The following is a 144,179-nucleotide window of genomic DNA, read 5'->3' as shown; positions in this document are numbered from 1 at the left end:
AATCAATGCTTACCCACACAGCATAAAACTTTTTTTTTTTTTAGATCTATATATCAGAAAAAAAATATACAGTGGTACAATATAGTTTACCATTGTTATAAATAGAACCAAAATATTTAAAAGGGAATGCTCACAATTCTAGAGCCTTTTCAACGTTCTGGTTCTGAATGTACTGGCTTTCTGTGCTTTTAAGGTAGCAACAGGGACATTCTTGCTTGTACCCCCCTTTTTTTAGACTCCCGTAAGATTGTGCATGACAGGAGCCACAAAATGCAGAATAATAGTGCAGGGTGTTAAAGGTTCACAACTGGTTATCCATAAAATGTTGCTCACCTGGTTCTGGAGCCCATATCCTACTGGCTCCAAGTATATGCACCGGCAGGGATACTGCGTAAGATTCATCAATAGGACACATTGGTACATTTTATTTTGGAGAATAAAGAAGTTTAAAATTAAATTATTCTTGCAGGTACATATTGCATTGGGCTAAGCTAAATTGATTATTTCTTATGGAAAGGGGCACTCCAGGAAGCCAAAATCAGGTGACATTTTACTAGAGATAGTTATGCTGGGTAACTTGTATTTTCATCGACTTTTTTATTTTTACTTTTACAATTAGTTTTGTTCTATAAGCGCAGGCTTTCTATTCCTCCACCCCACACTTTTTGCACCAAATGCATTGATGTACATTAATAATAGCTTTGATTTCTGTTGTAGTTCAGCTTCTGCAGTACCAAATTGACATTAAATCTTTTCAGAAACCCCTGTGTTTTTATAAAGTAATGCCTCTACATGATAGTGATACAAAGGTTTTTTGTTTTTTTTGGTACCATACTCGCTCCAAGCCAATACAGTGGCTGTGGTGCCAGTAACCCCCTGACACCATCCCACAGTAAGTTGTCAAACAGTCTCTTCTGCCACCAGGTGTAAACTAAAGATTAAATATGTATTTCCAATACCTGTCCTTGGCTACCCGACAAACTGCTTTTAAATCCGAGCTCTCAGTACCTCCTTCAAGGAAGTCTGGATCCCCAAATGGCAGCAGTCTTTCCGATTCCTTGGCCGCAGGACTGGACCTTCTCATGAATCTTTACCACAGACTAAATGGTTGTCTTCATAATGTGTATTGAACCAGCTCATGCATAATTTTATTCATAATGCCTATAACAAAGACTATTCCTTGATGTAAACATCTCTATACAAGCATGGCAATTAAAATGGGCACTTGCTAATTTTGCACAAGGATTAATTCTTGGCTTTTCTTCCAGACAGTGATTCAGGATTTGTGTTTGGAATCATGGCACCTGCTGGTGGGAATATATTGAAGAAGGAAAAAAAATAAGACCGTTTGCTATATTTAATACGATCATCAAGCTACAAAAAAAAAAAAAAAAATCTAAAAGAAATATCTAACTGTAAGAATAAATTATGAAGTTAGAGTACTGCGGTGGTAGGGGTTCTAAGTGGTTTACTTTTCTCTATATAAAAGGTATAAGCAGACAGCTGCTATGAACGCAGATGTCCTTAGCTGACCCGTGACATTCCCCAGCTGAGTGATATCAAGCTGCAATAGATGAGCCAGGTTAGTGTGTGCTTAAAGAATTCAGTTTATTGCAATTCTAACAAGTCCATCCAGACTTTTTGAGTATGGGTTCCTTTTTTCAGAAATGAAACGGACTCTCAAGTCTGCAAACTATAGACATGTAAGTGTGATATCTTTTTCTAAGGAAGCTGTCCTCTTTATATATTCGACGTGAACAATAGCTGTAGGACTTACGGAGCGTCTTTCAGGAATACTATTACACTCTAGGCACCAGAACCATTGCAGCTTAACCCCTTAAGGACCAAACTTCTGGAATAAAAGGGAATCATGACATGTCACACATGTCATGTGTCCTTAAGGGGTTAAAGTAGTGGTTGAAAGATACTGTCTCTTGTCAGAAAAGACACTGCTGCCTAAAGCCACCTCTTGGAGCAGTAAAACGTATAATGCTGAGGATATCGGCGAATGTCAGTTTATTTGTGAAAATGCAAAAAACAAACATGAACGATAACTTTGGCCAGTGTTTGTGACTAAGTGGCTACTAAATAAGACTGAACATACCCTAGTTTGAATACACTGGGTTGTCTACTTTTTCAGATGGTATGCCATGATAGGGGTAATTTTCATCCCAGGGCTGCCATATGGTCTCAAAGACCACAAAAGCAACCTGGCAAATTTCATTATATATAAACTGAAAAAAAAAAGGAAAGTGCTATATTTGACCCTATAAGGTTCCAAAAATACATAAAACCTGTACGGTGCGGGGAGGGGTCCTCTTGCACTCGTGAGACATCGCCGAACACAAATATGCGTTTTATTGCAGTAAAAGCTAACAGTATTATGACATTCACAGTTAAAATGCCACACAGAATCAAGAAAATAAAATGTCTTAATTTTTCCCACTTCTTCAGATTTTTATTTTCATTCTTTAGTTTTGATGTGCATGCAAATAACAGGCATAAGTAATATCATATAGCAATATCAGTAAAAGGCATACATGAATAACTGCATAATTTGTTTTGGAAAACAAGTGTGGCAAATATTACAGTAAACTAGCATAACACGATTAGATTGTACAAGAATGAGACAGAAAAAACAGTTCAGCCGATGCCCATGAGTGGCAGTGCCACGTGGTAGGCTTCTCTTTGGAATGGGGTGCTACTCCAGCCCCAGGCCTGCATGAGGACCAGCATCAGGATGCCACAGACTTTGTGACTTCTGGAGTCCAAGTCTGTCCCCTTCATGGGGAGGTCGGAGGATGTAGGTGACAGTTGCTGCCGTCTGTGGACAATCTTCCGCCTGTGTGAACGATGCAGGGAGGACAGGCCTAAGGTGGCTCTCGGCCCAGGTTGGTGGATAGGAGATGTCCAAGGCTGCTTCTTGCTTGTCATGACCCCCGGGTAGGCCTCTCTGCCTCCAGGCGTTTGTTCCGGTATCCCTGCTGATGCCTGAGCTTGCTGGCTGTATTGTGTGCTTGCAGCTTCAACCAAAAGCAATGAAAAATCGCGTTGAGCCACATTAGATTTTGTGTTTTTATTTTGATATAATTATGTTTAATATATAAATATTTGCTATGAAATCAAAGGTCCTGTTTCTTCTGAACAAAAATGATATGTAATAAGTGTGGGTAAATTATGGTTGAACAGACACATACCCATTGTACAGCGCTACGGAATCTGATGGCGCTATATATATAATAAAATAATAATAAAGCACAAATTCAAGGGTTTGTTTTGATTTAGTTTTGATCAGAGCGTGTACAATTGGCACATATCCTTAAGGGGTTAAATAAATCATAAAACTAAAACTGCTGATGTTCAGGAAGTCTATTTGGTAGATTACTGTGAAAATTGATTGATATATTCTGCTTTTATAACTCTTCTTCTGCCCACCTTATCTCAGAACAGCACCAGGACATGTCCAGACCTGTACCAAGATTGGTGAACTGCTACAGCCAGGCAGCCGCTGGTGTTTGACATTATTTCAGTTACTTATTAATGAAACCCTGGGACGGAGCCCTGGGAGACAAACTCTGTGATTCCCCCTCTCCCCCGCTCCTCTCTTTAAATATATTTTTGTTAGAGGGGCTGAATTCAGGGCAGCAACCACAAACAGCAGACCCTGCTGAATTGGAATTTGTTATAAAAAATATTAATCATTATGCGTGTGGTAGGATAAGTAAGACAATGTTTAGTAGATATACCACTTAATTAAAAATATATGTATTAAAGATATCATTAAGGAAAGTAAAGCCTATATCATAAGCACTATAATTAGAGCACAGGATATACGTAATGTGTTATATTTGAAATATCTTCTAGAATGAATACTGTTGAATTATATATAGTTAGTAAGTATGGTCATGTCTATATTACTTTAAGGCAACCAGTGATTTTAAGGTGAATCTTCTTGTTTTTGCAAAGCATGCATATTTACTTTCAAAGTACGTGATTTTGAACATTTTAATCTAGCTGAATAAATAAAATGCCTCTGTAAATTTTAGATTACATAGTTACATAGGTTGAAAAGAGACTTGCATCCATCAAGTTCAGCCTTCCTCACATTTGTTTTTTTGCTGTTAATCCAAAAGAAGGCAAAAAACCCAGTTTGAAGCACTTCCAATTTTGCAACAAACTAGTTAAAAAATAATCCTTCTTGACCCCAGAATGGCAATCAGATTTATTTTCCCTAATACACGCTCCATGCAATGTACCGTATCCATTCACTCCTTTGTTCTGGAACTCTCTATTTAACATTCTAGACTGGCAGCACAGATATGAATGATGCAGGAAAGATAACACAGTGACATTGATCAAGTTTTATTAGTCACACGGCTGAACTCGACACTCCCAAAAAAACTGGAACCTGGAATATAATATCAGTTTGACTCTATGCATCCTTCACCTTTCAGTAGGAGAGTGCATAGGACACCCACTTCCCTAGTCACTTCTTAGCGTTAGAAGTATCTACAGAGTGTGGAGTACAGCTGTAAGCGTCCACCCTCCCTTCGCTCTTTGCTTCTGACCCAGAAAGACATTCAGAACAAAGCCCTTCATTGTACTCCCTCTCCCAGTCTAACTCCATGAGTCTCTTGTCACCACTTCAAACCAGCAATGAGAACATTCAGAGCACAAATTACAATGTAAAGTGTGTCTCGCACAGTCCTTCCTTTATAAGACCACTATTAGAACTAAGCTCACACTCACACCATTCCGAGGCAGCTGTGTGGATTATAGTATTCAATATTCAATATGATTGTCACAAATCATGGCCTTTATATATGTATATATAAACACAAATTAGTTTTTTACAACTATTGCATAAAATATAAACTCATAAATAGATATATAATTAAAATGTTTTGTTTTTTGCTTTTTTTTTATTGGAAATTGGTTTGGTTTAGTTTTCAGTAAAATTCTGGTTATACACAAGATGACATTCACACCTAATATCTTATCTCTTATACAATTGTGTGCCATATAACAGCAAACTTTGTGTCATTGTGTGGTGTGATAAGGTTCACTGCTGGCAACACACTTTGCTGACAAACTTTTTAATTTATTGAGACAAAAGCAAACAGGCATAGCATATTATGCTTAAAAAAGGCGTAAGGAATCATAGCAAGACAAAACGTTACATTCCAGTTACATTCCATCATAAATACTTATTACCTCCAATATTTCATTTTATATATACTGAGGCATACCTACAAGCCTGTAGTCGAGTGATGTTGTGATGGATAGAAATTACTGTGTGTAAAATGTATCTTTACTATTTACACCTGTGCTCATGTATTACTCAAAATGGCTGCTAGAGCACCCCCTCCCATCGACCAAGACCCTCGTGTAGTAAGATGGCGTCTCCATCCCGGAGCTACACCTAAGATGACGATGACATCAACACCCTCTGGAGGAAGTCCATCAAAATTAAACACTTAACATCTAACCAATTAAATGTTTACTGTACTAAAACACTTAACCAATTGAAAAGTTTACTTTCTGTATTTGCACACGTTGCATCTTTTGCCCTTTTAAGGGGCTATGCCGCCCCCTGACCATACACTTGGAAGTTTTCATTTTAACTGAACTTTTGGTGTCAGTGTGATTTCTTCAAGCGTGCACGCATCATTTCATTTAAAACATTTGGAAAGGGGCAGATACTCAAGCAAACACTTGGTTTGGTCTAAAACAACGTAGTAAAATGCACAATTCGCAAAATAGCAGAGAAACTGCTAGATTAAAAAAAAAAAAAAAAAAAGGATCCTGTTTAGGTCAGCAGTAGGAAAGCAGAAGTGAAGAGAGATCAAAAGGAAATTGCAAACTAACAAAAGGAAACAAACAAAAAAGAGGCTTATATCTGGAAAAGCAATGGGGGGGGGGGGGGGGGACCAGATAGTGTGTGATGTCCTACCAGGTAGGAAGGACTTTAATCCATCAGTTCAGATGTTTCAGTAAATTGAATGCATGTCCCATAAAGCAGATCAGGCATATCCTACAACCGCTTTGTGAAGTGGGGTATCATGCCCAGGGCAGGCACTTGCTGTATAGAACATAGCGGCCACCATCACCCACTGCTTGATCCATGGAAGAGCCGTGGCATGACAATACACCAGCTGTAATGGTTCTGGTGCCTAGTGTGTTCCTTGCTGCCACTGCTATGGGAGGGAGATATAGTTTTCCCTTATCTGGAAACGTTGGCATAATGTCTTGCCTCCCATGTAGTTGCTTCTAGAATTGGTTACTGAGATGAAGACCTGACTGAGGGTCATTTAGGCTCCTCAGGAGCTGCCACGTGTGCCATCTTAGGCATGTCAGGGCTGAGTGCCTGTGCCCTCAATGCCAAAAAAACAGGGTTCCTGCAGGATAGAGCAAAGTGAAAAACCAAAGCTGTGTAAGACTGGGATAACCCTTAAAATCCCAAAGGGGCGGAGGGGATAAACTGATTCTGATAGCACTCCATGGACAGGAGATCGCTTTACGTGCCTCTCTGGGTAAATTAAGGTTATCAAGGCAAATATCCAAGGCCCAATGCCTGCAGTATGATATGTGCACCAAGAGTAGCCTCACAAAATGTGTTGAACTCTGGAGCTCTCAGCACTCTTACCAGCACCCCCTCCGGCACCACGCTTTGAAAACCAAGAGTCGCAGATTCAGAGCTTCTTTGATGTAATGCCTGCAAGGATTATTATTTATAAAGCGCCAACAAATTCCGCAGCGCTATACAATGGACCTAAACTACCTCTCATTATCATTAACTGCCCTAACGTCCTATATATATAGATTAGATTAAAACTGTATTCTTCCCCCTGTTGTTTGTTCACATGCACCTAAAAGGGCAAATATTAGCATAGAGATTTCGGACTAAAATGTCTGTGACAACTCGCCAAATGTTATTTTTGTCTTGTGTCATAGAGACACTCTTTAAGTCTGTTACAGGCCTATGTGCCTCAGAGCATTCGCTCTGATTGTTTCGACTTGTCTTTGCCACGTTCTGGCTGCAGTGCCTTGCTCATAACGGTCTTATCTTATAGGTGTGGTAAGACTGGCATTTTGGTGAAGACTATTTGAGCTCAACGACTTATATTATGAGAGTTATGCTCACATCTCGCGATGTGATGTAAGCACATGCCAATTGGCTTATACCATTGCCAGGCAAGTCAAGCTTTATCTTTGAAGGAGAGTTCGTTTGGTCTGCTTGTACATTCTATTCCTTTTTATTGGAATTGTGAAATACATATATATTGTCTGACTTACTGACTCAGTATTATTATAACAAATATTAACAATTCATGTGGCATTTTTTTTTCCTGTGGAGAATTTCACAGTCTATTAATAGTCTTTCAATATGCACCGTTCTAAGAGTAATCTGACCTCTGCTGGTTCTGATATTTCTCTTAAGTGAGCTTCTAAAGTAAATCCCTTAGCTCAGATAATGGCCAAGAATTTTTTTTTTTTTACTTGGACAAGATGCACTCGTTTACGCATGCATTTATGTCAACATCTGTGCCGAATGCAATTTATTCTGAAATGGATGTTGTGGCTAATTCTCTAACAAAATCAAATTTGCAAGCCATTTTATAGGCAAAATATTATTCCCCCAAAATATTTGACCCTGTACCTCACAGTCAGCAGACACATTCCAGCCAATCAGCAGCAGACCCTCCCTCCCAGACCCTCGCACCTCCATGACGAATAGGGGACGGACCGAACATCGCATATGTTCGCCCGCCGCGGCGACCGCAAACAAGCTATGTTCGCCGGCGAACAGTTCGGGACATCTCTAGTGCAGATTCTTGTTTAACATTATATTAATTATTTAATAAAGAGAAGGTAGATGTAGCGGACCACGGGTAACCCGACCGGCTACCTTTGCTATTACTTTCTTTTAGCCCCTCAGGAACACTTAGAACAGGCAGACCGCCATTCCCCCCTTGAAGTGAATAGCAATCTTTATACCATTACAATGGCACCTGTCAAGGGGTGGGATATATTAGGCAGCAAGTGAACAGTCAGTTCTTGAATTTCATTGGTTGGAAGCAGGAAAAATGGGCAAGTGAAAAGATCTTAGTGACTTTGACACAAGCCAAATAGTGATGGCCAGACGACTGGGTCAGAACATCTCCAAAATGGCAAGTCTTATGGAGTGTTCCCAGTGGGGTTAGTACCTACCAAAAGTGGTGCAAAGAAGGACAACCAGTGAACCGACATTAGAGTCATGGGCACCCAAGGATTATTGATGCACATGGGGAATGAAGGCTAGCCTTTCTGGTCTGATTACAGTCTGGCTACTGTAGCTCAAATTGCTGAAAAACGTAATGCTGGACCTGATAGAAAGATGGTATTCCCTGATGGCAGTGGCCTCTTTTAGCAGTGGCACCTTGCCACACTGCAAAAATTGTTCTGGAATGGTTTGAAGAACATGACAAAGAGTTCAAGATGCTGCCTTGGCCTCCAAATTCCCCGGATCTCAATCCGTTTGTGTATCTGTGGGATGTTCTGGAACAACAAATCAGATCCATGGGGGCCCCACGTTGCAGGACTTAAAGGATCTGCTGCTAATGTCTTGGTGCCAGATACCACAGGACATGTTAAGAGGTTTTGTAGAGTCCATGCCTTGATGCATAAGAGCTGTTTTGCGAGCACCAGGGGGACCTGCACGATATTAGGCAGGTGGTTTTATTATTGTAGCTGATTAGTGTTTTTGATCTTTATACTTTGAGTTTATTTACTTGACTATATGATAATAATTAACTTTTATTCTTATCGTTATACAGTGTATTATTGATCTTCTGAATTTCAAGTCTCCGATATCTTTTTGCGGATTTATGTTGGAGTTCGGAAGTGTGATTTTCAAGTTTGTTTGAAGTCAAGTTAATTCCAGTTTATCGATTACCTGCCATTTATAACTTTGGTTGACAGCCAAGTGGTGGTTGAGGAATGATGTCATGCACATTCTGTCTGTGCTGTTTCATTGTTTGATTTCCGAATATTTTTAAAATTTTCTCTGCTGCTTTTTTAGTCATAGTAAAAGAATAGCATGATATTTACCTCTTTATTTTTAATTAATGCATTGTTTTAAATAACCCACCGCAAGAAAATGAGGTTCAATTCATGGTGGGCTATTGTAGCGATAACTCCAGATGGGGCAGCTCATAGAAGTGAAATTGTTATTTGTTATTTTGGCCACAGGGTCACTACTAACCTATAAGCTCCTCCAGTACAGCTGCAGCTATCTCTTACCTACAGATAGGTAACCTGCCGCCACATAGGCTGTTGCTGTAAGGTGTGCTGAAAATATGTCCTCTTAAATTATGGAAAAAGGGCTAACAGCAAAGGGACAATACACTAGTTTTATCCCCCTAGATGTTGCTATCACAAGAGTCTTCCCTGCTCCACCGTCAGCAGGTATCACTTCATCTCTTTTCAAATAGTTTTTTTATTAAAGCAACACTATATTATTATGTTATTATTTATATAGCGCCAACAAATTCCGCAGCGCTTTACAGTGGGTAGATGAACAAACATGTAGTTGTAATGAGACAAGTTGGACACACAGGAACAGAGGGGTTGAGAGCCCTGCTCAATGAGCTTACATGCTAGAGGGAGTGGGGTAAAATGACACAAAAGGTAGGATTAGACTCGGGAGCTATTAACAGTTTAATTGAAGAAATGGGTTTTTAATGATTTTTTGAAGGAGTGGCTCGCGAGGGAGCTATACAGGAAATGCAGATCTGGATCAGAGCTCACTCAGAGGAGCACTGCGGCAGCCCACTGGACCCTAGGCTGTGGATCCATTTCAGGTCTGTGTGTGTGTCAATACTGCCCCGTCCCCTTACCCCCATAATGCTGCCCTACCCCCCCCCATACTGTTCCTATCCCCTCAGTACCCCACAATGCGGCCCCCCTATTCTCCTTCTCACCATAGCCCCTGTCCCCCACAATAGCCCAGTCCCCTATTATGCTGCCCTGTCCCTCAAAACTGTTCCAATCCCCCCACCATAGCCCCAGTCTCCCACAATGCTGTTCTACATCCCACAATACCGTTCCTGCCCCCCTCCACTATTCCTAACCTTCCAACATAGCCCCAGTTCCCAACAATACTACCCCTGCCCCCCCACTAAAGCTCCAAACCCCACAATACTGTTCCGATCCCCCACCATAGCTCCAGATCCCACAATACTGTTCCTATCTCCCCCCCACCATACACTCAATGCCGCACAATACTGTTCCTATTCCCTCACTAATGACCCTGTCCCACACAATACTGTCCATTTCCCACCACACTATAGCCCCATTCCCCACAATACTGTTCCTTACTCTACCACTAACGCCCTGATCCATGGGCGTCCACAGGAGGGGCAAGGGGGGGGCACTTGCCCCCCCCCTCCCCCCCCCGAATTTTTCAGCTTGTTCTGCTGATTTTCGTGTGAAATTGAAAATACAGTGCAATACCGGCGCCGTGTATGGAGAGAGACAGGGATAGGAAGCTGCATCTTATCCCTGCTTCTCTCTGACTGAATCCGCAGGGGAGCAACACATGCAGCCAGCAGAGACAGCCTACAGATCAGGTAAGTGAGGCATGGGTGGGGGGGGGGAGGGCAGAGACAGTCTAAAGATCAGGGAATGAGGCATGGGGGGCAGAGATAGCCTAGAGATCAGTGAAGTGAGGCATATGGGGGGGGGGGGGAGGGTGATACCGGAGAAACTGACGGAAGCCGAGCACAGAGAGATGGACACAGGTTTCTTCAGGAAGGAAGAGATTCTTTATTCGATTCACCGACCGGGACTCAGAGGGACTAATGTCACCAAAAAACTGCAAAGTCTGAGTCCTGATCATACAATGTAGGTCCCTTATATAGGCATGTAGCTCCTCCCATAATCAGTTCAACCTACACATACTCTTATCTAATCAACCGAATAGAGACTAAATTCCTGTTTGACCACATGGCTTGCCCAGCACAATGGAGGAGGGGAACTACTCGTATATCCAGTATTCCTACACATGCTCCTTACACTACTGATTGTATCTTAGCTACGTGTAACTGACTAACTGATGCATCAACATATGCAAGTGCACATACCACGTGGCAATCTTGTCCTAGTACATTTATTTTTACTGAGATTCCACCACAAGGGGGGCAGAGATAGCCTAGAGATCAGTGAAGTGAGGCATATGGGGATAGGGGGGGGGCAGAGATAGCCTACAGATCAGTGAAGTGAGGCATATGGGGGGGTAGAGGGGGGCAGAGATAGCCTACAAATCATCGAAGTGAGGCATGGGGGGGCAGAGATAGCCTACAGATCATCGAAGTGAGGCATGGGGGGGGCAGAGTTAGCCTACAGATCATCGAAGTGAGGCATGGGGGGGGGGGGCAGAGATAGCCTACAGATCATTGAAGTGAGGCATGGGGAGGTAAAGTAAGAGAAGGAGAAGGAAGGAGCAGAAAGGAGAAGGAATAGAAATGAGCAGAAAGGGCAGCAAGGATCTGGAAGGGACAGCAAGGAGCACAACAGGTAAAGTAGGAGAAAGAGCACAAAGTGGCACAAATGAGCAGGAAGGGGCAGCAAGGAGCAGGAATGGTCTGCAAGGAGCACGAAGGGTCAAGAAGGAGAAGGAAGGGTTTGCAAGGAGCATGAATGGTCTGCAAGGAGCAGGAAGGTAAAGCAGCACAAAGGTAAAGTAGAAGGATCCGAAAGGGTCAGGAAGGAGCTGAAAATAGCAGCAAGGAGCAGGAAGGGACAGAAGGAGCACAAAGGCGAAGTAGGCGAAGGAACAGAAATGAGCAGGAAGGGTCTGCAAGGAGAAGGAAGGGGCAGCAAGGAGTAGGAAGGGTCTGCAAGGAGAAGGAAGGGTCTGCAAAGAGCAGAAAGGGACAGAAGGAGCACAAAGGTAAAGGAGCAGAAAGATCAGAAGGCGCACAAAGGTAGTAGGAGAAGGAGCAGAAAGGGTAGCAAGGAGCAGAAAGGGTCTGCAAGGAGCAGAAAGATCAGAGAGAGACAGGAGCAGAAGGGGGAGCACAATAAGCAGAAAGGTAAAGGAGCAGAAGGAGCCAAGGAGGAGAGAAGACAGTGTCAGAAGAAAAAGAAGACTGTGTCAAATAAAGGAGAAGAAAAGGAGATTGGAGCAGGAAGGACAAGTGAAGTGAACCCTCCACTTTATAAGGCTTTGGTACCTGGGCCTGGCAGGGAAACTTTGGACCTTCTCATCTCCCCAGGTAAAAACATTTCAGTGTTGATGTGTTCACTTTTATTTACTGAGTGTCAGTAAGCACAGAGGGCCGCTGGGGAGGGGTGTCGCTGATTGGCTAGAGTGGTCAGCTGGCACTCTAAGCTAATCAGTAGCTCCACATTCATAAAAAAGTAAAACATTTTATGAACCGGGAACTAGCGATTGGCTTAGAGCGTCAACTGACCATTCTAGCCAATCAGCGGCACCCATGCCTGACGTCAATCTGCACTTCCTGACACTCCGTTTCAGATGCCGAATACCACTGAGCGACCTGGAGCTGGAGGAAGCCTTTGGGGTTAAACCATTTGAGAGCGGTTTAACCCCTTAAAGGAAAGAGAGCACCCAGGGGCTTCCTGGCATCATAGCATTTTCATTTAGATGAAGTTGTTATGGTGACCAGAATGTTCATTTAATTTGCTTAAAGGAACACTATAGTGTCAGGAATACAAACATGTATTCCTGACACCATAGTTGTGAAAATGCTATTCACCCTGGCTTTATGTGATAATGACTATGCTCCTCCCCTTCATGACACTGTCAAAAACGGGACCAAGCAAGGATGTCATTACAATTATGCCCCCCCCCCCCCTGGAAAAATTCCTGAGGACGCCCATGCCCCGATCCCTTATAATACTGCCCCTTTCCTCTTCACACTAAAGAATCAAGCCCTATTGTACAGCGCTACAGAATTTATTGGCGCTATATATATTATAATAATAATAAAGTCCATATCCCACACAATTTTGCCACCTTAGGGACACGGAAAGGGGCTGGTGGGCAAGTAAGAGACTCAGGGGGGTGTAAGACACTAAAGGGGGATATAATACACTAAAGGGGGTGTAACACACACAGAGATAACACATTCAAGAGGGGATATGTAACACTAAACGGGGTAAGAAATTCAAAAGAGGGGTTACAAGGCACACAGGCGAAGATACATTTTTTTGGGGGGGAGGGCAAAATGCATATTCGTCTGTGTAGCCAAAAATCCTTGCACCGACCCTGACCACGTGCTATTTTACACAACTTTCTGAAAATGTATTTCAAATACAGTAACAGTGCTTCAATGCAGGACATCACCGGCAGCCATGTTTCTGCAGTTCTTGAACAACTGCAGGCAGAGTAGTGCTGCCACCTGGTGGTATTATGAGTACTGCACAAACGACATAAGTGACAAAGCAGAATTGTTCGAAGTATGAAACGGAAACAGTGACTTAATGAGAGCAAACAAACTATAAACAGGGCTGGTTCCAAGGGAAAAGTTAGGCCGAGACCTCTTGAATGCCATTATAAACATATTAAAGCTGTAGCTGACCATGCCCAATTTTGTATCATTATTCAGATACTGCATTAGAACTAATAAATTGAATAATAATTTCAACAAATAAGCAACAGATAGGAGCAATACTTGTCAGCAAGGCCAGCAGCGAGGATGTGGCTGAACACCTATGCTCTCCCGTACAAATGTATAGGTGTCGCACTGTGGAAGGCCTCACACAAACCCCCTAAACAACGCTAAGTTGTGACAACTTTTACTATAAATTTCAAAACTTTCTTTAAAAAAACGTATAAAATTGTATAGTGCCACGAGCAGTTGCAATGGCTGTAATTTCAGTATTTCCTGCGCTACTGCACGTCTGTGCACATAGATATATAATTCCTAAAGCAGTCTGTTACCTGTTGGTAATGGAGGCTAGTTTTACATGCAGAACTTACAACATGCACTATAAGCACCGTATCATATGTTAGGTCCCACACCGAAAGATGTGATCTCCTGTAAAGAAAGTTGCTCGCTTGTGACATCTAATCTTTGGTTATCCTGTTGTATTCTACATTTCGAATGATAATCCATTAGATTATAAACCTGGAGACAGGATGTAAAACCTACTTCAATGAGCACTCCGTTGTAACGCGCTGGCTAAGAAGCGCCAGTTGATCACTCTCGGCCAATGAGCTAAGCCCTCTGCTGCAGAGCTTAAGGTAAATTAGCATTAGTAGTGGAGACAGGGAGCTGCACCCAGCAGACACTGAGTAAGAAGTCAAGCTGTTCAAATATGGCTGGACTCCTTACAATTGCGGTGCGTATTTTTATGGAGAAATCGTTAATTTTCTCATTAAACACAATGCACTGTGTTACCCCTTTTACAGCAATGGCTATATATTTTCCTTTAGCTCAGCACTGGATTAAAGAGGAACTATCACTTCTCTTTTATAGACAGTTTCTTTTTCTCTCATCCCAGTAAACACTTATGACGTATTAACTGGGGTATGGAGTACTGCGAAGGCAAATATAAAACACTCGTACCTTCTCGTGCATAAAGCAGGGTTATCAACTAAACTGAGAATTGCTTGGGAATGAAAAGCTTAAATCTAAGGCCAAATTATTTGAATTTTAAACATAGATGACTTGGAGAATTTTTCCAATTGAGCCGTTTTACCCTGAAATTTAAATCCCCTTTGGATTCCCAACAATTCTCACGTTAGTGAAGAGCTCTAATGGTAAAGCTCTTTACCCACGATGGGCTAGGTGCGTGCTCAGGAATCTTTTTTTAATTATGCTGCTCGGACATTTCTTCATTGATGCTGTGTACATTATATGTATCTGTGGCACTCGTGGGCCAAACTGCATGGCATCATGGGAATCTAATTAATTTGCATTGAATGCCATATTTTGTATTGTATGCCAAGCTTTGACTTGATAACCTCACATATGATGAAAATAGAAAAGAAAAAAAATTAATGCTATCCAAATAAATAAAGTTAAATATTGTCTACAAAAGCAAAAATCCAAAACATGAGACTATCATGGAGGGGATCACTCCATTTGAGTGGAGGGGAATGAAAAGTGCAATGGGAATTCTTAATGCGCATTTGGCATTTGCCTTGTGTGTTAGTTGCTTGAGGGTATGTGAGGGACGCTGTTAATTAAGATCACTCATCATCTCATCGACCCAACTTTGAGGACACGTTGGGTATTTATTGAATACAACATGGAAATTGCACATATTGATTTCCATGTACAGTCCTAGCAGTTTTTCAATACACCCTGAATAAGACAAAGTTTTCTAAATGTCACATATAATTAAAGGTCTTCTGTCCCAGCCCTTATCTGAAAGGACTGAAATTAAGAGCATTTATTTAGGACGTAGGTGTCTAGGTGTGAACTCCTGGGGGACTGTGGTTTGCTCTGAGGATATGGCTTGGCAGATAATATCATGTTTTCCATCTTTTTGCCACATCACTGTGTGTCCTGGTTAGCTCATATGTGCCATAATGTACGGATGTAATATTTATTATTTCCTCCTAAAGCTTAGTACCAGCACAGTTCTCATTCCTTTTGATAAAGCGAAGAAAGAATGTGCATATTTCGTGATACTAGTTAATTGTTAGAAAACTATTTTCATGACCTTGTTAAGTATTTTTAGGTTGTTGAATTTACTTCAAATTGATCTCTGAAACATGAGTATTTAACATTAAGATATTTATTACTGATGTGATCCAATCCTAGTCTCAAAGTAACCAATAGAGCGGCTGAAAGCAATGGGGTGAGGAGCTTAGATGGAGCAATGTTAAAGTTCTGATGGAGTGGAAGGAGTAGAAATTCTCAATTCCTCAACTACATGTATCGTCATTAGAGTATGGGGGTAATTGGTTCATATTTGGGTTAATGATTTGACCACACACTTGACGTAATTTATGTCACAAGGTTGATTTTTATGCCAAGATATGACCTATATAAGGTCACGCACATGTGTTTCGGTTATGTGCATTATGTAAAATACACCACAAACATATGGCCTGGTCGATGAGCCATCAGACATTTCACTGGCTTGCCCAGCGGGTCATTCAGGCCCAGGCTGATGAAATATATCTCACCTTTATCTAAAGATAAGTATTAAACAGCAATGAGTAGGACAGCATTCCATTACAATTCAGTAGTCTCCATATGCCATACGTCCGAGGGATCCAGACGCAGTCACTCTACTCTATAGAGATTTAGCAGATTACGCAGCAATATAGTTAAAAATAAAATATGGCTCAAACAGACATTTCTACACAGGATGTGGGTGAGTGATTATATCTGATACAACTGGATTTCCTTTCAAAGAATGAGCATTACATGTAAAAATGGACCAGACATCTACCAGAGAATGTGTTAATTACAAAGTCCACTTTGGGTAAATTGTAAAAAATATTCTATACATTGCAGTTGCAAAAACATGAAAAAAATTACCGATCATGTTGGTTCTAGACACCAAGGCCCACAACTCTTCACTAAGGTGAAAATAATAAAGATGGATGACTAATTATCTCTTAAGTCATGTTTTCAACTTCAACACTTCTTTGTTTTAATTGCTCCTTCCACTTGACTGTCTTACGCACTGATTTAATGGCCAAATGGCCCTGTGGGAGGTTCTTGATGCCATTATATATCTACGAGTTAGTAATTTCCAACAGTATACAGAAAATCCCAAACCTAACATAGCGGACATTTTTTTGGAACTAAGTTCCTAATTGTCTGTAGAAAACAAGTGACATATTTAAACATGCCTGTGACAGAACCCTCTGTCCCTGGACTTTATATTACTTCCCATATGCCTGGATTTTATATTCCCCATTGTATGTTCGCTAATTGGTTCGGTGAATTTCACTTTTTCTATCTCCAGTATGATTCTGTTCGAATAACCGAACAAATTGCCGAACGACCGACCACCCTGCATGTGGAGTGTGCTGCTTGTTAACCTCCCAGAAGCTGTGGTTAACCGCAGCTTAACTGACGAACAGATGGGTGATCATCGTTCGTATGAACAAACACATGGCGGTGGACAATCTTAAACTGACGAACGGCCAGCGGTGTTTGGTCGTAGAACACATGGAACTATTTTCGGACAATATTTCACACGAACACCACTGGGACTTCCAGCAATTCAACTCTTTTCATACCAACGCAGCGCCATTCGGTACTTTTAAACACACGAACAAGAGATACTGGAGAATGATAGGCACGAACAGTCATTTCGTTATTTTAATATGTTTCCCTGCCCCTGAAATAGACCAGCCGACCCAGCTGAACTTATGGAACTATTCTGGGCAGTAGCCTCGTGGAAGGCCGGGCAGAAATGTGACATCCAGCTAACTTTTGAACCCCTGAACCGATCTGGGTGATTATTGAGTATGTTGTTCCCCTAGATTGGGGCTATCAGAAAATGTATATTTTGTGGGGGTTTCTTATGTTTTTGGGGTATTTCTAAAAATATTCAAAAATGTGGATTTTTTCGTTTGGAGATAATTAAGTTGATACAGTAATCAACGCAATTATCTCCTAAGCAGAGGGCAGGGATTGTGTACACTGTATGGGAGTGACTGAATGTAAAATACTGTTTTGATTGGATTGTTGTTCCTGTGTCCCTGTGCCCCACCAGGTCCACCTGGGTGGTAACCTTGTGGGGAAAACTGTATAAAAGGCAGTGTGCCACAATAAACCTTCAGTTCCTGATTTACTTTCAACACAGAGCCTTGCCTCGTGCTTGTAGGGAAAAGCTATACCTGCTGCAATCCCTGCCTTGGGATTGCTCTATAATCACTAGCTCTTCTAAGAGCTGTTCCTGCTCTACTCTACAGCCTCCTTCTCCCATCAGGGGAGAAAGGACATCTCCTGGCGGCGAAAACCCCTCACTCTACCAAAGTGCCGCTACAATGCCATTGCCTTGTTTTCATTTTTTCCCCCTCTTTATTGCCCTTTTTAATTTCAGTTTCACCATATTTGTTGTTACACCATTACTTAAAGGACCACTATAGTGCCAGGAAAACAAACTCGTGGCGCTGAAGGGGGAGGAAGGGGTTAATCCCTTACCTCTTTTCCAGCGCCGGGCTCCCTCGGCGCTGGGACTCTCCTCCCTCTTCTTCCGTCATCGGCTGAATGTGCATGCGTGACAAGAGCCAGGTGCGTATTCAGCCAGTCTCATAGGAAAGCCTTCTCAATCAGGCCCGGACTGGCCATCGGGCAAACCGGGCAAATGCCCGGTGGGCCGCAATGGCCATGGGCCGAGGCCGGCAGGAAAGATCAAGAGATCTCCCCTGCCGGCCCATGCGCAGCAGCACCGGCCACAAGATGGAGTTCTATCCCATCATGGGCCGGAGGGGAGATCAGGCAGTGAGCCGGTCTCCCTCCGCGCACGGCGAGCAGCTTCCTTTCTCTTCTTCTCGCGAGCTCCGAGATTTTCAGAGCGTTGCCATGGTAACGCTCTGAAAAAACGGCGCTCGCGAGAGGAAGAAAGACATTGTCTGTACCCACACATTCTGCTCCCCTGCACTAACACTCACTGCACCACTAACACACACACATTCTGCTTCCCTGCACTAACACACACTGCACCACTAACACACAAACATTCTGCTCCCCTGCACTAACACACACTGCGCTAACACACACTGCACCACTAACACACAAACATTCTGCTCCCCTGCATTAACACACACTGCAGTAACACACAAACACACTGCACTAACACACAAACACACACTGCACTAACACACACTGCAGTAACACACAAACACACACTGCACTAACACACAAACATACTGCTCCCCTGCACTAACACACACTGCACCACTAACACACAAACATTCTGCTCCCCTGCATTAACACACACTGCAGTAACACACAAACACACTGCACTAACACACAAACACACACTGCACTAACACACACTGCAGTAACACACAAACACACACTGCACTAACACACAAACATACTGCTCCCCTGCACTAACACACACTGCAGTAACACACAAACACACACTGCACTAACACACAAACATACTGCTCCCCTGCACTAACACACACTGCAGTAACACACAAACACACACTGCACTAACACACAAACATACTGCTCCCCTGCGCTAACACACAAACACACTACACCCCCTGCACTAACACACAAACACACTGCAATCTCTATACCCCTACATACACACTACAGCCCCTGCATTAACACACAATACACACTCTATACCCCTATATCCACACTGCACCTCCTGCACTTACACACAAACACACTACACACACTCTATACCCCTTATATACACACTATTCCCCTGGCACTCACATACACACACTAAACACACACTATACCCCATAAACCTACACTACACTCCCTGCACTCTCATACGTTCTACCCCTATAAACACACAGATTACACCCCCTGCATGCACCCACACTAATTGATATTCCCTATAAATACATATTCTGCACCCCCTGTACACACTACACCACCTATGCATACATTATCCCCCCTATACACATGTGCTCTACAGCTCCTATATGCATACACACACTAGAGCCCCTAGATACACTCACAAACACACAGTACAGCTCCTTACATGCACAGACTCCACAGGCCCTATATAAATACACACACACACAAACACACATACTTTACAACCCAGAGACACACACACTACAGCCCCTAGCCACATGCAGTACGCCACAAACAGACCCCTTCACACACACAATTGCTCTACACACATGCAACGTCCAAACATATACAACAACACAAGGAACATCCCCACGCATGCACAACACTCTTTTCCTGTTTTGATCTCTGGTATCCCACTATTGAGGACCCCAGAGACAAATCGCCAGCAAACGCAGCACAAACTTAACCCCCCCTTTCCCCCCCAAAAAAAACTCATGGCATTTATTTTAGCCAGGAGCACTGGATGCTCTGGAGGAGTGTCACATTAACATACTCATTTGGTGGGGGGGAAGGGGGTGTGCGTGTCAATGGTGGTGACATGACATGCCCCCTTTCTGGCCCCGCCCCTAATAGTGGGCTGCTCTGCCTTTAATTGCCCGGGCTGAATTTTTGTCCCAGTCCGGCCCTGTTCTCAATGCTTTCCTATGGACGCTGGCGTCTTCGCACTGTGAAAATCAAACAGAGTAGGTCTCTTCGGAAGCTCCTCTAGCGGCTGTCAATGAAACTGCTATGTTTACAGCAGAAAGGGTTAACCCTAGATGGACCAGGCACCCAGACCACTTCATTAAGCTGAAGTGGTCTGGGTGCCTATAGTGGTCCTTTAATCTCCTCAGAAATATCTTCTTTCTTCAGGGTAAGCTTTTGCACTCTACCTTCTAGAACGTTGGGAGTAGGTCTCTTCGTCCAATGCTTCTTCCAGGCTGGTGTCATTCCATCTGCCTAATCATACTTCCGAGATGGCATTGGCGTCTTACATGTTCTCCTCCTTTGTGGCATGTATTTCCCCCTCACTGATAACAGGTCCACACACTCTGACTTTATAGTCCCCAAAAACAGAGCCAAACACTTCTGTACCGGTAGAGCAAAGAACCTCAAAATGCTTTAATGGAAACAATGACCAGCTTTTCAGAAGCCTTTGTGCAAATCATGGTGTCACATTCACAATAATATATGAAGCATACTCGTTAATGGGAAACAGATACACAACAATACTTGCATGAGATGTAAATTTTGAGTCCAGATAATATAACAAAATAATTGGGAAAGCAGGTGAACACAGACACTAGCACCCAAAAACATCCTGTTTGCGTTGGCCATGATAGGCAAATATACACAAATATGCAAATTCTTTAGTTTAAACATTCTGGCTTACAACATTGTCAGAAATATGCAAACAGAGAGAGACCTCAGTCACAGTGATACTGCCAGAGCTGGCTTCTGAGAGAGATATGACTTAATTTTCCGTTCCAGCAGGGCCGGATTAAGAGCACACTGGGCCTGGTGCTGACAATTATGATGGGCCTAATTACGGAATCTTATTGACCAAAAACATTAAAACAATCATACCTCCCAAGCGTCATGTATCTGATGGAGATGGTGCTGGAGGGAAACTCATAGGATGCAGCTATAAGAAAACACATACTCTATGCTAATCTCTCTCTAATTTATATCTTTCATCTTTCAATTAAATCCATAACAGCAGTGTCCAGTGAAGCAGGCAGTCAATGGGTGGGGTAAAAGGGTAGTCACTGGTGCGAATCACGTGACCAGACCTGCCAAAAGGGGTCATGTCTGTCCAAAGAATTTGAAGGACAGCCTGGCATGAATGCATGTCAGGCTGCCCGCCAATCATGCAGGCTGTCCAACGAAGGGCATACTATGCAGGCAGCACCCTGAGCTTGACATAAATGCGTCTAATGATGCGCTCACTCAATGCTTTCTAAGGACTGTCCCCTACCACTCGCTGGTCCACTTGTCTCCTTACCTTCTTACTAGCAGGCAGAAGTTCCTGGTATATAGTCTGAGACAGATAAAAGGTGTATGTAGTGAGTGTAGATGAATGGGGACATGCCACAGTGTTAGAGAGACCAACGTCTGCATTACCTAAACTAATTTTATTGTCAGCCAGTCCACACAAGTTTTGTTCCCATACATCCCTCTTAAGCTTCCAAACTTAAAGGGACACTATAGTCACCAGAACAACTACAGCTTATTGTATTTGTTCTGGTTAGTAGAATCATTCCATTCAGGCCTTTTGCAGTAAACACTGTCTTTTCAGAGAAAATAACTCCACTGGCCACTCCTTAGATGGCTGCTAGAGGTGCTTCCTGGGGCAGTACTGCCTAGTGTGCAGCACTGCCATTCAGTGTCTCCACCCTCGGCATGCAGACACTGAACTTTCCTCATAGAGATGCATTGATTCAATGTATCTTTATGTGGAGATGCTGATTGGCCAGGGCTATGACTTGTGCTGGCTCTGTCCCTGATCTGCCTAGTTGACAGTCTCAGACAATCCTATGGGTAAGTATTGTAATTTGCTCAGACCACCACTTCTGATGATGTCAGCAGACAGTCAGTTCAAAGGCAGAGCCAGCAGCTGCAGACTTGAATACAAGTTATATTTTACTATACTTAGGGAGGCAAGAAGGGGGCAGGGTGGTGGTTTTAACATAATAGGGTCAGAAATACATGATTGTGTTCCTGACCCTATAGTGCTCCTTTAAGCAAGAGTATGTGAAGAGTAGTTAAGGTTGCCACCTTTCTTGGAACAAAATACCAGCCTTAATCCTTTGTATAATCACAAGGAGTGACATCAGAGAAAATTCTGCAAAATCACCAACAAACTACTCACAGTTTGATTCTGCTGTATAGATGGATTGCTCCCAGTGTCTCAGTCTCGCAAGTCACCCAGTGTCTCAGTGTCCCTATGTATCACAGTGTCAGTGTCCCCATGTCGCCCAGTCCCCTAGTCTCCCAGTGTCTCAGTGTCCCCATTTCTCCCAGTGTCTCAGTGTGTCCCCATGTCACTAGGACACTGAGAGACATGGGGACACTGAGACCTGGGGACACTGAGAGACCCGGGGACACTGGGAGACATGGGGACACAGACATTTAGGGAAACTGGGAGAAATGGGGACACATACACTAGGGACACAGACACTGGGAGACATGGGGACATTAAAACATTTGGGGACACTAAGACACTAGGGACACTGAGACATGGGAACACAGACACTGGGAGACTATGGGACACTGGGAGACTAGGGGACACTGGCTGGGAGACAGACACTTGGGGACACTGGGAGACATGGGGACAGTTGTTGACATAGACATGGTGACACTAGGCACACAGAGACATGGGACACAGACACTGGGAGACTTGGGGACACTGAGACACTAGCGACACTGGATGGGGGACACTGGGAGAAACAGCGTCCCCATGTGTCTCAGCATCCCCATGTGTCTCAGTGTCCCCAAGTGTCTCAGTGTCCCTAAGTGTCTCAGTGTTCCCAGGTCTTCCAGTGTCTGTGTCCCCATGTGTCCTAGTGTCTGTGTCCCCATGTGTCTCCTAGTGTTTCAGTGTCCCCATATGTTCCCTAGTGTCTCAGTGTCCCCTAGTGTCTCAGTGTCCACATGTGTCCCCTAGTGTCTCAGTGTCCCCATGTGTCCCTGCTGCCTTTCCCCCCATCCCTCACGTATCTGAGCTGTAGAGCTGCTGTCTGGACTCTGTGCTGTGTTGCTGTGGATCGGTCACAGTGTGATCTGCAGCATAGACATATATAGAATATATATGCCTATGATCTGCAGAACAAGGTCCTCAAAGTAAACATGGTTAGTCTTAAAATCCACCCGGACGGTGTATAGATCCAGTAGCATGATGTTTAATCCTGGGATATTAAATAAAATTACCGTATATACTCGAGTATAAGCCGACCCGAATATAAGCCGAGGCCCCTAATTTTTCCCCAAAAAACTGGGAAAACTTATTGACTCGAGTATAAGACTAGGGTGGGAAATGCAGCAGCTACTGGTAAATTTCTAAATAAAATTAGATCCTAAAAAAAATATATTAATTGAATATTTATTTACAGTGTGTGTATAATGAATGCAGTGTGTGCGTATGAGTGCAGCGTGTGTGTGTATGAGTGCAGCGTGTGTGTGTATGAGTGCAGCGTGTGTATGAGTGCAGCGTGTGTATGAGTGCAGTGTGTGTGTGTATGAATGCAGTGTATGAATGCAGTGTGTGCAGGGCCGGTGCAAGGATATTTGCCCCCCCCATATGTCCTGACCTCCCCTCCTCCTCCCTCAGTGGTCCTTACCTCCCCACCCCCGTGTTCCTTCACCCCCCTCCCCCAGTGGTCCTGACTCACCCCTCCCCTAGTGGTCCTTACCCTCCCCTCCCCTAGTGGTCCTTACTTCCCCCTCCCCTCCCCTAGTGGTCCTTACTTCCCCCTCCCCTCCCCTAGTGGTCCTTATCCCCCCCTCCCTCCCATAGTGGTCCTTATCCCCCCCTCCCTCCCATAGTGGTCCTTATCCCCCTCCCTCCCATAGTGGTACTTATCCCCCCCCCCTCCCTCCCATAGTGGTCCTTATCCCCCCCTCCCTCCTATAGTGTTCCTTTTCTCCCCCCCTCCCTCCCATAGTGGTCCTTATCCCACCCCCTCCCTCCGATAGTGGTCCTTATCCCCCCTCCCTTCCATAGTGGTCCTTATCCCCCCCCTCCCTCCCATAGTGGTCCTTATCCCCCCCCTCCCTCCCATAGTGGTCCTTATCCCCCCCCCTCCCTCCCATAGCGGTCCTTATACCCCCCCTCCCTCCCATAGTGGTCCTTATCCCACCCCCTCCCTCCCATAGTGGTCCTTACCCTCCCCTCCCCTAGTGGTCCTTACTTCCCCCTCCCCTCCCCTAGTGGTCCTTACTTCCCCCTCCCCTCCCCTAGTGGTCCTTATCCCCCCCTCCCTCCCATAGTGGTCCTTATCCCCCCTCCCTCCCATAGTGGTCCTTATCCCCCTCCCTCCCATAGTGGTCCTTATCCCCCCCTCCCTCCCTCCCTCCCATAGTGGTCCTTATCCCCCCCTCCCTCCCATAGTGTTCCTTTTCTCCCCCCCTCCCTCCCATAGTGGTCCTTATCCCACCCCCTCCCTCCGATAGTGGTCCTTATCCCCCCTCCCTTCCATAGTGGTCCTTATCCCCCCCCTCCCTCCCATAGTGGTCCTTATCCCACCCCCTCCCTCCCATAGTGGTCCTTATCCCCCCCTCCCTTCCATAGTGGTCCTTATCCCCCCCCCCCTCCCTCCCATAGTGGTCCTTATCCCCCCCCCTCCCTCCCATAGCGGTCCTTATACCCCCCCTCCCTCCCATAGTGGTCCTTATCCCACCCCCTCCCTCCCATAGTGGTCCTTATACCCCCCCCCTCCCACAGTGGTCCTTATACCCCCTTTTTTTTATTATTATTTTTTTTTATTATTATTATTATTTTTTATTATTATTATTTCTTTTTTTATTTATATTTTTTATTTATTTTTCGTCCCCCCTCCCTGCTTGATACATGGCAGGGAGGGGGGCTCTCCTTCCCTGGTGGTCCAGTGGCAGTTCAGTGGGGGGGAGAGGGGGGCTGGCAGAGCTGTAACTTACCTGTTCTGCAGCTCCTGTCAGCTCTCTCCTCCTCTGCGCCGTCCGTGCAGCTCCTTCTATCAGCTCACACTGTAAGTCTCGCGAGAGCCGCGGCTCTCGCGAGATTTACACTGGGAGCTGACCGAGGTGCTGAACGGACGGCGCGAAGGAGGAGAGAGCTGACAGGAGCTGCAGAACAGGTAAGTTACAGCTCTGCCAGCCCCCCTCTCCCCCAGTCTGTATTATGGCAATGCAAATTGCCATAATACAGACCTTGACTCGAGTATAAGCCGAGTTGGGGTTTTTCAGCCCAAAAAATGGGCTGAAAAACTCGGCTTATACTCGAGTATATACGGTAACTGACATTTGCTGATTTAAGACCTCTGTGGTTATTTACGTTATCGACTAAGTTTACTCAATACATTGAAATTATTTGAATTTCCAGATTGAAACTATACGTTGCATTTGGATTTAGGTTTGCTAAAATTATAAGTTTAGTGAACTAACCCCACAATCTATCATCTTAATATACATGTTTTAAACTGGGACTGGATCTTTGCCTGATTTGTAATGTATTTACTTTACACCTATTTTTAACTAATATGGATTTTGGAACTGTGCAAAGTAAAATGTAGATATTTACAACTCTTTATTATTGTGAGCTCTGCCTTTTGCACTTTGAAGTCCGCATGGAGATAGCATAAAGAGAATAGGAGAAATCAAACAATCACATCACTATTTACTAAAGTGATATTTGTCACTAAGGCAAAGTAAATTTAAAAAAATTAGGGACAGAAGTCCTAATATATAGACATATATTACCACACCGGGTGACCGGCCCAAAATGGCGCCCGCATTTCATGGCCCCCCGAGGTCAATGCGGCGTCTAGGTATTATATGTCTATGGGGATATGCTGTAACTTCCCTGCCTCTCTCCACACACAGTGACCCCTACTGGCCGGTGCTGGTATTGCAGAGTAATATCCACTTATTCTGAGAAAAATACCTGCATTTGTATTGCCAGTATTACTGCAATACCGGCACGGCCAGGCAGTCTCAAATACCGGCTGTGCCAGTAAAATACCAGTCAGGTGGCAAACCTAAGAGTAGTGTGTGTGTAAAAAAAAAAAATGTAAAAAAATTTTTTTTTTTTTTTTTTTTTTCAATGGGCCTATTCCATGGGCCTGGGCCTGGAGCTGCAGCTCCATCAGCCCCTATGTTAATCCGGCCCTGCGTTCCAGCTCCTCATCCATCAAGTACCCTACCAAGTTACAATTATGTCATTAACACTCCTCGTTCCATATTACTTTACAATTGTTGTGATGTACTTGCTGGCTGTAATAGGTTTTTGGATACTGCTTCTTATTTTTTGTAAATCTCTCTTTTATTGAGGCACTTGTGGGGGGTACAGAATAGAGAAAATGGGGAAATGCATGGGTAGTCATCATAATGGATTAGTACGGCAAAAACAGTGTGCATTACATTTCCAGAGTAGTATTGCCTCATTTTTTATGTTTTTATGAGTCGGTAAACGGGATCACAATTTAAACAGGTTAACAGTAGATGCTATAAGACAGGTGTGACCTTATCAACATGAACATTTATACAGGAACGTACAGGCTGAATGACCTGAGCTAGGGTTGATCTGTTAAAGCTACATACAAAACCTATCGGCACGAGGCCTAGTGCTGGTGCTGGTTGCCTGGCATGCAAGTTTGGTTACCTTGCTGGTCTGCCTGGGCCCAACGATCTAAACATTTCAATGGTGCTTAATGTGTGACTGATAGGGTGGTGCGTTTTACAAGATACAGTTTAGTGCCTCGGCTCCTGGTGCCAATCAAGTGGATTTCGATTAATATCAGCATTTAATGAAAGGCAGACGTGTTAAACAGGACAAGGCATAGCAAAGCTCTACCAGAGAGGGTATATGCAAATTGTGAGTTAAGTTATCTGTGTTTGAGTAAGGGGCTTGGTGTGTTACAATAGACAAGCTTATCTCGCAGCAGTGGAATGATTTATGTTAGTAAGGTAGTAGATGTTACGGCAAACGCTTACAGTACTCAGCCGAGTAGTATGTAGTGAAACTTGGCGTGGCATGGATTGAGCAAGCTATGAAGTGCCAGTATGTTAACAGTAGTGGTGGACATATTAGGCTATACATGTATACAGTCTCGTGAGTCGACTAGCTAAACACTATATGAACCTTCCCTCAATAGGGGCTGTATTTTAACGGCAGTCCGCTGAAAGAATACTATCAGTACAGGTATGCACTAAAGATTGTCCAGAAAGTCACTAGATCATTTTAACGTTGGACCCAACTCCCGCAGGGTGTGGGTCACAGATAATGCCAGGGGAGTGGAGAGGTGAGGGTATCGGCAAAGTGTATGGCCCCCCAGGCGTATACTTCACCGCTCTTCAGCAGGAGCATGCTCGTGGTTCGTTCGCAGGGCATGTCTGCCGCCGGTCTCGGCGTCGAGTGCTTCATCCGATACCCAGTGCTGGAATGTCCCGGGGTTCAGCTGCAGTAGCCCCGTCACTGGGCATCTCCTGGAGCAGCGGTTGTGGGTGTTGTGGTGTGGGGGAGGATTGCGTGCGGCGGAGGGTTGCTCCCCAGCTCCAGGGTCGACACCCTGTGGCCACAGACTCGGGTCCTACTCGGGGCCGGGTCTCTCCCATTCTGGGCGCAGCGAAGGGTCCTGGTGGTCTTCCGCCGTCGGCGGCGGGTAACCCTCCTGTGAGGTGGCTTGTGTCTTGGAGGTAGTCTCCTGTTGACCCCTTGCCTGGAAGGGCGCTCAGCCCGCTGGTGTGGGGCTGCCATGCCCGGGATCTGCCTTTCTTGCCACATGCTCTCCTCCGGTTCCATCACCTTGTAATTAGTAATATGATGTTGGGTTTGTCTCTGCTCCAGTCGTGCCCAGAAGCTACGGAACAGAAGGTCTAAGCGCTCGTGTAGGGGCTGGGTGTGGTCAGGCTCAGCAGCGTGGCCTGCAGGCGCCTTGTTGCTAGGCCCCGTGTGTCAGGGTACCTGTGGTCTCTACCTCCGAAAGAGGTAGAGACTTAGCTGTTCCTCCATCCAGACGGTCTGATGGCTCCCTTCCCCGCGGTCTATCCGGTCATGCTAGGCCGGCCGCGAGGGAGTGACTGCCTTTTACAGCATCTAGGCAGGAAGTAGTCATCAGGACACTCCCCCGGAACAGCCTGTCAGTCAATGGCTGCAGGACCAATCAGGACGCCTTGGAGGCGTGGTTACTGCTCTGAACAGGGTATTTAACAGAGCTTCTTTCATTAGCTCATTGCCCTGTCGTGGTTCTAGCTTGTTCTAGTCACTCAGTGCTTGTGTATTCTATTATCCCTTTTGGTTTTGACCCGGCTTGTTTACCTTACTCTGCTTATCTCTGTTACCCTTGATTCGGCTTGTCTCTCGCTTACCTGTCTTCTGTTACCCTCGACCTCGGCTTGTCTTTGACCATTCTATACTGTACTACTTACGTTAGTCCGGCCATTCTAAGGTCCGGTATACGTATCTGGCTACTGTTTGTACTCTGCGTGTTGGATCCCTGTCCCGATCCTGACATTACGACAGGGCCAATGGATCCTGCAAGTACAAACAGTCAGCTGGCTGCTCCTGATCCTAGGTTTGAAGCCATGGATCACAGAATGGATCAGATGGCGCTTGCGCTACAGGCTCTATTAGCTTGTGCCAATAACCCACCAGAGGAGATACGTAATACCCCTGTTTCTCCTGTCTGTTCAGGTCTAGAGGTAGCCACAGTGGGTGCTTCTTCTCGCATTACCCCCCCCAGTACGCTATGGTGGGGCTCCTGAGAAGTGTTGTGGTTTTTTAAACCAAATTAGTATCCACTTTGAATTGCAACCTCGCTCTTATCCTACAGATAGGGCAAAAGTAGGATTTATTATCACCCTACTCATTGAGAAAGCTCTGAGATGGGCCAACCCACTATGGGAGAACGATAACCCATTAGTTTATAACTATAACGCATTTGTAGCTGCTTTTAGAAGAACATTTGACCCTCCAGGTAGAAAGGTTAATGCAGCCAGATTACTGTTGCGCCTGAGACAGGAGAACCGAACACTGGTGGATTATGCACTAGAGTTCAGGTCTCTGGCGGCGGCAGAAATCAAGTGGAATGAGCAGGCGTATATGGATGTATTTTTGAATGGCCTATCTGATGTAATCCTTGATGAGGTTGCTACCAGAGAACTCCCTGAGAATTTAGAGGATTTAATTTCGTTCATCTCTCGTATAGATGAACGTCTAAGAGAGAGACAGAACACTCGAGAGAGGAACCAGAGACCTTCTTTTAGGTTAGCTCCTGCTTTTCCAAGTCCTGACTCCACGATATCTTTGCTTACTGAACCTATGCAGATAGGGTATACCCGCCTCTCTGAGGAGGAAAGACAGCACAGGAGAAGAGAGGGTTTGTGTATGTATTGTGGAGCCAAGGGTCATTTACTCTCGAACTGTTCTAACCGCCCGGGAAACGCTCGCACCTAAGTCCCTCTAGAGGACAGGCCTTGGGTGTTTCTATTTTGTCCTCTACTCCTAATTATAAGGATCACAGGCTTCTGCTACCAGTTTCCTTAACTTGGGGGAAGGAAGTAGTAAGGGCTATGGCATTGATAGATTCCGGTGCTGCTGAGAATTTTATCGACCAAGCCTTTGCTAGTAAGAACAATTTTCCATCCCAGCTAAGGGAGACACCTTTGGCCGTTGAGGCCATAGATGGTAGACCACTACTAGACCCTGTTATCGTTCGTGAGACCGTACCCATTGATTTAAATGTTGGTATCCTACACGTGGAGAATTTATCTCTTCTGCTCATTTCGTCTCCTTCCGTTCCCATAGTTCTGGGGTACCCATGGTTGAAAAAACATAACCCTATTATCGATTGGGAGTTAGGAGAGATACTCTCGTGGGGCCAGGGCTGCCAGGATCGGTGTTTGTGCAAGGTTTCTCCATTAGCTAATATTAACATACCGGAGAATCCTACTCAGTCCACAGAAAGACAAATACCAGACCTTTACCTAGACTTAAGGGCAGTGTTTGACAAGAAGAATGCCGATTCTTTGCCTCCACACAGGTCATTTGACTGTAAGATTAAGCTGCTACCCGGCACTATGCCTCCGAGGGGCCATGTATATCCTTTGTTTGTTCAGGAAAACTCGGTTCTAGAGGAGTATATTCGGGAGAATTTAGAAAAGGGATTCATCAGGAGGTCTTCTTCTCCGGCCGGGGCTGGGTTCTTTTTCATTAAGAAGAAGGATGGCACGCTGAGACCTTGTATCGATTACCGAGGCTTGAATAAAATAACTGTCAGAAATGCCTATCCTATCCCACTGATTACCGAGTTATTTGATCGTCTTAAGGGCTCCAAAATCTTCACCAAGTTAGATCTCAGAGGGGCTTACAATTTGGTGAGAATCCAGCAAGGTCACGAGTGGATGACGGCATTCAATACCCGGTATGGCCATTACGAATACACTGTTATGCCATTTGGACTATGCAATGCTCCTGCAGTATTTCAAGATTTGATTAATGAGGTACTTAGGGAGTTTCAGCATGATTGTGTTATTGTTTACCTGGACGACATACTAATACACTCTAAGGAGATTGAGACTCACCATAGACAGGTCAGAAAGGTATTACACAAGCTGCTACAACATGGTCTATATTGCAAATTGGAAAAGTGCAGTTTTGATCAGTCTCAGGTAGACTTTCTTGGATACGTGATTTCTGGGGAGGGTTTTAAAATGGATCCTGTACAACTCCAATCTATTTTAGACTGGCCCTTGCCCAAAGGACTCAAGGCTATCCAAAGGTTTATTGGTTTTTCCAACTACTATAGGCGCTTCATTAAAGGATACTCCTCTATCATTGCGCCTATTACCAATATGACCAAACAAGGGGCTGATACTAAGTTCTGGTCTAAGGAAGCTCTTGGTGCTTTCAAGACTCTCAAGGAACTTTTTGCCTCGGCTCCCATTCTAGTCCATCCTGATACGACTCTGCCTTTCTTGCTCGAGGTCGATGCCTCTGAGACAGCAGTTGGGGCTGTTCTGTCTCAAAGGTTAGGGGTGGATAAACCGTTACACCCTTGTGGTTTTTTCTCTAAGAAATTTTCTGGGCCTGAGAGCAGATATGACATCGGGGAAAGGGAACTGTTAGCAGTCATTAAAGCCTTAAAGGAGTGGAGACATTTGTTGGAGGGGACCCTACACCCTATTACGATTTTGACGGACCACAAAAACTTGTCCTATATTGGGGAGGCTAAGCGCTTATCCTCTAGACAAGCTCGTTGGTCCTTATTCCTGACTCACTTCAATTATGTACTGACTTACAGACCTGGTTCTAAAAACTCTAAAGCCGATGCATTATCTCGGCAATATGAACCTTCTACTGTACCTGAACCAGTTCTTTCTTCTATAGTTCCGAAATGCAATATCATTGCTAATACGAATCTCAGGATTCATTCTCCATTACTGGCCGAGATCATTAAGTTGCAACATCTAGCACCTAAACAGACTCCTGCGGGCCGTCATTTCGTTCCTCCTGCTCTTCAACTGGAACTTTTACAGTGTTTACATAATAGCAAGATGGCGGGACATCCTGGTATTCGCAAAACTTACGCGTTGATCTCTAAGGACTTCTGGTGGCCTGCTTTACGGAGGGATATTGAGGAGTTCATCGCTGCATGTGAAGTTTGTACTAAAACCAAACAACCCCATACGCTTCCATGTGGATTCCTGCACCCCTTGGAGGTTCCAGAAAAACCATGGTCCTGTTTGGCCATGGACTTTATTGTCGATCTACCTATCTCTAAAGGACAGACTGTTATCCTCACCGTGGTTGACAGGTTTACTAAGATGGCACACTTCATTCCCCTGCCTAAACTCCCGTCTTCTCCCGAATTGGCAGAGATATTCGCTAAGGAGATTTTTCGCCTACATGGGATACCCTCTCAAATTGTATCGGACAGAGGCTCCCAATTTGTTTCCCGCTTTTGGAGGTCCTTCTGCTCTCAACTTGGTATTAAATTAAACTTTTCTTCTGCCTATCATCCACAGTCTAACGGAGCTGCTGAACGTACCAACCAGAAAATCGAACAATATTTACGATGCTTTGTTTCTGAACACCAGGATGATTGGGTCGGTTTGATTCCTTGGGCGGAGTTTGCACACAACAATCTCGTTTGCGATTCTACTCATTCAAGCCCCTTCTTCATGAATTATGGTTTTCATCCGTCTATTCTTCCTTCGGATTCCCCTTCCCAGGGGGTGCCGTCGGTTGATGTTCATGTTGCCAATTTGAGGAAGTTGTGGGATCAAACTCGACAAATCCTTGTGCACAACTCTATGTTGGTCAAGAAACACGCTGATAAACGTAGAAGGGCGGCTCCGGTCTTTGTTCCAGGTGATAGGGTATGGCTGAGCACGAGGAACATCCGTTTAAAAGTGCCCTCCATGAAGTTCGCTCCTCGTTATATTGGACCCTACAGGGTGCTGACCCGTATCAATCCAGTTGCGTATCGTTTAGCTCTTCCTAATACCTTATGCATCCCGAACTCGTTTCACGTTTCATTGCTGAAACCACTCATATGTAACAGATTTTCCTCCACAATAGCCCCTCCTCGCCCCGTTCAGGTGGAGGGTCAGGAGGAGTATGAGGTAACTCTATTATTGATTCTCGAATCTCCCGGGGGAGAGTACAATATCTGGTTGATTGGAAGGGATATGGTCCTGAGGAGAGGAGTTGGGTACCTCAGGAGGATGTTCATGCTCCCCGTCTCCGCAGGGCGTATCACTCTCGCTTTCCATCTCGTCCCGGTTCATTCCGCCCGGTGGGCGTATCTGAGAGGGGGGGTACTGTCAGGGTACCTGTGGTCTCTACCTCCGAAAGAGGTAGAGACTTAGCTGTTCCTCCATCCAGACGGTCTGATTGCTCCCTTCCCCGCGGTCTATCCGGTCATGCTAGGCCGGCCGCGAGGGAGTGACTGCCTTTTACAGCATCTAGGCAGGAAGTAGTCATCAGGACACTCCCCCGGAACAACCTGTCAGTCAATGGCTGCAGGACCAATCAGGACGCCTTGGAGGCGTGGTTACTGCTCTGAACAGGGTATTTAACAGAGCTTCTTTCATTAGCTCATTGCCCTGTCGTGGTTCTAGCTTGTTCTAGTCACTCAGTGCTTGTGTATTCTATTATCCCTTTTGGTTTTGACCCGGCTTGTTTACCTTACTCTGCTTATCTCTGTTACCCTTGATTCGGCTTGTCTCTCGCTTACCTGTCTTCTGTTACCCTCGACCTCGGCTTGTCTTTGACCATTCTATACTGTACTACTTACGTTAGTCCGGCCATTCTAAGGTCCGGTATACGTATCTGGCTACTGTTTGTACTCTGCGTGTTGGATCCCTGTCCCGATCCTGACACCGTGTTGCCCTCATGCATTCTGCCTTCAGCCTCCGATAGTCCACAGGTCATGCTTAAGCGGACCGGGATAACCCCCACCGGTCCATTGGGGGGGGGACAGGGGTTCCGTGTAGAGTCCACACAGGGTCGTGGCGGCGGGAGAGCGGCCGTCTCTCCCATGGCGCCCTCGCCTCGTGGTTTCAGGCAGTTAGCGGATCGCACGGTTCGGGACCCCGTCATGTTTGGTGTCTGTGGGTTCATCTCGGGCTTCCCCGGCGGTATGTGGCACCCAGGGACCTCCAATCTGTCTTGGTTCAGGCTAATATGGTCAGTATTGTCACTTTTGCTCGGGAGCCTCTGCAACCTGCGACCGCTCCGTTCAGTAGTCAGGCCCCGCCCCCGATAATGCTTCTTATTACTCACACCTTACCACGTGAGTTTGCCACAAGCTCCTGGAGGAGCCTGCTTGCCAGCCTCCTACCCACAGACTATGGGCACTGCAAGGAAACCTGTGAAAGGCTACTGAACTTGACCGACCGTTAGTACTGATTTCATGGAACTGTTTTGGGCATAGGACCATGTGCACGGTCGGTCAAAATTATGACTTCCATGAAAATTCCGAGCCCCTGAACCGATCTGGGTGATTTTTGGATATGTTGGTCACCCAGATCGGGGTTATCAGGGGATGTACCTTTTGTGGGGGGGGGGGGGGGGGTGAGAGGGGGTGGGTTATGTGTTTTAAAGGTATTTTGGGGGATTTTGTAATATTGTATGTTTTTCTGTGCCTGGAGATAATTGATTAGTTCAGTTCCTAAATCAATTATCTCTCAGGCACAGAGGAGGAGTTTGTAACTTGTCACTAGTCCCCTCTCAGGTTCAGGAGAGGGATTATCCTGTTTGTGTGGGAGTGTCAGGGGTGTGCTTAACTGTGTCTGAAATTTTATAAAAGCAGGCCATCTGGCCAGATTAAAACATTCCAGCTTGTACTCCCAGAACTACCTGTGGTCTGGTTACTGGGAGGCTTGTTCCAGCGTGGAGGATTCAGCGGGCAAAGTCCTTGTAAGGACTAGAGCTCCCAGGACTGAGTGTCGTCCAGTCCCTGGGAGTGGATAGAGCTAGTCCCCTATTCGGCTCCAGGACGGAGAGGTTCCAGGACCCCAGTCAAGCCATGGCGACTGGGGTCTGCAGCGCTGAGGTTTTTCTTCTGATCCAGCTAGGAAGCGGTCCTTCGGGAGAGGTACCCAGGCAGGGTACAGGGAACTCCGTTACACTTTGTTTACTCATAGTCTTTAGACCTTTAACATTGCATCTTTTTTTAATTGCAACACGTCAGGCCTGGTATATCTACTCACTTGCGAATGTGATTGCAAATACGTGGGCAAAACCTTTCGTCCCTTTAAGGAAAGGATTAAGGAACACGTCAGGTCACCCAAAATAACTATCGAAACGCCTATTGCTCGTCACCTTAAGGAATACCACTCAGGCAAATCACATGGTCTGCGCTTCTGTGGACTTGAATTGGTGAAACGTGACAAGAGGAGGGGTGACTACGACAGATTCCTTAGGCAACGTGAAAGTTTTTGGATATACAGGCTCAAGACTTTACAACCGAAAGGGCTAAATGAAGGGTTCTCATTTGCACCATTCATCTAATACATTGTGGCTTTTTTATTTGGGTCCATCTTAGCTAGTGGAAAAAGTTGGGAGGATATCTACCTCACCATTACACCAGCTATGGAATTCATTCAGAACATCATCTTGACTAATGGACTAACACTTCAAGATTAATCCTTAATCCATAATCCATGATCCATATATGTCTACCGATGGACCTATTTGGTGATCCACATCCTTAAGAGTATCCATTCCCCTAGGGACCTTTTAAGAACACGTCAATATTAACTTTGACCATCTGGACTCCAAGATGTTACTCATACAATGCACTATCTATTAGAAAAATTCCCTGCATGCATCTGTATATATCTCTCTAAATATAGGTCTATATTTAGTTACATTTATATCTAGTATTATTATTTTTTTTTTTTCATTCTCGAAATAATAATGTGTCACTCTCATTTTCTTTATTTTTAATATTTGTCATTCCCATTTTCACTTGTTTTAGATCATATTTTATATCTATTTTTATTTTCAAAGAAAGTTTTCTGCATTTTTGACTGATGTATCACCTTTATATCTACACTCTCACCTGTAGCCATTAGCCAAAATCTACTTTTGAAATATGATGTATATACTTCCTATTGTTCATCTGCTCAAATTTACCTTTGAACTATGGTGTATATACTTCTTACTACTGTCCGTTCTAGGGACAATTGTGACATCCATCCAGGCACCTGGTTAATACAGGGTTAACTCCTGTTATCCACTTGCCGGTATGGTTACACATGTCATTCAACCATCTATTCCCCACCTACCGACCGAAGCCGCCCGAGAATGATGATGACGTCAAGTACTCGAGAGGCGGAGCTTAGGGGGTTTAAATTATGGCGGGTTTACTCACTCCGGTAAGCTCTTGACAAAGGCGCAACGCCAGCGCCGAAACGCGCGTTGAGTTTTTTACCTGGACCACTGGGTCTAAGATTAGTTTAGAAAACTGAACGGGAGCAATGGGTCTAAGATTAGTTTAGAAAACTGTCTGCCGTACTCGTATTGAATTATTACCGGGACCACCTGGTCCAAGACTAGCTTATAATACTGGCTGCTGTACTCTAACTAGGAGGGGGTTTTCTCTCCTCCACATACTCAGATTTTTAGCTCACTCGTACTGGCCGTCTAGCTTACCTAGCAATCAGACTCCTGATTAGAATAGTAATTACTGGGACCACTTGGTCTAAAGACTAGGTCAAGTAACTGTTTGCTGTACTCTAACCAGGAGAGGGGAGGGGGGGTTTTCTCCTCCACATAGTAAGATTTTCAGCCTTATTGTACTGGCCTTCTCGCTGACTTAGCAATCAGACTTCAGATTCAGCACTTAGGTTTAGATTTTCTACCGATTAGTTTGGGAATCTGTATCCTCACCAGGAGAGGTTTTTCCTCTAGTGACTAGGACTCTCAGATTGCTCTACCAGGCTGTTTTCGCTGATGTATTATTTAGACTTCTGATTGTTATTTAGGAGGATTGTGGTATCCAAGCAGCATTTTATTATCTGCAATACCCTCTACTACGATATCTTAGGAGCTAGTCCAGCCTATCTGTACGTTTCTAACAGGGGTGGGTTTCATGTTGAAAGGTTCCCTTTTGCTACTTAAACACCACTCTACACTACACAGTCTTAGTGTGGTGCTTTTTCTAGTATCTATTCCATTGTTATCCCCTCCTGTACACCATTTTTTACACACCAATAGCTACTTAGCTGCAGAAACATTGTTGCAACTATACTAATAACAAGGTGTGACTCGTAGCCAGTACATCCCAGACGATTTCTATCTTTTATATTCACCCACTGTATATACACTTGTATCACCTATGTTGTTGTTTTTTCTCCCTGGAAGGGACTAATAAAAATTTATTATTTTACAAATATTTCATTTATGTTCTATACTGGCAATTTAGCCATGACTATGAACAATTTTTCCTTTGGGGTATAGAGACTGATGATGGGGAGGACCTCTCTGTAATCCCCTATTTCAGTCTTTTCTTTTTTCATGGGTCACAGATAATGCCAGGGGAGTGGAGAGGTGAGGGTATCGGCAAAGTGTATGGCCCCCCCAGGCGTATACTTCACCGCTCTTCAGCAGGAACATGCTCGTGGTTCGTTCGCAGGGCATGTCTGCCGCCGGTCTCGGCGTCGAGTGCTTCATCCGATACCCAGTGCTGGAATGTCCCGGGGTTCAGCTGCAGTAGCCCCGTCACTGGGCATCTCGTGGAGCAGCGGTTGTGGGTGTTGTGGTGTGGGGGAGGATTGCGTGCGGCGGAGGGTTGCTCCCCAGCTCCAGGGTCGACACCCTGTGGCCACAGACTCGGGTCCTACTCGGGGCCGGGTCTCTCCCATTCTGGGCGCAGCGAAGGGTCCTGGTGGTCTTCCGCCGTCGGCGGCGGGTAACCCTCCTGCGAGGTGGCTTGTGTCTTGGAGGTAGTCTCCTGTTGACCCCTTGCCTGGAAGGGCGCTCAGCCCGCTGGTGTGGGGCTGCCTTGCCCGGGATCTGCCTTTCTTGCCACATGCTCTCCTCCGGTTCCATCACCTTGTAATTAGTAATATGATGTTGGGTTTGTCTCTGCTCCAGTCGTGCCCAGAAGCTACGGAACAGAAGGTCTAAGCGCTCGTGTAGGGGCTGGGTGTGGTCAGGCTCAGCAGCGTGGTCTGCAAGCGCCTTGTTGCTAGGCCCCGTGTTGCCCTCATGCATTCTGCCTTCAGCCTCCGACAGTCCACAGGTCATGCTTAAGCGGACTGGGATAACCCCCACCGGTCCATTGGGGGGGGGACAGGGGTTCCGTGTAGAGTCCACACAGGGTCGTGGCGGCGGGAGAGCGGGCGTCTCTCCCATGGCGCCCTCGCCTTGTGGTTTCAGGCAGTTAGCGGATCGCACGGTTCGGGACCCCGTCATGTTTGGTGTCTGCGGGTTCATCTCGGGCTTCCCCGGCGGTATGTGGCCCCCAGGGACCTCCAATCTGTCTTGGTTCAGGCTAATATGGTCAGTATTGTCGCTTTTGCTCGGGAGCCTCTGCAACCTGCGACCGCTCCGTTCAGTAGTCAGGCCCAGCCCCCGATAATGCTTCTTATTACTCACACCTTACCACGTGAGTTTGCCACAAGCTCCTGGAGGAGCCTGCTTGCCAGCCTCCTACCCACAGATTATGGGCACTGCAAGGAAACCTGTGAAAGGCTACTGAACTTGACCGACCGTTAGTACTGATTTCATGGAACTGTTTTGGGCATAGGACCATGTGCACGGTCGGTCAAAATTATGACTTCCATGAAAATTCCGAGCCCCTGAACCGATCTGGGTGATTTTTGGATATGTTGGTCACCCAGATCGGGGTTATCAGGGGATGTACCTTTTGTGGGGGGGGGGGGGGGGTGAGAGGGGGTGGGTTATGTGTTTTAAAGGTATTTTGGGGGATTTTGTAATATTGTATGTTTTTCTGTGCCTGGAGATAATTGATTAGTTCAGTTCCTAAATCAATTATCTCTCAGGCACAGAGGAGGAGTTTGTAACTTGTCACTAGTCCCCTCTCAGGTTCAGGAGAGGGATTATCCTGTTTGTGTGGGAGTGTCAGACTAGAGCTCCCAGAACTGAGTGTTGTCCAGTCCCTGGGAGTGGATAGAGCTCAGGGCCGGCGCTACCTGTAAGGCGGACTAGGCAGCCGCCTAGGGCGCCCCTAATGCTGCAGCCGCCCGAGCGCTCTGTAGAGAGCCTCAGGCGGCTGCAGCTTTGCCCGGGCTGGTGCGTCCATGAGGGCGCACTGCCCGGGCACAGCATGAGGAGAGGGAGGGGGCTGACAGGAGGGAAGCGCGAAGCGCTAAGCGCTCAGCGCTCCCTCCTGTCACTCCCTCTCTGTAGCGTGACCGAGCGCAGTATAGTCCGCCAGTACAGGGAGCATCTGTCTCCTGTACTCGGACGGACTAACAGGAAGTGAACACTGGTGTTCACTTCCTGTCAGTCCGCCGGGTACAGGAAACAAAAGCTCCCTGTACCCGCGGACCATGATACAGAGCTCGGCCACGCTACTATAGAGGTAGGGGAGGGTGGGGGGAATAAATAGAGAGGGGGGGGGAGATAAATAAATGGAGAGGGAGGGGAGGAGGAGAAATCAATGAAGAGGGAGGGGGGGAGAAATAAATGGAGAGGGGGGGAGGAGAAATAAATGGAGAGGGAGGGGAGGAGGAGAAATCAATGAAGAGGGGGGGGGGAGAAATAAATGGACAGGGAAGGGGGAGAAATAAATGGACAGGGAGGGGGAGAAATAAATGGACAGGGAGGGGAGGAGGAGAAATCAATGAAGAGGGAGGGGGGGGGAGAAATAAATGGACAGGGAGGGGGGAGAAATAAATGGACAGGGAGGGGGGAGAAATAAATGGACAGGGAGGGGGGAGAAATAAATGGACAGGGAGGGGGGGAAATAAATGGACAGGGAGGGGGGGAAATAAATGGACAGGGGGGGGATAAATGGACAGGGAGGGGGGGAGGACAGGGAGGGGGGAATAAATGGACAGGCAGGGTGGGGGGAATAAATGGACAGACAGGGAGGGGGGAATAAATGGACAGACAGGGAAGGGGGAATAAATAGACAGGGGGGGGATAAATGGACAGGGGGGGGGAATAAATGGACAGGGAGGTGGGGAAATAAATGGACAGGGAGGGGGTAAATAAATGGACAGGGAGGGGGAGGGAATAAATGGACAGGGAGGGGGGGGATAAATGGACGGGGGGGATAAATGGACAGGGAGGGGGGGAAATGGACAGGCAGGGTGGGGGAATAAATGGACAGGCAGGGTGGGGGGAATAAATTGAAAGGGGGGGGATAAATTGACAGGGAGGGGAATTGACGGGATTAGGAGGGGGAATGAGAGTGGGGAGGGGAGAAGAGAGTGACAACGGGGGAGACGAGAGTGACAAGGGAGGGGGAGAAGAGAGGGACACGCAGGGGAGAAGAGAGTGACAAGGGAGGAGGGGGGAGAAGAGAGGGACAAGAGGGGGGAGAAGAGAGGGACATGGGGGGGAGAAGAGAGGGACAAGGGGGGTTGAGAAGAGAGTGACGAGGGAGGGAGAGGGGGAGAAGAGAGTGACAAGGGAGGGGGGAGAGATTGACATCCATCACACACACACAATGCACCCCTTGCACACAGAAAAACACACAATGCATTACACACAGACACACACACACAAGCAATTCAACCCTTACACACAATGCATCCCTTACACACACAGAAACACACAATGCATTCCTTACACACACTCAATGCACCCCTTACAGACGCACACACTGCATCCCGTACATACACAGAAACACTCATTGCAGCCCTTACACATACAAACACAGATTCACACAATGCATTCCTTACACACATATCAGGACATCCCCTACTCCTGTGAACAAACTAATTGGTGGAACATGAAGGTGGACCCTGGGGCCCAGACCTTGAGCTGTGCAAAGGGCCTTAAAAAAAATGGAGCCTTCTTCCTGTTCTCCCAGAACACAAACAGCCTCCAGAGAGCCTGTTCTACACCAGACCAGTGGAGCCAGACTGCAGGTAGAGCCCATCACCATCCTCATCTGATTGTAAGTAGGCAATCTAGTATATTATTCGTGGCACTAATCTCTAATTTACCTCACATTAAAGGGACACTTTAGTCCCCAGAACCACTGCAGCTTAATGTAGTGGTTCTGGTGTCTATAGCCTGTCCCTGCAGGCCTTTTAATGTAAACACGGTGGCACTGCAGCACTTGCGTTAGTTAACATGGGGCATTGTGATGTCATATCGGGGGGGGGATGGGGGGCGGCAAACTTTACTTTTGCCTAGGGCGGCAAAAATCCTTGCACCGGCCCTGATAGAGCTAGTCCCCTATTCGGCTCCAGGACGGAGAGGTTCCAGGACCCCAGTCAAGCCACGGCGACTGGGGTCTGCAGCGCTGAGGTTTTTCTTCTGATACAGCTAGGAAGCGGTCCTTCGGGAGAGGTACCCAGGCAGGGTACAGGGAACTCCGTTACACTTTGTTTACTCATAGTCTTCCTACAGAGTAGCCATTTATAGGCAATATATTTGTCTTCAGCAGGGATAGTCAGTATGCCTCCCTAGCATTGCACTCTCCTAACTTTCAAAAAGTCCCAGCATCACAGTAAATTTTACGATCTAGATTACTATTATATAGGATTTCGTTGCAGGCCATGTGTGTTCAGAGAACACCAGACTCCTCCTACCTTGCTTAAAGGAAGAGTACAAGATCTTGTATGGTCTTGTATGGTCAGATGGTAGTATATACAACATGCAAAATTAAGGACTGCGCTCAAACTCCCACTACTCATGGGTGGCTGCAATGACTATAATACACATCAGCCTAATTAAATACAATAAAAATCAATGGGGTGTTTTTCTAACCCCCTACACACTTTTTAACCCTTAATAGGGAACACATGGGGTGGGTGGTAGCATCGTAATATGGCTGCAAAACAGAAAATACAAATACATAAAATAAAAACCAAACAAAAAAGTTAGTGGTGCATGTTTAAAACATTACACACTAGTTAACTTCCTCTACAAAACCCACACAGGAAACAAAGCTCAGCCTATTTATCTCTCCATCTTCTACCTCCTTAGTGAACAAACCTGGTCGAACAAACTAGACCTCAGCCATCGGGGGTGTCTGAAAGACAAAATTCATTTGATCTGGATGGTCCTTGATAAGAGGGGAATCATGACAGCGCAGAGTTGACACTACGAAGGATGAGTGAGATACGCAGGGCCCTGCAGTGAGACACACAGAGACATTGAGACACACAGAGACTTGCTGCGAGACGTACACAGACAGAGACTGTGACTTTGAGACATATAGAAGCCTGCATTGACACCTGGAGTAATTGTGACAGTGATACATTCTTGGAGAAAGAAGCTGAGACAATTCTAAACATAGGAACCTACAATGAAACAAAAAGAGACCGTGCATGTTGTGATGAGACAGTGAGAAATACAGAGACGTGGTTTTTGTGATGAGATGCACAAGTCCCTGATAACTGGCACTACAACACCATGGGCTCCCGCATTAAGTAAGATTTTGTCCTACACACCTGTGTGATAACTTTACCTGGCTGTGTTCGACACCATTTCTTATCCTTGTATGCTTGCCTTTTCTCCTGTTGTCTTCTTTAGATTCATTTTGCATTGTTGATGCTGCAAGCATTCTACCATTGGTATCAGACATGTTTATGTTTATGTTATCTCTATGAATTAATTAATATGCAACTGGTTTTAAACCATCAATTAGACAATCAACTTCTCAATTACAGGAAACTTGAGGTTGAGCGGCTGTTGATGAACTACAACTTCTATGACCCCCAGCTGGCTCCGTGTTATGTCTATAGCTAGCAGAGGATCATGGTATTTGTAGTTTAAAACCAGCTGGATGGCAACATTATGCCTACAGTTGTGCCTATGTCAAAATGTATAGAGTTTGTGGTATGTGGATCACAATGCTATAAAGAGACGACGTATTTATTTCCTGTTCACTCAAGGAATGGACACAGGCCTCCATGGTAGTTGTAGTTCGGGAAGAGTTAAGTTCTTGTGTTGACCAATCTTCACTTTTGAGACTACTATCTTCACCTAGGTCAGTGCTATGCCAAGCACTGGCAATCATATAAATTATATATATTTTCACTTATCAATAAGAAATACATTAAAAAAGGCTCAAATAATAGCAATTTGTGCTGGCAAAATAGTGAGTTTTAAATATCAAGCATCATGTAGTAAATTGAGAACCTTAGCCCAATCCCAGGCCTTGCAGAGTTAAAGGAGAACTGTCACTTTGCAGGCGTTTTAATATTACGTTTCCATATTTCTATATTTAAATAAATATGTAGTTGGAAGGTCTAAAACAATTAAATGAAATGTAGACGTTCTCACGTCTTCTTCCTGCAAATCATTACCTCCATTTTAGCTCCTTGTCAATCATTGTTATAAGATCTGTCCTTTACACATGGCAGGCAGACATAGATAAAGCATACAGACAAGAGGAGAAACGTAACAATGTTTCTGTGTCTCCCATTCATTTGCAATGTTTACCCTGGCTTTGCCTTGTCTGAACTGGATTATAATGTAATTAGCAACATCTTTTAAATAAATGTAAAGAGGCACTGTCACCATCTTGGGATTTTGCCAAATTCGCAAAGACTCCCCCCTGGCCCCCCACTCCCGACTGTGACATCGATGCTGGAAGTCTGGTTGCCAGAGGCAGGTAAAGGTGAGTCCTATTCGGCGGATCTTCGAGAGCGTACAGCATTGAGGTCTATGAGATCGCTGAATCCTCCATAGACAGAGCTAATCCGTTACTGGTGACGGCTGTCGGGATTGACACTGTAGCTCCACCCAATGTCAAAGAAAGTCAGGTAGAGGAAATATACAGATACATAGTAGCCCCTACTTTGTCTCTGTATGTTTATTAATTAATTTATTATTTATTAAATATTTTACCAGGAAGGATACATTGAGATTTCTCTGTTTTTTAAGTATGTGCTGGGTCCACAAACACTGCATTCTTACAATAGGGTACATTATAATATTACAAAAAATAATACAATATACAGATATATACATATACATACATAAACACATATATAGATTTAATACATAACAGGTAATAAATATATTCAACCATGACAGGTGCATTCTGTTCTGAGGTATATTGCCATAGATCTCTTAAAAGATTTTAGACTGAATGAAGATTTGACTGTGTCCGTGAGGTTATTCCATAATTGTGGTGCCCTGTAGGAAAATGAGGATCGAGCCATTTTATTTTTACATAGCGGTATATGATAAATAAAGTGCTGGTACTGGATCGGAAGTCATAGGAGGTGGGAGCAGCTGGGGAGAGCATTCTACTCAGGTAGGGTGGGAGCTTCCCAGAAAAGCTCATAAACACAAGGCATGGACAATGAGGGCTTAGCTCACGAGAAAGGTTAATGCAATGTATAGGTGATTTTCAATATTTTATTCAATAGTCTAAATTCTGTTCACCTTTGAAGCTGGACTCGCACTTCTACTCCTGTAAAAATGTCTTGTATGCAAAGAAACACTCCAAGCACCTTAACCACTACATTGTAAGGAGTCAAACCATTTTAGAACGTTGTGACTTCTTAAAAGGTTACTCTAATCACCATGACCTTATTCGTGCTTGGTGGTAGTAGTCTATATGTGCAGCTTTCCCGCTGATACTCAGATATTTGCACTTGGACAGCACGGAGCTCTGTACTGCGCTGGCTAATGTCAATTCTGTGCAAAACCTATGTCTGTTGTCAGTACGTACAGTGCCTGGTTGACAGATCTCCACTTCCTCCCTGTTTCATTTAATGTCCCGTTGCCATACACACCTCCCGATCTATACTGGTAAACATCCTTTTCAAAAAATGTTTTTAAATATTCCACTCTCCCCTTCCTGGCTAAGAAGAGCATGTGCATGCACTCTGAGTAAGGAAAATGGTCCTATCAAACACTTAGGGTTATTTTTAATCTTTAAGAGTGGGGGAAGTCAAGTAAAACCATTCTAAAGTAGATTGACTTCTTACAGTGGGCGTCTACCAGTACATTGTAGTGGTTATAGTACCTGTGATACCGGAGAAACTGACGGAAGCCAAGCACAGAGAGATGGACACAGGTTTCTTCAGGAAGGAAGAGATTCTTTATTGGATCACCGATCGGGACTCAGAGGGACTAGCGTCACCAAAATACAGCAAGTTCTGAGCCCCGGACAATAGTGCAGGCTCCTTATATAGGCACATAACTCCTCCCATATTAAGCTCCACCCGCACATTCTCTTAACCAATCAACACAAATAAGAATTAACTTCCTGTTTGACCGCATGGCTTGTCCAGCACAATGGAGGAGGGGGAATACTACATCCTGTATTCTTGCACATGCTCCATACACTACTGATCGTATCTTGCCTCGTGCAACCAACTGATCGATACGTCAGCATATGCACGTACACATGCCACGTGGTAATCTCGGCCTACTAAATTTATTTTTACCGAGATTCCACCACATTCCCCCCTTTGATGCCTCTTGATATTTTACAATTACTTGAGGCATCACTTAACCTGGGTTTGCATACACCGCAAGTTACCATGAACCAGACCAGACTTATCTTATGATGTGAATCTTTTAACACTCATCTTCCTGCATTGGTTCTCCCTGATCTAAAGCCTTATACTTATAAATCGCCATTATCTGTGCAGCAGCCTTCCTCTCTGCTATATTTTCTATCAGGCTTTGCACAGACCTAACTACTAAGGGTATAAGACACGGCAGGAGTAGACACAACATTAAAATCAGTAGGACTCCACCTACCACTGCCTTAAGCCCTCCAAACCACTCATACCAGCTACCAAACCAACTACTTGGATTATACCCTTTCCATACCTGAGTAGGCACATGCGCTAGTTTAACCATATGGCTAGTAAGCTCAGCTATTGCTTGCCCTTCGTCATCTATTTGAAGACAGCAATTGCTCAGGTTAAACTTCCCACATACACCTCCCTCTACTGCCAAAAGGTAATCCAAGGCTAATCTATTTTGGTAGACTGCCGTCCTCATCCTGGTGTTATGCTTCGCTAGAAGATTGAGCGCTTGTGATGTTTCGTTAGTAATAATCTCAACCACCGCCTGTAATCTTATAATTCGGTTGAGCATATAAATAGGGGTTCTGTAACCAAAGGTACCATCCTCAGCCCACGTGGCTGGCCCATAATAATCTATGATACGCTGGGGAGGCCATTCATCATCTTCCCAGGCGCCTATCTCTATGGGTCCCCTTTTCTTCCTATGATTCACATCATACACTTTAACACCTAAAGTCTCACCTGTTTCAATCGGTAACAAGAAGAAGGATGGTTTGAGCATACCCAACACACATGCCCCTTCCCAGTCCTGTGGCAACTCCGAATAGGCTTTCTTACCACAGATCCAGTACAAATTTGCTGGGGCTCTCCAGGTAGATGTGATGGATAAATCAAACCACACATCCTTTAAATTGGCGTATCTAGCAAACGGGTTAGATGGTTCTGAGACATTTGAAGCCGACCACCAAGTTGTATTCTTTGTATCATCATCATAAGCTTTTTGCCCTAGACAAGTTAATTCTCCTACAGAAGTATTATACATTATTCCTTTCCTTGCTATGCAAACATAACCTATGATGGAGGTCTTTAATCTCCACTCAGATTTACCTCTAACACTCATATGATAATCGGCTTGTGTAGATATCAGTTGGTCAACTGCCTCAGAACCGGACATTACCTCCTTTGCTTCCCAAGGCCATTGGTCTCCCATGTTAGTACCTCCACACACATAGCAGTTGGTAACATTAAGACTACCGGCAATACTTTCGGCTAAATCGATGAACAGGTTTTTAGCATTATGGGGGATCTTATTATCTATACTCATCTCTTCATAAAAGGAATGGTATACTTGATGAGTTTGGGAGGATACCGTATCAGTCTCTATCCCTATAAACAATAATGTCCCAGGATCTAAACCCGTCCCGTATATCTGAAACCCAAATAAATTGCCATATTTGTCTAAGAACTTATCGGGGTTATTTATAAGTATATGGATGGGATTACATTCCATAGACTTACAATATGGGCTAGTCGGCAACTTAGTCACTATCATGTCTTTGTCTACTGTCTGTCCCCAAGTCGCCCACCCCACACAAGACCAATATGGGCAGAAGTTATAGTCTTTATTTGGGCATCTAGGACTTACATATTTATTTTTACTACTGGGACAAATATATTTATCATTAGACCCATATGTCCTCTCCCATCTAAGATCCCCACATACATTCCACGGCTTTCTACCACTCGATATCGCTTTACATGCATCAAATAGCAGAACACCCGAAGAATGTACGGATTCTAACACCGTCTTATTAATTAGGGTCCCCTGAGGATCTCCATTCCTGAGAGTCAACCAGATTGTACGAGGTTGATACTCTGGACTGAAGCACTTAGGTTCTCCTACTCCTAAATGGCACACACTATAGTCTATATTTAAGTATCTACATCTCGATACATCTCCTTTACACTCGTATTGTGAATGCCAGATTAGGGTTTGGGAAATATGGTTACCTGTTCTCGTAGTCTTAATGCATACCTCACAGCTAGGAGTGTCGGTACCTCTACCTTCCTGAATATAAAAACACATATAAATAAACACTATCAAAAGCACATCTTTCGCCGTCATCCTCAGTCTTCGTCCGTGCGAAGGCACCTCAGCTTCCAGGATGTGAGGGCTGCAGGGAATGGAGTTCTGCTCGTCTTCACAGGTGTCCCTTCGAGACTTTCCTGGCTTATATACTATGTGTTGGTAAGCGGACAGGCTTTCTTATGGCCTTCTCACTCACGCACCAAATCCCTGTAACAATAAAATTTGTAATCCACACGATTCCTCGTTACTCCGACTGAGTAGTGCGTTTTAACCGGATCTTGCAGGGATTCTCTGGATCTGCTGTAACTTGCCAAGAATCGACTGCTGCTGGTTTAACCCTGGAGTGATGTATCCACGGAGTCACTTCGGCTACTTTTATCGCTGTAGGGGTAGACAAAAGAACAACATAAGGACCTCTCCACTTGGGCCCTAACGGTACATTATTCCACTCTTTAATCCACACTTGATCTCCTGGATGATAACTATGAACAGGGGGATAAATATTCACAGGTAATCTATCTTGTACCCATTTCTGTACCTCCTCCATAGTCTTACCCAACTCTACAACCTGCTGCCGGGTAATTCCTTCTCCCAACTGACTCAAATCCCCCCTTAAGTTACCAAGTACGGGAGGTGGTCGCCCATACATAATTTCAAAAGGAAAGAGGCCCATCCTTCTGGTAGGGGTACTGCGGATTCGCAATAGAGCTATGGGTAAGAGAACGTTCCACTTAAGTTGGGTTTCCTGACACATTTTAGCCAACCGGTTCTTTATAGTTCTATTCATTCTCTCTACCTTACCAGAACTCTGGGGTCTATATGCAGTATGAAGCCTCCACTTTATACCAAGCATATGAGTCAGTTGTTGTAGGCACTGATGAACAAAAGCTGGACCATTGTCCGATCCTATAGAACAGGGTAGTCCATATCGGGGTATTATTTCTCGTAGCAGGAATCTTACAACTTCTCCCTGCTTTCTCTGTATGAGTAGGACATGCTTCTACCCAGCCTGAATAGGTGCACACAATTACCAGCAGGTAACGATGTCCACCCGATTTAGGCATCACTGTATAGTCAATTTGTAAATCGGACATGGGGAGTCCCCCCATAAACTGGACTCCTGGTGGCTTTACTGGTCCTTGTCTTGCATTATTTTTAGCACACGTTACACATCTTCGTACAATGGCCTGAGTCAAGTTGGACAATCTTGGTATGTAGAAATGTTTTCTGAGAGATTCTTCTGTGCTGTCTCTCCCAGAATGTGTCCCGTTATGATAATTTTGGACAATTTCTACCGCTAGTGATGCTGGTATGACTATTCTTCCATCTTCTAGCTGATACCACTTGTTCTCCAAATACTTTCCCGGTTCAGTCTTTAACCACTCCTCTTCTTGAGCTGTATAAACTGGAGTCCATTGGGACAGTGGAGTTGGTATAAGAGCAGCTATATGCCCCACATACTCCTGTCTTCCTGATTCAGCAGCACGCTTAGCTGCACTATCTGCCATGCGATTTCCCTTGGTTACATCACCATCTCCTCTCAGATGCGCTCGACAATGTATGATACCGACTTCTTTCGGCTCCCACACTGCTTCCAATAGTTGTAGGATTTCAGCTGCGTATTTGATTTCTTTGCCTTCTGAATTCAGTAGTCCTCTTTCTTTATACAAAGCTCCGTGGGCATGAGTGGTTAAAAACGCATACTTAGAGTCCGTATAGATATTCACTCTTAAACCTTCAGCCAATTGTAACGCTCGTGTTAGTGCTATTAATTCTGCCTTTTGTGCTGATGTTCCTTTCGCCAGTGGCCGAGCTTCTATCACCTTGTCTATTGTTGTTACTGCATATCCTGCATAGCGGATCCCTTCTTTCACATAACTACTGCCGTCGGTATAATATTGAACATCGGGGTTCTGGATGGGAAAATCACGAAGATCTGGTCTACTTGAGAATACTTCATCCATTACTTCCAAACAATCATGTTGACTCTCAGTAGGTTGTGGCAAAAGGGTAGCTGGATTTAAGGTGTTTACAGTCTCTAAATGCACTCTTGGGTTTTCACACAACATTGCTTGATACTTGGTCATACGGCTGTTACTAAACCAATGATTTCCTTTGTAATCCAACAACGTCTGTACTGCATGTGGGACTCGTACATAAAGTTCTTGACCCAGAGTGAGTTTATCGGCTTCAGCTACTAGCAGGGCGGCTGCAGCTACGGCTCTTAGACAAGGTGGAAGTCCGCTGGCCACTGCATCCAATTGCTTAGACATGTAGGCAACAGGTCTTTGCCATGATCCCAAGTACTGTGTCAATACTCCCACAGCCATTCTTCTTTGCTCGTGTACATATAAGTAGAATGGTCGTGTGTGATCAGGTAGACCTAATGCTGGGGCACTCATCAAAGCCTTCTTCACATCTTCAAATGCCGTTTGCTGTTCTTGGGTCCATAAGAAGGGGTCGTGCTCTGTACCTTTGATAGCTGCGTACAGAGGTTTTGCCAGTATCGCATAGCTGGGAATCCATATCCTACAGAAGCCTGCTGCCCCCAAGAATTCTCGCACTTGTCTTCTATTCTTGGGTATTGGTATTTGGCAGACAGCTTCTTTTCTCTCTGGCCCCATAATTCTTTGACCTTCAGAGATATGGAATCCCAGATATTTGACAGTTGGCAAACACAACTGAGCCTTCTTTCTAGACACCTTGTATCCCGCCTTCCAGAGAATGTGTAGTAGATCGTGCGTTGCTTGCTGACAGATTTCTTTTGTAACTGCTGCTATCAACAAGTCATCTACATATTGTAACAATACACACTCTCCTGGGATGGACTCGAAATCCAGTAGATCTTGACTTAGGGCTGAACCAAATAGGGTAGGTGAATTTTTAAACCCTTGGGGCAGTCTTGTCCAAGTCATTTGGCGTTTTGAGCCCGTTACAGCGTTCTCCCATTGAAAAGCGAAAATACATTGACTTTCTACGGCAATTCGGAGGCAAAAGAAGGCATCTTTGAGATCTAAGACTGTGAAGTAAGTAGCCCCGCCCGGAATTAAAGCAAGCAGGTTATATGGATTGGGTACAACTGGATGTATACTAACAACCGCATCATTGACTGCTCTCAAGTCCTGCACAGGTCGATACTCATCTGTACCGGGCTTTTGAACAGGCAGCAATGGGGTGTTCCAGGGGGAAGTACAGAATTTTAGGATACCATACCGTATGAACTTATCCAGATAGGATTGGATGTTCTTCTTAGCCTTCTGCGGGATGTGGTATTGTCTTAGGCTCACTGGATAAACCCCAAGTTTTAGTTCAATTTTTATAGGTGGAATATTGCGGGCCAGTCCTGGTGGGTTGTTCTCTGCCCAAACTCCTGGTATGTTAAATAATGTCTCATCACTCCTAGGGTTTTGGCTAGTCAACACTGTATAAAGTCGCCACTCTTCTTCCTTTGGTACGGATAATGTCATGATACCTGAAGGTCCATTAAACTTTAAGGATGTTGTTCCGTTTGGTAGGAACGTAATCTGCGCTTGTAATTTTGATAGCATATCACGTCCCAGCAATTGGACTGGACATTCAGGCATATAGAGGAATTGATGTTTTACTACGTGGCCTCCCAATGTACAGAGTCGACTTTTAAGAACCGGTTTTTCAGCACTTCTTCCAGTTGCTCCTATCACAGTAATAGTCCTTCCAGATGGAGGAGCAACTAGATTAGTCACCACTGAATGTTCAGCACCAGTGTCGATCATGAACGCACTCCTTTTCCCCCCTATTGATACATCGACCATAGGCTCCGCTCGACCAAGGGGGATGGAGCCCGGTCGGTATCAATAGTCCTCCATGACCGTGTCAGCCAATCCTACAAAGTCCCTACCTTCTCTATCGCGGGACCTTTGCGCTGCTGGAATATACCTGTCTTCCCTAACACTTCCTCTGTTCCCATTACTCCCTCCGGGGCCTCCTCTACCTCTCGCTCTGCCTCTAAAGTTTCCGTAGCCTGCCCTGGGTAGGTCTCTCTCGTACTGCTCTCTTTGCGGACATTCGTTCCTCCAATGCCCTTCTTCCTTGCAATACGCGCACTGATTCCTACTCAAAGGCTCCCTACTCCATCTACTATCGCCTCTATCTGGGCCCCGTCTATCTACGCCTGCGATCGCTACCGCTAGCATATCAGCCTTTTTACGCATCTTGCGCTCTTCCTCTTTCTTACTTTCTGTTTCCCTATTCATATAAACCTTATTCGCTACCTCCATTAGTTGGGTGATTGACATACCTGCAAACCCTTCTAACTTTTGTAGCTTGCGCTTAATATCTCCGTAAGCTTGGCTGACAAAGGCGGAGTTCACCATTCGGGAATTGTCTGCGTCTTCCGGATTAAAGGGGGTATACAAGCGGTATGCCTCCAATAATCGGTCATAAAAGACACTGGGCGCTTCATCGCTTTTCTGAATCACCTCAACTGTCTTCGACATGTTAATAGCTTTTTTTCCTCCGGCTTTCATGCCAGCAATTATAGCGTCTCTATAGGCTCTGAGTTGAACCATATCAGCACCATTTACATTCCAATCGGGATCGGTGTTGGGATAATGTGTTGCGGCCCATACTGCTGGATTAGCTTGGTTCAAAGTACGGGCTTTATCCTCTAGTGCCTTAATGGCCGCTTGATTAATCCTTGTCCTTTCCTCATTGTTGAATAAAGTCATTAATAACTGCTGGCAATCAGCCCATGTCGGGTTATGTGTCTGTACTATTGAGGTGAACAGATCAGTCATAGCTTGTGGTTTCTCAGTATACGAGGAATTGTGGGTCTTCCAATTTAAGAGATCGGTTGTCGTGAATGGGACATATACAAAGACTGGGTCAGCATGTGCCATTTGGCCAGCGGCATCGATATAGGCTGACCCAGGATTCAGACGAAGAGGCATCTGATAGTGTCTTAATTGTTGGGCACCGGTCAACTGTCGGGTCTGTATGGGGCTACGTGGAGGGGCGTCAGTCATAGGTTCCAGTCGGGGAGAAATAGGGTATGGGGATATGGGAGCTTGGTTTTGGGAAAAGGTTGTAAATAAAACACTTCGAGCCGAGCTAGATGAAGCTTGACCGGAAGTCTGAAGTGGCGCCAAATCAGGATATTCGTTTTTAATGGGGGTTGGTTCTGATTCCGGAAGGGGAGATTTAGTACGAGGGGGGGTGGATCCTGTACTGGAGGAGGAAACGGAAGTGGATGGGGGTAATGAGGGGAGGGCTGCAGGACTTCCTGCATTTGCGTCACTTCCTCTTAACGGAAAGTAAGGGGGCGGCAAAGGGATCTCGGACTCAGGGGGCGTGTCCAAAATGGGCCTAACACCAGTCCTAGTGGACGAACAAGTCCTAGCTACCATGAGGCGACATTGCTCCTCGTGGCATGTCCGGAGCCATTTTGGCGAGTCATTTACGGCCTGTCTCCAACAATCAACATAAGGAAACTGGCCGTAAAGTTCAGGCCTACCTGATACAGCCACGTGTAAGCGCTGTACCAGAGTTGGATCCAAACTACCACGTGGCGGCCATGCCGCAACCAAAGTAGGCCACTCCCTAGTACACAAAGTGACCAAACGTACAGGAGACATTTTAACCCCAAAATCACAAGTTTTGAATCCCTTTTTAAAATTCTTCACCATACAACCTAAGGGATCCGGAATCGTTGACTGCGACGCACCCATACTTAACAATGGAACGTCGTCGACAACGAATACTATACACGCGTACTATTCAACAGTCACACCCGTTTCCTCTGGCAACAGCACCACGTGGTACGGTTACCAAGTGAAACGTACACAATAACAATAAACACTCAGGGAATTCCCGTACACACACAGCTGCTACACCAGTCACTATATAATCAATATTATGCCCTTTGGCGTAACTATACAGTCACCCACGCTATAATTCTCTATATACGAATTACCCGTCTATAACACACCCCAGTAACATCGTCTTTTACAAATAGCGGTTACAGTACGGTTAGCATAGGTCAAAGCACAAGTTAAGGTCACAATACAATTATTAGTGGTTATGGTGTTAAACATGCAATGGACGACAATGATTAGTACTTATATACAGTGTCAGTAAATATACAGGGTTATGGTACCGTGCACTATAATACAGCAACACACTATTAACACTCTCGCTAGACGGCTGAGCTCGCGCTATCTAACAAGATATACACTTTACTAAACAATCGTTAACACATTTACAATTCCCAACTAAACTATTGGCCAGTACCTTGAATGGACTACCTAAAACTATATACACCAGTTTTGGTTAGCCACACTGCCCAATCACCACATATAGCGAGCTAGAGAACCGAATTTACACAGGCGCCTCTTAGTCGCACTATCAAAAGTCTAGTGGGTTCCAAATTTACACGCCTTCCCACTTAGCCCAGATAGGTTGAGAGCTAGCGAACCGAATTTACACAGGCGCCGCTTAGTCTCCCGGTCCCTCCGACCTAGCGAACGTAATATACACCCTAGAACGCTAGTCTAGACAAGACACCGGTGTCCGGCTAGGGCTATTTACACCAGGACCCCGCCTGACTAACAAAATCAAACGGTCTGACTAAAGAGCGTTCGATCGAGCGGTGCGCCTTCGCTCCTTCCCTCCGACAGAGGGGGCAGATACACAGATTCAAACCCCTTTGGGCCTACCGCACAATCGGTATACCCCTAGTGGGTCCTGCCGTCTAAAACAGCAGTTGTCTTACCTCCTCGTTCCTGAACCTGAGTTCACACTCATCGACGGGGACACCCCAGCACTTCTCACGTAGAGGCCGATGATCTCCTGGACAACAGACCAGTGGCGCCGAGACGAAGGGAGGTCCACGCAGAAGTTCAGGGGTGCAGCCGTAGAGAACGTGGGCAAAGATAGACCGTCTCACGCCTCTGCCTCTCAGCTACCGTTGAACGATGAGCTTCCCGGCCAATGCACCAAATGATACCGGAGAAACTGACGGAAGCCAAGCACAGAGAGATGGACACAGGTTTCTTCAGGAAGGAAGAGATTCTTTATTGGATCACCGATCGGGACTCAGAGGGACTAGCGTCACCAAAATACAGCAAGTTCTGAGCCCCGGACAATAGTGCAGGCTCCTTATATAGGCACATAACTCCTCCCATATTAAGCTCCACCCGCACATTCTCTTAACCAATCAACACAAATAAGAATTAACTTCCTGTTTGACCGCATGGCTTGTCCAGCACAATGGAGGAGGGGGAATACTACATCCTGTATTCTTGCACATGCTCCGTACACTACTGATCGTATCTTGCCTCGTGCAACCAACTGATCGATACGTCAGCATATGCACGTACACATGCCACGTGGTAATCTCGGCCTACTAAATTTATTTTTACCGAGATTCCACCACACCTGGAGTTTTCCTTTGACTTCATTCATCCTGCCTTTAATTCTGACAAGTTCTCCTAGTGCCTGAAGATGAAAAGCATTCATCGATTGCTACCACCAGCATGCTTCACCACGGGTGTTCATACCTTTCAACATTTCAAATGAACAACGAGGGACACTGTATGTGGGTGGGGGTGTGGCCAGCGGCGAAGTTGTTCTGAGAAATTTTAGATGACTTACTAATAACAAATTTATGCAAATAAAATTTAATTTATAACAAGAAAAATGTATCTTATTTACACAGACTGATCGCTAAACACATTTATTGTAGTTTAAAGACACATTACTGAGAGTATTAATGCTGTGGAGCTCTGTTTTACACTCAGACACATTACTGAGAGTATTATTGCTGTGGAGCTCTGTGATACACTCAGGCACATTACTGTGAGTATTATTGCTGTGGAGCTCTGTTTTACACTCAGACACATTACTGAGAGTATTATTGCTGTGGAGCTCTGTGATACACTCAGGCACATTACTGGGAGTATTATTGCTGTGGAACTCTGTTTTACACTCAGATGCGTTACTGGGAGTATTATTGCTGTGGAGCTCTGTTATCCACTCAGACACATTACTGGGAGTATTATTGCTGTGGAGCTCTGTTTTACACTCAGACGCGTTACTGGGAGTATTATTGCTGTGGAGCTCTGTTATACACTCAGACGCGTTACTGGGAGTATTATTGCTGTGGAGCTCTGTTATACACTCAGAAACATTACTGGGTGTATTATTGCCGTGGAGCTCTGTTATACACTCAGACACATTACTGGGAGTATTATTGCTGTGGAGCTCTGTTATACACTCAGACGCGTTACTGTGAGTATTATTGCTGTGGAGCTCTGTTATACACTCAGACACATTACTGGGAGTATTATTGCTGTGGAGCTCTGTTATACACTCAGACACATTACTGGGAGTATTATTGCTGTGGAGCTCTGTTATACACTCAGACACATTACTGGGAGTGTTATTGCTGTGGAGCTCTGTTATACACTCAGATACATTACTGGGAGTATTATTGCTGTGGAGCTCTGTTATACACTCAGACGCGTTACTGTGAGTATTATTGCTGTGGAGCTCTGTTATACACTCAGACACATTACTGGGAGTATTATTGCTGTGGAGCTCTGTTATACACTCAGACACATTACTGGTAGTATTATTGCTGTGGAGCTCTGTTATACACTCAGACACATTACTGGGAGTATTATTGCTGTGGAGCTCTGTTATACACTGAGACACACCAACAATATGTAGCTCCTAGAAAAGAAGGACATTAGGATAGAAAAGAGGGACATGGGGATGTAGACCCAAATTAGGGACTGGTCCTCCTAAATGTGTATACGGGGGTATGGTGTACTCAGGGTGATAAGATTTGGCCTACATATAGCATTTTGTCCTAGAGCTATAAAGTTCGCTTTTGGTTTTATCAGACCCAGGGCCGGCCTTAGGCATTTGGGCGCCCTGTGCAAAAAATCTTCACAGCGCCCCCCCCCCCCACTCCTTACCCCTTCCCACACACCCTGTCACACACACACACACACAGGCAGGCAGACAGCCATACACACACACACACACACAAACACACTCAGGCAGTCATACACAGACAGACACACACAAACACACACACAGACACACACACAGACATAGAATGTGACGGCAGATAAGAACCATTCGGCCCATCTAGTCTGCCCAGACAGTCACACATAGGCAGTCACACACAAACACACACACACACACACAGGCAGACAGCCACACACACAAACACACAGGCAGACAGCCAAACACACAGAGGCAAACAGCCACACACACACAGTCAAACACACACTGTCAGACAGACAGACACACACACACACACTGGCAGACAGTCACACACACACACACTGGCAGACAGTCACACACACACACACAAACATAGGCAAACAGTCACACACACACACAGAGTCAGACACACACACTCACTAACAAACAAACACACTCACAGACACACACTAACAGACACACACTAACATACACAGACACACACTAACATACACAGACACACACTAACATTATTTACACACACACACACACACACACACTCACCCACATTAACACATTTTTTAAAATTTATTTAGACCCCCCCCAGCCTCCTTACCTTTGGGAATGCTGGGGGGGGGTCTCTTCCTCCCTGGTGGTCCAGTGGCTGCTGGGCGGGCCGGCGGCCGTCGAGGGAGCACTTCCTCTGAGCTGTTTGCTCAGCTCCCTCGCGCGCCGCACAGTGAGGCTGGGAGCCGGAATATGACGTCATATTCCGGCTCCGCCTCCCAGCCTCACTCTGCGGCTGGCGAGGGAGCTGAGCAGACAGCTCAGAGGAAGTGCTCCCTCGACGGCCGCCCGCCCGCCCAGCAGCAGCCCAGCAGCAGCCCAGCAGGTCTGTTAGCCGCAAGGCTAACAAGACATTTGCCTTGGGCATTTGGGGGCGGCTTTTTTTGCCGCCCCCTGGAAAATGCCGCCCAAGGCAAATGTCTTGTTAGCATTGCGGCTAACAGACATGCCGTGTGAGCTATGCGGCCGCAGGGCGCCCCCTGCACCATGGCGCCCTGTGCGGCCGCACAGCTCGCACACCCCTAAGGCCGGCCCTGATCAGACCACAGAACCTTTTTCCACGGTTTGCTTGATCTCCTACATGCGTTTTCAGTGGTATTCCTCTCACCATATACCCATGAAGCCCTGCTTTATGGCACACACAGAGTAATCGTATATGTTTCCGTTACCTCACATGTGGATGTCTTGGACTCATAGCATTTGAGGTGAATATTTATGCTACAAAGATCTGAGGTTTTGTTTATTTCATTTTTCTTAAAAATGAAAAAAATATTTTGCATCATGAAAGTGTCCCCAGTCCACAGTGCCCAGTATCTCCAAGCCAGCTACCCCGAGCTCACTCACACTCACTCCCTATTTACCTAGAATTTTACAGGGCTCACCACAAACCTAACCTGATCCTAAACTCCACTTTTAGTGTTATTGTAAAGATAGGCCTTGCTAAAAGCAGTGTAACACCACAGCAATTTATGAACTCAGATACCTTACTCTATTACCATAGCAACCCTAACATTTAAAGGGACTCTCCAGTGCCAGGAAAACAAATCCGTTGTCCTGATTCTTATCACTGCAGAATCCTGCAGTGCCCCCTCCTTCCCATCCCCCATCCCATGTTGCTAAAACCCCTTCAGTGACTTACCTGAATCCAGCTCCGCCCAAGCTCCTCCCCCGCCGATGTCTGCTGGCAGGGGAGACCTAATGCGCATGCGCGGCAATGGCCGTGCGCGCATTAGACCTCCTCATAGGAAAGCATTATTCAATGCTTTCCTATGGGGATTCCGGTGACGCTGGACGTCCAGCGTCATTTAAAACACTTTTCGTGTTTTGAGAACCCGGAATCCCTCTAGTGGCTGTCTGATAGGCAGCCACTAGAGGAGGACTTAACCCTTCAAGATAATTATTGCCGTTTATAAAAACTGTAATAATTACACTTGCAGGATTAAGGGTGATGGGAGTTGGCACCCAGACCACTCCAATGAGCAGAAGTGGTCTGGGTGCCTGGAGTGTCCCTTTAACTCGTTGTGTCTGCTGCAAGGTTTTAAATGTATTTATATTTTTTTATTAGCATTACTACACACACACACACACACATTTTTTTAGTTTTATTTATCTATATGCCTCTTTTATCAAGTAGATGTGTTGACACACCTATCTAGCTTTTTTTTTAGGTGTTTACCAAAATATATATTTGAAAACACAGGGATGTAAATATAGTCTCCCTGGCAATATACTTTCTTATTACATTCACTGATGTCATCATCACATACTCCAGGAAGCAGAAAGATTTTATCTTGAGTAAACGGTATAGGCCTTGCACATGCAGGGACAGTATTTGACATAATGCAATAAAAGTACTTTAAGAAAATATGATAAAACAGATTCCTCTGGATGTCTCATTATTTATTACTGTTGCAGTGACACCGGCAGAGACCAGTTAACGGCTGAGGGCTCCTATTACTCCTATTACCTCCTATTACTGTCATATAGATTACTATACAGACATTATGTTTCCTGCTGTGCAGGCAGCAAAGTGCTGTTGTCATTAACCAAAAATATGAATGGAATGAACTAAACTGCTCATTCTATAGTTCACAACGCAAGACTATGAGAATGTCTCCCAGTCTCTGAAAGAAATTTACCTTTTGCAGCCAATGAAAACAGGGTCATGTCTTATCTAGTGTAAGGAATGCACACAGCATAGTCTGCACGGTGCACATCTCCCTCTCTCCCTCCCTGTAATGCAAGTAAAAATTATCCTCCAGCCCCTGTCAGCCAAGCTCCCTACCCACTGTTAACCCTTTCCCTGCCACTCCTTGTTAGCCAGCCTGCCTACTCACTGTTAACCCCTCCCCTGCCAGCCAACTTCACTACCCACTGTTAACCTTTCCGTTGTCAGTCTCTGTCAGACAACCTCACTACCCACTGTTAACCCCTCCTTGTCAGTCCCTGTCAGCCAACCTCCCTACCCCTCCCCTTGCCAGCCAAATTCACTACCCACTGTTAACATTTCCTTTGTCAGTGGACAAAAGTTCAAAATCAGCAGGGGATCAAATACTTTTTTCCCTCACTGTATAGAGAGCGCGAGATATAGATATATACAGTATCTCACAAAAGTGAGTACACCCCTCACAGTTTTGTAAATATTTTATTATATCTTTTCATGTGACAATACTGAAGAAATGGCACTCTGCTACAATGTAAAGTAGTAAGTGTACAGCCTGTATAACAGTGTAAATTTGCTGTCCCCTCAAAATAACTCAACACACAGCCATTAATGTCTAAACCGTTGGCAACAAAAGTAAGTACACCCCAAAGTGGAAATGTCCAAATTGGGCCCAATTAGCCATTGTCCCTCCCTGGTATCATGTGACTCATTTGTGTTACAAGGTCTAAGGTGTGAATGGGGAGCAAGTGTGTTCAATTTGGTGTTATTGCTCTCACACTCTCTCATACTGGTCACTGGAAGTTCAACATGGCACCTCATGGCAAAGAACTCGCTGAGGATCTGAAAAAAAGAATTGTTGCTCTACATAAAGATGGCCTAGGCCCCAGCTATAAAAAGATTGCCAAGACCCTGAAACTGAGCTGCAGCACGGTGGGCAAGACCATACAGCGGTTTCACAGAACAGGCCTCACCATGGTCCACCAAAGAAGTTGAGTCCACGTGCTGCCAGCATTGCTGCAGAGGCTGTGGGCAGGGGGGTGGGGGGATCAGCCTGTCAGTGCTCAGACCATGCGCCAAACACTGCATCAAATTGGTCTGCATGGCTGTCATCCCAGAAGGAAGCCTCTTCTAAAGATTATGCACAAGAAAGACCGCAAACAGTTTGCTGAAGACAAGCAGACTATGGACGTGGATTACTGGAACCATGTTTTGTGGTCTGATGAGACCAAGATAAACTTATTTGGTTCAGATGGTGTCAAACGTGTGTGGTGCAGGGGCGGATCCAGAACCAAATCTCGGGAGGGGCACTTAAGTGGGCTAGAGCGGGGTGAAATGGGCTGCAGCGGAGGAATAGGGGACTCCTGTGTAGGGGATAGGAGGCTGTACACATATGCTGCCACACACAGTGATATGGAAACACAATAACACACTGACACATACACACAGATACAAACATACCTTCAGACACATACATTGGCACACCCACAGATACAAACCTATACCTACACAGGCACACACACAGATACACACACACACACACACACACATACCTACACACACATTGGCACAGAAATACACACACATACCTGCACATAAACACACTGGCACATAGATACAAACATACCTACACATGCACACTGGTGCATACACACATCCCTACACATACACAAAATTACACACATACCTTCACATACACACTCACAGAATAAAGGTAATAGGATATACAGGCAAAACTCCAGGTACTGAAGGTGTATTTATTGGAGGGTAGAACAACTTAAAAGTGCAAACGTGCGACGTTTCGGCCCTTGGGGGCCTTAATCATGTTTAAGTCCCTCTAGGGCTGAAAAGTTGCACTTTTATGTGGTGTTCTACCCTCCAATAAATACACCTCCAGTACCCGGAGTTTTGCCTGTATATTCTATCACCTTGTATTGTTGGACGGATTAGCAGTGTCTGTCTAATGCAGAGCAGCTCTGAGGCTGTGGGCTGGAGTGAAAAGCGGAACCTGAGTGCACTGGACTACGTTGTCTGTGGTACACACAGATACACACACATACATACTCACAGATACACATTAACACTCACAGATGCACACACTGACACTCAGATCCACAGTGACACTCACAGATGCACACACATACTCACAGATGCACACTGACACACACAGATACACACTGACACACACAGATGTACACATACCTAAACATTTACACTGGCACACACAGATGTACACATACCTAAACATACACACTGGCACACACAGATGTACACATACCTAAACATACACACTGACACACACACAAATTGCAGCTTCCATAATGTTAAGCACCCCCCCACTCCAATACCTTTTTCTTTGCAGGGAGGTGGCTTCCTGAGGCTGGCTGATCCTGATGGGAGTCTGAAGCTGCAGAGCTCTATCTCCTCCCTCCTCCTTCTCTCCCAGCTGCATCCTATGTGTACTCAGCCCGCGCGGCCTGTATGCTGGGAGGATGTAACAGTCACTTCCTCCCAGCACTCCCTGCAACTTTAAAGGGGCCCGGTCTGCCAAAGGGCTGCAGCACCCGACCGAGCCCCTAGTGAGGTTGCTCAACTGATGGCAGCTGCACTATTTTCTCGGGAGGTGGGAGGGGGGGCACGATTCCCTCCATTCAGAGACTGGGTCGTAGGGCAGAATTCCAACATGATAACGACCCCAAACACACACCCAAGACGACCACTGCCTTGCTAAAGAAGCTGAAGGTAAAGGTGATGGACTGGCCAAGCATGTCTCCAGACCTAAACCCTATTGAGCATCTGTGGAGCATCCTCAAACGGAAGGTCTCTAACATCCACCAGCTCTGCAATGTCGTCATGGAGGAGTGGAAGAGGACTCCAGTGGCAACCTGTGAAGCTCTGGTGAACTCCATGCCCATGAGGGGTAAGGCAGTGCTGCAAAATAATGGTGGCCACACAAAATATTGACACTTTGGGCCCAATTTTGAAATTTCCACTTAGGGGTGTACTCACTTTTGTTGCCAACGGTTTAGACATTGATGGCTCTGTGTGGAGTTATTTTGAGGGGACAGCGAATTTGCACTGTTATACAGGCTGTACACTTACTACTTTACATTGTAGCAGAGTGCCATTTCTTGAGTGTTATCACATGAAAAGATAAAATATTTACAAAAATGTGAGTAGTGTAGTCACTTCTGTGAGATACTGTAGCTTTACATAGAGAGATAGAGAGATAGACAGAGAGAGAGATTACACAAAGCTGTATTTGTGAGTTTGTCTGTCTCTTTATATTTATTTATATAAATATAATGTAAAAATATGACACTATATGATCTCTAATGTAGTGAGGAAATGTTTGTGTGTGATGTGGTTTGTAAGTTCTAGTGTCTGAATTCTGAGGACTCAGAGAAGGCTTAGGCAGGCATTGGGGGAAAGCAAAGGGAGAAATTACATTATATCAGAGGAGGTGCAGAAAACGTCATCAAAATAAAGATTAAAACGAGTACTTCTAAAGCTCATTTTTACATTATTTAGGGAGGGGGTGGGGGAGGTAGGATATGTATTTTTTTTACCTATATAATTCCTTAGGTTTTTTTTTTAATTATATTTAAAAAACCAATGCATGAAATTTCTCTTTTCTTATTCCAGGGAAAACCCAGAGCGGATATTTGATGGCTTTTTTGAGGTTTTGCACCCAGAGTCAGTGAAAGCAGGTTTGTATTAAACCATTCGTTCTCATTACTCTCATGGCACATAGTAAAGTATATGTATACGCAAAGCACAAGTTCTCCCTTACGCACTGCACTCAGTAGAGAATGGCAGCACACAGTGCCTCACATATAGCAATGATAACCAGTATTGTATCTATCAGGAGGATAACAAAGCATTTGCCTTGGGTGGCACGTTCCAGGCGGGTGGCTGAAAAGGCTCCCCCCAAACCCTGACTTGGATGTCAGTGTGACTGGGCCCCCTGTGTTCCACTTGTCATGGGGGGGTCCAAGAGCTGGCCTGCTAGCCACCTTAGGGCCCCCCAAGTCAGGCGGCTGTGTGTAATGTTGACGGGCAAAAGAAAGCTCTTCTTGCTCTGCCTCCTTGTGTACCCTGCATTGATGGTGGAAACTATAATATGATGTTACTCCGGCCCCAGGATCACTAAATGGCGCGGAGCAGAGCAAGAAGATGACAGTCAGACACAGCAGCCACATTGGACTCCAGGGAAAGGATCCACTCCAGCTTTTCCAAAAGTAGGGAGGCTGGGTGGACTTAAATAAAAATTACAAAAAAATAATAATTTGTGAGTGTGTGAAAGAATGTTTATATGTCTGTCAGAGAGTGTGTGTCTGTCAGTGTATGTGTGTTTGTCAGTAAATGTGTGTGTTTCTGTCAGTGTGTGTCAACTCATTGAAAGTCTGCTCTGTCAGTGACGTGTGTGTTTGCCATTGAGTATGTGTGTCTGTCATCGTGTAAGTGTATGTCAGTGAGTGTGTGTCTTTGTGTGGGTCTCTCAGTATTTATTTGTCTGTGAGTATATACCTGTTAGTGAATGAGTGTCTGTAAGTATGTTTCTTTCAGTGAGTGTGTGTGTTAGTTTGTGTGTCTGTCAATGAATGTGTGTATTTCTGTGAGTGTCTGTCAGTGTGTGTCAAATAGGTGAGTGTTTGTGCTTAGCATGCTTGTCTGTCAGTGTGTGTTAATCAGTGAGAATGCCTGTCTGTCAGTGAGTGTGTCAGTGAATGCATGTGTGTCTGTTTGTCAGAGTGTCAAATCAGTAAGTGTGTGCCTGCCAGAGAGTGTATGTATGCCAGTGAGTGTATGTGTATCTCAGGGGCGTATTAGCCGCGAGGCAAACAAGGCATTTGCCTTGGGCGGCATTTTCCAGGGGCCGGCAAAAAACGCCGCCCCCAAACGCCCAAGGCAAATGTCTTGTTAGCCTTGCGGCTAACAGACATGCCGGCGGGCTGCTGGGCGATCGGGCGGGCGGCCGGCCGGCCGGCGAGGGAGCACTTCCCCTGAGCTGTCTGCTCAGCTCCCTCGCCAGCCGCAGAGTGAGGCTGGGAGGCGGAGCCGGAATATGACGTCATATTCCTGCTCCCAGCCTCACTCTGAGGCGCGCGAGGGAGCTGAGCAGACAGCTCAGGGGAAGTGCTCCCTCGCCGGCCGGCCGCCCGATCGCCCGCCCGATCGCCCAGCAGCCACTGGACCACCAGGGACGAAGAGACACCCCCCCTCCCCAGCATTCCCAAAGGTAAGGAGGCTGGGGGGGGGGGGTTAATAAAAAAAAAAACGTGTTAAAAATAAATATAAAAAAAATTTGTTAAAAATAAATAAAAAAAAATGTGTTAAAAATAAATAAAACAAAAGTGTTAAAAAAAAATAAAAAAAAATGTGTTTAAAATAAATTAAAAAAAAATGTGTTGGGGGCGTGGCCGAGACACTGAAGGGAGCGGACGCATGTCGGACTAGCTCCCGCTGCAAATTCGGCGAACGCAGACTAAACGGCATTACCTCACCCTTACATCGCCGCAAACCGGGCCCAACAACACCCAAGATGGGCAAAAAGACGAAGAAACTAAGAACCCTCGCGGGAGAGGGCTCCAGGAGTATCTGCGACCTGTTGCAGCAACCGCGGCCTAGACCCAAAATGGCGTCGCCTGCGGACTCGACCAACCCCTCCTCGGATGAGGAAATTCTTGATGCCCCCGATGCCATCCCAAGATCGGAAGGCCCACAGGTATCCTTAATACAGGGTGACCCTCAAGCCCCAGCTACCAAGGGCGATATCCAAGCCCTGCTGAATAACATCAGAATTTTTTTTAATGCAGACCTGGACATCATCAGGGAAGACATCTCCATGATCACGGAGAGAGTGCGAGGTGCAGAGGAGTCTGTTACCGCCATAACCCAACGCCAATCAAGCGAAGCAGAGCAGCTCCTGCAGCTTCAGACCGCACAAAATTCCACCCAACTTCAACTAGAGGCGATGGAAGACGCGAGAAGGCGCACAAACCTCAAAATTAGAGGCATCGCAGAATCCATAGATGACCAAGAACTACCGCATTTCATACGCCGACTACTCGCAGCCTTATTGCAACAACGAACTGCTAAGAATATACAAATAGACGGCTGCTATAGACTGGCCACCTCAGCCAGAGCCCCGACAGGGGTACCTCGAGATGTGATGGTGCGTTTCCTCATGCTCCGTGACAAAATGGCGGTCCAACGAGAGACCAGAAACAAAGCGCCTTACCTCTTTGAAGAGATGCAGCTTCACTTCCTACAGGACCTATGCCGCTCCACTCTCACCTGGAGAAGAACTCTCCAACGGGCCACACAGGCACTGAGATCGGCAGGAATAACCTACAAATGGGGACCCTCAAGAACCCTGATAGCCACGAAGGACAGCCGCAACTACACCATCTCCGCGGCGGATGAGACTGCAGCCTTCCTGCAAAAGCTGGGAATAACGCAGCCCGAGACGAGCAGCAAGACAACTATGGACACTTGGGACATTTCTAAGATAGCCCCGTTTACCCCCAGAGCTGGGACTGATACAGGTTGACTCAGCAGGGGACGCTCGGTGGCGAGAGTCACAGATCAAAAACCGCAGCGTAAAGTTACACAAATGTTTTGTTATAATAGGCGTTGAACCCTTCAGTTTATTTGTTTGCCCCTAATTACACCAAGCTGGTATTTGTAACACCCTAACCGCCCCCCCCCCCCCCGCGCTCAGGGGTTATTGAGCGACACCTTGCTTCACGATACATGTAGTAAAATGTTTGATAATACTTATTGGCCGCCCCTAAGGTTCCCGACTTACATCATAGCATATGCACACATTCAAGGCTTTAAACATCACACACTGGCAGCACATGCACCCCTTCTATGTTGTAGTAGCCTTGTAACATCAACAGAAGTTCTCCGCATATGATTTTAAGGCCGCACACTACCGGCAAACTTCACGCCCGTGTGTTCTTAAACCAGAAGCAACGGCCACCCATGATCATATGCTCTTATATTCTCAACAAGCGTTACAAGCACCATTTCCACTTGTTGCTATAGGCGGCCACACCAGCATAGGTATTCCTTAACCGCTTTCAAAGCGGCACAGCACCAAAGGTATAAACCTTAAACACTCCTAAAATACGTATTATATGATACTGCTACTGTTCTCCCTACTGTCTATTCTAGTAGGCTGCTTATTTTCATGTTTTTGCCTTCTTTTTAAACCATATACCATCAGCACTGTGCTACTTAAATGCCTGTAGAGTTAACCATTATCAACTTATATATGCCTTATATACTCCTAGCGACCCATATGTTAACAGCGTATATTTTCCTCAAATGTTATAATTGTAATGTCAGCATGCATAATCCTTTCCAATTTTCCTTAAAAAAGAAAAAAAAAACGGTGCAGCTTCTTATAACATGTTACTGGATTTTATACTTGAAATGTTTTGATGAGATGTTTATAACATGTCGTTGTATTGATATGACGCTACTCGCACCACCAAAATAAAGAATTAAAAAAAAAAAAAAAATGTGTTAATGTGGGTGGGTGTGTGTGTGTCTGTTAGTGTGTGTGTCTGTTAGTGTGTGTCTGTGTCTGTTAGTGTGTGTGTCTGACTGTGTGTGTCTGTTAGTGTTTCTGTCTGTTAGTGTTTCTGTCTGTTAGTGTTTCTGTCTGTTAGTGTTTCTGTCTGTGTCTGTTAGTGTGTGTATGTTAGTGTGTGTGTATGTTAGTGAGTGTGTATGTTAGTGAGTGTGTATGTTAGTGAGTGTGTGTGTCTGCTAGTGAGTGAGTGTGTGTCTGCTAGTGAGTGAGTGTCTGCTAGTGAGTGAGTGTGTGTCTGTTAGTGAGTGTGTTTGTCTGTTACTGAGTGTGAGTGTGTCTGTTAGTGCGTGTGTGTGTTTCTGTTAGCTAGTGTATGCGTATCTGTCAGTGAATGTGTGTGTGTGTATTTAGTATGCGGGGCGGGGGGAAAGGTTGGGTGGGGGTGGCGCGGGAGGAGGGGGGGCGCGGGGGAGGGGGGGCGCCTGAGTTTTGTCCTGCCTAGGGCAGCACAAAACCAGGATACACCACTGGTGTATCTGAGAGTGTGTGTGCCAGTGAAAGTGTGTATTTGTTAAACAGTGTGTGAGCCCATTGCTATGTGTCTGGAAGTGAGTGTTATGTGTTATGGCAGTGTATGTGTATCAATGAGGGCATGTGTCTGTCAGTAAAAGTGAGTGCTGGTTAAACAGTGAGTGTGACAATGAGTGAGTGTATGGGTCAGTGAGAGTGTGTGAGCTTACAAGGATGAGATAGGAAGAGGTGGAGCTCTAAGAGGAAAAGGTGGGGCCTAATGAGAAAGGGTGGAGTTTACAAATTAATGGGTGGGTTCTTAACAGGAAGAAGTGGGACAAATTTAGATTAGAGGGGTTTAGTCATGCCTAGGGCAGCACAAAATCAGAATACACCACTGATGATGACAAACTATGGGGGATGATTAATGGAACGCAAGGTGATGTCATTAGAGCAGGGGTGGATTAATGGCTATTTCATTTTTTTGCAAATAACTGTCATCATAAGTAAAGGAATTCAGCAAGGCAGGCATAGGGAATGTATTTGCACCAAAACTTATATGTGTTATGGAAAAGAAACGTAAAACATTACTAATAAAATAAACATGTATAAACAAATGAAAGAAATGTAAAAGCATCATTAACTTCAAATATTTTATTTATCAACCAACTGTATAACTAATCATACAACTTGTAACACATCCCTGGCATTTTACACCGCCACTTATTGCACCCCCCATTTATTAATGTGATTAAAGGGATACTATAGTCACCAAAACAACATTAGTTTAATGAAGCAGTTGCTGTGTACGGATCATGTCTCTGAAGTTTCACTGCTCAGTTCTCTGCCATTTAGGAGTTAAATCACTTTTGTTTCTGTTTATGCAGCCCTAGCCACACCTCCTCTGAGTGTGACTCACAAAGCCTGCATGGAAACAAAATGGTTTCATTTTTAATCAGATGTTATTCACTTAAAAAAAAAGTTTTATCACATGCTCTGTAAATTGAGCTTTAATCACATACAAGAGGCTCTTGCAGGGTCTAGCAAGCTATTAACATAGCAGGGGTTAAGAAAATCTTAATTAAACAGAACTTGCAATAAAGAAAGCCTAAATAGGGCTCTCTTTACAGGAAGTGTTTATGGAAGGCTGTGCAAGTCACATGCAGGGAGGTGTGACTAGGGTTCATAAACAAAGGGATTTAACTCCTAAATTGCAGAGGATTGAGCAGTGAGGCTGCAGGGGCATGATCTATACACCAAAACAACTTAATTAAGCTACAGTTGCTTTAGTGACTATCCTGACCCTTTAAAGTTAATTTACATAAAGGATGTGAGGGGAGCTGCATAAACTTTGAATGTATCTTTTTTCTTGTGAAATATGTCCAATTGACGATAACATAGTAATAGAATGTTTTATTGCTATTATTAAAGGAGAGGGGCGTTTTCCATGTTTTAATTTTCTGATCCTATGCTTTTGTGTAGCTTTACCTAATAAAGCCAAATGTTACAGCTATGTAGATGATAAAATAGATGCATGTTTTTATTTCATATTTCGGTCCAACCACACCTGTGTGGTGACTTGACAATTTCCTCAGAATATTACGATAGTGTTGCAAAATACTTAAATTGTCAGCCTGGCATCTTAATTACTGATACTCTATCAACAAAGACGGAGGAATTCTATTACACATTATTACACAATTGATTTTAAAAAAGAGAGATGTATATACTGAGAGTAATCTAGAAACATATGGACAAACATCATTTAAAGGACCACTATAGGAACCCAGACCACTTCAGCTCAATGAAGTGGTCTGGGTGCCAAATCCCCCTAGTTTAAACCCTGCAGCTGAAAACATAGCAGTTTCAGAAAAAAAAAAAGAAATATATATATACATACAAGTCCTCAGCGCCAATACCCTCTTAGTACCATATTCACTACAATGGGCTAAAGTGGTGATGGTGCTTAGATTGTCCCTTTAATGCCACTGCATATTGACAAAGGGCTGGTCAGTCATTTGCGATTAGAAAATGTATGCAGAATAAAAATGACTACTGGTAAACCCGTGTTACATGCAAATGTAGTGATTGCTGTATAGACACTGGCAGCCGAGCAGCTGTAATCAATACTATTGGACAGAAAGTGGTTGTAGGAAGCATGATGTAATGCAGGGTTTATGTTAGCAGCATAGCGTGCGGTGTTACAAACTTCCTGCCCTGTGTGATTATATTTCATCACCCTGTGCGATTACAAGATCACGGAGAATAGCATGCACCACCCAGACAATGGATTATATTTATCTTAAATAACGCTATCAAAAGATTTAAAAAAAAAACATTTTCAGTTTTTGTGATGTTATCATACAAAATTTAGCCCTGCGCTCAAACTCCCATTACTCCGGAATGGCGGCAATGACTACAGTGCACATCAGCCCCAGTATATACAGTAAAAAAAACTAAGAAAAAAGTTACTTGTGCACTATTCCAAATCCCTACGCACATTTAAATAACTAACTGGAGGTTTTTAGTTCCACTCCAATGGGCATTATGTAAGCTCACCTGCCACGTCAAGGCAAACCTCTTAGGTGAGTCCTACAAAAACAATTCACCTTGCTGCTGTCTTCGGCTATAAAGTAAAAATCTCTAATGAGACAGAGAGGGATATTTTTCTAAACACCTACACAATTATTAAAGCTTAATAGAGAACATATGGGGCGGGCGGCAGCACTGTAACATGGCTGAAATACAAAAGCAAACACAAACACAAACATACAATAAAAAAACTAAGAAAAAAGTTACAAGTGTTTAACATTTACACACTAGTTCACTTCCTCTACAAAACCCATGAAGCTGCCCACCCCATGTGTTGCCTATTGTAGCAGAGCTCCAATACCCCGACTGGGCATCTCCTCCAAATATCATCGAAGCTGGAAGAAACTCTTTAGTGAATAGCTCTATTCCCCCCAAGTAACTAGACGACACATTGTTCTGTGAGCACGGTTTTCATTAAGCTGAATGCAGCCTTTTATTCACAGACCCCGAGCATGGCGTCTGCAGCGGAACCCCTTTTTGGCTGTCCCATCTGTATCAGATCCCCCTGTTTTGCATGTGATCTGCAATCTATGTTGCATCAGCCACTTACCATGTTACCTGGCAACCTCTACCCTTTGTTTTATTGCCATCATCCACCTTGCCTTGCACTTAAAGACAAAAACTGTTTCTGGCCCTTTAATTGTGTTGTGCAAAGAATGGGTACGTTTGATATGGCACTTCGGATACAGCCGAAGTGCCGAAGTAGTTGAAGTGGCCGCCATTAGACAATCGAACACGTGGCGGCGGCCATTTTAATGCAGTCGAACGCGGTCAGCGGTGTGTGTCGTCAAATCCCTGGAACGGAAATCGGCCACACATCTGAACGAACACCGCTGACCTGTACCTTCCCCTACCCTTCGACACCGCGGCTGGAGACTAAGTCCCGTTCGAAGATTCGAACACCCGTTCGAATGGGACTTTGTCATCCTTTTCATAGGAAATAGACTGCCACTCGACTAACGACCACCGCAGAAGTTTAACCCCGTTCTACTTCGACACTTCGACAGAAGTCGAAGTGCGTTCAACTATTCGAACGCCTCCTTCGGATGGGACTTTGTCAATTTTCAAGGCAGAAATAGACCGACCACACAGCCTGAATCTGTGGAACTGTTTTGGGCATGGAAACAGGCGTGCGGTCGGTCCAAAGAGACTTTTTCAATATCTCTGGAATCACTAAACCGATTTGTACAAATATTTAATATGTTTTTCCCCAAGTTGTGTGGTTCATAAAAATATAAGTTTTATTCCTGTGTGATACAAAATCATAAAGTTATAAAATTGTATAAAAATGTACAAGTTTTAGCTTGGAGATAATTGAGGAGATACAGTAAGAAACTCAATTATCTCCCAAGCAGAGGGGAGGGAATATGTGGGATGTAACCGTTATCTGGTTGGTGAATGCCTCATTGCCTGTGGGCGTCTCCCTTGCAGGGGAGCACTGCATAAAAGCAGAGTACCTGCCATTAAACATCAGTTCTACTCCTCATACTGTGTGTCATCCAGTGATTGGGAAAGGTGATGGGATACTATTGGACTTTATTGCTGACTGTGCTGGATATTCTCTGGGATTTATTACTTGTTCCAGCATCCTCTGGATATACTGGTGGAGTTAAGCTGTGAGAAATCAGCTCTCCGCTACAGCGTCTCCATTCAGTACGTCTCTGTGTCCGGGAGATAATTGAGTTGCTGCTCGCTAAACTAATTATCTCCCAGATACAGACTGCCTAATGTAAAAACACCCCAAAACGCAGTAAAAACACACAGGAACCCCATATATACATTCATGGATAGCACTGGTCCTAGCACCCAGGTTGGCAAAATCGCGCCCAGATCCATAAAGCAGTGTTTCCCAACCCAGTACTCAAGGCACACCTACCAGTCCAGGATTTAAGGATTACCCAGTTTTATCTAAGGTGTTTTTAGAAAAAAAAGAAAAAACACCTTAGACAAAACTGGGTAATCCTTAAATCCTGGACTGGTAGGTGTGCGTTGAGGACTGGGTTGGGAAACACTGCCATAAAGAATTGTCAAATCGCCGAGGTTTTGACCGGCCGCACACAAGGACTATGCCCAAAATATTTCCAGTATAATTGGGGCTTAGGCCGGTTAAATAGCGGGAGCTCCTGTGGTCAAACAAAAGTTCAATTTAGTCTGTAGTACCTCGCCTCCAAATAGCGCTCTCCTGGCAGGTAAGCAAGTGGGGTAAAACAGTGGGTCAAGGTGACCGTGAGGTCAAGTAACCGGATCCGAGTCAAAGGAGGTCCGTGGCTAAGTACCGCTGGGGACCTTTCGGAAGTTAGTAGCCGAATTACTGCCAAACAGAGGGTGCTTTCAGCAATAACCGTTCGGGAGAAGGGAAGGAAGCGAATCGAACCAGGGGGTAATGATCAGCAGTCTTGGGGAAAAGGTATGGGTGCAAAGAAAGAGTCCTCCACACGTATTAAGGGTTAATAAGTGTGTAGGGGTTTAGAAAAATATCCATGTCTCACAGATTTTACCTTTCAGCTTAAAGCAACAAGGTGAATTGTTAGGATTCTAAGTGGTTTTGCCTTGACGTGGCAGGTGAGCACACATTTGAATGGCCACTGGAGTGAAACTAAATGTGCATAGGGATTTAGGATATTGCGCAAGTAACCTTTTTCTCTTTAGTTTTGTGATTTTAAGTTTGAGGACGTTCTGATTACAATGCCAAAATTACATTATTTTCAAAACTGGATTACATTATTCTCAATACATTGTATTTCCTTAGATCCAATTCTAAAAAGACAATTTCCTGAGCATCTGGAAGACCAGGTAAGCTGCTGTCATTAGAGGGGCACTCTGAGCACCACAAACACTGCAGCCTGGATTCCATTGGTTGTGGCACCTACTCCCAGTTCCGTGTGAAACCATGTTTGAGTGGTGTGACAAGCCAAAAGTTTTCCCGGCACTTGTGGCAATATCAGTTTTGTCTAAATTTGGAGTCCTTGCTTTGGCGTAGTGGCTGGGCCAATAAATGCAGTCCAAACATGGCCAAAATTGGCATTGCTAATACAGAGGTGTAACTTCTACAATAGCAACAGGCCAAGAGATGGACCAGGCCAAGACCCTTGATTTGTATCAAACCGCTTGACAATGGTTTGACACAGAATCTGGCATAGACAAGGGACATGATGGCACCATAACCACTGCAACATGCTGCAGGTGCTTAGAGTATCCCTCTGTGAATACTGTGATTGATTCATGTCTGGTGCCATCCAATCCTAATATTGAGAGTCCTTTGAATAATAACTAAATTAGTCTTTAGTTTGCTGAATACTGAGATCAACATAATTTATGGATTTACTTCTTTTATAACTAATAATACAGCTTATCCTGCAATATATACATAAGATATTTCCTGTGTACCCGTATTTTCCATATTTTTTCCCATCAGAGTGTGTCCTGAGTATCCTGTGTATGCCATAATTTATGTGATGTTTCTCATTTCTTCCTAGGACTCATATGCAGCATTAGCACAGTTCTGTTTTCCTTTTGATAAAGCGAGGTAAGAATGTGCATGTACCAATTCTAGGCACCATTAAGGTTAAATAGGGTGGGGTTAGTTCTACTTAGTATAAAGGGGAAGATATCGAGCTGGGTGTGGTCGAATTTGCCTAATATAAAAGTGAAGAGATATAATTACTTTGTGCAATGATAGGACGGGCTGACTGGAAAATTCCATTATTATTATAATGTTCAATTTATAAAAAAAAAAAGTTACTATGCACACTGTGTTGTAATGTTTTACCGAATGCAACAATAAAAACTATAAATGAGAAAAAAAAATTATAAAAAAAAAATGAATTCTCAAATTACATTTTGTATGAATTCCTCACTGATGCCATTACCATCTAGAAAAAGTGCTTAGTGGGGAACAGTAAAGAGATGTTTTTTAGAAATACCGTTCAGTTCTCATTGCATACCTTTCTTTCTGTGTACATTTTTTCGTATAAAAAAAATATAAAAATTTAAAGACATTTTTCCACTACTTGGCTTCAAATAGCTAAAAAATGTCCGTGATACTTAATTATGACCTGCAGTGTGTATAATACAATGTTATTAATATTTCTTGACATAATATATCTGACGCATTGCAGGCTATAAAGTTTAATTTATTAACCACTTCAGTGGTGGAGATCTCGTCTCTTTTTTCCCTTTTTACTCTCTACTATGAATCATCTTACAATCTCTTCTATCTCTTAACACTGTCACTTATCTTCTCTAATTGTCTCAAACCACAATTTAAATTCATTACTCACTTCCTTGTCACCTTCCCCTTTATGTACCATATTTTCCGGAACATGGCCTACAGATGGCAAAATTCTTCTGTCCAGCATTTCAGCTTCACTTTGACTGATCTCCAAGGCTATCAGAGATTAGGTTTCTGTCGCTTGTCCATCCAGGCCAAAAGCTGCATCTGCATCTTAAGGTAAGCTTAAGATCGAGTGCCAAACTATCTAGATGTCTTTCGAAAGATCCAGAGAATTCTTTGTACACATTGTTTGATACAACCCAATTTCATAATTTTTACAATCCAATTTCAGAATATATTATTTATCAGAGTTGCTGGTTTATATGCAAGACATGGGGAAGACATACATTTGGTTCCACCCTATTTATCATGTGGTCCCTAATATATCCTGGAATATCTACAGGGCACAGTAGATTCGCATTCGCTATATGATTACGTAATTGGCTTTAACACAATGTTCCATTTGTATAATGTTGGGCAGCTCTGTCTTTTTCAGGCAAATGTTGACCACCGCCCTTTATATAATATACAATATCTTGACATAATACCTAGATACACGGTTTCATACATAGTGCATCCCTGATATCACCACACAATGATGTGCAGTCGTATACAGATTTAATAGAAAACCCACCTAATAGTTTATTCAATGGATTTAAAAAATACCCTACTACAAAGCTGTCTGGGTGTATATTTGATGTGTCACTCAAGAATGCTTGTTCGTTTCAGAGCATTACAACTTCTTAGAGACCTACAACATTCTTGGCTACATGTATGGCATGGTATACAGCTATGTAACAAAAATTCAGATTACCCTGCAGAACATGGAATACACTTTCACACACTGTCCCATCTCATCATATAGAGCACTTCTGGTATAATGTAATGCTTTGTAGCAATCCATGAGGTCCTCACTCAGCCTAGAATGGTGTAGACATGTGCTTTACAGTAAGCAATGAATTGGCTGGGCTTTGCTGGTCCACATTGGTGGTTTAAGGAACACAGCAAACCAGGTATCTCATTGAAACCTTTCTTCTGATTTAGCTGTCTTCCCTGGTTTGAACTTTTCTACAAACTTCTCAACAATATTGCCGAGTATTTGGCGAAGGAGCAGGTAATATTCGCTTCTATGTTAAATTATCCATTAAATCCATTCCCTCGTTTTCCAAACTCCCAGTTCAGTCAATTTCTGTTATAAACTGTTGTCTCTCCCTTTTCACTCATTTGTTTTACCTTTATCCACTCTTTAGAAATTCTACTAACATATTTACTTGAGGGTAAACAGGTTAAGCATGTTAAGTAGCAATGTGAGTTTAGATCTACAGCCATGCAAGGTGCATCCTTGGTTAAAACAGAATTTTGGTCTCTGCTGTCTATAAGTTGGAATTTTCGTCTTATTACCAGCTCTTCCATAAAGTCCATAGGTAAACTGGACAAATATATCAAAATTTAGACTGTGTCCCCTGAGCTGTGATATTTATCTCCTAGTTCCTACTATTTGTGTTCTCTGTGTGATGTTTCTCTCCAGTTTCTGTCTGTCTTTACTCATCGTATATCTTCCCTCTAATTATAGTTCAATGAGGTGGACTTACTCCTGCAGGCCCTGTATCAGCACCCAGTTCCAGAGATCAACACAGCCCTGAGTCTGGAAATGGTGAGTCTTCTTCAATGTCAGGGCCAAGTAGAGCAAGAAACAAAGTTTAAACGAACATTCCAGGCTCGAACACCTCTATTTTAATGCAATATAAAAAAAATAAAAAGTCTTAGGCTTGTGTGTGGAGTCCGCAGGATATATTATTTATCAGGCTTGATAGACGGTATCCTATTCTTTGTCTTCTCAGTTGTCACACTTCATTACTCCTGATCCTACACGACTTCCATCCATCCCAGAGAATGTGAGTAATTTTGTGGCAGATATTTGAACCTCTCAATCTAGCTGTGAATTTCTCCCAAATGTTGACTCTTTACATAGTCATTCTCTGGAGCTTTATCTCCCAATCTCTACTTCTCTGCCTGGTCATTTTCTGGAGCTCTCTTTACTATGACTCTATTGTTCTTTCTGAAGCTTTGCTCTCTAGATCTCTCACTCTTTGGTGTTCTAGCTACCTGGGAATCTCTAAAGTCTGTTAGACATGTGTATTTCTCTAATATTCTCGTTCTAAGTATACAGCATACGATAATCTAGATCAGAGCTAGGCAACTTTCGACATATGTAGTGGGCTACATCTCCCATGATGCCCATTCAGTTATAATGGTGGCAAAGCATCATGAGATATCTAGTTGGTGTAGAGCCTTATCCTAATGCTCTCTCTTTGTCTCCCAGAGGAACCTGACTGAATTCATGGTGGCTGTTCATGTAGACACAATGCTGCAGTTGTATTCTAGCCTTCTGTATGAGCGAAGAATTCTCATTACCTGCACCAAACTCAGCACTGTGAGTACCTTAAGTGTGTTAAAAATTATCATACCTGTGATACAGCGTGTTCAAGTATCTTGAATGTGCTCCACCATCATCCCACGGTGTCATATCACATACCCTATGGAATGCTATAATCACATCTGAATTATTACAGTCATGTGTTAGGATCACATCATGTCTGTGTCCAAATATCTTAGTATTGTATATATTACACATGGTAATCATGCTGCAGTACCATTAGTGTGTTTTTCCTGTATCTTACTATTATAATTCTACAATGCATGTGCTTCACTCATGTCATGCATGTTTTCCAGGGTCATGTAAGTATACCTGTATTTTACATGCAGTTTGCCATGGTATCCCTATTTTATAAATGCATTTTATCTTTATGGCCATCTTTGTGTTAAAGCTGTATCTCCTACCTCTTATATTATCCCACATTATGTCTTTATTCATCCGTGTTACCCTCCATAACTAATTATTTGCGTGTTGAATGTATCATGACACGGGACTGTTTTGGCTTTGCAGCATGTTTTAGGTTTTAATTCTAGTTTTAGATCCATTACATGTCATAACCCATGTTCCTTGCATGTTCTCTGGCAGCTCACAGCATGTGTACATGCCTCTGCAGCCCTGCTGTACCCCATGTATTGGCAGCACATCTACATTCCCACACTACCACCCCATCTACTGGATTACATCGGGTTAGAACCTGCATTATAACTGTATCTCTCTCCATCTGTATCTCCGCCAGTGTCTGTGTCTCTCTATAATTGTATCTCTGCTGGTTCTTGTATCTCTCACTTTCTGATTGTATCTCGCAGTATCTGTATCTCTCACTACATGACTGTATCTCTGCCAGTGTCTGTATCTCTCACTGTCTGATTGTATCTCTGCCAGTGTCTGTATCTCTCTCCATCTGTATCTCCGCCAGTGTCTGTGTCTCTCTATCATTGTATCTCTGCTGGTTCTTGTATCTCTCACTGTCTGATTGTATCTCTGCCAGTGTCTGTATCTCTAACTAAATGATTGTATCTCTGCCAGTGTCTGTATCTCTCACTACATGACTGTATCTCTGCCAGTGTCTGTGTCTCTCACTGTCTGATTGTATCTCTGCCAGTGTCTGTATCTCTCACTGTCTGATTGTATCTCTGCCAGTATCTGTATCTCTCACTATCTGATTGTATCTCTGCCAGTGTCTGTGTCTCTCACTGTCTGATTGTATCTCTGCCAGTGTCTGTATCTCTAACTAAATGATTGTATCTCTGCCAGTGTCTGTATCTCTCACTACATGACTGTATCTCTGCCAGTGTCTGTGTCTCTCACTGTCTGATTGTATCTCTGCCAGTGTCTGTATCTCTCACTGTCTGATTGTATCTCTGCCAGTGTCTGTATCTCTCACTACATGACTGTATCTCTGCCAGTGTCTGTGTCTCTCACTGTCTGATTGTATCTCTGCCAGTGTCTGTATCTCTCACTGTCTGATTGTATCTCTGCCAGTGTCTGTGTCTCTCACTGTCTGATTGTATCTCTGCCAGTGTCTGTGTCTCTCACTGTCTGATTGTATCTCTGCCAGTGTCTGTGTCTCTCACTGTCTGATTGTATCTCTGCCAGTGTCTGTGTCTCTCACTGTCTGATTGTATCTCTGCCAGTGTCTGTATCTCTCACTATCTGATTGTATCTCTGCCAGTGTCTGTATCTCTCTCCATCTGTATCTCCGCCAGTGTATGTGTCTCTCTATCATTGTATCTCTGCTGGTTCTTGTATCTCTCACTATCTGATTGTATCTCTGCCAGTGTCTGTATCTCTAACTAAATGATTGTATCTCTGCCAGTGTCTGTATCTCTCACTGTCTGATTGTATCTCTGCCAGTGTCTGTATCTCTCACTATCTGATTGTATCTCTGTCAGTGTCTGTATCTCTCACTGTCTGATTGTATCTCCGCCAGTGTCTGTATCTTTCACTGTCTGATTGTATCTCTTTCAGTGTCTGTATCTCCCACTGTCTGATTGTATCTCTGCCAGTGTCTGTATCTCTCACTGTCTGATTGTATCTCTGCCAGTGTCTGTATCTCTCACTGTCTGATTGTATCTCTGACAGTGTCTGTATCTCTCACTGTCTGATTGTATCTCTGCCAGTATCTGTATCTCCCACTGTCTGATTGTATCTCTGCCAGTGTCTGTATCTCCCACTGTCTGATTGTATCTCTGCCAGTGTCTGTATCTCTCACTGTCTGATTGTATCTCTGCCAGTGTCTGTATCTCTCACTGTCTGATTGTATCTCTGACAGTGTCTGTATCTCTCACTGTCTGATTGTGTCTGTATCTCTTACTACATGACTGTATCTCTGCCAGTGTCTGTATCTCTCACTGTCTGATTGTATCTCTTTCAGTGTCTGTATCTCTCACTGTCTGATTGTATCTCTGCCAGTGTCTGTATCTCTGTCACTATCAGTATCTGTCTATGATTGTATATCTGTCTGTATCTCTCACTCACTGTATTCATCTCTATAACTGGTTGTGTCTATACCATCTGATATCTGTCACTGTTTGTATGCATATATCTGAAATTGTCGATTTATCTCTCTGTCTCACAAAGAAGGTGAATTCCACGTCTAGGTGTTAAAAAGAACCTCGGAGAGATTAGTGGGTGATAGGAGGAAATGCCTTGTGGCCATCTGTTATCCTCATTTAGAGAGCACGTCCTAGAGCGGTACACTTAGTTAGAAAGATGATCACTCTCTTTATTTAGCTTACAGCATGGCTAGCAAGTATTACTTACTATATGGCTTGCATTACAAGTGCTATTCAGAAAGGGTGAATAATGAAGATATTAATGAACTATTGTTGGCCTTTCTTGTATAGCACTCTGTGTACCACTGTTGAGAGTTGGCCATGTTTACTCCAAATTATTTTACTTGTTTACCTAAGGACATATCAGTTGTAGGGGCTCTGGTATGGACATGGTGAATGCTCCTCTAATTTTAAAGAAGGCCTGGTTTGATTGATTCTCTGACAGCAGTCTGGAGTGGTGCAGTGATTGCTGCAGACACATGGTGGGCATGAGTCCAACAACAAAGACAATGGCTTTTGTGACTTAGATACCCTACTCCAACAGAGTACCTCTGCCATGTCAGCTTCCAGACCCAGTCGCCGAAGTTTGAGTCTTTGAGGACCTTTTATGCCACACCAGGCTGCAAGCCTCTCCAAAGGTCCATGGCACGGAAGCTTCAGTCACAGCTTTGGTCTTAGCAGTTCCATCACTTAGGTTCTGTTATAGTGTATCTTGAATGATCTCACATCCGTGTAATGTGGCTCGAGAATGGCAGCCTTTTTTCCAGTGACTTTGGAGAGTTTGAGGTGGGTGTATGATATTCTGCCTAAATTAATCTTGTATTTTATTAGACCTATCCACAGCTGGACTTATGGAAGTGCCAGTGGAGTTTGTGTAGTTTAGTAAAATTATGATTTGCCTGAGTTTCCAAGCAAGACTGATTCATCCTTGTGCATGTGATCATCGTCCTTATTCCCAGTACATTCCCAGTACTTTCTATCATGCCTTATTTAAAGTTGTTGTGCTTTCCTCTCTGACAAGATCATTTGGAATATTTGTGTTCATCAACGAACCAATTTTGTGGTGTCAGTGCCTTGACGTTAGGTTTGTAGAGTTGGGTCAGTCTTACACTACTTATGCTAGAGTTATGACGCAAGAGGCCAGTTCTTCACTGTTTATCACTGTGTGTCGGCTTGGAGTTGATATGATTTTATCTTCAAAACTGTATTTAGCATAATCTTTTCCCTTTTCTTTTTTCAGAGCCCCAATGCCTTACTTGATTGGTGTACACAGCAGTCTAATGGAGGTTAGTCTTCTCGTGGACTTCAGTTAAAACAATTGGGGTGAATTCCTGAGGAGCTTACAGAGACTACATTTGGACAACGTGATTTTAAACGTTGTCATCTCAAAATATGATAATCCTTTCATTAAGCTTTGAAAGGAAATGGATTTTTTTTAAAAATAAGTATCTGTAAACAAAGAGAAAAACCGTATCCCTACATTTAGTTTATGACAGAATCCTTCAGTCATACACATGTACCTTGCGATAGACCATGTTTGAAAACATATAGTCTCAGGTCTTCCCTGGTTCACTTCCTGTACAAAAATGTTTGTTTTTTTACATATAATTTATGTTAATAAAAAAAACATTTTTCCTTTCAAAACTTGATAAAATGATTATTATTTGAAAAAATATTTTAAAGTGACAGTTGTCCTTAGACTGTATTTTCTACTCTCATACCAGTACATGTGTAGGTGTTTGGGGCTGTAATTTTCATCCTGTGGTGAATGTGATCTATTTAATCCCCTCAACAAGTCTATTTCCCACAGCAAATGAACACCAAGACTATGGAAGAAGTGGTGATTTTTAACGTGGACACGAACAGCCTAGAAACGCCTTTTCAAGACTTGCAGAACCTGCCCCCCAATGTGGTGAGAACTGCTCTAAAATGCTCCTCTAGTCATTGCCACTCTCTGTCGACGTGACTGATCATGTAATAAACTATAATGTAGAGTTCCATCTAATTTAAAAATAACTCAAAATGTAATATGATAAAATAAATTGAAATAACAGCAACTTTTATTGTAAGATAAAATACTTGTAACCAGTGTAACAAATACAATTTATTTCCCTATATTGACACAGGACACCCTACACCACAGATAATGATGTATATAGTAACCACATAAAGTCTGTTTTTTGGGGGGTGGAGGTTCAATTGAGTGAAGTATTCTTTCTAGAGAGGGAAGGCCCTATTCGTACTATACAGTTGCAAGAAAAAGTATGTGAACCCTTTGGAATGATATGGATTTCTGCACAAATTGGTCATAAAATGTGATCTGATCATCATCTAAGTCAGAACAATAGACAATCACAGTCTGCTTAAACTAGTAACACACAAAGAATGAAATGTTGCCATGTTTTTATTGAACACACCATGTAAACATTCACAGTGCAGGTGTGAAAAGTATGTGAACCCTTGGAATTAATAACTGGTTGAACCTCCTTTGGCAGCAATAACTTCAACCAAACGTTTCCTTTAGTTGCAGATCAGACATGCACAACGGTCAGGAGTAATTCTTGACCATTCCTCTTTACAGAACTGTTACAGTTCAGCAATATTCTTGGGATGTCTAGTGTGAATCGCTTTCTTGAGGTCATGCCACAGCATCTCAATCAGGTTGAGGTCAGGACTCTGACCGGGCCACTTCAGAAGGCGTATTTTCTTCTGTTTAAGCCATTCTGTTGTTGATTTACTTCTATGCTTTGGGTCCTGTTGCAACACCGATCTTCTGTTGAGCTTTAGCTGGTAGACAGATGGCCTTTCGTTCTCCTGCAAAATGTCTTGATAAACTTGGGAATTCATTTTTCCTTCGATGATAGCAATCCGTCCAGGCCCTGACGCAGCAAAGCAGCCCCAAACCATGATGCCCCCACCACCATACTTCACAGTTGGGATGAGGTTTTGATGTTGGTGTGCTGTGCCTCTTTTTCGCCACACATAGTGTTGTGTGTTTCTTCCAAACAACTCAACTTTGGTTTCATCTGTCCACAGAATATTTTGCCAGTACTGCTGTGGAACATCCAGGTGCTCTTGTGCAAACTGTAAACGTGCAGCAATGTTTTGTTTGGACAGCAGTGGCTTCCTCTGTGGTATCCTCCCATGAAATCCATTCTTGTTTAGTGTTTTACGTACTATAGATTCGCTAACAGGGATGTTAGCATTTGCCAGTGACTTTTGTAAGTCTTTAGCTGACACTCTAGGATTCTTCTTCACCTCATTGAGCAGTCTGCGCTGTGCTCCTGCAGTCATCTTTACAGGACGGCCACTCCTAGGGAGAGTAGCAGCAGTGCTGAACTTTCTCCATTTATAGACAATTTGTCTTACCGTGGACTGATGAACAGCAAGGCTTTTGGAGATACTTTTATAACCCTTTCCAGCTTTATGCAAGTCAACAATTCTTAAGTGTAGGTCTTCTGAGAGCTCTTTTGTGCAAGGCATCATTCACATCAGGCAATGCTTCTTGTGAAAAGCAAACCCAGAACTGGTGTGTATTTTTTATAGGGCAGCTGTAACCAACACCTCCAATCTCATCTCATTGATTGGAGTCCAGTTGGCTGACATCTCACTCTAATTAGCTCTTGGAGATGTCATTAGTCTAGGGGTTCACATACTTTTTCCACCTGCACTGTGAATGTTTACATGGTGTGTTCACTAAAAACATGGCAACATTTCATTCTTTGTGTGTTATTAGTTTAAGCAGACTGTGATTGTCTATTGTTGTGACTTAGATAATGATCAGATCACATTTTATGACCAATTTGTGCAGAAATCCATATTATTCCAAAGGGTTCACATACTTTTTCTTGCAACTGTATATCTTTCTTACATTGCAGCGTTATGTTAAACGGATCAATAAGTCCAGTTCACTCATATTAAACCCCCTCACATTTGTCCCCCATTAGGTCTCTCTGCTAAAGCTCCGTCTAAGGAAACAGTCAGCGCTGATGGGTGATGGGGTGTCCAAAGTTTTTCTGAAAGCTCAGGCAATGCTGTTTGGTGGATACAGAGATGCCCTCATCTGTACTCCGGTATGTTAAAGGACCACAGATACAGTATTCATTACATGCTGGCTGTTCCTAATTCCAGATTACTGCTAAATGTTCTATAATACGTCCTGTAATTCATGCTGACACAATCTATATTGTCCTTTAGTCTTTGTCTAATTTGAATCTCTATTTTCTCTGTCATTTATCCCGCACAGTGAAAGTTGTTCCCATAAATGATCACATATGCGGTTTCCTGTTTTGATTATCGATGCCATAACAATGCATTAGTTCACATCTTGTCCATTTCCCACAAAACAATGGCGTGTGTGTGGGCTACAGGCATAACAACACTATTATGCCATGCCCTGTGTGCCCATGTTAGACCTGTGCACGGCGCAATTAGTTTGGCCGCATTTTCCCATTATTTGGTGAAAAGTGGCCAACAGAGGGAAAAACAGAAGGAGCAGTATAAAAACCAGACTATATTAGCTGTTGGGCCAAATTCCTTATCTCTAAAGCATCAAGCAGATGTAAATTCAAGCAAACAACTAGAACGATGCCTAACATTTGGGTTTTGGAGTTCCCCCTGTGGCGCCAAATAAAAAAAAAAAGAGGACTGATAGCTAGGGCAACATAGAATAAATGCTGATTTTATTTACAGAACAAGGGAGAGGTGACCTCTAGAGGGAAAAAGGAGGAGCAATATACAAATCTATATTTATATGTTTAATATATTATATATATTAAACATATAAATACAGTTACTCCTCACTTACTGTAGATCGAATTGGTCGGTAAGTGAGGAGTTAAGGGATTCTCTGCTCTGCTGCGTTCTTCTATGTTCGGGCAAATTTCCCCGAACATAGATTTAAGGGATTTCCTGCTCTGGTGCGCATGTCTGTGTTCAGTGATATTTCCCCGAACATAGATGAACGCACAAGAGTAGTAAATCCCTCTATTCTATGTTTGGGCAAATTTTCCCGTACATAGAAGAGCGCAGCAGAGCAAGGAATCCCTCTTACCACCCCGCGAGAGAGATGGTCATAAGTGCGAGCCGTCGTAAAACAGGTAGGTCGCAAAACGAAGACCACCTGTATATATTTGTATATTGCTCCTTGTTTTTCCCTCTATAGGTCACCTCTCCCTTGCTCTGTTAATAAAATCAGCATTTAGTGGCCGTTCCCCTTGCTATCCATCCTCTTTTTTCCCATCAATCAGCTCTTATTTTTATTCTTTGGCACCACAGGGAGAGCTTCAAAACCTGAATGTTAGGAGTCGTTCTAGTTGTTTGCTTAACTTTACACCCGCATGACGCTTCAGAGATAAGGAATTTGCCCCAGGGTGACAGGACTCCACTTAACCAAAAAACAGCACTATAGACACAAGTCTCTAACACCAAGACGGCACCCAGAAACCAGGGCATCCAGGGGAACTCCAAAGCAACATCCTCCCCGCACCATGGCATGTCCCACTAGGACCCTTCCCACTCTTCTCATAACCACCCAAAAGCCCACAGACAATGCCAGAACTAATATACACTAACTTAATGGCATACACGGCTTGTCTGCACACCCACGATGGAGCCCAACACAGAAACACCTGATACCAGGTGAACGGAAGCAAGCCCTACACCGTCCATAAGTGGATAACCCATAAGTCCGTTAACCCTAGTCAAACCTAACCCGGCTTAAATAATCTACAACATATTCAACAAAATTAACAGCGCAGTCCTTTTATAAAGCTGTGCGACTGGCAAAATAATCTGTTTTGATTGCAACCTAACTTGGAAAAGACTGCACAACTGTATCATACTGTATTAGCTACTGTTACATGTTTACAAACCCTCCCTGTTTGTATGTTTATCCAACTCTATAACAAACTGTTTTCTCGTTGCACAAACACTTAATAACTGTTGTGTCTTTCAAAATACAAAAATAAATATTTTTTAAAAAGAGATGAGGAATTTGGCCAAACAGCTTATATAGTCTAGTTTTCAGGGTCTTCTACCAATACTATTGAATATTCAATCCCTATGTTACACACCCAGTACTGACAAAGGGGTTTTGGCACAGTTAATGGTACAGATCTCTCTTCTCACCAATATGGTAGAGACTTCAGTCCCTGACAAATACTTCATACACCACCCATCCAACCACCTGGGAACAGAATGCATAACAACTGGGACCTGTTATGTGGCAAAGGGCCACGACTGCACGTTAAAATGTCAGGTTAGTAAATAACCATGTAGGTGTACTGAAAAAATCCTAGTCATTTCACGTTTTCTTATCCACACAGGGCGAACCCATATCTTTTTGTCAGGAGTCCTTCCTGAACAACAAGTGCAGTGCAATGAGGGGTTTTCTTCAGAACGCAGTCCATCTCCAGCTATTTAACCAGGTATGTGATAAAAACACAGTATTAGCTCAAATTGGCATGGAGCTGGCTAAGCATTCTGGGAAATGGGCTACGGAGACGCCAGGAAATGCCATTGTTAGACGTCACCGATCCATCATGAAAATATCTTACTTGTCATACAGTTTTCTAACAACTTTAAAGTGGATATAACACAAGTCCGATACAGGTTTAAATGTTTATTTTTAACATACTTCATTATTTTGTTTTGTGTATTTACATTAACATAATGTCATTCTGATGTCACACAGCCTTCTAGTATGGCACGGTCAAAGGGTGTAAAATATATATTAATGTCCACTTCTCATGATTTCTGACTCTCCTTGGATGAATTTCCTAATCCATATTAAGAGGGTTATACGCAGAACTGTGAATCATGGATTTAGTTAGGAGGAAAATGTGAACATCAGTGAATCAAAATGGCAAGCACATTGACCTGCTTAGTCAGCTAAGTGGATCTGATTTCACATGGCATTCTGCTTCTTAAACGGGATTTACATCAAGAGAGTATATGGGACAGTTCATGTGACAGTTCACATTTCAGAGCCATATCTTTGTATACATGAATCCATTTTGAATCTGCAAAAACCCGTACTTTCATCTAACCTGTAAAAGAGATCCGCCATTTTTTCCTGGATATATATCACCTCTTTAAGCTGAAGGACAGTAAATCCATAGGTCCACCCGGCACGCAATATGCAATTCACAATCTGTCACAGAGAACTTAGCCAATCATCAAAGACAAATCTCAAATTAACGGCACCAATTAATTTAAGAGTCCGATGGTTTGACAGATGTTCATGAAAATATGATGGACCTGGCTAGCTACCTCCATGAATATTCTTAAACACGTTAAGGTTGAATATTCATAAGCACGTTCAGGTTGATTATTCATAAACACGTTAAGGAATGCAGGAATTATAAGCACAATCACTTCACTGACGTTCACAAAAAAAATTACAAAAATAGCAAATAGGACATCTCTGGTGAGCAAGTGGGACGTTATATGACAAACCCCGGCATCTAATACACGTATGTACTTGTACTAAAGAGGAAACGGCATTGAGAAAGTGCAGAATTTATTTTGGTCACCGTTTTGGATGGTTTTTGGGGTCTTTGTTATGCTTGACAAAGATAGGCTTACAGTAGTATAACAGACCTTCACAACAGCAGCCAGATCTTACTAGTCCCAAGTGCGGGAGATAATAAAATGACAAAATGGCAACAATTATTCAGAACCATTCTAGAACTGTTAGGTGTAATTGACCCTGATAAAGCTCCCAAACGTAAGATTTGTGTTGTAGAAGGGCCATAAAAAGGTTGTTAAAAAAAAAGGGATTAACATTAAATACAGCAAGTATAAGTCAGAAACGGCTATCATATTGAGAAAACAGTTAAAAAGAAAGGATGTAGCTGTGTTAATGCCACAATTACTGGATAACAAAAGGTTTGCTATAATGTGGGCAATTTAAAAAAAAATTTATACTAAAAATCTGCCCCATGTGTCCTTGTGTGCTACTTGTGAATGTGTATGCTTAAAATTACAGTCTGTCATACATTCATTTAAGAAACATGCATTATTATGGTAAATAGTGTACCTCAAGCATGCCAAACTCAAAGGCTAAGACGGGCCAAATAAACAAGGTTTACGTTTATGTGGGCCGCAAAAAAAAAAAATTTCAGTTTTCATAGAAACGTAGGTTTATTTAGAAAAGTACAGTATAAAAAAAGTTGCCTGACACTGGACGTCCTCACACTCATAGGGCTTCAAAGTAAAGTAAAGAGCTAATTTATTTTAAGGAGACTTGCATTTGCATATAACCAACGTTTCAGTCCAACTACCTTGACATATTAAGAAATGTTTGGTAATGGGACTGAAATGGTGTATGTATGCTGTTGCACAGCTGTAAAAAACGAATGACATATTTTATTTTGAAGTTCTGTGAGTGTGTTCTTCACTTTGGCTGAGATCATCAAACTTGATAAACTCAGCCAATACAATGCTTTCCAAATAGGAAAGCATTGGAAGGCTATTGTCAGGGCCGGTGCTTGGATTTTTAGGTACATAGGCGAAGATGCATTTTTCCGCCACCCCCCCCCCCTCCCCCCCCCCCAAAAAAAACATCTTCACCTATGTGCCTCTTAACCAGCCCCTCTCCCCTCCCTGACCATTAATGGTCCCTTCCCTGTCCCTTAGTGTTCTTCTCCCCTACCCCCTCTTTTCCCTGTCTCTTGGTGTTTCTCTCCCATTCCCTCCCTGTCCCTTGGTGCACCCCACACCCCTTTAGTGGTTACACTCCCCTTCCTGGTGTGTCAGTGTGTACAGAGTGTAGCGGAGCGGAGCGCGGTACAGGAGCTTCAGTTTTCTGTACCCGGCCGAACTGACAGGGAGTGCTCTCTCTGTGAGCACCTCCTGTCAGTCTGGCCAGGTACAGGAAACAGAAGCTCCTGTACCGCGCTCCGCTACACTCTGTACACACTGACAGTCACACACTCAATGACAAACTCACAGACGTCACTGACAGACACAGACTCATTGACAGACACACTGATAGTCACACACAGACTCAATGACAAACATACTCTCACTGATTTGACAGACACACTCATACACTGACAAACACACTCATCATACACTGACAGACACACTCATACACTCACATGCACACACACAGACGCACTCACTCACACACACACGCTGTCACTCACAGACGCACACGCTGCCACTCACAGACGCACACGCTGCCACTCACAGACACACACGCTGCCACTCACAGACGCACACGCTGCCACTCACAGACACACACACTGTCACTCACAGACACACACTGTCACTCACAGACACACACACTGTCGCTCACACACACACTGTCACTCACAGACACACACACTGTAACTCACAGACACACACTCTGTCACTCACAGACACATACACTCACACACAGACACATACACTCACATACACACATACACTCACACACACACATACACCCTCACACACACATACACTCACATACACTCACACACACACACATACACTCACACACACTCACACATACACTCACACACACACATACACTCACACACACACATACACTCACTAATTATTTTATAAATAAATATTTTCCACCCAGCCTCCCTACCTGGAGAGCTGGTGTGGATGATGAATCCTTCCCTGGGGTCCAGTGGGGCTGCTGGGCGGCGTGCGGCTGTGCTGTAATCAGACGCGGCGAGGGAGCTCTAACCTCTCTGCTCTGCTCCCTCGCGCGCTGCCTGTCTGCTGATACCGTGGGAGCCGGAATATGACGTCATATTCCGGCTCCCGCGGTATCAGCAGACAGCGCGCGAGGGAGCAGAGCAGAGAGGTTAGAGCTCCCTCGCCGCGTCTGATTACAGCACAGCCGCACGGAGCACCGGGGGCCGAGATGGTGGCCCGGCAGGAGGGAGAGCTTCCCTCCTGCCGGTCACTGAAATCTTGCGCCCCCAGAGCCAGTGCGCCCTAAGGCGGCCGCCTGTGCCGCCTTATGGACGCGCCGGCCCTGGCTATTGTGCATGTGTGGCAAAATGCTGCGCGGCCAATCAGCATCTCCATGGGGAGTGTTAAGCAGCTCCATGCAGACCCAATTTAACACACTGCACCCTCCCCCCATTCTCATACTCTGACCACAAATCCAATACATTGCCCCCCCTCCCTCCACTGTTATACACTGCCCTCTTCACCAAATCCAATGTACTGCCCCTCCTCCCTCCGCTCTAATTGAATAGACTGCCCCCACTCCACTGTTATACACTGCCCTCTCTATCCCTAGTTTAACACACTGCCCCCCACCACTCTAATACACTCACCCCTCCCTGAAATAAATAAATGCACCGGCCCCCTCCATTCCTCAAATAAATCCACTGCCCCCTCCTTCCTTCAAATCCACTGCCCTCCTGCCCAATTTAATACACTGGCCCCCTCCCTTCCTCAAATAAATACACTGCCCCCTACTTCCTTCAAATCCACTGCCCTCCTGCCCAATTTAATACACTGGCCCCCTCCCTTCCTCAAATAAATACACTGCCCCCTCCCTCAAGCCCCTCTTCTCCTACCTTACAATTTGCGGTCTATCCTTCAGCGCCAGATGCTCCTCTGGCACTGCGAGCAGGAGGGAAAGGGGAGTGGCTGGCACTGCGAGCAGGAGGGAAGGGGGAGTGGCTGGCACTGCGAGCAGAAGGGAAGGGGGAGTGGCTGGCACTGCGAGCAGGAGGTAAGGGGGAGTGGCTGGCACTGCGAGCAGGAGGGAAGGGGGAGTGGCTGGCACTGCGAGCAGAAGGGAAGGGGGAGTGGCTGGCACTGCGAGCAGGAGGGAAGGGGGAGTGGCTGGCACTGCGAGCAGGAGGGAAGGGGGAGTGGCTGGCACTGCGAGCAGAAGGGAAGGGGGAGTGGCTGGCACTGCGAGCAGGAGGTAAGGGGGAGTGGCTGGCACTGCGAGCAGGAGGAAAGGGGAGTGGCTGCTCTGGTCCGCTCAGAAGACACACAGCCACTCTGCCCTCTTGTGGCCGGGAGAGCAAGAATCAGGAAATATTTTTCCTGTCTTGCTGGTTGCAGCCACAGCTGAAAGCGGCCCCAGGGCAGCCGGGCCACAAAAATAAGCATTGTAGGCCACATGTTTGACATGCTTGGTGTACCTCCTGTCCAGGTGTTTAGCTTATTGAATAAGAAGGATCTTAAAGGTAACAAAAAAAATAGGTGCCACCTTTTCCTTAAATGGGCATTCTAAGGACCATAATCACTGTAATTCATTGTCTATGGTGTTATCCACCCAGCACCACATGCCGGTTAGACAAATTTGCGTTTGATGATGCTGAAAGCTCATTTATGTATTGTCCGTACAGCTGGAGAGATGGATAGCTATTGGTGCTGAGCAGGGTTTTTGTCAAATGGTTTGAAAAAAAAAAGTCAGAGTCCAACCACTACAAGGAACTGCAATGGTTTTAAAGTTAGTACTGGCAAGCAAGAATAAAATGTATAGTTTGCAGACGCAGGGAGCTGGTTCTGACACTACTAATTATTAGGTTTTATAGTGTTTTTGAAAGTTACAAGGTCATATATAAGGCTTGATTTTCCATTTTTTCATGTTGAAATTTGCCAATTTGGTTATGCTGCCCTTGAGAGCGTATGGTAGCCCAGGAATGAGAATTACCCCCATTATGGCATACCATTTGCAAAAGAAGACAACCCAAGGTATTGTAAATGGGGTATGTTCAGTCTTTTTTAGTAGCCACTTAATCACGAACACTGACAAAAGTTAGCGCTCATAATAGTTTTTGCAAAAAAAATTTTAAACAAATATAAATGCTAACTTTGGCCAGTGTTTGTTACTAAGTGGCTACTAAAAAAGACTGGACATACCCCATATTTCTCACACTTTTTAAAGATTTTATTCATAATGAATTATGTTTCATATATGAATAGTTCATGTGAAATGAAAGCCCGGTTTCTTCTGAACAAAATGATATATAATAAGTGTGGGTGCACTTAATATGAAAGAGGTGAATTGCGGTTGAACAGACATAAAGTGCATATTCCAGTTTTTGTTTAAGTTTTGTTTTGATCACAACGTGTACAACTGGCTCAGTCCTTAAGGGGCTAAATGCGTGTTTTAGTATTTACATGTGTTTATTCATCTGTAAGTTTATAGACAGTCGCCTGGAAAAGTTAAATGCTGGAGATGGCTTCACGGACATCTTTGAACAGGAGATCACTAACTGTGGTCTGTCAGGTAAGACTGAACTATACATTGATTTATATAAACAGGCACACTACATGCACCAAAACAACTTCAGCGTATGGAGTGGTTTTAGTGTACAGATCATGATCCTGCAGTCTCACTGCTCATATCTCTGCCAAATAGGGGTTACATCACTTTGTTTATGCAATTCTAGTCAAACCTAGACCTACACAGTCTCTGTATACATTTCCTGGAAAAGGAGATCTAATGTTTAAACTTCCTTTATTACATAGTCTGTTTATCATCCTATCCTATTGTCCTGCTAGAGCCTACTGGAACCTCCTGTGTGTGATTAAAGTTAAATAAATAGAGCAGGAGATATAAGCTTCTAAGGTAAACACACTGGGCTGTCACATCTGAAACCAATTTTTTTAATGCAGGCTGTGCCAATAGCAGGCAGGGAGATATGGCTAAGGCAGAATAAACTGAAAATGCAGTGGACTACATCTCCCAAAAGCATTAAGCGAGATGTAGTTTAAAACAACGGGAGTTCCGAAGGTTGCCTACCCCTGATCCATACACTAAAGCTGCTTCATTACGCCAGTTCGTTTTGGTGCTTAGAGTATCCCTTTAAATTTTTGGATCATTTAAAGTGAACTGCACATTTTTGTGTAAATTAATAAAAATGAAAACAGCCCATTTCGTCAATTCTATCCTAAAATTAGACATGATGTAAATTAATTCCCTAATAGATATATTATCGATATACTTTTCAGTCTGACAAGTAGTAATTGCTTTGTTGTTTTTTCCCTCTGTCTGTCTTGTGCATCTTCCTAATCATGGAACAGACAGAGAGTTGAATTTTGGGAGGAATGTGGGGGTACCTGAGCATTCTATGCCTATAAGCATCTAAGATGTAAATCCGTCCTACTATTTGTTATTGTATTGCTAATTCCAATAACCAGACTGGTGTGTTTCCTAACTATCTTCTCTTCTCCAACAGGAAACTCCAAATCCTATCAACTCTGGCTGGATAATATTAAGGTAAAAACCAGATCTACAGTTCAATAGTAATTACATGGGCCCTTAATGTACAATACAGAGATAATTTCAAGCATTTTGAGCATTACACATATAAATAATTACGTGATATCACATACAATACAGCTGTAAAAGAGATGACTACAAGACCATCTGGCATTGATATAAAGATCATTATAATGTATGGCATTAAAATAATTATAAACTGTACTAAGACTACACCACATGACATATAGTGCACATTATCATTATTATATACACTTATTCTGAGACAATATGTCTATATAATAATAATATAAACCATGGTAAAGATTCCTGGATGCTATAGCAATTGGTTCATTAGGTCTATGATTTTTTTACATTGTGCCCCATCTTCAGACACTGTGTCTTACATTTCTCTGTCTGACCCTTAGAAAGGAAGTGGTTCCCTCATAAACAATGTGAAGACCCGTGCACATCCTGCAGTCCGGAACATGCTGAGATATGTGAGGATCTGACTGTTCTTTAGGGAGGGATATGATATATTGGGTTGATTTAGGTCTATAGATATTATATAAAATGTAAGAGATGGGTGTGGTGACACTGCTTTCAATGAGACATGTTGAGTAAGCTCCTTCATGTTTTTTTTCCCCATGATCTTCAAAGGCAAAAGGGCAAGCAAGATCTGGTCTGCAGGGAATGAGAAGTCGCATGAAACAGAAGGTAAGACCTTCAGTGCATCCACCTCTGAGGGTTGGGATACAATTTGTGTTCCTACCGTGGGGGTGGGATTAAGTCCATGCATCACCTCCAGGGTGGGATACTGTCTGTGCATCTACCTCTTTGTTAGTATATAGTGTGTATATCGACAGACTCTAAAGTAAGACACTGTTCATTGATCCACATTTGGGTGGGATACAGTCGCAGATCCACTTCTTGGGTGGCAAGTCTGCCAGGAAAACTGTTCAACAGTCGATCTGTTAAGGTGAGCTACCGTCTGGGCATAATGCTCATCTCAGGTTTGATACTCATGGGGTACAGCCCATAAATTCACCTCTGGGATGGGGTAATTATTGTGTGCTTACTAACAGGTTGATATTAGATTGTGTATAGCTTTCCATAAGGGGAATCTTTACATTAGTCCAGTCTGCACGGTGGTGGCAATCTGGTATTAGCACATACACCACTGTAGTATAATGTGATTATCAGAAGAGCCACTTCTAGAGTTGGTCTCTTGATCTCTGTCCCTTGATTAGGAACAGCGTCAACTCCACCGCGGGGGCTCACTCAGGGGAGATGGGGGTCTAACACAGAACCATGAGAAATTGCAGAGCCGACTTCCAATCACACAGCACTTTGGGCAGGTGAGTTAAGGATCCAAAAGTCAAAGTTCAGCATGATGTAGTTCAAAGCACTAAATAATATTGAGATGACTCACAAGATTACTTCTGCAACATTGTGAAGATGAAATTATGATATACTAGGCTTATAACTGCTGTCTAACTAAGTAGAAAAAATAGCTGGATACAACAAACGTTATTGCAAAAATATATAATCACAGCAGAAAGTACCTGTATTTTAGGAGAAGCAGGCAGGTTCTGTCTTTGCAGGAAACGCTGAATTGGATTGCTGGATCTCCTACATACAGAAGAGTATTAACCACCCCATCCCACCAAGAAACACCTCAATCCAAAGATAAGGATCAGTTAATTTTAATTAAATAGAGTAGACATGCAGCTAGGACATACAGGATAAAGCAAAAAGACCACTACTGACGCGTTCCGTGCCTACAGCACGATAGACTGAAGACCAAAACGTGTCTGCTTGTCTGTTCAACCCTGTATCTCATAGCCACATGTTTACGCTACACTGATCAGCTGTAACATTAAAACCACTGGCAGGTGAAGTGAATAACATTGATCATATTGTTGCAATGGCACCTGTCAAGATCTGAGTGACTTTGACAAGGGTCAAACAGTGATGGCTAAACGACTGGGTCAGAGCATCTCTAAAATGGCAAAATCTCAATCCGATTGATCATCTGTGGGATGATATGAAACGACAAATCTGATCATGGAAGCCCCACCAAGCAACTTGCAGGACTTAAAGGATCTGCTGCTAATGCATTGGTGTCAGATACCACGGAACACCTACAAAGTTATTGTGGAGTCCATGTTTTGATAGCACGAGGGGGACCTACGCAATAATAGGAGGTGGTTTTAATGTTGTGGCTGACCAGTGTATAGTAATAAAGAATACCAATATTATATACCCTCTAATCACCAATAGTGTAACTCAGGGTAATATAAAATAAAAAAAATAGTGCAACACTGTATAATTATGTCAACAGTGCCCCCACTCAATATAGAACTCACAGACTCCAAATGGTTAAGCAAGGTCAGGATCCTCAGACGGCAATGCAGCTATTCGGACTGAAATCAGGAACCAGGTAGGTAGGTATAAGTTTATTTGTTGATATAACACTATAAAATAAATAAAATACTAAAAACAATTATAGATCTCTGGTCCCACGGATTTCGTTTAAAAAAACCTTCCTCAGGGACCAATTTTCATAAAATATGCAATAACAAATCACAGTCAATAACAAAAGCCATCCTACCCATCCCCTATCTTCTCTGTCTTAAATAGGGCTTTTCCTGATTTCCCCCGGTGTTCTGGAGGGGGTTTCGTCCATTCAGCCAATCGACTTCCTTCGTTCTTCCTCCCACAGCTGTTTGGAGTTCTTCTATTACAGCCGCGTGTTCTCTGTGTTCGCATTCAATGTCCAGCTTGTGTTCCACCATCTCCTCCCATGCTTTCCACAATTCAAATTGAACTTTATTGTTCATAGAGTCTCAAACACACAATTATCATCCACTTAAAGGCTTTGATTCAATTACAAATAAATTTTGGCTTAATTAGCTCTTATCATTCATATGTATTTATTTAAAAAGTGACTTCCTCATATATATTCCGGTGGATAATTAGAGCGAAATACAATAAAGTGCAGTTAGTGGAAACCCATCACTCCTCTCGTACTTAATATATATTTCAATACATATAGCTAAAATACAAATTTCCTTTTTTTTTTTTTTTTTCTATTTTATTATTTTCAAAATGCGAGGTGGGATACAGAAGGAAAAAAGGGATGGGTTAATGGGAGTATTCATATTACTGCTTTGTACAAGACGGTTTACAGTCAATTGGTACATATGTTCTCGTTGGCACAGTAGGTTGACTGTTTACTTGAGGCAGTTTTGTGATTCTTTTGTGGGGCGTTTTTGCCTCCGCACCTGTACAGTAAACGTTTAGGTACCAGCTAGGTGAGGTGTTCCCTCTTAAGCTAGGGTTATATTTCCGGAGGGCCGACTTGGCGTTATTGGCTACTTTTAGCGTTTTCCATAGGGTATGTGGTTGTCCTTCAAAGCCAATACCCCCCTAGTGTAGAATTTGAAATGTGTGCATTGGGTTGACTTTGTTTTGTTGGCTAGATGGGTTTGTCGGTGGGTATTCCCCATGGTGGGTTGAGAACTTGGCGTAGGTTATTGGAAAGGGGAGGCTTGGGTTGGGTAGTGAGGCCAGGGTGGGGGTGAGGGGAGGGGGTGGAGTGTGTCGATTTTTGTATATGTGTTGCTTCCTCATCTTGGTTCAGCTGAGACTGGGTCTAGGGTATGCACATAGGAGAGCCATAGCTTTTGCTTACTTTCCATCATCATCCCTCACTATTCGTATCTATCCCTCCTACCTCATTCAACAACCCATCCCAGCCCTCCCAGACCATGTCAAACTCGAGTTTCTTTCGTGGAGACATTATCGCCATTCTTTCGTAAGTTTTGTGCTGGGTGAGTTTGGTTTGGAGTTGATCTAAAGACGGGCAGATTGGTGACTTCCAGTGTAGTGCTAGTAGGTTCCTTGCTGCTAGTATGGTAAGGGCTGTGATTTGCTTTTGTCCTAGGGTTAGGTTATCTGGGAGTATCAGCAAGAGGCATGAGGTTTTGGACAGCTGGAACTTGGGGATGTGGAGCTGTTCCAGTGTTGTGGTTACAGCGGTCCAGAGGGGTAGGATGTCACTGCATGACCACCACAGGTGTTCTAATGTGCCTACAGCTTTGTTGCATCTCCAGCAAGTCTGAGATGTATTGGGATATATGTGGTTAAGTCTCTGTGGGGTCATATACCAGCGGTAAAGGAGCTTTTTGTGGGCTTCGATGTGTGTGTAGCATTTGGTCCACTTTGTGAGGCCGCTAAGAGCCCGCAACCAATCGTTGTCTGTCAGTACCACTCCACAGTCTGTCTCCCAGTGTGCCTTATAGGGGTGTGATTTGGCTGTTGTTCTTGCCATGTCTTGTAGCATAGTGTAAGTGTTTTGGGCTTTGTGGGTGATGTCCAACATCTGTCTAGAATGAGACATGAGACGGTTCTATCAAAGTTTTGTGTTTTGTATGGTCGTGGTGCATGTGCCTGCAGTACACTTTTCAGTAGCAGGTAGGAAAAGATTGCTCTGTTTGGGACCACCGCGTTTGTAAGTCTGGGAAAGGGATTATGCCTTCGGCGTCTAGTGGTTGTGATATCCCTGTCAGCCCTGCCTCGGTCCAGTCTTTGAGGGGGATATTGGGTACAAGTGTTTTTAGGACTGAGATTGGCGATTTAGCATGCAATGTGTCTTTATGGCCTATAGTCTCCATGTAAGTGTCCCATAATGTGATTGTGAGTTGTGTTGTTGGGAATAGGTCTGTGCGTCTAGTTTTACATTTCTTAGGTGTAAATTTCCCTTTTTTAATATAATTTTTTATTTTTTAATATATTTTATGTGATATTTTTTGTAATTACAATTTTTTATTTCATTTTTGAACCAATTCGAATATGAATTTGGTAGTTGCTTTATTATTTTTTAAGATCTAAGTTAGTCCGGTGGTGCAATTCACATGACTATATGTATTGAAATATATATTAAGTATGAGAGGAGTGATGGGTTTCCACTAACTGAACTTTATTGTATTTCACACTAATTATCCACCTGAATATATATATGAGGAAGTCACTTTTTAAATAAATACATACAAATGATAAGAGCTAATTAAAATTCATAAATGTAATTTTAAGCGTCTTCGTGATAATTGTGTGTTTGGGACTCTATGAACAATAAAGTTCTATATGAATTATATAACGCACGGAAAAAGATGGTGGAACGCAAGCTGGACATTGAATGCGAACATGAAGAACACGCGGCTGTAATATGAAGAACTCCGAACAGCTGTGGGAGGAAGAACGAAGGAAGTCGATTGGCTGAATGGGCTAAACTCCCTCCAAAACACAGAGGGAAATCAGGAAAAGCCCTATTTAAGAGTGAGATGATAGGGGATGGGTAAGATGACTTTTGTTATTGACTGTGATTTGTTATTGCATATTTTATGGAAATGGTCCCTGAGGAAGTTTCTTTTGAAACGAAATGTGGGACCAGAAATCTATAACTTTTTAGTATTCTATTTATTTTATAGTGTTATATCAATAAATCAACTTATACCTACCTACCTGGTTCCTGATTTCAGTCTGAATCGCTGCATTGCCGTCCGAGGATCCTGACCTCCCTCCTAAGGGAAGGCTATTTCAAGGCGCTTAAAGGGATTATCCAGTGCCAGTAAAACATATTCAGTGACTTACTGGAGTCCAGCAATGATGTCCCTCGGCCCTGGGTCAGGCTCCGCCTACGCTCCTCCCCTGCTGACGTCAGCCGGCAGGGGAGACCTAATGCGCATGCGCAGCAATGGCCGCACATGTTCATTAGACCTTCCCATAGGAAAGCATTATACAATGCTTTCCAATGGAGATTTCAGCGACGCTGGAGGTCCTCACAAGTCTCCTCCAGTGGCTGTCTAGTAGTGAGCCACTAGAGGAGGAGTTAACCCTGCAAGGTAATTATTGCAGTTTATGAAAACTGCAATAATTACACTTGCAGGGTTAAAGGTAGTGGGAGTTGGCACCCAGACCACTCCAATGGGCAGATGTGGTCTGGGTTCCTGGAGTGTCCGTTTAACCATTTGGAGTCTGTGAGTTCTATACGGAGTGGGGGCACTGTTAACATAATTATACAGTGTTGCACTATCGTATGTTATTTTATATTTTAGGTATCCGGCTGTATCCCACATACTTTGTACCATATCCTATATTAATAAAGGTAATTTATCCTTATCTGGATAAGGGGGAGATCTGGTAATCCTTATAGCTGTTGTCCTCACAATTAGGCACGGATGTTAAATAACAAATATAGGAAATCATTCATAGGGTTTTACTACTTTAATATTCTACAATGCTGGCTGTCCAATGTTGGCTCACCAGCTGTCACTGTTCCCATAATTGCCTGATCTTTAGGAATTACAGTACAATTTGTAGAGGTATAGTTAAATGCATTTGCTCTAAAGGTTTTGAGACTTAATCGTCCTGCTGACTTTTAGCAGTTTGTATAATACACCGCTAGATTGATTAATACACAGAGTATGCCTGAAAATCAGATCCAATCCACGCAGTCATTCTAAATTCTACTTTTTTATTTTATTTTTTAACTTAACCCAGATTGGTCCCATAGCAATCAACTCAACTGTAAGACACCACTAGATTTTAATATGAAACTTTTAAAAAACTGCTCTTACTGACTTACCTCAAAAACCCAATACCAGCTAATAATCATGAAACATCATTTTATATTGTACATGCAGCACTAGTTTCCATTGATTCATATGATATGCTCACAGGAATGCAATCCTGTGGCTGGTCATGCGTTCACATTCATCCATCTCCCTTGGCCTTGTTTTTTGTTTTCTTTTCTCCCTCCAGTCACGTCCCAAGAGGCCAGGAAAGAGATATATGGAGAGTGATTCCTGGGAATCCCAAAGGTGAGGATACAGCAGTAACCTGGCTTCTGAATGCCTTATTACCCCGTAACATCTTATTACAGTAACCCGGCTCCTGAGTGCCTTATTACCCCGTAACATCTTATTACAGTAACCTGGCTTCTGAGCACCTTATTACCCTGTAACATCTTATTACAGTAACCCGGCTCCTGAGCGCCTTATTACCCCGTAACATCTTATTACAGTAACCTGGCTTCTGAGCACCTTATTACCCTGTAACATCTTATTACAGTAACCCGGCTCCTGAGTGCCTTATTACCCTGTAACATCTTATTACAGTAACCCGGCTCCTGAGTGCCTTATTACCCCGTAACATCTTATTACAGTAACCTGGCTTCTGAGCACCTTATTACCCTGTAACATCTTATTACAGTAACCCGGCTCCTGAGTGCCTTATTACCCTGTAACATCTTATTACAGTAACCCGGCTCCTGAGTGCCTTATTACCCCGTAACATCTTATTACAGTAACCCGGCTCCTGAGCGCCTTATTACCCTGTAACATCTTATTACAGTAACCTGGCTTCTGAGCACCTTATTACCCTGTAACATCTTATTACAGTAACCCGGCTCCTGAGCGCCTTATTACCCTGTAACATCTTATTACAGTAACCTGGCTTCTGAGCACCTTATTACCCTGTAACATCTTATTACAGTAACCCGGCTCCTGAGTGCCTTATTACCCTGTAACATCTTATTACAGTAACCCAGCTTCTGAGCACCTTATTACCCTGTAACATCTTATTACAGTAACCCGGCTCCTGAGCGCCTTATTACCCTGTAACATCTTATTACAGTAACCTGGCTTCTGAGCACCTTATTACCCTGTAACATCTTATTACAGTAACCCGGCTCCTGAGTGCCTTATTACCCCGTAACATCTTATTACAGTAACCTGGCTTCTGAGCACCTTATTACCCTGTAACATCTTATTACAGTAACCCGGCTCCTGAGCGCCTTATTACCCTGTAACATCTTATTACAGTAACCTGGCTTCTGAGCACCTTATTACCCTGTAACATCTTATTACAGTAACCCGGCTCCTGAGTGCCTTATTACCCTGTAACATCTTATTACAGTAACCCAGCTTCTGAGCACCTTATTACCCTGTAACATCTTATTACAGTAACCCGGCTCCTGAGCGCCTTATTACCCTGTAACATCTTATTACAGTAACCTGGCTTCTGAGCACCTTATTACCCTGTAACATCTTATTACAGTAACCCGGCTCCTGAGTGCCTTATTACCCCGTAACATCTTATTACAGTAACCTGGCTTCTGAGCACCTTATTACCCTGTAACATCTTATTACAGTAACCCGGCTCCTGAGTGCCTTATTACCCTGTAACATCTTATTACAGTAACCCAGCTTCTGAGCACCTTATTACCCTGTAACATCTTATTACAGTAACCCGGCTCCTGAGCGCCTTATTACCCTGTAACATCTTATTACAGTAACCCGGCTCCTGAGCGCCTTATTACCCTGTAACATCTTATTACAGTAACCCGGCTTCTGAGTGCCTTATTACCCTGTAACATCTTATTACAGTAACCTGGCTTCTGAGTGCCTTATTACCCTGTAACATCTTATTACAGTAACCCGGCTCCTGAGCACCTTATTACCCTGTAACATCTTATTACAGTAACCCGTTTCCTGAGTGCCTTATTACCCTGTAACATCTTATTACAGTAACCCGGCTCCTGAGTGCCTTATTACCCTGTAACATCTTATTACAGTAACCCGGCTACTGAGTGCCTTATTACCCCATAACATCTTATTACAGTAACCCGGCTCCTGAGTGCATTATTACCCTGTAACATCTTATTACAGTAACCCATCTCCTGAGTGCCTTATTACCCTGTAACATCTTATTACAGTAACCCGGCTCCTGAGTGCCTTATTACCCTGTAACATCTTATTACAGTAACCTGGCTCCTGAGTGCCTTATTACCCTGTATCATCTTATTACAGTAACCCAGCTCCTGAGTGCCTTATTACCCCCTGTACCATCTTATTACAGTAACCCAGCTCCTGAGTGCCTTATTACCCTGTAACATCTTATTACAGTAACCTGCCTCCTGAGTGCCTTATTACCCTGTAACATCTTATTACAGTAACCCGGCTCCTGAGTGTCTTATACCTTGTAACATCTTATAAAGTAACCCTGAGTGCCTTATTACCCGGCTCCTGAGTGCCTTATTACCCCCTGTACCATCTTATTACAGTAACCCGGCTCCTGAGTGCCTTATTACCCTGTAACATCTTATTACAGTAACCCAGCTCCTGAGTGCCTTATTACCCTGTAACATCTTATTACAGTAACCCGGCTCCCGAGTGCCTTATTACCCTGTAACATCTTATTACAGTAACCCGGCTCCTGAGTGCCTTATTACCCTGTAACATCTTATTACAGTAACCCGGCTCCTGAGTGCCTTATTACACTGTAACATCTTATTACAGTAACCCGGCTCCTGAGTGCCTTATTACCCTGTAACATCTTATTACAGTAACCTGGCTCCTGAGTGCCTTATTACCCTGTAACATCTTATTACAGTAACCCAGCTCCTGAGTGCCTTATTACCCCCTGTACCATCTTATTACAGTAATCCAGCTCCTGAGTGCCTTATTACCCTGTAACATCTTATTACAGTAACCCGGCTCCCGAGTGCCTTATTACCCTGTAACATCTTATTACAGTAACCTGCCTCCTGAGTGCCTTATTACCCTGTAACATCTTATTACAGTAACCCGGCTCCTGAGTGTCTTATACCCTGTAACATCTTATAAAGTAACCCTGAGTGCCTTATTACCCCCTGTACCATCTTATTACAGTAACCCGGCTCCTGAGTGCCTTATTACCCTGTAACATCTTATTACAGTAACCCAGCTCCTGAGTGCCTTATTACCCTGTAACATCTTATTACAGTAACCCAGCTCCTGAGTGCCTTATTACGCCCTGTACCATCTTATTACAGTAACCCAGCTCCTGAGTGTCTTATTACCCTGTAACATCTTATTACAGTAACCCGGCTCCCGAGTGCCTTATTACCCTGTAACATCTTATTACAGTAACCTGCCTCCTGAGTGCCTTATTACCCCGTAACATCTTATTACAGTAACCCGGCTCCTGAGTGCCTTATTACCCTGTAACATCTTATTACAGTAACCCGGCTCCCGAGTGCCTTATTACCCTGTAACATCTTATTACAGTAACCTGCCTCCTGAGTGCCTTATTACCCCGTAACATCTTATTACAGTAACCTGGCTTCTGAATGCCTTATTACCCCGTAACGTCTTATTACAGTAACCCGGCTCCTGAGCGCCTTATTACCCTGTAACATCTTATTACAGTAACCCGGCTCCCAAGTGCCTTATTACCCTGTAACATCTTATTACAGTAACCCGGCTCCCGAGTGCCTTATTACCCTGTAACATCTTATTACAGTAACCCGTCTCCCGAGTGCCTTATTACCCTGTAACATCTTATTACAGTAACCCAGCTCCCGAGTGCCTTATTACCCTGTAACATCTTATTACAGTAATCTGTCTTTCTTATGCAGTCATCCCCAAGAGGAAACAGGTAAAGAAAGTGAAGTAGTGGCAGAAGCAGAGGATGAGTTTCCTTTGATGGAAGACCAGGGCATGGACCTGCTGGATGAAATCTTTGAAACACTGAACACAAGAGCACCTGGGGAGGAACGTGCATTATATGGAACACATAGCTTGGACTTCTTCAATCTTGATGACAGTCAATACTTTACAAGGGTGAGCGGAGAATGTCCAATGCTTCTAAATAGTGAAGCAGAATGGAGGAGGAACGTCATATTAGCCAAAGTAATATGGTGGGGAAGTAGACCGCTAAAATTTCACTTCTATCTAAGGTGTCTTCGGTTTCTTGTTAAATGGTGTAATTCCCAGAGAAGTAATGGTTTCCCTTTAACCCTTCCTGCTGCCACAGTTAACATGTCACTTGCAGAGCATTTAACACCAGTAGTTAGAATTATAAAAACAGTCCTTTTACCTCCTTTTTCGTCATGCCATCAGCTTGTTCTCTTGATATCAAAAACTAGAAAGCACAGGGCGCCACAGTCACTATATCGGCAATATTAAACGGGGGTTAGAAAAAGGAGTAGAGATGATGAGGTAAAGAACAGCAAGAGTTTATTAATAACAAAGTATTAATAACACACTCACAGCACAATAAATGTGCAATACACGAAGAATATACAAATATATAAGTATAAAAAGGCCACAATGGGCCAGGGATCCTTAGGTACAGCAGCTGTTCTCTTGATACTACTTGGCTGCAACCATGTTAATGGAGTTGAGCTTAGTCACACGTGCAGCAAAACTTAGAGTTCCTACCTCCCTTTTGATTCTAAAGCATAGCCAATTAATTTTCATTAAAAGATACAAGTTAATGGGAAGGAGTAATGGTGCAAAACTAGCCAAGATGGCTGCTCCTTGTAGCATACCACCAAGGAGTCTTTCAAAACACTTACATATCCGTTAGAATCCGTAAACCATGCCACACGGTTATATATATTCTGAACTAGAAAGTGCCTAGAGTCTGTATTTGCAGCAATTCACTATAAAACGCTGCACATGCAAAGTTTAACTAACTTGCTGCCGGAGATGTAACTCCATGTCTGGCGACATCATTAAGTAATCATTAGCCAGCCCTGAACACGAGTTCAGAGTGGTTAATGTTAAATTGTGTGCATATGTCTGATGTCAGCATTCACAGCATGCTGGCAACCGGTGTCTTCTCCTCAACCTGCCCCCTCAACTTGCCCTCCATGACATTGTTACTCATCCAGCAAGGAAGAGTAACATCATTTGTGGAGAAACAATCTGAGGGGGAACTTGGCCTCGGCACTGGAATAAAGCTAAGTTTTAGATTTGTTTAAATTGTGAGGAGGAGTGAAGGAGTCAGACCAGCACATCAAGTGTTGCTTTAACCAAGAAAACTGTTGGTGTTTTACTAAAACCCTTTTTTTGGTTGGAGTAACTCAAAGTTACATTTCTGTACTATATGTGTGCCAATCTTAAGTTCAAATGCGCAAATGTTACACATATCGAGACATGCCTTGTAATTTAGATGAGATCAATGTTACATGCATCAAAGAATTCCACTGCCTAGATATTATGCCATCTAAACAAACAGGAAGTCATTATGCTTACACAACAAATATATATATAGTATAGAAGGAAATTAGGCACTCTCTGTGGAAGAGATGTTTTTGTTTAGCATGTTTGTGCAAGGAACAGTATCTACATATGCATGTCTAAGTGAAACTTCTCTCTGCTTTAGTTTCAGTCTATAAGCCCAACAAGTGAGGAAGATCTCAGTATAAGTCAGCCTAGAGATTCTTGTCTCTGGTACCTACAAGAGGAGGATGAAGGGTCCTTGGACGAAACCAATACATCTCCAGAACCTACGTCACTAACATCAGACAGCACGTCAATGAACATAGAAGATATTTCACAGACCACAAATGACATTCCACCATCTGTCTTAGTCGCTTCACCAATATCAGAGATCATCTTGCCAACCACAAAGTTCACCTTACCTTCATTAGCCCTAAATGACACTTCAGAAATACAGGAGGTCACAACCTTAGCCGAAGCACGAACATCTCTAGAAAATGAGGTCAAGTTATTAACCAAAGAGGTTGCATTACTGTCTAAAGAGGATACTCTGCCAACAGAGGACATCAAAGCACAAGTCAACATGGACATCCCTACACAAAAAGTAGAGGTAATCTCACTAGCCAATGTAGTCACATCACAAATCAAAGACAACCCAGCAACACCAGAGTCTGCAGTTTCATCCACAGGTAGCTCTACAAAAACCCCAGAGAACATAGTTCCAGTTACGGGTATCTCTTCAACGCCAGAGTCTGTAGTTCCAGCCACTATTACACAAAAAAGTGCAACCACAGAAGGTCCAACTCCTAATCATTATAAAACAACTGAGAAGGATACGGAGTGTACAAACCAAGGTGCCTCATACAGTGTGTCAGGTCCTAGTGTACGAACAACTCTCTCTCGATTCCAGAGTGGTCCTTTGGACCCTCGACTTATGTGGCCTGGAACAAAAAAGGATGCAGCACAAAAAGTAATTCATTTCATTAATCAGCAACAGAAAAACAACCCTCAAACTCCCTGCACTCTTAACATGATCCCCAGAAACACCAGCAATTCCAAACTCAAAATGCAATCAGATTTAAGTCCGACAACCAACAACCCAAAATCCATCCAAGCACTGAATGCTAATGCTTCAATTTCAATTCCAAAAAGAGAACGTGTAGATCAAGAAGTTTCCCCAGAATCAGCAGACTTGAGACTCAAGTCTCTCCCTAAAGTTTCTGAGCTGAAGAAAAGATTTGAAGTTTAACAAATTAATGACCATCTAGAGCCCATCTATGCGTCTATGTTTATATAGCTAAAAGACACTGAAAATCTGTCACACAGTGCAGCCCCCTCTGGGGTGGGATCCTAGTAATATCTGTATTTATACAGCTCCTTTCTATTCCATTATACACAGTGCAGCCCCCTCTGGGGTGGGATCCTAGTAATATCTGTATTTATACAGCTCCTTTCTATTCCATTATACACAGTGCAGCCCCCTCTGGGGTGGGATCCTAGTAATATCTGTATTTATACAGCTCCTTTCTATTACATTATACAAAGCGCAGCCCCCTCTGGGGTGGGATCCTAGTAATATCTGTATTCATACAGCTCATTTCTATTACATTATACACAGTGCAGCCCCCTGTGGGGTGGGATCCTAGTAATATCTGTATTTATACAGCTCCTTTCTATTACATTATACACAGCGCAGCCCCCTCTGGGGTGGGATCCTAGTAATATCTGTATTTATACAGCTCCTTTCTATTACATTATACACAGCGCAGCCCCCTCTGGGGTGGGATCCTAGTAATATCTGTATTTATACAGCTCCTTTCTATTACATTATACACAGTGCAGCCCCCTCTGGGTGGGATCCTAGTAATATCTGTATTTATACAGCTCCTTTCTATTACATTATACACAGTGCAGCCCCCTCTGGGTGGGATCCTAGTAATATCTGTATTTATACAGCTCCTTTCTATTACATTATACACAGCGCAGTCTCCTCTGGGGTGGGATCCTAGTAATATCTGTATTTATGCAGCTCCTTTCTATTACATTATACACAGTGCTGCTCCCTCTGGGGTGGGATCCTAGTAATAACTGTATTTATACAGCTCCTTTCTATTACATTATACACAGCGCAGACCCCTCTGGGGTGGGATCCTAGTAATATCTGTATCTATACAGCTCCTTTCTATTACATTATACACAGAGCAGCCCCCTCTGGGGTGGGATCCTAGTAATATCTGTATTTATACAGCTCCTTTCTATTACATTATACACAGCGCAGCCCCCTCTGGGGTGGGATCCTAGTAATATCTGTATTTATACAGCTCCTTTCTATTACATTATACACAGTGCAGCCCCCTCTGGGGTGGGATCCTAGTAATATCTGTATTCATACAGCTTCTTTCTATTACATTATACACAGCGCAGCCCCCTCAGGGGTGGGATCCTAGTAAGATCTGTATTTATACAGCTCCGTTCTATTACGTTATACACAGCGCAGCCCCTTATCGGTGGGATCCTAGTAATATCTGTATTTATACAGCTCCTTTCTATTACATTATACACAGCGCAGCCCCCACGGGGGTGGGATCCTAGTAATATCTGTATTTATACAGCTCCTTTCTATTACATTATACACAGCGCAGCCCGCTCTGGGGTGGGATCCTAGTAATATCTGTATTTATACAGCTCCTTTCTATTACATTATACACAGCGCAGCCTCCTCTGGGGTGGGATCCTAGTAATATCTGTATTTATACAGCTCCTTTCTATTACATTATACACCATGCAGCCCCCTCTGGGGTGGGATCCTAGTAATATCTGTATTTATACAGCTCCTTTCTATTACATTATACACAGCGCAGCCCCCTCAGGGGTGGGATCCTAGTAAGATCTGTATTTATACAGCTCCGTTCTATTACGTTATACACAGCGCAGCCCCTTATCGGTGGGATCCTAGTAATATCTGTATTTATACAGCTCCTTTCTATTACATTATACACAGCGCAGCCCCCACGGGGGTGGGATCCTAGTAATATCTGTATTTATACAGCTCCTTTCTATTACATTATACACAGCGCAGCCCGCTCTGGGGTGGGATCCTAGTAATATCTGTATTTATACAGCTCCTTTCTATTACATTATACACAGCGCAGCCTCCTCTGGGGTGGGATCCTAGTAATATCTGTATTTATACAGCTCCTTTCTATTACATTATACACCATGCAGCCCCCTCTGGGTGGGATCCTAGTAATATCTGTATTTATACAGCTCAGCCCCCTCTGGGGTGGGATCCTAGTAATATCTGTATTTATACAGCTCCTTTCTATTACATTATACACAGCGCAGCCCCCTCTGGGGTGGGATCCTAGTTATATCTGTATTTATACAGCTCCTTTCTATTACATTATACACAGCACGGCCCCCTCTGGGGTAGGATCCTAGTAATATCTGTATTTATACAGCTCCTTTCTATTACATTATACACAGCGCAGCCCCCTCTGGGGTGGGATCCTAGTAATATCTGTATTTATACAGCTCCTTTCTATTACATTATACACAGCGCAGCCCCCTCTGGGGTGGGATCCTAGTAATATCTGTATTTATACAGCTCCTTTCTATTACATTATACACAGCACGGCCCCCTCTGGGGTAGGATCCTAGTAATATCTGTATTTATACAGCTCCTTTCTATTACATTATACACAGCGCAGCCCCCTCTGGGGTGGGATCCTAGTAATATCTGTATTTATAAAGCTCCTTTCTATTACATTATACACAGCGCAGCCTCCTCTGGGGTGGGATCCTAGTAATATCTGTATTTATACAGCTCCTTTCTATTACATTATACACCATGCAGCCCCCTCTGGGTGGGATCCTAGTAACATCTGTATTTATACAGCTCCTTTCTATTACATTATACATAGCGCTGCTCCCTCTGGGGTGGGATCCTAGTAATATCTGTATTTATACAGCTCCTTTCTATTACATTATACACAGCGCAGCCCCCTCTGGGGTGGGATCCTAGTAATATCTGTATTTATACAGCTCCTTTCTATTACATTATACACAGTGCAGCCCCCTCTGGGGTGGGATCCTAGTAATATCTGTATTTATACAGCTCCTTTCTATTACATTATACACCATGCAGCCCCCTCTGGGTGGGATCCTAGTAACATCTGTATTTATACAGCTCCTTTCTATTACATTATACATAGCGCTGCTCCCTCTGGGGTGGGATCCTAGTAATATCTGTATTTATACAGCTCCTTTCTATTACATTATACACAGCGCAGCCCCCTCTGGGGTGAGATCCTACTACTATCTGTATTTATACAGCTCCTTTCTATTACATTATACATAGCGCAGCCCCCTCTGGGGTGGGATCCTAGTAATATCTGTATTCATACAGCTCCTTTCTATTACATTATACATAGCGCTGCTCCCTCTGGGATGGGATCCTAGTAATATCTGTATTTATACAGCTCCTTTCTATTACATTATACACAGCGCAACCCTCTCTGGGGTGGGATCCTAGTAATAACTGTATTTATACAGCTCCTTTCTATAACATTATACACAGCGCGGCCCCCTCTGGGGTGGGATCCTAGTAATATCTGTATTTATAAAGCTCCTTTCTATTACATTATACACAGCGCAGCCTCCTCTGGGGTGGGATCCTAGTAATATCTGTATTTATACAGCTCCTTTCTATTACATTATACACCATGCAGCCCCCTCTGGGTGGGATCCTAGTAACATCTGTATTTATACAGCTCCTTTCTATTACATTATACATAGCGCTGCTCCCTCTGGGGTGGGATCCTAGTAATATCTGTATTTATACAGCTCCTTTCTATTACATTATACACAGCGCAGCCCCCTCTGGGGTGAGATCCTACTACTATCTGTATTTATACAGCTCCTTTCTATTACATTATACATAGCGCAGCCCCCTCTGGGGTGGGATCCTAGTAATATCTGTATTCATACAGCTCCTTTCTATTACATTATACATAGCGCTGCTCCCTCTGGGATGGGATCCTAGTAATATCTGTATTTATACAGCTCCTTTCTATTACATTATACACAGCGCAACCCTCTCTGGGGTGGGATCCTAGTAATAACTGTATTTATACAGCTCCTTTCTATAACATTATACACAGCGCAGCCCCCTCTGGGGTGGGATCCTAGTAATATCTGTATTTATACAGCTCCTTTCTATTACATTATACACAGCGCAGCCCCCTTTGGGGTGGGATCCTAGTAATATCTGTATTTATAGAGCTCCTTTCTATTACATTATACACAGCGCAGCCCCCTCTGGGGTGAGATCCTACTACTATCTGTATTTATACAGCTCCTTTCTATTACATTATACATAGCGCAGCCCCCTCTGGGGTGGGATCCTAGTAATATCTGTATTCATACAGCTCATTTCTATTACATTATACATAGCGCTGCTCCCTCTGGGATGGGATCCTAGTAATATCTGTACTTATACAGCTCCTTTCTATTACATTATACACAGCGCAGCCCCCTCTGGGGTGGGATCCTAGTAATATCTGTATTTATACAGCTCCTTTCTATTACATTATACATAGCGCTGCTCCCTCTGGGGTGGGATCCTAGTAATATCTGTATTCATACAGCTCCTTTCTATTACATTATCCAAAGTTGTGAAATTCTGAGAGAAACATGTGTACTGCGTGACCCCACCTAAAAACACAAACAAAGAAGAGGAAAAAAGAAACACAAAACCTTAGGTATATGATAAAAAATAATTTTATTGTTTTTACACGTAGAATATTTAAAACCTGTGATCAGTACAAAACTTTTATTTATTTTTTACAATTCGCCCCACACAGAGTGAAACATAGATGGTCTTATTTGGCAGAAACACTCTTCAGTTCCACGGTGAACTTCTTATCCAGAAAATACCCAGCACAAAGCAATAAGGCACTTTTGGTGTGGCAGAAATGTACACACACGGTCAGGCACTGGACATGCATTGAAACTTCATCTGGATAGGGCCCTGGGTACACAGTACTGACATTTTTGAAAGCGTTTGCCCAGCATGTTAGAGCGGCCCACTCTGAGACTCGGGGGATTAGCAGGATTAAGACAGAATGTACTATACAAAAAATACATATCAATTATGAACAATTACAATAAAGAATTTAAGTTTTGCATACCTGTCCATCTCAATTTCTCAACTGAGCAAGCACTGATTGGTTTAGATGAAAGCAGTTGAGCCATTCTTTGGAGAGACCAGTGATGGTAAAACCTATTTAAAATGGCCTGTGACCTACACTTCCCATTATATTCACTGGATAGGATTTAAGGGAGTGGTAGACCGCCTCTAATTCTCAGATGTCCTATATACCTTAGCACCCCAAATGCTCTTCTCATATTGTTTAAGGGAGTGATGAGGACTAACAGCCTTTTGACCTACACTTCCCATTAAGATATGCCTCCCCTTCGACTGTCTAAACTACATGGCAAATGTAGTTTACACAACACATTAACTACCAGAGTAAGCCATCACTCACTTTGGGTGTGTTAATCAAACGTACCAGACACCGTCCAAACATTCATTATGAGGGCCAGAACATCAAAAGCCACATCTGCTCCATTCATGCTCAAAGTGTGCGATTTATGCAGATGTCCCTTGCATTGCTATATACAGGCCCAATCTTACTTCTTGCATTTCTTCTGACCAAAACATACAAACATTCACAAATCTTAAATTTAAGGTGATCAGTTTCCTTTAAGAGTGGTTTCTACACATGAGTGTATATAGGTCTACACATATTTATAAAATATCTTTATATACATATTTTCATTTCCACTGCGGTAAATACATTTTATAAATTGATATTTCTATCTACAGTTATTACAAAAAAAGATAATGCAAGGTCTGTCACGAGCTGAAAGTCACCCTCTTCATGATTAAACAGTTTGATCTCCAACTGGTGTAATCACCTCTGACCTCTTTCTATCTAACACTGGTAATTGGTCCCACTCAAACTATACAAAACACCCAGATAAGAGTAAGATGACAGGGGGATGTAAGGATGGATGTGGTTATGGGATGTGTGAAGCAGGAGGAGGTGATATTATGAAATAAAGATTTGTTTTTAAGTTCCCATTCCTTACAGAAAGGGCATTATGTCTCGGAAGTAATACTGAGTGTTGGGCAGTCACTATGTGGACACACAAGTGGCCATAGCAGAAATTCTTGGACCTCTCTTGAGGTGGAAGATCATTTTTTTTCCTGATCAGTAGTATGCTTCTGTAAAGGTTACAGTTCAACCTCACATGCACCACTTCAGTTCAAATCAACACTACTGAAAGTGGTTTAATTGTAACACTCTCTCCTAACTATACAAGTCTCTTTGTGGTAGAGGAGAGGGACTACACACTTTTTAGAAGTCTCTTTTCAGCAGAGTAGTGTATGGATCTGACCACTTTAGATGAGCCTTTCCTCGGGGGGTAATTTTAGAGTACTGTTGGGCTCCACCCGCGATCCTACTTGTTCCTCTTGGCTAGGTCTGTAGGTTCCCTCTGTTCGACGTAACTCACGCACTTTGATGAAAATGAAGATCAGTATTCCAATGATAATTAATCCTCCCACCACAGACGGGACGATGATGGCTGCTAGGAGTGCAGATTGCTATAGATGTGAAAGATCAGATACAGTATCAAGCATATGCATTAGTAATAATACCACGCTCTCTATTTATTTATAAATGCCTCTAGAGGCATATCTGTGCATTGCCTCTTTATATCCATTGTGATAGTGTTTGCCAATGTATGCCAAGGGCTGTGAGCTAGATATCTGTGCTTCAGACAGCTGTGATGACTGTCAAAGTGGAGTATACCTGAATTATAAAACGGAAGTTCACTTTGTGGCAGAACTTCATTATCAGAGACTCACACAGAGAGAATCATGGGTGTCTATCTCACAAACCTTCGAAAGACAACAGAGGGCAAATGATACCGCTATGGATTCTCAGAGGAATATCATCACCACAAGGACACTCTGCCTAACACGGATAATACTACTAAATGAGGTAAAATGGTTATTAGAGGAGATAGTGAGACTAGGGTTTCAGTGAAGATGACTACAGGGAGATGGTGACATGAATGAAGAAAGTGACATGGACATGGGGAATGAGTATTAAATCAGAACATTTAACAAAAACATGGAATGTTTGCCCCATGTTACTTACCGACAGTTTTGGTTCATCTGTATTGGTTGTGACTGCAGAGAAAGCACATGAGGTTTGGTAAACATAACATTAATCTAGCAAATTACAAAGTATTCTAATCCAATGCAGCATATTTAAAGAGCAGGTGTCACAAATCATTCATGTAAGAGCTTAGTTTGATTAATAAACTACATTAACCACTGGTCACTGGACTAGCCCTGCATTAACCTCCCTTGTGTTTGCCAACCTTTTTTCATCTGAAGCTGACGGGCCATATCACCTTTCCTAAATCGGGGGGGGGGGGGGGGGGGGGCGGGAGAGGAGAGAATCTGAATGTTGACAGATACAATAAATCAATAAAAAAATATATAGAACAGCGTTAAATGCGATGTGACAAACAAAAATATCACAGTACGCTCCTGGAAAAAAAATCTCTCTCTCTGGTTTTTACTTACATGCTCATATCCCTGTGCCTACTCAGTGTCCTATAATCCATAATCTTGAGGTTACACATTAACTCATCAGAAAGATTTTTAGCATTATGAATGCATGGGATAAAGTCAGAAGTGCTTCAAGCTAAGAGAAATTCCACAGAACAGAGGCAGTCTTGTTTCTTCAACAGTTCAACTTCAATCCACTTCGCCCTCCATGATGGAAAACAATTGGATCTGAAGGGCTCTATATAGCCAGGTAAGGTGCATCACACACAGGATTGAGCTGTAAATTAATATTATTCATATATCACCAACATATTGTGCAGCGCTTTACTACTCTAGACGTGAAGAAGGCCCTGTTTAAACAAACTTACAATCTATGAGGATTTGTGGTACGCCTATATATTGTTGGGTGTCTTGCCCAAAGTCAAGGTGAGGTGGTCTGACCAGGATTCGATATTACTATTGCTCTAATCATGCAATATCTAACCAACTATATCAATGGCAACAATCATCTATAATTTATAATTCACCATGTGTAACAATCTGAGAATCAACCATATTGGTACTAAGCACATGAATTGCTGTAATTAAAAGAGTCTTACGGTACCAGATGCCTAATTCATATCAAATCACTTCAGCAGGCTCACAAAAAAACGCGCTCATGGTGCTTATAGCCAGGCCGGTGCAAGGATTTATTATGGCTACACAGGCGAAAATGTTGTAACAGAGTCTCCCAGGGTTTGAGCAGAGCAGCATTAAAAAAACCACTATAGTGCTAGGAAAACAAACTCCTGGCACTGTAGTGCCCTGAGGGTGCCCCCACCCTCAGGGTCCCACTCCCGCCAGGCTGAAGGAGGTTAAACACTCACCTTTCTCCAGCGCCGTGTTCCCTCAGCGCTGGGGACTCTCCTCCCTCTTCTAATCACAGTGAGAAGCGCCTCTAGCGGCTGTCAATGAGACAGCCACTAGAGGCTGGATTAACCCTAAAGTAAACATAGTTTACAGCAGGCAGGGTTACTCTTAGATGGATCTGGCACCCAGACCACTTCATTGAGCTGAAGTGGTCTGGGTGCCTATAGTAATCCTTTAAGAGAAGACTCACTGTTAGAGAAAGAAGTAAGTAAATCTTATTTTTTGGGAGGCGTCTGGCATCTACTGGGTTAATGAATACGCCAAACGTTAAAGGGACACTATAGTCACCTGAACAACTTTAGCTTAATGAAGCAGTTTTGGTGTATAGAACATGCCCCTGCAGCCTCACGGCTCAATTCTCTGCCATTTAGGAGTTAAATCCCTTTGTTTATGAACCCTAGTCACACCTCCCTGCATGTGACTTGCACAGCCTTCCATAAACACTTCCTGTAAAGAGAGCCCTATTTAGGCTTTCTTTATTGCAAGTTCTGTTTAATTAAGATTGTCTTATCCCCTGCTATGTTAATAGCTTGATAGACCCTGCAAGAGCCTCCTGTATGTGATTAAAGTTCAATTTAGAGATTGAGATACAATTATTTAAGGTAAATTACATCTGTTTGAAAGTGAAACCAGTTTTTTTCATGCAGGCTCTGTCAACCATAGCCAGGGGAGGTGTGGCTAGGGCTGCATAAACAGAAACAAAGTGATTTAACTCCTAAATGACAGTGAATTGAGCAGTGAAATTGCAGGGGAATGATCTATACACTAAAACTGCTTTATTTAGCTAAAGTAATTTAGGTGACTATAGTGTTCCTTTAAAACCAAATATTGACTTTTAACATTGGAGTGTTCCTCAAATGTACGGTATGCGTATTATATATATATATATATATATATATATATATATATAAAAATCGGTCACACACACACACATATCAATATATGCCTTTACTAGATACACGAGAGAGAGAGAGAGAGAGAGAGAGAGAGAGAGAGAGAGAGAGAGAGAGAGAGAGAGAGAGAGAGAGAGAGAGAGAGAGAGAGAGAGAGAGAGAGAGAGAGAGAGAGATGTTAGAAGGTACTTCCCTCAGAGTGCCTGGATTATTGAATAAAATGAAACTACTATACAGTGCAGTATACAATTTAGAATAGCACTCTACCAGCTAAAATTACATTTATTAGTTCTTTTACACAGACTTGCCCACACTCACATATTTCCACAATTGATCAGGGATAAATGGGGGGTGCAATAAAGTCACTATTAGTTGGAGAAAACTACACGGAATAAAGAGAAAACAAAATGTAAAGCTGTGGGGGGCTTCCCAGACATTGGGTCATCAAGTTCCATTTCCAGGGCTGAATGCAAAGCCTGTGTGCAAATGGACACCGCCAAAACAAGTGCAAATACATTATCTCCTCCCACAATGCATTGTGGGCGATATCTGTATCTGAAGAGTACATGGTCAATCGTCAAGGTACTTGCATCACTGTTGATAATGTGGCAGATTGGGTTAATGTTGTATGCTAGGCAAGGCATAAATATTATTTATAAGAATAAGGTATTGGCTTATTATGAGTAAAAATAATTAATAATCTTTCTTGCTCTCTCCACCCACAGCCTGCAGGGGAAATAGAGATAAAGTGAGCAGAGTGAAGTTCAGGAAGATTTCTGCAGAAAAGTTGTACAGCCAGTTCCTGTGATGCTGTAAAATAATTTGTAGTGCACGTTCGGGCCTGCCTGAACAGAGGTAGCTCGATGCCGCTCGCAAGCTGCGCCCTTGGCGATTAGCTGAGAGTAACACAGGTGACGCCTCATGCTGGATGAAAGAACCGTCACTTTAGAAGTAATGACAAATCCTAACTGCAAACAAAAAAAAGCTGATTTTGTTTTGTATTCACATCAAATGCAAGGCTGTTAAGACATAACTAGTATCCAATGCAAATGTCAAAATGTTCCATGATCCGATCCATGAGACCCATAAACTTAAAGAATCCTAGGAAGATGGCGACACCAATGATCAAAAAGTGACGTCTCTACTGCACACATCAACCTAGAAAATGCTTCAATGGATTTATTATTAGAGAAAAACAAAAACATGACTTGATTTATGATAAAAATGTAGCAATGAAACAAAAATATACATAAACAATATAAAAAAAAAAAGTATATATATATATATATATATATATATATTTAGATTTCCTGGCAGCATATGCAAATGGATTAGCTCTGCCCCTTACAGCGGATAGGACATGTAAAACACCAAAGGAGGCTCCATTCCTAAGGTCCTCACCTCAGTCTTTTTCCTGTCCTACAGCCCTTAGGATGTGAGCATTTTACTCCCTTTACTTATGGACATGCATGTTTTTTTTCTCTTCATTACTTTGTTTTTGCTATTTTAGGGTGCCTTTATTCTGTGGTGCCTTTATATTAGGGTGCTTTTGTACTGTTGTGTTTTTATACTATGGTACTTTTACACTGTGATTCCTTTAAACTGTGATGTCTTTAACCCCTTAGTGACCAGACCGTTTTTCAATTTTCTTACCGTTAAAGGGACACTATAGTCACTCAGACCACTTCAGCTCAATGAAGTGGTCTGGGTGCCAGGTCCCTCAGGTTTTAACCCTTCAGATGTAAACATAGCAGTTTCAGATAAACTGCTATGTTTACATTTGGGGTTATTCCAGCCTCTAGTGGCTGTCTTTTGGACAGCTGCTAGAGGCGCTTCTGCGATGGTGGATGAGAATTACGCATCCATAGGAAAGCATTGAGAAAATTGAGAAATGCTTTCCGATGGACACTTTGAATGCGCGTGTGGCACTTGCCGCGCATGCGGCTCCACTGACGTCGGACGGGGAGGAGAGGTCACCTGCAACGAGGGAGCCCGGCGCTGGATTAAAGTAAGTAACTGAAGGGTTTTTAACCCCTTCAGCTCCACGGGAGGAGGCACCCTCAGAGCACTAAAGTGTAAGAAAACCGCTTTGTTTTCCTGACACTATAGTGATCCTTTAAGGACCAGGGCTGTTTTTACATTTCTGCGGTGTTTGTGCTTAGCTGTAATTTTCCTTTTACTCATTTACTGCACCCACACATATTATATACTGTTTTTCTCGTCATTAAATGGTCTTTCTAAAGATACCATTGTTTTCATCATATCATATCATATCATATAATTTACTATAAAAACAATTATAGAATATGATGGAAAAATGTAAAAAAAAAAAACTAACTTTTTCGAATTTTGACCACCAAAATCTGTTACACATCTACAACCGCCAAAAAAACACCCATGCTAAATCGTTTCTACATTTTGTCCCGAGTTTAGAAATGTTAACATGTTCTTAGCTTTTTTTTGGAACGTTATAGGGCTATAAGTACAAGTAGCACTTTTTTCAAACCATGTTGGAAAGCCATTTCCAAACCATTTCCCCTCCCCCCCCACCCCACAATTAACGCATTGTAACACTGATATCTATCAGGAATCCCTGAATAACCCTTCACATGTTATATTGTTAGAAGACACCCTAAGGTAATAAACTTTTGACTCTTTTCATGCAACCATTTTACCACCAATCTATGCCAAATAAAAAAAAAAAACTATTGGTGATTTTTTTTTGACACTTATAGCAATTTAAGATCACATGTACGGAGAACTTTAAGGGTTACTGCCAAAGAACACCCCAATAATTGTGTTCTACCACCAGTCTTTGTCAACCTTTTGGGTAGTCATTTGTTTGTGTTATTTTTCACGCACATTGTACTTTAGGCATGGATTCTCAGCTCCTGTTATGTATTACTGCCGAAGAACACCCCAATATGTGTTCAGCAACATCTCCTGAGTACAGTGACACCAACCATGTACAGGTGTGTCAGGTTCTATGGCGACTAAAATACCTTATTTGGAACATGCGCATTCCAGTTTTCCAACTTTAGGTATGGATTCTCAGTTCTTGTTATGTGTTACTGACAAAGAACACCTTGATATGTGTTCTGCAACATATACCGAGTACAACAGTGCCCCCAATGTTCAGGTTCTATGGGTTTTTGCAAACTTACAGGGGTCAAATGTAGAGTTCTCCCCTTTTCCACGTTTGCACATTGAAATTTGCTAGATTGGTTTGCTGGGCCTATGTTGTCTTTGAGAGGTGGGGGGTGAGGGGGGGCAGGAGGGGAGGTGGGGCGGAGCCAGCTACCGAATAGAGCGGACGCACCTCAGAAGGCTCTGTGCCAAAACAGGCAAAATAACTGATTTCGGTGGAAAATTGGGCACTTACCTACCCACAACCTACGCTGCACATCGAAGACACCACAATGGGCAGGAAAAACAAGAAACCCAGGGCGGACAAAGCTCCTGCTAGCCATGATATTGGCGAACTCCTGCGGAACTCTCAGAAAGCCGCATGGGAGAAAATGGCGCTGAGGGAAGAAGGATTCTCGGACTCCTCCTCCGACGGCTATACTGACATGGGAGAGGGACCTTCCCTGAACAGACCCGCGGGGCGAATGACCAAACCGCCTCCGCCTGGCAATCCGATTACTGCAGACCTCCTAAAGAGCATGTTCGCTGAACAAAGGCAGAAATTAGCTATGGATCTAGCCTTCTTTAAGGACGCCCTAGCGGGTGCAACCACGAGGCTCGACCTCCTCGAGACTGCAGCAAGTACTCGGGACACCCGACTAAACACTTTAGAGCAAAAGGTCTCTGACCTCCAAAAGCAGCAAATCAGCACCGCTGAGAAAGTGGAAGCCCTGGAAGATTACAGAAGGAAACACAATCTTAAGATCAGAGGGGCACCTGACACCATCGGATTACCCGACCTCCCACACTACATTAGAAGACTCCTGGCTACACTGCTACAGCCCAAGCAGGCCAAAAACATAAAACTGGACGGACTATTCCGGTTGCCAAAACCCGCAGCAGCACCACCCACGGCCACCGCAGACCTTATAGTGCGGTTTCAGTCTCTTCAGGACAAGGCCACTTTGCTAGCAGCAGCCCGGGGGAGATCGCTGCTGATATTTGAGGATTCCCACATCTCCTTGTTCCCAGACCTAACGAGGAAAACTCTCTCATGGCGCAAATCATTCCAACCCCCGCTGGGGGGGTTCAAGGCTACTCACGATAACTTTTCAAGGGACTACTCACCGGGCAAGGAGCCCACAAAAACTAAACTCTCTTTTCAGCCAACTGGGCCTCTCAGCCGCTCAGACAGAGACCCCGACCAACCTGTCTCACCTGGATCCCTCCACAGTAGTGGAATTCATCCCGAGACAACAACGACGACGACAACCACCATCGGATAAGGCTGCTGGACTGACCTAAGCTGAAACGGACGCCTGTCCATACAGAGGACTGCCACACTTTCCACCACCGCAACCAGTGCATAAACAAATAAGTTTAAAATGTTATGTTATTTTGTTTAACTACCTTATGTTTGTCCGTTAATCCTAATTTTAATTTTATAATATCTCGTGTCATACAAACCTAGCAATGTCAGAGTGGGAGGATAAACACCCCCACTTATAGTTCTTATTGATCTAATTTGATACATATGCCAGGGACATAGACCCGCAAACCTTGCAGTCCCACGCCCGAGATGTCCTGCCTTAGGCTGGCTCAATTATTTCCCTCCCCACCCCCTTGCATCCACGATAAAGTTAACACCGAGAGTTTAACCCTGGAGGGGGTGGCGTCCCTAGGGGCACATAAGCCCAACGGCACAAAAATACTCCCATATCGAGATGAACAGACGTGCCCCAGAGGGACACTATCGTTGTAGTTCACCAGTTGTACTGTCTTGTTGTTAAAACAAAAAACCTCACTCTGCATCTTATCATACCTAAACCACTATGAACACTGTACTAAATGTTTGCTTAAATGATAGGGCGGTAGCCCACTTGTTGTATTACTTGCATGCAGAGTGAACAAATAAAGAATAAAAAAAATGTAAAAAAGTAGACAACCCATGGTATTTAAAATGGGGTATGTCCAGTCTTTTGTAGTAGCCACTTAGCTACAAACGCTTGCCAAAGTTAGCGTTCATATTTGTTTTTTGCATTTTTTTTAACACAAAAAATAATGCACTTTTACTGGTGATTTTATCGTCGTGATAAGTTTTACTGTTGTAAACACTCATATTTGTGTTCAGCGAAGTCTCCAGAGTATAACAATACTCCCCATGTACAGGTTTTATGGTGTTTTGGAAAGTTACAGAGTCAATATAGGGCTTGCCCAATTCAGTTTGCCAGATTAGTTTGCTGGGTCTGTGTTGCCTTTTGAGACCATATGATAGCCCAGGAATGTGAAATAACCCTATCATGGCATACCATTTTCAAATGTAGATAACCCAGGGTATTCCAAATAGGGTATTTCCAGTGTTTTGTAGTAGTCACTTAGTCACAAACGCTGGCCAAAGTTAACTTTTTATTTCTTTTTTAAAATGGTCATCCCAGACAGTCCCCCTCTAAGAAGAAGACCGACCGCCAGCGGGGGAATGGTGGTGATCGGTAAGGAAGGGAAGGGGTTAATTTTGTAAAAAACTAAAATTTACATTCACTGATTGCCTCGACCCCTCGAGATCTGCCTCACTGCCGGGCTTCACGTGGAGCAACCCGGAAGTGATCGCTCCTGGGGGAGGATCACCTGGTGTTCTCCGGGGCCACCGGCAGTGAGGGGGGGTATTGCAGCGCACTAATTCCCCGCGGACGTATCTGGTACATCTGCGGTCCTTAAGGGGTTAAACTGTGGTGTAGTATGCAGCTGTGCCTTATCCTGTAATATCTTTATCAGTGTAAGATATGCCCTATCAGTTGTAAGGGGCGATACATTTTTCTATACATATACATATATATATATATATATATATATATATATATATATATTTGTGCTCGGAATTTAAATACGTAATGGATAGTAACTGTGAGCAAAGTTGGTTGTGGTGTGCCGAAACCAACGTACGAGTGGGCCTGTAAATAAAAGAGGGCCCACCAAGGAGAATGTAATTATAACAGGGTGTAGGTGGGTGGGAACAATCAGCTGAAAGGCAGAGGTGAGTAGGGGCTGGGAGTTTAAGTAGGGGACTTACTCCTCCCACAAATTCAGGCCTCCACAAGTTCAGGCCTTTTAACTTGTGCTCGGAATTTAAATACGTAATGGATAGTAACTGTGAGCAAAGTTGGTTGTGGTGTGCCGAAACCAACGTACGAGTGGGCCTGTAAATAAAAGAGGGCAAAAAGATAAATCCGAGAAATACACACTTAATTGCATTTTTTACAAAACCAAGTTGCTGAAAGCTTGGCGAAGCTCTTTCTCCGGCTGTGGAATATATGCAGTATATATGGAGGATTTCCACCGCCCCAGTCTCTTGATGATATGGACCGGTGTCCATACGGAAGGAGTGCCTAGAGAATGCAATCGGGTTGTGTCCGAGCTTAGATAACAGAATTCTGATATGAACCATCAATTTTGCTGTGGTTAACGGGTGCCCTTGTAGTGTTAAGAGCGGAGAGTCCAGTAGGTGACCGTGCAGAGTTGACCGTAGGTGGTCTAGTACTTTTACCGGACACCAGGCATTATCAGTAGGGAAGAGAGGAATTATAGTAGGGTGTAGTGACCGGTTGGTTTTAGTTGTAGGGATCGAAAGTTGGTAGTGATCCTGTATTTTAGTGAGGTGTGATATTTTAAGTCTTAGCTTCGTATCTCCTTGAAAAATTACGGTGAACTCTCTAGGTCTGAGAAAACCGTAGAAAGCGAGATATAAAGCAGATTTGATCACCGTATTTGTGCCGATGTCGAATGGGGCTGTGTCAAGGAGATTGCTAAGTGACCTGAAGATAGGCCCATCTATAGGTAATCTAATGGTAGAGAGTGGAGGTGAAACCTTTGATATTCCTTTCAAAACCTTTTTGACGGGGTATGAAGACAGGAAAGGTGTGTTAGGAAAAAAAAGGTGAGGCTATGGTGCTGGACCCCCGTGAGATATAGTTTAATGGTGTTGTGAGATAGTTTAAGGTGTAGGTGGAAAAAAGAGGCAAAAGCCACCATGGTTTGAATAGAGAAGTCACCTTGTAAACCGAACTGGGCTGTGAATTTATTAAATATATTAAGAGCCCTATTGTAAGTGATAGCCGTGTTTGGTGATAATGCTTGGTGAGTGAGTGCTCTAGCGTGGTTCAAGAGTGTGCTTAATCCAGGATTAGATCGTGGAACCGTGGTGTCCTGGATGGTTGTAGGTGAGCCGTTGGGAGTGCCTGAGAAAATGCCTGAAATTGAGAACGAGAGAGAGCGTCAGCGGCCGTGTTGTGAATACCCGGGATGTGAAAACAAACTAAGTGAAACTGGCCGGATGCTGCCAACCAGGTCAGCTTGCGAATCAGCCGCATGATGGTCAGGGAAGATGATCGCCCTTTGTTCACGATTTCGCAAGCTGCCGAGTTATCAGAGTAGCATCTGACTGCCTTGCCAGACCAGAGATGACCCCAGGTGTGTGCGGCCGCCACAATGGGATAAATTTCAAATAGTGCTGAGGTCTCTCTGAATCCTGGCAAGGCATCCGTATCAGTGGGCCAATGGCCCCTGAACCAGTGGTTCCCAAAAATGGCTGCAAAACCGGTATTGGCTGCTGCGTCTGTGTGGATGATGGGTGAAGAGGTGGAGAGAGGGGGAATAAACATGGAGATTCCATTCCAGTCCTTCAAAAACTTCCCCCACATAGCTAAGTCAGCCTTGGCGTGGGGGTCCAAAGAAACTGTGCCAGAGTCCGGAACTCCGTGCAGCAGGCAAAGGAGTCTGGATATGAAAGACCTTCCCTACGGAATGATGCGCATCGCAAAGTTCAGGGATCCGAGAAGGGACTGAAGTTCTTTTCTAGTGCAAACATCATTCCGCAGGAACAAGTCATCTCCCCTCTCAAACGTGACAGTTTGTCGTGGGGGAGGCTAGCTCTGAGGTTAACCGAGTCCAGTTCTATCCCCAGAAAGGTCAATTTAGTTGTGGGGCCTATAGTTTTGGCTGTGGACAAAGGGACTCCAAGTGTGGAAAATAGTGCAGTAGTGCTTCTGATTGCTGTGGGTGAAGGTGACCCTGGCTCTATTAGTAAAAAGTCGTCGAGGTAGTGGATAACGGAGTGACACCTGGTGACGTTCAGAAGCAGCCAGCATAGTGACTCTGCAAAAATGTCGAACAGTTTGGGGCTGCTTCGAGAACCGAAAGTGAGTCGTGTAGAGAAGTAATATTTCCCTCGCCATTTAACACCGTGTAAGTGCCAGAGTGAGGGGTGCATGGGTAGTAATTTAAACGCGTTTGTGATGTCCGTTTTGCTAAGCCAGGGTCGATTACCAGATGATATGATGGACTGTATGGCGTCGTCGATGGTTACATACTGAAGTGAGAATTTGTCTGCTGGAATGAGTGCGTTTATGCTTGGAACAAAAGAGGAGTGCGGTGCCGATAAATCAATAATTAGACTTTTTTTTTTTTTTTTTTTTTTTTTTTTTTTTTTTAGAATATTTGTGAATAGCAATACCAATGGGGTTAGTGTGCCAGGAGGAGAATGGTGAAGAGGTGAAGGGGCCGATCATGAAACCGTTGGTGATTTCAGAGGCAATGAGAGTGTCTATGGAGACTGGGTCTAAACGTGCTGACTGGAGATTAGGGCATTCTAGTGTACCTGGGGGAATGGCTACAATACCCGTGAGAAACCCTTTAGTGAACCCTGTGGTGAGATAATCCACCAGATGATTAAGCCTGGGATCCCTTGTCTTGAGCACCACAGAGATATCACCATAATTGAATGCCTTGTTCTCAAGTACATCCTGTGAGGCTATGAGCAAGGACACCAGACACACATCCTTCCCGTCTAGGGTATCTTTCCTGATAGAGTCAGGGACGGAGTGTGCTGGTGACTCAAATGGTGTAATGGCTGTGCCCGGTGCTGGAGGGGGGAGTATAGGAGGGCATGTTGGTATAGTAGGTACAGCCGTGAAAGCGACTGGGACTACCGTGGTAGTACCTGGGGAGGAGATGGCGCTTTCCACCTTAGATAGCCTGCTATTGAGGGTCTGTAGATTGGCCAAGATGTCTGCCAGGGTATCCTGGGTGGCCGTGCTGTTGCTTGGTGGTTGTCCTTGAGAGCTAGTCCCTGGCCTGGGCTCGGGGGCTTGGTGAGTAAGTAGCCTATAAAGTTCAGCCTTCCTAGCTGTGGCCGGAAAGGGGATTCCCCTGAGCCTAAGCTCGGCCGTAATTTTGGGACGAGTCCATGCTCTCAAGGACGTGGGGGTTGAAAGAGTGAGTGATTCGCCTGGAGACCCGGGTCTGGTAGGCGTGAATGGAGTTTCTTCTGTCAATTCTTTGGTTGGAATAGGTTCTCGGGACATTCTAAAAGGAATGATTATGTGAAAGATATATTAGAAGGGGCGTAAGGTAAGTAGGCGGGGTATGTGGGGTGGTGTATATGGAAGAACTGGACTGTAATGCTAGATGCCAAAGCGAAAAACTTAACTGTTGAATGTTTGGATAGGTGAGGCCCTGCTAATGCCAAGTGGCGGTGAGAGGCTCTACCTATGATTTGGCTTATGACGTAGTTGCCACAGACGTGGTGGCGGGATGTTGGCCTCTCGGTGACAGAGAGAAATCAAAACGTGTGGCCGTGACAGGTGAGGCCCTGACTAGCGCCCTGTAGTAGGGCATGCGAGGCTTGTAACTATGATTTGGGCGTGGGGCCGTACCTCCGTGTTGAGGTGGGGGGGGATGGAAGGCCTCGCTGGGACGAGTTTTCTGATAGGGTGCGCTAAGGCATTAGCCTAGACCCTGTAGCCAGTTCGATTGTATATTTAAGGATAAGGTGAGAGGACTGGAATGTTGTGTAGATACTAACCTTGACTTCTTGCGAATGGTATCTGGAACCTTCTGGTGGTAATAAGTGTGGTAAGTCTCGTCTTATGCGGTCCTTGAGGAAGAGTCCTGAGGCTTTAAGACAGATGTTGACGTATTTATGCGTATCGTGGTGGCGTATGATTTGAATTGGGAGTAGGTTGTTTGTTAGGGGCGCAACGTGAGATCCTGCATTGAGGGATCTGGAAGGTTTAAGTGTGTGACTGGGCTGAAATAGATATTTGTGAGAAGGCTGGATGAGGCCTTGGGGTGACGATTGGACGTATTTGGGTATAGACGTAAGTACCTGAAGGTATGGCTGAGTACCGGGTCAGGTTTTGGTGTTTTCCGGAGCCTGATGGCTGTATGACCGTATGTCTGAGTAGAAATAATAGTAAAGAATTAACGTACCGTGGGCGTAAGCCTGTGGAAAAGTAGTAATGAACTTGAGACCGTGATAGGTTTTATATGAGGTGTAGTAACAAACGAGTTGTGAACTATACCTTGGTTTGACATAAAGAAATTACGTTATGCGAAACAGTTTAACTGTGTAGAACCGGGGGAAGCCTAGAATAATACTGGAGCTAAGGGTTAACCGAAGAAAAATTCCATAGTTAACGACAGGTGTGGAGGTAAGTAATAAAACCCAATATGTAAACATTTTAGGCCTATGGCTTTATAATGCAAAGTGATAAAATACAATACCTGTTCCTGTAATAAAAGACCTTGAAATAAACAACTTTAGCGCAGAAAAAGCGAGAAACCGATGCAGTCTGTAAAGCCAAAAATATGTGACAGCGTGATTATATGGAAAATGAATAGTACAGACGTTTATGTGCCGGATATTGTGTTTATAAACAGTATTTATTAGTATATGTGACAAAATGAAGTGTTTAATAGGTAAATGTGTGTTGTGGCAAGGTCATAGAGGCTTTCTATGTTAGTAATAGATTGGAGTGCTCTATTCCCAGCATGTTGGGGTTAATTGGTGGGAGTCACCCCTTGAATGTTATATACCAGGTGAATGTAATTAACCAGCACTAGGGTTTTAAAAGGTTAGCCTCTGAAGATATCAGAGAGTCTAACAGCTGGGAGAGAGGAGGCAGTTAAGCCTGAGACAAAGGTACTGTGTGAAACCTGCTTAAAGTGCTGTATTTCATTTTGTTTAAAACTGGGAACTAGATAGCTGGCCAGTTGGATAGTTAGTAACACTGTTGTTTAGTAAGTCTCCAAGTTGGAGTAGGATTTATTTTCTTTTTGTTTTATTTTGTGGGAGAGCACAACCTTGTATATATTGTGGAAAGTGACAATAAACTGCAGTACTATTTTATCCTGACTGTTGCATTTGAAGTTTGTGACGAGCCTGGCCATCCTGCCACAGTGTATAGAAACCGTACGTTTATGATAGACGTGGATATTTTAAAAAGTAGTAAAACAAATTAACTGGTTAACATAGAAAGAAAATCACAAGGCAGATTTTTAAACAAGCTAATTATATCCCCAAACTGACAAAAAAGGTATCAGTAGCAATATGACCGAACAGGGAATATACGTAAAGAAAAGTAGAATTCGTGAAATAGAACTTAGTGCATACTGTAGCCTATTTGAATAAGAACCAGCCGAATATGGATTTAGAGCAAGGTGTTTTTGTGTTTTAATCGTACGAAATAGATTGGTCCTGGGTGACCAAACAGAAATAAGAGAATGCCCGTAATAATATTACTGTGTATATAAATAATTCGGTAGTTTCCGTACGAATATGTAAAAGCAGTGATAAAGTGCCGAGCGTTCGTCTGTTTTGGCGTGAACACTGAAATCTGTTAAAAAAGCGTGTATTTGTACGAATATGATAGAGGGAGCCTACCCCTACGTTTTTAGGCCCGAACGGCGGGAAATAGCGGGGCGCTATTTCCTACGCCTAACTTACGTGAACGTGCCGGTCTCGTGACCGGAAACCGGGTACCTTGACCGGGAACCGAGTGGAAGGCCTCAAACGGACGGAGGACTGGTCAGGACGTCTGACTGCTGGAAACAGGAAAAAATTCTGGAGGGAAGCTGGACAGGAAGTGCTGGTTGCTATGGGGACAAAACAATCAGCTGAAAGGCAGAGGTGAGTAGGGGCTGGGAGTTTAAGTAGGGGACTTACTCCTCCCACAAATTCAGGCCTCCACAAGTTCAGGCCTTTTAACATATAAATAAAAAGGAGATAATCGTCAAAATATATATATATTTATTAAGACTAAACATAACCCTACATGCTAAAAGGTATCAGGGCATATATAAATAAGTTAGCAATCCCTGTAAGACATGTCTTAATGATGAAGTGAGTCAGATATACAAGAGTTCTCTTACAGTTCAAGTCTACAAACATTGTCATTACATCACTTGTAATATGAAGAATGGCCTTCGCTTAGCTACCTGCACATACTGCAAGAATCAGTATTTGAGGCAAACAGAATGCTCAGGGATCAGCATTTAGTATATCATTAGCTCCATAGCAGAAGTAGTGTTGGGCTTGTAAAGTACCAGAAGAAAGGACAAAAAAATGAACGGACTACACTCAAGGACGCCTTGTCCACTACGTTAAGCTGAAGCAGGTATTATAGTTAGTGACCCTTTAGGCAATTCAGCACACCACTAAATGAGAATCTATCTGGGTTTGAGTTCTATGTATCCTCATCTTTGTGAAATAATATCAGAAGGGAGATATTTTTTCCCCCTGTATGCCTCATTCCATCTAAAAATGGTAGGTATGGAGTCAAGCTGTTAAACAGCAGAGCCGGAGTGGGAAGTACTATTAATGCAAAGCATATCACTAGTAGAACAGACAGAAAGGGTGCATGTTGACTTTGGAGATAAAAAGGATGTGAGGTTGGAAGACTGCATCCCAGACAGCCAACCTAAGCCATTCAAATTTAGCAATCTGTACTAATTGAGGACTTTTCTTTTGTCTCTATCAGTGTGACACCAGAGATGCATATTAGGCACATCAAGAAAATGGTCCAAAATAATACAGAACAGCTGGGAGGGATGCTTCACTAGTGCAAGTCTTCATTCACCGAATTGTGAGCTGTAGTGAGCTGACAAGACTTGCAGAACACAGGATACAATAAACCAGAAGTAAAAATGCTTCTCATTCATTCATTCAGACAGCTCAAGGTAGTACAAAGGTGTTACATGGATGGGTTGCTGCTATGACAACATCCACCTAGAAGGTGCAACAGTGTATCACCTTTGGTTCATGAATATTAAAGTGACACTAAAAGTACCAGTCACACAGATGATCTTTGTGTAGGTTATGGAGCAAGAAGATCCCCTGTTGCTATCTTTCTACATTCTGTTGCCAATACCTGCAACGGTTTACAAAAATCTCCACCGCACTGTAACTAAATCTCTCTGTTAACATACAATCCCAAGATATAAAGGTTCTTCTATGGCAGGGGAAGGCAACCTTCGACACCCTAGATATTGTAAACTACATCTCCCCTGATGCTTTGCCAGCATAATGGCTGTAAGAGCATTATGGGAGATGCAGTCAACAACATATGGAGTGCCGAAGGTGTTTCTAAAATATAGGAAACAAGGACGAGGATATCATTCTGCAAGTTGTGGGCATGACAAGCTCCCATTCAGGTAGGTACAGATTCTGCCAATACACTGTTCTGGCAAAAAAAAATCACCCGCAAGTATATGGATCAAAATATATACTTCGCTAACTTTCCTCTGCCTCCTCACCAAACATGGACTCATGGATCAGAAGCAGTGGCACATTCAGTCACCCAGCAAGAGTCGAGAGCAGTGTCCCACAATTCCCAGGATGCATTTGCACTTTAGGAGTTATGGGATGCTGTCAAATATAGTTTTCATTGCTATGTTGGTCATAACAGACGCACTTTAAGTAAATGGTGAAATGTAAAGTTCACTACTCGTTGTAGCTTTTTTTTTACGCAGATCTGGCACTGAAATGGTTTTCCATTTGTTTAAAATTATAGAGCCAACAGATGAAAAATATTTTGATACAAGCTAGCTTGTGTTTTGCTAGATTTTCCTTAACTAACCCTTTTTGTGTTGAGGAATTGCTAGATTTTCCTTAACTAACCCTTTTTGTGTTGAGGAATTGTATTGCAAGTCTCCAGAAACACATGGCTTTATTCACTATAAGCCAAATTGCAGTGAACTAGAATCTAAATAATGAAAATGTGAAATTTAGGTAACAGTAGCCAGGCTTTGACTACAGATGAGTTGGGAGTTTTTTAAAAATCTTTTTTCAAACAAGCAATTTGTGCACAGATTCCTCAATTTGGGTTTGAATTTGATGGAAATCGGTGTAGCAAACAAGATGCAAGAAATATGATACAACTGCATAATTTCATTATCACCAAGGGGTGGCTAATGATCTCTTAGTTCTTAGTCTCTAATGTAATCCTTTGAGGCTTTAAGTATGCAAGATGGGAAAGTTACGAAACTGCATTACTTAAAGTTAAAGAATCACCTCAGTGCAGCTATGAGATCCTTAACCACTGTTACTTAATCAGAGGTATAAACAGGTAAAACAAAACAAAAGAAGTGGTGCAGCAAGATTGCAAGAGCACAAAAGTCCTACTGTTTGTTTTATCGAAGTGCATTTCAAACGTTCGTTCTTTGAAATGCCCTTCAATAAACCACAGTAACGTTCTGGTGCACTTGCAATCTTGTGGTGCTTTTTCCATTTCTTTAAGTCTGAGGATTTAATGGGCCTAAAATAAATTGCAAGCTCATATCAGGTTCTTCAATCATGACCAGTGCAGCCATTTAAAAGCTAGATAAAGAATTATGAAAGAAGGACATTTTACAGTCGGATTATTTAATTTCCATGTAGAAGCAGGACACCAGGGATGGAATGAGACTTGGATTCAAGGCCTAGAAACGTTTGTAGCAGGAATGAGGCATGATTGAGGACTAGCTCGGGAACCAAACCAGCCCTGAGCTGCCATCTATTCCTTCACCTTTGACACCTGGAACCAGAGATTCTTGAGGTATCAACCCCGCTGCCAGACAGGTATCCCTGCTACTCTTTCTAATCCTTCCATACAGCTGTCTTTACAAAGAATTTTTTTTGGCTACTTGAGTCAAAATGAGAGCTCTCTGCTTTTTGACATGGTTATGGTGGTAAGAGCCTGGATGTGCAGCATTTTAGCTTGAAACACTGCACATCCAAAGATGTAGTTAACTGTGTATACCAGGGGCAATTGGCACCTCTGGTACATGTAACTTGGCAACCCAGAACTCTGTTCTGGACATACAAAAATGTCTCATTAGAGCACACTGCAGGCTGCTGGCAGACATAATGGCAGACCTTGCAAGGGGAAAGCTCTTGTCTCCCCTGCCACACAGATCGCAGCATTCCCCTCCTCTCTATCCCAATTGTCATAAGTTTTAATGCCCCACCCTCCATCCATTTACCATCTCAGAGCACAGTAAAAGTAGACCTATCCGGGAGAGGGGGGCAATTTTCACACCGGGGCCCTGTGGTTTGTAGTTACGCCCCTAATCACTACAGACTAGAATTAATCAGAAAACGTGCACAGAACAAAACACACATGGATTAGAAGTCTTTAATAAGAAGGGTTTGTGAGCTCTAAAGTAATAGAAAAGATATTCATCATTGGGAGTTCCTGTTTTTCCAGCAAAACGTCAGGCTAAGAAGGATTTGCAAAGTGCACTCACCCAACCAGGAAGTGATGTTGCTTGCTATACAGCGCTTCTAGAATTATATAACAAGTAGGAAATTATGAGCACAGCAAAGGTTTATGGGATTTGTACTCAAATTATCAACTTCCCACTGTATGGGCTAATAGCCTAAAAGGATAATATAGTCGCCAGAACCTTTACAGCTTAATGTAATGGTTCTGGTGTCTATAGCCTGCCCCTGCAGGCTTTTCAATGTAAAAAAAACTTTATTTTCTGAGAAAAGGCAGTGTTTAGATTAGTGCCTAGTAACAGTGGCAGTCACTCAGACTGCCACTAAAGGTGGCGCTTAATGATTCCCAAGAGATGTATTGATTTTCAGCTGCAGAGTTCAAATGGGATGAATTGAGATGAAGTGGTCTGAGTGCCTTTACGGTCCCTTTAAGACAAGGCAATGCCAGGGCAAATATGGCAAATGAAAAATAGAAACATTGTTTCAGTTCTCTTCCCTGTATGCTTTCTCTATGCTGAAGCAACATGCAGATGACAGAGCTGAAAACAATGGTTGACATGGAGCCAAGATGGAGGCACCCAATTGCAGGATAAAGAGGAGTGGATTGCTGCATATAATTTAACTCACCTACTAATACATCTTTGATAAATATAGGGACAACGTAAAAAAGAAAAATAAATAACCAACTAATGTGCCCTACAAATTGCACCACACCTGTTTTGGTTTCTAGAGTGCCTGTTCGTGTAAAAAATGTATTCAAGCAAATGATTAAAGGGATTCTATAGTGTTTTTATCAGCACTTAACACTCACACAGCCAGCAAAGACTGATGGGAGTTATATTCCAACATAGGTGGCCCACAGTCAGACAGGCTCACAATACAAGCAATCACTATGTGACTTTAGGGTTATTGTCAAAGAACAAGTGCATGAAATAATCAGTCAACTACTAAAGCCATATAAGGCAGGGCCTGACCATGCAAGGAATAAATATTAAACATCCTACACTTGTAACCAGGAACAATATATCCGGCATTGCAACCACATCCAATCAACCGCGAAAAGTGAGTATTTATCTTATGAAGACTCACAAAGAAACTATCTGTAATATAAACCAAGTGTATATAATACATTGGGCATGGTTAGAATCTCCAAAATTAACTGGTGAATACTACATATTCCACGATGCTCAGCCAGCCAAATGTGCCACAGGGTAGACTGGTTAAAAAAAAACCTTAAAGGGTTACTTCAAGCACCAAGGTCACTTCAGTTTTTTGAGGTGGTCATGGAGCATGAAGTCCTGTACGTGCAGTGTTTTAGTATGGAGATATTTAATGTTGCCGACAGAGGTGGTACTCTACTTGCAGCAGCATCATCAGCAAGCCCAGAAAAAGTGTACCAGCTAGCTAATGTAAATTCTGCGTATATTCCATGCACAAGTATAATTTATTAGGAGAGAGCCCTCAGACAAAGCTCCCAGACAATAAATGACGGGCATTCCTGGATGCGACCATGCTGGCTCCAGGTAAGAGGTAAGCCATTACAAAATCCGAGCATCATATCCACTACACAGAGGGGCTACGTGCACACTCTGATGGCCGAGCACACGAGGGTGTTGAGACAAGTAGTGCACAAACAATGCCTAACCTTATGTCACAACTTATGATCTGCTTAATACCGTGAGAGGTTTGCCGAGTAATACAGAATTAATACTGTGTGACTAGGCGGGGTAAGCAGCTATATGCAGGCCCCCTATAATGAAACGTATATAGCCATAATGAGCTTGCTGTTCGGTGCCCTTACTTCTGACCGAGAGAGAGAGGGTTAATGGGCTTTGTAATAAGTCTAAGTCAACTAAAGAGGATGTATGGCTCCTCGGTACAATAAATTCTTGCCGAGAGAGAGAAAGTGAGTCTCCTCTGTCAGGGTGATGCGTACATCAATAAGTAGAGTCTGACTGCAAAAACCCTTCTTAGTCTCCTAGGTTGTCAGTGATTTAAATGGAGTGAGACAGTGGTAGTAGCACAGGATTACTTGTAACGATAATCGATTTCTGCAATATACGTTGGGGCAATATAGCTCAAGTTTTCCCCAAAATCCTCCTCGGAGCAATAAGATTCTTGCCGGGAGAGAAAGGAGAAAAAATACTTTCTAGATACACTGAGCGGTCCACATAATGTCTGTGAGCTCAGTAGCTACAAAGTAGGTTAAGCAGGTAACAAAGTAATAAGACTGTGAACTACAGGGAATACAATGTCCCCGTCCTCCAGAATGTGAACACTCCGTGCAGTGGGCCTAGTCAGTTTAAATATCGGTCTTTAAACTCTTTCCTGATAGTAGCCAACCTGACGGGGATTACTCAATAGGGAAGAGTGTGTTCGTTAGTACACCTCCACTTGACACCATACTGCTTTGGTCATATCCTAAGCCCGGAATAGTGTAGAGTAAGGACTAGGGTATCGTATGTAACCGTATGGTAGTGAATGGTGTGGTAAGAGGCCAAAATCACTCCTCGTCATGTAATGAGGTGTAAAATACAGTAGTGGAGGAAAAATAAAAGGAAAAGTACCTTCTTGGGTACCCGGTATAGTTGAGAGGAGACAATAGAGGACATAGAAAAAAGTGTGTCCTGAAGTTTTTTGCAATCGTGCCCATGTAGTGCTCAAAACAGTACTGTATGGTTATGCCTTGGTCGGCAACAGAATCCTGTGAGTCAGTGCTAGCTTGTATAGAATCGGGTAATGGGCTATCCGATCAAGATAAGTGTTTAAATAACACGAGCCCAACTTTCGTATTAGTAGGGCGAAAGGTCTGGACACCCAAGGGCCGGTGTCAGACGGTAACGTATGGGTAGGGTCACTCCAGCGTCTTGCCCAGGGTCTGAACAGCCAGAAGCAGGTGTCAGACGGTAACGTTTAGATAGGATCTCTCCAGCGTCTTGCCCAACGGGTCTGACACCTGCTTCTGGCTGTTCAGACCCTGGGCAAGACGCTGGAGTGACCCTACCCATACGTTACCGTCTGACACCGGCCCTTGGGTGTCCAGACCTTTCGCCCTACTAATACGAAAGTTGGGCTCGTGTTATTTAAACACTTATCTTGATCGGATAGCCCATTACCCGATTCTATACAAGCTAGCACTGACTCACAGGATTCTGTTGCCGACCAAGGCATAACCATACAGTACTGTTTTGAGCACTACATGGGCACGATTGCAAAAAACTTCAGGACACACTTTTTTCTATGTCCTCTATTGTCTCCTCTCTACTATACCGGGTACCCAAGAAGGTACTTTTCCTTTTATTTTTCCTCCACTACTGTATTTTACACCTCATTACATGACGAGGAGTGATTTTGGCCTCTTACCACACCATTCACTACCATACGGTTACAACGGGCAAGACGCTGGAGAGATCCTATCTAAACGTTACCGTCTGACACCTGCTTCTGGCTGTTCAGACCCTGGGCAAGACGCTGGAGTGACCCTACCCATACGTTACCGTCTGACACCGGCCCTTGGGTGTCCAGACCTTTCGCCCTACTAATACGAAAGTTGGGCTCGTGTTATTTAAACACTTATCTTGATCGGATAGCCCATTACCCGATTCTATACAAGCTAGCACTGACTCACAGGATTCTGTTGCCGACCAAGGCATAACCATACAGTACTGTTTTGAGCACTACATGGGCACGATTGCAAAAAACTTCAGGACACACTTTTTTCTATGTCCTCTATTGTCTCCTCTCTACTATACCGGGTACCCAAGAAGGTACTTTTCCTTTTCTTTTTCCTCCACTACTGTATTTTACACCTCATTACATGACGAGGAGTGATTTTGGCCTCTTTCCACACCATTCACTACCATACGGTTACATACGATACCCTAGTCCTTACTCTACACTATTCCGGGCTTAGGATATGACCAAAGCAGTATGGTGTCAAGTGGAGGTGTACTAACGAACACACTCTTCCCTATTGAGTAATCCCCGTCAGGTTGGCTACTATCAGGAAAGAGTTTAAAGACCGATATTTAAACTGACTAGGCCCACTGCACGGAGTGTTCACATTCTGGAGGACGGGGACATTGTATTCCCTGTAGTTCACAGTCTTATTACTTTGTTACCTGCTTAACCTACTTTGTAGCTACTGAGCTCACAGACATTATGTGGACCGCTCAGTGTATCTAGAAAGTATTTTTTCTCCTTTCTCTCCCGGCAAGAATCTTATTGCTCCGAGGAGGATTTTGGGGAAAACTTGAGCTATATTGCCCCAACGTATATTGCAGAAATCGATTATCGTTACAAGTAATCCTGTGCTACTACCACTGTCTCACTCCATTTAAATCACTGACAACCTAGGAGACTAAGAAGGGTTTTTGCAGTCAGACTCTACTTATTGATGTACGCATCACCCTGACAGAGGAGACTCACTTTCTCTCTCTCGGCAAGAATTTATTGTACCGAGGAGCCATACATCCTCTTTAGTTGACTTAGACTTATTACAAAGCCCATTAACCCTCTCTCTCTCGGTCAGAAGTAAGGGCACCGAACAGCAAGCTCATTATGGCTATATACGTTTCATTATAGGGGGCCTGCATATAGCTGCTTACCCCGCCTAGTCACACAGTATTAATTCTGTATTACTCGGCAAACCTCTCACGGTATTAAGCAGATCATAAGTTGTGACATAAGGTTAGGCATTGTTTGTGCACTACTTGTCTCAACACCCTCGTGTGCTCGGCCATCAGAGTGTGCACGTAGCCCCTCTGCGTGGTGTGTGGGTACCCCTTACAATAGTAGCCCTTGTCTCTATTGGAGCGCCCCAGCTAGCGGTTTCTATTATTTAAGAAACCTGTTGTACTTATATATAGCTCTATATCTATATATAATTTTAACCACCCAGGTGCTTTTGCGTCAGACATATTTCTGTCTCTCTCCCATTCCCCCACTTTTCTTGTACATAGTTCAGTTTTTTTGTGTTACTTAATAAAGTTATTATTTATTTTTTCTAGACTGTTGCTTTGATATTGATGTATGTACGCATACACGTGTGGACAGACTGTGTTCTTTTCTTTCAATTCCTTTACTATTTAGGGTTAACCCCTGGTCTGTCCTATAGGACCCACTGCCCTTTGGCCATTTCTCCTCCTATACTCATATCCACTACAGTTCAAGGTACATTAGACAAGTCAAATGTCAAACAAAACTCTTTAAAAAAAAACTGAAAAAGCATATTAGAACATTAAGGCCCGAACACCTCAATTACTTCCCTAAACTGCCAACTATTTTGGCCTAATTTTTACAAACTCTGTTTTCAATTGACCACCATTTATTAGTTAATAACAATGCCTAGGACAAATGGGAAAATGTTTTCATTTGATATAGTGGTATAAAGCCCAGTACGAATATCACTAGTGGGATGGAATGAATATAGAATCTTCATTTATTCACAATATTTATGTAAGCATTGGCCCTTTCTACGCAGTGTTAGTCAAAGTTATTCTAACAGCCCGGACATGTCATTTGTCCCGCAGGAATTAAATATGAACTAGTAGTCAAAACCCATCACAGCTCCATGTTTTATCATTATCTACAATGAAACATGGCTGCGTAGTATGTGAATCCCTACATGGACTGCTGGGGGGTACTTTGAAACATACTACAATGCTCTGATTTGTGAATTACTCAGCATGTGATTCAGAGATGGAAGGCCAACAACCTCCTATTAATAGGCATATAAAATTAATCTGTATGTCAAGTGAATATATAATTAAAAAAAAAAAAGCAGTGGGCGTGCTACAAAACAGCACAGTCATAGGCAACTATTTTTGTGGTTCAATTTATAACTTTTTATTGTAACCCCACTATTTATTTAAAAAAAAAAAAAAACACATAGGACCCAGTTTGTACAACATTTTAAGCCAAGTAAGAAGGTAAGGCTCATAAAAAAATAAATAAATAAAAAAATAAACAGAATTGCAGGCATAAACATTTAATAGTTACTGCATCAGTGTTAATTTTGGCATCAAATTCCAATTTAGTTATAGCCATAGTTTATTGACTAAAAAGCCAAGTTAGTTTTAGTTGTGTTTTAGTACGAATTGTTTTAGTTTAAGTCAACTAAATTTCCAGTAAATTTTAGTCGACACGACTAAAATCTAATAGAAACCTAGAATGTGACGGCAGATAAGAACCATTCGGCCCATCTAGTCTGCTCAATTTTCTAAATACTTTCATTAGTCCCTGGCCTTATCTTATAGTTAGGATAGCCTTATGCCGATCCCACGCATGCTTAAACTCCTTTACTGTGTTAACCTCTACCACTTCAGCTGGAAGGCTATTCCATGCATCCACTACCCTCTCAGTAAAGTAATACTTCCTGATATTATTTTTAAACCTTTGTCCCTCTAACTTAAGACTATGTCCCGTTGTTGTGGTAGTTTTTCTTCTTTTAAATATAGTCTCCTCCTTTACTGTGTTGACTCCCTTTATGTATTCAAATGTTTCTATCATATCCCCCCTGTCTCGTCATTCCTCCAAGCTATACATGTTCTTTTAACCTTTCCTTGTAAGTTTTATCCTGCAATCTATGAACCAGCTTAGTAGCCCTTCTCTGAACTCTCTAAAGTATCCATATCCTTCTGGAGATACGGTCTCCAGTACTGCGTACAATACTCCAAGTGAGGTCTCACCAGTGTTCTGTACAATGGCATGAGCACTTCCCTCTTTCTACTGCTAATACCTCTCCCTATACAACCAAGCATTCTGCTAGCATTTCCAGCTGCTCTAGGTGTAGTTAAAGCCTCTGTCTCTTTTGCCCCTTCCCCAGCCCATCTGTGTCTCAAGTGTCCACCCAGCCGCTCTAGGTGTCTCTCTCCCAAGCCCTGGTCTGTCTCTTTTCCCCCGTCCACAGCCCCTCTGTGCAGTGTTAATTTTGGCAGCAAATTTCAATTTAGTTTTAGTCATTATCGTTTGACTAAAAAGCCATTTTAGTTTTAGTCGTTTTTTAGTCATCTGAATTGTTTTAGTTAGCTAAAATTTGACTAAAATTGTTATTCGACAAAATTAACACTGCAATGCATATATTTTGATAGTTGGAGGTCCTTGGTTTAGGATGTTATAGGAGAATACATTACCCTCTAGGTCCAGGTATAGGTAACTTTCAGCACTCCAGATGATGTGGACTACATCCCCCACAATGCTGGCAAAGCATCATGGTAGATGTAGTCCAAAACATCTGGAGTGCCAAAGGTTGCCTATGCCTGTCAGTTTGTTTGAGCAGGGACCTCTTCAACCTATTGTTCCTGTACGATTTTTTTAATGGTCTCATGTATTGGTAAATCTCCCCCGCTCATATTATTGCAAAGCACTATATAAATGCCAATAATAATACTCGACTACACTACCAAATACTTCAACAGGGTGCACATGATAAGTAAATCCCCACAGCTTACTGGTTAAAAGTTGCTCTCACTTTTGGGGGGCCCTTGAGAATGTTGCAAAGATGCCTGAAGAGAACATGCCTAGCTGGTGTATGGAAGACAGGGGGAGGAGCTAAAGAAAGATCTACTTACCTGTAGCTATCCTCAGCTTTAGTCTGACATACATCTTTACCTACTTGCTGTTCATCTGACAGTAACCTTGTCATGGCCATACTCTTGTGAATGAATATAGCACAGGTCGAAAGAGGATTCCATGAGAACGCAGGATCCTTCATAGTAACTAACCTTGCAGCAAGAAACATTTCCAAACAGCCAATGCTAGCAATGGCTGTGGGAACTGACAAAGCTTGATGGTGGAGCTCTGCCTTTTGTCAATTTAGGAATTTATCCAAATGCACATATTGGTCAGACATCACTCATTTTGGGAATGCCAAAAAAACAAAAAACAAACAAAATACCCATCCAAGATAAATGAAATCAATAAGATCAATGTGGGACCACCACACTGGGAAACCGGGAATGCTGTCTTACGCTTATCGTCCACTTCGCACTTAATCTTTATCATGAAACAAAGTAGTCATAAAGTCAAGTTTTGAGTTGTAGATAATCTTGAACTCATCTATAGTCATCTTAAAATATAATTTGGATGACATACTACAGTATAGATATTAAATGATCTGGTTGGTAGCAGCAACCTTGATATTCCTGAAGTAGATTAAAGGGAATGGCCAATTTTACACAGATGGAAATATTCAGCAGTTAGATTTCCACTAAATCCATTCCATTAAAAGCTGTAACTTAATGCACTTCATGGGTACATTAATATATGCAGGTTGTGCTTTATTGAGATTTCAAATTGAAGTTCTAGCACAGACGCATACGATAATTGCATAAAAAGCAAATACCTAATGTAGAGTTGCATTTTATATTTCCACATACATGTACCTCCTCCCAGGCAGGCTGACTCATATTCTAATCACCATACACACACCTAATATTAAGAAGAAACTATAGAGATAAAGGAACAACAATAATAATAATAAAATAAAATGGAAAAAAAAATATATATATATACATACACACACACCGGTATATATAAAATCAGTGTCAAATGCTGAAATACTTTCAGATAGGAGAAGGCAATTGGCATTATAGCTACTCACCATTGGCAGTTGGCGTTGCCATCCTAGGAGATGTGAGCACACAGACTTAGTCACAGGTAAACAGGTGCTGAGTGAGAAAATACAAAAACTAAGATTCTCTGCAACAGGAACTGAATGTGGGTAGATGTGATTAGTTGACAAATAGCACACCTGCTGCAGATTATATGTAATCTCCCTGCTGATGAACAAATTATTAAATTATTAAAATGTAAACAAATAAATACATAAATGTGAATCTATTACAATCACGGGCCAATCAAGCTGCAGCAAACATACAACATAAATACCCATATAAGGATGCTCAATAAATAGGGATATTTGGCTGGGATATTATAGTCATTAAATTGAGATGTTATAGTCAATAAATAGGAATATTTGGTTTGGATACTATGGGATATTATGGTCAACAAATAGGGATATGGGGGTCAATAAATCGGGATATTATGGTCTGGGTATGTATGGTCAATAAATAGGGATATTTGGATGGGATATTATGGTCAATAAATTGAGATATTATGGTTAATAAATAGGAATATTTGGTTGGGATACTATGGGATATTTTGGTCAATACATAGGGATATATAGGAATATTGTGGTCAATATATTGGGATATTATGGGATATTGTGGTCAATATATAGGGATATAGAGCACACACTGTCTCCCTGTGTCAGTTATACAGGATGTTGCTCAGTATACACTATGTGTGTCAGTATATACACTATGTGTTTCAGTATACAGTATGTACACACTATGTGTGTCAGTATACGGTATATATACACACTATGTGTGTCAGTATACAGTCTACACTATGTGTGTCAGTATACAGTCTACACTATGTGTGTCAGTATACAGTCTACACTATGTGTGTCAGTATACAGTCTACACTATGTGTGTCAGTATACAGTCTACACTATGTGTGTCAGTATACAGTATACACTATGTGTGTCAGTATACAGTATACACTATGTGTGTCAGTATACAGTATACACTATGTGTGTCAGTATACAGTATACACTATGAGTGTCAGTATACAGTATACACTATGCGTGTCAGTATACAGTATACACTATGCGTGTCAGTATACAGTATACACTATGCGTGTCAGTATACAGTATACACTATGCGTGTCAGTATACAGTATACACTATGCGTGTCAGTATACAGTATACACTATGCGTGTCATATATATACTATACACTATGCGTGTCAGTATACAGTATACACTATGCGTGTCAGTATACAGTATACACTATGTGTGTCAGTATACAGTATACACTATGTGTATACTGTATACATAGTGTATACAGTATACACTATGTGTGTCAGTATATATACTATGTGTGTCAGTATATATACTATGTGTGTCAGTATACAGTATATATACACTATGTGTGTCAGTATACAGTCAGTATATACTACGTATACAGTATGTGTGTCAGTATACAGTCAGTATATACTATGTGTGTCAGTATATACTATGTGTGTCAGTATACAGTCAGTATATACTATGTGTGTGTCAGTATATACTATGTGTGTGTCAGTATACAGTCAGTATATACAGTATGTGTGTCAGTATACAGTCAGTATATACTATGTGTGTCAGTATACAGTCAGTATATACTATGTGTGTGTCAGTATACAGTCAGTATATACTATGTATACAGTATGTGTGTCAGTATACAGTCAGTATATACTATGTATACAGTCAGTATATACTATGTGTGTGTCAGTATATACTATGTATACAGTGTGTGTGTGTGTCAGTATCTACTATGTATACAGTGTGTGTGTGTGTGTCAGTATATACTATGTATACAGTGTGTGTGTCAGTATATACTATGTATACAGTGTGTGTGTGTGTCTCAGTATATACTATGTATACAGTGTGTGTGTGTCAGTATATACTATGTATACAGTGTGTGTGTGTCAGTATATACTATGTATACAGTGTGTGTGTGTGTGTGTCAGTATATACTATGTATACAGTGTGTGTGTGTCAGTATATACTATGTATACAGTGTGTGTTTGTCAGTATATACTATGTATACAGTGTGTGTCAGTATATACTATGTATACAGTGTGTGTCAGTATATACTATGTATACAGTGTGTGTCAGTATATACTATGTATACAGTGTGTGTCAGTATATACTATGTATACAGTGTGTGTCAGTATCTACTATGTATACAGTGTGTGTCAGTATATACTATGTATACAGTGTGTGTCAGTATCTACTATGTATACAGTGTGTGTCAGTATCTACTATGTATACAGTGTGTGTGTCAGTATATACTATGTATACAGTGTGTGTGTCAGTATATACTATGTATACAGTGTGTGTGTCAGTATATACTATGTATACAGTGTGTGTGTCAGTATATACTATGTATACAGTGTGTGTGTCAGTATATACTATGTATACAGTGTGTGTGTGTCAGTATATACTATGTATACAATGTGTGTGTGTCAGTATATACTATGTATACAATGTGTGTGTGTCAGTATATAGTATGTATACAGTGTGTGTGTCAGTATATAGTATGTATACAGTGTGTGTGTCAGTATATACTATTTATACAGTGTGTGTGTCAGTATATACTGTGTGTGTGTGTGTGTGTGTCAGTATATACTATGTATACAGTGTGTGTGTGTATGTGTATGTGTATATGTATATGTGTATATATATATATATATATATATATATATATATATATATATATATATATATATATATATATATATATATATATATATATATATATATATATATATATATATATATATATATATATACTATGTGTGTCAGTGTGAGCTCCCAGTATTGAGTGTCTATCCGGCCATGTATCTCCTACCTGCCAGTAGCCGGCTCAGTTTATAGATGCAGACGGCAGATACAGATAACCAGCATAGTCACAGCCTGAGCCCTCACCTGTCCAGCCCTTCCTGGCTCCGCCCCCAGTCACAGTCACGTGACCCGAGTCCTCTCACCTGAGCGCCACTTCCGGGAATACACCCAGTGCCGAGCGTCACATCCTCAGCCACCTGGGGGTCAGAGGGCACTTCCGGGAGCACCTGTACCGGGTGGACGTCACTTCCGGGAGCTCACCTGTAACCAGGCAGCGTCACTTCCGGGAGCACCTGTACCGGGCCAGAGTCACTTCCGGGAGCACCTGTACCGGGTGGGCGTCAGTTCCGGCGGCTCACCTGTAACGGGCCGACGTCACTTCCGGAAGCTCACCTGTAACGGGTCGGCGTCACTTCCGGCAGCTCACCTTATCGGGCCGACGTCACTTCCGGCAGCTCACCTGTGCCTTGTGTCGTAACTTCCTGGAGATCCCTGTGTTGTGTGAGGTTCCTTCCTGGAGACGGCGGTTTGGGCAGAAGGTAAATATATGCAGCTCCGCGTAGAATGCTATAAACAGTCCGAGAGCCCGGCAGTCAGAGTGAGGGGATTTACCCGGTAATGGTAATAGTTATAGTTATAGTATGGTATGGTATAAAGCCGCTCTCCGGCCGACACACAGAGCCGTGTCCGCACCATGTATCGGTTATAGGGCCGGCTCTGGAGAACACGGTGTGTCTGCAGCAATTACTGAGCCAGTTACTATACCGGGATGGGTTATATTATATACATTTATATTATCCATAATGATAAGGGTGGAAACCGGGACTTACTGCAGGATAACAAGGCGCGGTACCCGGCGGGGGAGGGGTGGGGGTAACAAAACCGTTAGAGAAACAGAGATACACACTGACACCGATATATAATATTAATACACTGACACAGATATATAATATACACACACTGACACAGATATATAATATACACACACTGACACAGATATATAATATACACACACTGACACAGATATATAATATACACACACTGACACAGATATATAATATACACACACTGACACAGATATATAATATACACACACTGACACAGATATATAATATACACACACTGACACAGATATATAATATACACACACTGACACAGATATATAATATACACACACTGACACAGATATATAATATACACACACTGACACAGATATATAATATACACACACTGACACAGATATATAATATACACACACTGACACAGATATATAATATACACACACTGACACAGATATATAATATACACACACTGACACAGATATATAATATACACACACTGACACAGATATATAATATACACACACTGACACAGATATATAATATACACACACTGACACAGATATATAATATACACACACTGACACAGATATATAATATACACACACTGACAGATATATAATATACACACACTGACAGATATATAATATACACACACTGACAGATATATAATATACACACACTGACAGATATATAATATACACACACTGACACAGATATATAATATACACACACTGACACAGATATATAATATACACACACTGACACAGATATATAATATACACACACTGACACAGATATATAATATACACACACTGACACAGATATATAATATACACACACTGACACAGATATATAATATACACACACTGACACAGATATATAATATACACACACTGACACAGATATATAATATACACACACTGACACAGATATATAATATACACACACTGACACAGATATATAATATACACACACTGACACAGATATATAATATACACACACTGACACAGATATATAATATACACACACTGACAGATATATAATATACACACACTGACAGATATATAATATACACACACTGACAGATATATAATATACACACACTGACAGATATATAATATACACACACTGACAGATATATAATATACACACACTGACAGATATATAATATATACACACACTGACAGATATATAATATATACACACACTGACAGATATATAATATATACACACACTGACAGATATATAATATATACACACACTGAAAGATATATAATATATACACACACACTGACAGATATATAATATACACACACACTGACAGATATATAATATACACACACACTGACAGATATATAATATACACACACACTGACAGATATATAATATATACACACACTGACAGATATGTAATATATACACACACTGACAGATATGTAATATACACACACACTGACAGATATGTAATATACACACACACTGAC

General features: G+C 43.2%; 3 protein-coding genes across 6 annotated transcripts in view; 2 read left to right on the top strand and 1 right to left on the bottom strand.

Annotated features, from left to right (window-relative positions):
* The first annotated feature begins 41,837 nt into the window (after positions 1-41,837).
* On the top strand, positions 41,838-105,557 carry DENND1C (DENN domain containing 1C). 2 transcript variants are annotated; one of them, XM_063449635.1, is made up of 22 exons: positions 41,838-42,290; positions 62,789-62,853; positions 72,544-72,587; positions 73,271-73,320; positions 74,128-74,244; positions 75,112-75,181; positions 75,641-75,721; positions 75,909-75,962; positions 76,391-76,501; positions 77,090-77,190; positions 80,300-80,345; positions 80,870-80,971; positions 83,007-83,132; positions 85,386-85,487; positions 91,180-91,267; positions 92,220-92,260; positions 92,671-92,742; positions 92,903-92,959; positions 93,493-93,600; positions 99,068-99,126; positions 102,705-102,909; positions 104,459-105,557. In XM_063449635.1, the coding sequence occupies exons 1-22, from the start codon at positions 42,274-42,276 to the stop codon at positions 105,542-105,544; spliced, it is 2,802 nt and encodes a 933-aa protein (XP_063305705.1). In that variant the 5' UTR covers positions 41,838-42,273; the 3' UTR covers positions 105,545-105,557. The 2 variants fall into 2 exon arrangements, with proteins under 2 accessions (XP_063305705.1, XP_063305706.1); XM_063449636.1 differs by lacking the exon at positions 93,493-93,600.
* Positions 105,558-110,060: 4,503 nt separating this feature from the next.
* CRB3 (crumbs cell polarity complex component 3) lies at positions 110,061-142,096 on the bottom strand. 3 transcript variants are annotated; one of them, XM_063449633.1, is made up of 4 exons: positions 141,997-142,096; positions 139,008-139,074; positions 112,527-112,558; positions 110,061-111,967 (listed from the first exon to the last, which is right to left on the bottom strand). In XM_063449633.1, the coding sequence occupies exons 2-4, from the start codon at positions 139,027-139,029 to the stop codon at positions 111,764-111,766; spliced, it is 258 nt and encodes an 85-aa protein (XP_063305703.1). In that variant the 5' UTR covers positions 139,030-139,074; positions 141,997-142,096; the 3' UTR covers positions 110,061-111,763. The 3 variants fall into 3 exon arrangements, with proteins under 3 accessions (XP_063305703.1, XP_063305704.1, XP_063305702.1); XM_063449634.1 differs by having other exon boundaries at positions 141,938-142,018; XM_063449632.1 differs by lacking the exon at positions 141,997-142,096 and adding an exon at positions 141,861-141,983.
* A 170-nt stretch (positions 142,097-142,266) lies between these two features.
* The window catches only part of C3H7orf57 (chromosome 3 C7orf57 homolog), a 10,990-nt gene continuing 9,077 nt past the window's right edge, over positions 142,267-144,179 (top strand). Inside the window, exon 1 of the mRNA XM_063449631.1 lies at positions 142,267-142,392. The gene's annotated coding sequence lies outside the window, so the exon portion shown is untranslated. The remainder of the gene's footprint in view (positions 142,393-144,179) is intronic.

The sequence above is a fragment of the Pelobates fuscus genome, chromosome 3 (assembly GCF_036172605.1).
Source record: "Pelobates fuscus isolate aPelFus1 chromosome 3, aPelFus1.pri, whole genome shotgun sequence".
NCBI classification, from domain to species: domain Eukaryota; kingdom Metazoa; phylum Chordata; class Amphibia; order Anura; family Pelobatidae; genus Pelobates; species Pelobates fuscus.
This window is presented reverse-complemented; position numbering and strand designations above follow the sequence as displayed.

Coding starts and splice junctions, on each gene's coding strand:
- DENND1C (XM_063449635.1), top strand. Junction 80,346..80,869: donor TACACAGCAGTCTAATGGAG/GTTAGTCTTCTC, acceptor TATTTCCCACAG/CAAATGAACACCAAGACTAT. Junction 93,601..99,067: donor TCACACAGCACTTTGGGCAG/GTGAGTTAAGGA, acceptor TTCTCCCTCCAG/TCACGTCCCAAGAGGCCAGG.
- CRB3 (XM_063449633.1), bottom strand. CDS start 139,029: ATGGCAACGCCAACTGCCAATG. Junction 112,559..139,007: donor GGCAACGCCAACTGCCAATG/GTGAGTAGCTAT, acceptor CTTTCTCTGCAG/TCACAACCAATACAGATGAA. Junction 111,968..112,526: donor CAGATGAACCAAAACTGTCG/GTAAGTAACATG, acceptor TCACATCTATAG/CAATCTGCACTCCTAGCAGC.